Source organism: Hyla sarda, chromosome 1 (genome assembly GCF_029499605.1).
Source record: "Hyla sarda isolate aHylSar1 chromosome 1, aHylSar1.hap1, whole genome shotgun sequence".
Lineage (NCBI taxonomy): Eukaryota > Metazoa > Chordata > Amphibia > Anura > Hylidae > Hyla > Hyla sarda.
The window spans coordinates 386,453,346-386,597,524 of record NC_079189.1 but is presented as its reverse complement, the minus strand read 5'-3'; positions in this window follow the sequence as shown (position 1 = coordinate 386,597,524).

Genomic DNA, 144,179 nt, shown 5'->3' with positions numbered 1-144,179 from the left:
TGTCCTTGTGTACCGCGCCTGTCTCAGCTGTCAGTGAGGTTGAGTCGCAATCGGGTGGAACGACCTGGGGGTTACCTGCCGCAGTAAGTCCATCCCGCTTTGCGGCGGGCTCTGGTGAAAACCAGTAACCTCTTAGATTCCGTTTCCCTGGTAAGGCCCACGCCATCGCCTCACTGACACAGAGGATCCACTCCACTTCCTGCATACCAGTCCAGATCCTGACAGATACCCTACTTATGTAGGTTTGATTTTGTCGTACTTCTGGAAAAAATTAAAACTACATGCAAGAAAATGTATACGTTTAAAATTGTCATCTTCTGACCCCTATAACTTTTTTACTTTTCCGTGTATGGGGTGGTATGAGGGCTAATTTTTTGCGCCGTGATCTGAAGTTTTTAGCGGTACCATTTTTGTATTGATAGGGCTTATTGATCGCTATGCACTATTTTGGACTTTGGAATTTTTTTGTGCGTACACCATTGACCGTGCGGTTTAATTAACAATATATTTTTATAATTCAGACATTTCTCTACGCGGCGATACCACATATGTATATTTTTATTTACACAGTTTTTTTTTTTTTTACTGGAAAACTTTTTGGATTCAAACTTTTAATAGGGGAGGGGTTAAATGATCTTTATTCACTTTTTTTTCACTTTTTTTTGCAGTGTTATAGCTCCCATAGGGACCTATAACACTGCACACACTGATCTTTTACATTGATCACTGGTTTCTCATAAGAAACTAGGGATCGATGATTCTGCCGCTTGACTGCTCATGCCTGGATCTCAGGAACTGAGCAGTCATTCGGCGATCGGACAGCGAGGAGGCAGGTAGGGATCCTCCTGCTGTCCTGTAAGCTGTTCGGGTAGCCGCGGCTATCCTGAACAGCTCCCTGAGCTAACTGGCATGGTTTCACTTTCATTTTAGACGCGGCGTTCAACTTTGAACGCCGCGTCTAAAGGGTTAAAAGCGTGTGGCACCGCGATCAATGCTGCGCGCTATTAGCCACGGGTCCCAGCCGTTGTTAGAGGCTGGGCCCGACCCGCTATGATGTGGCCCTGCGTTATAGATCGGGAGCGGACTCAGGATGTACAGGTACGCCCTGGGTACTTAATCCCTTAAGGACCAAGGACGTACCGGTACGTCCTTGGTCCTGCTCTTCTGATATAACGCGGGGTTACACAGTAACCCCGCGTCATATCACGGCGGGCCCGGCGTCATAGTAAAGCCGGGACCCGCCTCTAATCTATCAACCCTTTAGCCGCGCGCTCAGAGCGGCTAAAAGTGAAAGTGAAAGTTCCCGGCTAGCTCAGTCGGGCTGTTCGGCCTCCTGCCTCCTCGCTGTCCGATCACCGAATGACTGTACAGTGCCTGAGATCCAGGCATGAGCAGTCATGCAGCAGAATCGTTGATCACTGGTTTCTTATGAGAAACCAGTGATCAACATAGAATATCAGTGTGTGCAATGTTATAGGTCCCTATGGGACCTATAACACTGCAAAAAAAAAGTGAAAAAAAAAAGTGAATAATGATCATTTAACTCCTCCCCTATTAAAAGTTTGAATCACCCCCCTTTTCCAATAAAAAAAAACACAGTGTAAATAAAAATAAAAATAAACATATATGGTATCACCACGTGCGTAAATGTCCGAATTATAAAAATATATCATTAATTAAACCGCTCGGTCAATGGCGTGCGCGCAAAAAAATTCCAAAGTCCAAAATAGTGCATTTTTGGTCACTTTTTATATCATTTAAAAATGAATAAAAAGCGATCAATAATTCCTATCAATGCAAAAATGGTACCGTTAAAAACTTCAGATAACAGCACAAAAAATGAGCCCTCATATCGCCCCATACACGGAAAAATAAAAAATTTATAGGGGTCAGAAGATGACAATTTTAAACGTATTAATTTTCCTGCATGTAGTTATGATTTTTTCCAGAAGTACGACAAAATCAAACCTATATAAGTAGGGTATCATTTTAATCGTATGTACCTACAGAATAAAGATAAGGTGTAATTTTTACCGAAAAATTTACTACGTAGAAACGGAAGGCCCCAAAAGTTACAAAACTGCGGGTTTTTTTCAATTTTGTCACACCACGATTTATTTTTCCATTTCACCGTAGATTTTTGGGCAAAATGACTGATGTCATTACAAAGTAGAATTGGTGGCGCAAAAAATAAGCAATCATATGGATTTTTAGGTGCAAAATTGAAAGAGTTATGATTTTTTAAAGGCAAGGAGCAAAAAACGAAAATGCAAAAAAGGAAAAAACCCTGGTCCTTTAGGGGTTAAAGAGGCGCAGGGCACTCTGTATCCCCATTTTAGAAATCTTCGGGAGCCCAATAATGTATCATATATTTATTACCTACCTTGAGGTTAGGTGATAAATATTTATGTGAAAACAAGACTACGTTTTTCTTTGGCTAGAAATCCAGTGGAATAAAGTGGTTAAAATTATAGAAATGCAAAGTTATCCACTGCTCTATAGATTGCAAACACTGGGGCCCCCTGCAATCTTGAGGATGGGAACCCCAGTCTATGTATGCAAACTACCGCTTCACTTGTTCTCTATGGGAGCACAGTGTTCTGAGGATAGGGGATAACTCTGTCTGATGGGAAAACCCCATTAATCACTCTGATCATTTTAATCGTATGGACCTACAGAATAAAGATAAGGTGTCATTTTTACCGAAAAATGTACTACGTAGAAACGGAAGCCCCCAAAAGTTACAAAACAGCTTTTTTTTTTCAATTTTGTCGCACAATGAATTTTTTTCCCGCTTCACCGTAGATTTTTGAGCAAAATCACTGACGTCATTACAAAGTAGAATTGGTGGCACAAAAAATAAGCCATCATATGGATTTTTAGGTGCAAATTTGAAAGAGTTATGATTTTTTAAAGGCAAGGAGCAAAAAACGAAAATGCAAAAACGGAAAACCCCCCGGTCCTTAAGGGGTTAACAGGTTAAAATCCCCATTTTTGTAACACATATAACTTTTTCATTTTTCCGTATAAGCAATGGTATGAGGGTTCATTTTTGTGCCATGAACTTTACTTTTTATTTATACCATATTTGCTTATATAAAACTTTTAATACATTTTTATCAATTTTTTGGGAATAAAATGTTATAAAAAAAAAAGCAGCAATTTTGGACTTTTTTTTTTTCCGTTCACCGTACCATATCATTAACATTATATTTTAATATTTCGAATATTAACGCAAACTGCGATACCAAATATGTATATAACTTTTTTTTTTTACACTTTTTGGGGGTGAAATAGGGAAAATGGGACAATTTACGTTTTTATTGGGGGAGGTTTTTTTCAAATTTTTTAAACTTTTTTAAACTTTTATTTTTACACTTTAATAGTCCACATAGGGGACTATTTATAGCAATCATTCAATTGCTAATACTGTTCAGTGCTATGCATAGTGCATAGCACTGATCAGTGTTATCGGTCATCTTCTGCTCTGGTCTGCCTGATCTCAGACCAGAGCAGAAGACCCATGGAAGGCAGCGGAGGCAGGTGAGGGGACCTCCGCCTGCCATTCTGGAAGATCAGATCACCGCGACAGCGCTGCAGGTGATCCGATCATCCATTTTAGTGACTGCAATGCTGCAGATGCCTTGATCTGTATTGATCACGGCATCTGAGGGGTTAATGGCGGACATCTGCCCAACCGTGGATGTCGGCCATTACCGGCGGGTAACCGGGACCTGCCGCGCATGACCTGAGCATCGCTCCGATGCTTGTGGTTATGTATAGGACGTAAATGTACGTCCTGGTGCGTTAAGTACCACCTCACCAGGACGTACATTCACGTCCTGCTTCGTTAAGGGGTCAATATAAGGTAGGGACAAGGACGATTCATAAGTATTCAGAATATTGGGCAGACTAGATGGGCCAAATGGCTCTTATTTGCCAACACATTCTATGTTTCTAAATTAAATTCCCTTCTTTTTCCATTTTCCCAAACAAAATGAAAAATAAAATCTAAATAAATCAGCTTATTGGGTGTTTATTATTTGCTTCCACAAGTAAGAAATAACTGCTGGCATACCAAAATCCCATCATAAAAAAATAAAAAATAAAAAAAAGAATGGATATAACAATGGGAAATACCTGCAGCAATTTCTACAAATTTGCTTGTTTACAAAAACAGTCATATTTTTTACAGCTACAAATACAACCGAACATACACTGTGGGAACATAGTCTAAGGGTGCGTTCACACGCTATTTGTTTTTGCGGGTTTTGCATATTTGAAAGGGGGCGGGCCCTTCTCGGCTGTCCACAGCAGATTTTCAACGGAGGAATTTAGGGTGCGGAAAATCTGCCACAAGCCCCATTGAAGTCAGTAGGGACTGCGGCGGATTTTCCGCAGCGTAAATTCTGCCTCGAAAAATCTGCTAGGAACAGCCGAGAAGAGCTCGCCCACTTTCAAATATGCAGCGGAAAACCCGCAAGAACAAATATTGTGTGAGGGTGCGTTCACACGGCCGTCTGTCCCCATTTTTCTTTCCTTGTTTAGGTTCCGTTGTTGGTGCTTGTAAACGGATTACAAACTGTTGTAAAATAATCCCATTGATGTCAATGGGATTTTTTTTACAATCCTTTTATATCAGTTTGCACCCGCCTGCACTCATTTCCATTTTTTTTTTCCCACGGGAGAAAAGACGGTGCATGAAATATTTTTTCTCTCATCAAAAAAACGAAAGAGAAAACATTGAAGTCTATGGAAAATGGATGAGCCTTTAATGTCATCCGTTTGCATCCGTTTTTTGATCCATTTTTACTTCTTAGCATGCCCAGAACCCAAAAAAATTATTTGGTTTATTAACATAGCAATAACGGATCCAAACGAATACAAAAGGATAACATCCATTTTGTCCTGTTTTTATTTTTGAAGGGAGAAAAACGGGACGGGTCTAGATGGCCATGTGAACGCAGCCTTAGGATGTGTTCACATGGCATATATACCCTGCAGATTTGATGCAGAGTATTTACATATTTGTAAACACTATGGGGGACGTTTATCAAGGGATTCAGAGCTTTTTTTTTTTTTTGCTCACAAAAGTCGCACAAAAAGTCGCATGAGCACCTAAGCAATTTTTTGTGTGACTTTTGGCTCTAAGCAAAAAGCTACAAATACCACTTTGCAGTGGTCAGGGATTTATCAAGTGCGAAAGTTGCACAAAAAGTTGCAACCCCTCAAAAACACTGTAAATGTAAGCCAGCCAGGACCTGGCTTACAAATCAGCTTTGGAGGGCAGATTTTATATTTCCTGCAGGCAGCCTTGATCACAGCTCCAGCAGGAAATATTATATAACAACTGTACAAAGAAGATTGGGCTGGCATCACTCTGCAGCTGCCCGGGCTCCGTCTGACTCTATCCCCGCTGCCCTAACTTAACGATGGGAAAGCTTGTGGCGCGGGCTTGGGTGGGAGACAAGGGGGGGGGATGTAAATCAGTGTCCCCATTATTAGAAGTGGAGGGTAGCGGGGAGAAAATTTGATGGAACCCGGGCGGCTGCAGAGTAATGCCAGCCCGGGCTCTTTTTAACATTTAACAGTGCCGCTGAGTTTCTATATCCCCTACTGTAATTTCACATTTCCCACTGGGTCCCGTGATTGGCTAGGACCGAGCAGCTAATGACGAGACCCCGTGGGAACTTTGATATTACAGTAGGGATATAGAAACTCTGCGGCGCCGTTATTTGTTAAAAGGAGCCCGGGCTAGCATCACTCTGCAGTCGCCCAGGTTTATGAGTCGTCCTTGCCATCCCTCACCTCTGCGGTACGCAGTGAGGGATGGTAAACCCAGCTACAGGAGTCCCGGGTGGCTGCAGTGTTATGTCAGCCTAGGCTCCCTTTGCTACGGCACCACAAAGTTTACTGTAATTTCAAATTTCCCGCTGGGTCCTGTGTCACGGGATCTGGCCGGAAATATGAAATTACAATGATTTTCTTATCACCCCGGCCAGGAAGCGGAGCGCATTACCGAGTTGTAGTTATGCGATGCATGCAAGTGACAAGCTTGTCACCTGCCCCCTGCTGCAGGACTACAACTCCCAGCATGGCCTTACTGTAAGGGCATGCTGGGAGTTGTAGTTGTGTGGTGCGGGCGAGTGACAAGCTTGTCACCTGCCACTCTCTGCAGGACAACAACTCCCAGCATGCCCTTACAGAATGGCGTTGTAGTTGTGCGGTGCGGACAAGTGACAAGCTTGTTACCCGCCATGTCGCACAACTCACAGCAACAATGGTCCTTGCTCACCCTGGTAACATCAGGCTGTTGCTGCTTGGTTGGTATTTGGCAGAGAATAAAAATAGGGTGGACCCTATGCATTTTTTTTCTAAATATTTAATTATTTATGCAACGTATAAAAAGTAAAAAGTATAGGGTTCCCCCTATTTTTATTCACAACCAAATACCAACCAAGCAGCAACAGCCTGACATTACCAGGGTGGGCGAGAACCATTGTTACTGGCCCTCTCCAGCCTAAATAACACCAGCCTGTTAGCGCCTAGGACCAGGAGCACCATTTTTGACGCTCCGGGCCTGTTGGTACCGGCTCTTCCCGGCACCCCTGTGGAGGTGGGTACCGGGGTAATAATTGGGGGTTAGCGGTAGCTGTTTTTGTGGCTAATGCTAAGCACGGCTTAGCAATGAATTCTGTCTATAAGATGGCCTCCACTACAAAGCCTGTCAAGTAAATAAAAATAAAAAAACACAACACGTTTAAAAAATATTTATTCCAAAAAAACACTCCCCCATAAGCCCTTGTTAACCATTTTAATAACATTAAACAAAAAAACGCTGGCCACTTACTACTCCAAATCTAAAGTAATCCACAGGATACACGGATCTGAAATAAGAAGTAAAAAATAAACAAAAAGGAGTTAGTACATTTAGGGGGAAAAAGTGGTAGAAAAAATGTAATAAACACATATACTGTGTGTGTATACATATATATATATATATATATATATATATATATATATATATATAGGGCACATTTTTTTTCAAAGCTGCAAAGTGATGTTCTTAAGTCATTTATTGGTTTTTGCTTGTGTGCTAAAAAAAAATGGTATTCTAAAGTGATTTATCGTTTTTTTGCTTACGCAAGACAAATATATCAACCCCCTGTGATAGTATGATAAATGTGTCATACATAAGCAAAACTAAAGCGAAAAAAATTAATAAAAAATGCCTACAGAACTCGCTTACCAAAGCAACAATAATAAATGTCCCCGTATATCTATCAAGGAAATAAATTGCTACTGTATTTCACTATATTGGAGTCATTGGGGGAGATTTATCAAAGGATTTAGACTGGTTTTTCTTGTCTAAATTTGTCGCACAGAAAGTCGCAGTCTAAATATGTGCGACTTATCTGCGACTTTTGCTCTAGAGGATTTTTAGAACATGATGCATGCAAGTCTATTTTAGACGGAAATGCATTGGAAAATGCGTTGGTTCGGAATTTATCAAAAGCGACTTTTCAGCGACAAGTCACATCGGCTGAAAGTACGCCGAAATGTCAGACCATGTTGGAGCAGGTTTAAATACAGTCTAAAGCATAGATCTTGAAGTCTGTGCACAGAATGTATCAAGAGCCGTGCGCCATTTGATAAATTAGGTGCACAATAGAGCAGACTAACCCTCTGTAGTTTGGTCTAAATTGATGCGGGACATAGATAACTTTGATAAATATCCCCCATTATATATATATATATATATATATATATATATATAAATATGTATATATATATATATATATATATATATATATATATATATATACATGTAAAATTACTCCAATATAGTGAAACACAGTAGCAATTTATTTCCTTGATTTCCATGCATTAGAATACTCTAAGGGGGAGATTTATGAAAACCTGTCCAGAGGAAAATTTGCTGAGTTGCCCATAGCAACCAATCAGATTGCTTCCTTCATTTTTGAAAAGGCCTCTGAAAAATGAATGAAGCAATCTGATTGTTTGCTATGGGTAACTCAGCAACTTTTCCTCTAGACATATTTTCATAAAATAAGTCATACATTCACCAAGTAACAATAGTGTAAGGAGGAAAGAAAATATTACCACCAGACTGTAACTGAACAAATCCTCTATACCTAGACTGATATTAGCTTACCGTACATTAACGTGGTCTGAAATGGCAAGAGGTACTCAACCCCAGGTGCAGTTGTGCACCTACGCTGGGGTGGAGCTCCTGCACTTGTGGTCCGTTGCTATGGGCGATCCCCAGCATAATATGCATGCAAATGCCTGCAGTCGGTACCACATTGGCATTCTACACCAGATAAACGTGTGGATGGGTGAAATTTAAACATTAACCCCTTAATGGCGCAGGGTATTTTCCATTTTTGCATTTTCATTTTTCCTCATCACCTTCTAAAAATCATAACACTTTCAATTTTGCACCTAAAAATCCATATTATGGATTATTTTTTTGTGCCACCAATTCAACTTTTTTGTGACATTAGTCATTTTACCCATAAATCCACGGCGAAACAGAAAAAAAAATCATTGTGCGACAAAGCTGAAGAAAAAATTTAATTTTGTAAATTTTGGAGGCTTCCGTTTCTAGGCAGAGCATTTTCTGGTAAAAATTCCACCTTCTCTTTATTCTGTAGGTCCTTACGGTTAAAATGATACCGTACTTATATAGGTTTGATTTTGTTGTACTTCTGGATGTATATGTATAAGTTCAAAAATGTCCTCTTCTGACCCCTATAATTTTTTTATTTTTCCACATATGGGGAAGTATAAGGGCTCATTTTTTACGCCGTGATCTGACGTTTTTATTGGTATCATTTTTGTTTTGATTGCACTTTTCGATCACTTTTTATGGTATAAAAAGTGACCAAAAAAGCGCAATTTTGGACTTTGGAATTTTTTTACGTGTACGCCATAGATCGTGCGGTTTAATTACTATTATATTTTTATAGTTTGGACATTTACGCACGCAGCGATACCACATATGTTTATTTTTATTTACACTGTTTTATTTTTTTATTGGGAAAAGGGGGGTGATTCTGACTTTTATTATGGAAGGGGTTAAATGATCTTTATTAACACTTTATTTTCCCTTTTTTTTCGTAGTGTTATAGCTCCCATAAGGGGCTATAAGGGTGCATGCACACTACGTTTCTTAAGATACGGGACCGTATACGGCTGGGGAGAGGGGGGCGGAGAGTCGGGGCGGGGCAACCGCACACTGCTGTATGCGGTCCCGTATCTAATGTATTTCAATGAGCGACCGGAGTGAAACGCTGCCTCCGGTTGGCTCCGTTTTGCCCCGTATACGGTTTCCCGACCAGACCTAAAAACGCTGTTGACTACGTTTGTAGGTCCGGTCGAGAAACCGGTCGAGAAACCGTATACGGGCCAAACCGGAGCCGACCGGAGGCAGTGTTTCACTCCGGTCGCTCATTGAAATACATTAGATACGGGACCATATATGGCAGCATGCGGTTGCCCCGCCCTCGACTCTCCGCCCCCCTCTCCCCAGCCGTATACGGTCCCGTATCTTAAGAAACGTAGTGTGCATGCACCCTAACACTGCACACACTGATCTTCTACACAGATCACTGCCTGGCAATAGCCGGGCATTGATTAGTGTTATCGTTGCTCGACTGCTCCTGCCTGGATCTCAGGCATAGAGAAGTCATTCGGCGATCGGACAGCGAGGAGGCAGATAGGGACCCTCCAGCTGTTCAGCAAGCTGTTCGGGACACCGCAATTTCATTGCGACAGTCCTTAACAGCTCCACTGAGTTAACGGCAAAGTTTACTTTCACTTTTTATGCGGCGAACAACTGAAGGGTTAATATCGGGCATCACCGCGATCGGTGATGTCCGGTATTAGCCACGGTCCCCGGCCATTGATAGCCGCCGGGAACGACGCGATATATCGCAGGAGCCCGCTCATGACTTATGCATACGTCATATAGCGGGAAGGGGCTAACCCCTTAAGGACACATGATGTACTGGAACATCATGTGTCCGCTCCCAATCTAAAACGCGTGGCCCCGCGTCATAGCGGGTCGGGCCCAGCCTCTAGAAATGGCCGGGACCCGTGCTAATAGCGCGCGGCATTGATCGCGGTGCTGCGCGCTATCAAAGTTGAACGCCGCGTCTAAAGTGAAAGTATGCCGGTTAGCTAAGTGGGCTGTTCGGGATAGCCGCGGCGAAATCGCGGCATCCCGAACAGCTTACAGGACAGCTGGAGGGTCTCTACCTGCCTCCTCACTGTCCGATTGCCGAATGACTGCTCAGTGCCTGAGATCCAGGCATGAGCAGTCAAGCGGCAGAATCATCGATCACTGGTTTCTTATGAGAAACCAGTGATCAATGTAAAAGATCAGTGTGTGCAGTGTTATTAGTCCCTATGGGAGCTATAACACTGCAAAAAAAAAGTGAAAAAAAAGTGAATAAAGATCATTTAACCCCTCCCCTATTAAAAGTTTGAATCACCCCACTTTTCCCATAAAAAAAACACAGTGTAAATAAAAATAAAAATAAACATATATGGTATCGCCGCGGGTGGAAATGTCCGAATAATAAAAATATATCATTAATTAAACCGCACGGTCAATGGCGTACGCGCAAAAAAAAATTCCAAAGTCCAAAATAGTGCATTTTTGGTCACTTTTTATATTATGAAAAAAAGTCCCATCAATGCAAAAATGGTTCAGATCATGGCACAAAAAAATTAGCCCTCATACCACCCCATCCACGGAAAAATAAAAAAGTTATAGGGGTCAGAAATGACAATTTTAAACGTATTCATTTTCCTGCATGAAGTTATGATTTTTTCCAGAAGTACGACAAAATCAAAACTATATATGTAGGGTATCATTTTAATGGTATGAACCTACAGAATAAAGATAAGGTGTCCTTTTTACCGAAAAATGTGCTACGTAGAAACGGAAGCCCCCAAAAGTTGCAAAACTGCATATTTTTTAAAATTTTGTCTCACAAAGATTTTTTTTCCATTTCACTGTAGATTTTTGGGCAAAATGACTGACGTCATTACAAAGTAGATTTGGTGGCGCAAAAAATAAGCCCTCATATGGATTTTTAGGTGCAAAATTGAAAGAGTTATGATTTTTTAAAGGCAAGGAGCAAAAAACGAAAATGCAAAAATGGAAAAACCCCCGATCCTTAACCCCTTAAGTATCGGGGGTTTTTCCGTTTTTGCATTTTCGTTTTTTGCTCCTTGCCTTTAAAAAATCATAACTCTTTCAATTTTGCACCAAAAAAAAATCTATAAGTAACCATCAATAATTACCATTTTTATTCATTTTTAAATTATATAAAAAGTGACCAAAATGCACTATTTTGGACTTTGGAATTTTTCTGCGCGTACGCCATTGACCGAGCGGTTTAATTAACGATATATTTTTATAATTCGGACATTTCCGCACGCGGTGATACCATATATGTTTATTTTTATTTACACTGTGTTTTTATTTTTTTATGGGAAAAGGGGGGTGATTCAAACTTTTAATAGGGGAGGGGTTAAATGATCTTTATTCACATTTTTTTTCACTTTTTTTTGCAGTGTTATAGCTCCCATAGGGACCTATAACACTGCACACACTGATGTTTATCATTGATCACTGGTTTCTCATAGGAAACCAGTGATCGATGATTCTGCCGCTTGACTGCTCATGCCTGGATCTCAGGCACTGAGCAGTCATTCGGCGATCGGACAGCGAGGAGGCAGGTAGGGACCCTCCCGCTGTCCTGTAAGCTGTTCGGGATGCCGCAATTTCACCGCGGCTATCCCGTACAGCCCACTGAGCTAACCGGCAGTTTTTACTTTCACTTTTAGCCACGTGGCTCAGCTCTGAGCGTGCGGCTAAATGGTTAATAGCGCGCGGCGCCGCGATCGGCGCTGCACGCTATTAGCGGCGGGTCCCGTCTTCACTATGACGCCGGGTCCGCCGTGATATGATGCAGGGTTACCGTGTAACCCCGCGTTATATCACGGGAGCAGGACCAAGGACCTACCGGTACGTCCTTGGTCCTCAAGGGGTTAAGGGGTTAAACAACTACATTGATGTGGTCTGAAATTTCAGCCCACGTTCATGTAAGCTGTTTAATGTCTAAAGTTTATACTAATGCACCCTTTTTTTTTATCATACCGGGTAGCATTAAGGTTTCACCTGTGAGGCCGGCAATATATTAGCCAACCAGGGAGGGGCTTGCAGCCTGTCTCTCCCCCTCCCATTGTATGTGTGCTTAGTCACACTGGAGTTAACCTGGGAGCAGTCTCCAATCAGACCTAATGCTGCTGTAATTTGGTTCCTGGTTTTGCTAATCACGCACAGGTAGGTTAGTTGTTAGGTCCTGTACCACTTGAGAAACTTTGGCGCTGGTGTGCGGGCTCAGGTATGTCCTTCATATAAGGATATACTGGTTCAGTTTTGAGGGTTAGTTAATGTTCTTGTACATCTACCACAGTAGTGAACCTATATTGTGCTCCACAAATACAGGACCTCCACCCCAGCGTAAGTGCACAACTGCACTTGGGGTTTAGAATCTCCTGCCATTTCAGACCACATCGATGTACTAGACTGATATTACCAATGACACTTGAATACAAGAAGGAAAATGATCACCATACATATTACCATCATACTGTTACTGACAAAATAATGTATACTGACCAATATTACCAGCATATTATTACCATACATTAACATCATAATCCTGTATACTGACCAATAATTCCATTATACAAGGAGGAAATATTACCTCCATACAGTGACCATGTGGTGATATAAGCTCTACAAAGGTTCTGCAGACCATAAAAGTGGCACTACCACAGAACAAGGGGCACAATTGTGGATATCCTAACATTAGCTGCAGGGCAACAGTTCTATAATATGTCACTGCAGGAGATTTGGGTCCTAAGCCTACGAGTCCGGAGGTGCTGGGAACCAAATAACTCAAAGTGACAACAAGGTATGCGCAACAAGAAAAGCAGTTACCTGCACTTACCGCTAGGCTTCAGTGGAATGACTCGGCTGTGTCGGCTCTCACAGATGTCTCCGGTGTCAGACCCACTACAGGGCGCTCAGAGACGACACCGGCTGGTTTCACGCTGATTGCGCTTCTTCCGGTGACAGTTGACACGGACCAATCCAAAGCGGCCCTGCCCCTGCCCATATAAGGGAGCAACGGCCATTAATCGCTCTCTTGTTCCTGGGCTGCCAAGCAAGCATCATCTCTTATTCCTGGGCTGCCAAGCAAGCAGCATCTCTTGTTCCTGTGCTACCAAGCAAGCAGCATCTCTTGTTCCTGCGCTGCTGATGAGCATGGATCTGCGCAGCTATCTTCCGCAGTGACGGCCATTCAAACAAAACTGTGAGTTATCTCGATCCCTGTTAACTTCCCAAGATCATCGGACCTAAACAGACCCCTAAATCCGGACGGATCTCTGCACAAATCCTAATTCTATTAATCCTTGGATAAGTCAATGGTCCTCAGCATCTGTCAATCATTGCTGAGCTGTATAGAGACTGTATTACTAAGACTGTTGATGTTAATTGGATGTACCGCAAGTACTTCAGTAAAGTTTATGCAAGTTCAAGTTCATCCCTATTGTGGACCTTCATTCATTTAAGCACGCACCTATCCTTTCTGGAAAGGGTGGCGATAGGCCAAAGATTTCCTCAGCGTATTAACCCTCACCCTGCCGTCACGAATGACTGGGGTTAAATTAACCCCTCAAATACCGAAGCAACACCCCCAATGTATTATATCCCCCCAAGGGCTACCACAAAGCCTTTTTGGCATCACGAACAGGATGCGGGTGTGTGCCTACTGCTGTTGCCACTAGTGAAAGTGTACTCCCCCCCAAGTAAAGAACTTTATTCATGTACTGTGACTTATACTCCGAGTAAGGGGTTGCGCGCACGGAGTTACAAGCTGTGAGAGGAAGAGCTGAAGTTAGCGCGGAATTTTCCTGCGCACGTGATCCAGAGACCCCGCCCACCGAAGCCCTCAGTGCCGCGGCGGCCATTTTGTTGGAGTCTAGTGCCGGAGACCAACAAAGAGAGAGAGTTCAGCGCGGGAAAAGGCGCAGAGTGCGACACCGGGTTGGAAGTTGTAAGGAGCCAGAACAGTACGGGACTCTGAGACCCCAGATTGCCGAATTGAAATCCTGTATAGAGTCACTTCAGCTGCCGATCAACGCACTCAAATTTTAACTAAAAGCTGTTGAGTTTCAAGTCACCGCTCTCAAATTTGAAATCTAGGCTCTCAAGTTCCAGATTAGAGAACAATTGTGTATCTCATCGGGACCTAGGAATTCAAGATTTGTTTAAAGGGCAGCATACCAAATACAAAGATGTCAGAACCTGCAGCGCCACAGTCCCCATCTGAACAGCAAGGGGGCGACGCTCCAGTGATCCCACCAATGGGGTCTCCACCCCCAGTCAGAAGGGTGTTGCCACCTTCACCAACACTTTCTACCTCACAAAGACGTACTCTCCCTGTGATTCCAGCAGAACCTTCATCACGGGCGGAGCAGGATCCAGCAAGTCCACCTCCAGTCTCTCCCTATGTATTGGGAGCCCCTGTTGCTGCACCTGTCTTCTTGGGGAATTCTGTGCTTCCCACCTACAATGGTGACCCTTTTACAAAGAAAAGTTCTACAGCCTCTTTGGATTTTATGCACTACCCCCTCATCAACAGATACAGTTGCTTCTGGGACAGCTCCAGGGACCCGCCTTGGAGGAACTTCGCACCTGGCCGGCAGCTGACAAAGCCACAGTGGGACAGATTTTTGATGGACTTTCTCAGGTGTATGAATCTCACTCTCCCTCGGCGGTACGCCTCAGACTATATGAATGGCATCAGAAGCCAGGTGGGACTCTCAGAGCATATGCATTAGCTTTACAGAGCGCATTAGAGGTGGAACAGAAGTTGGATGGCATCACGCCCGATCAGAGCAACCGAGTACTGATGGATCATTTTATAGAAGGGGCACTGAACAAATGGGACAAGGCCCAACTTAGGATGCTGGCCGTGCAAAATCCCGACATGGCTTTCCCAGCTTTCAAGAGACTAGCGGTTAAAGTGATAGAATCAGGACCTCAGAGAGAGGAGGCTGGTGTTCCCACTACAGAATCTCCGGGGCCCTCGCCCCAGCCACCTGTCCCTTCTCAGTCTTCCCTGCCAACACCTTCTTCTAGCCCTTGGACAGCTGACCTACAAGACATTAAACAGGACATTGAGCAGTTAGCCAAGGCCTTTAAAGAAATGGCTGTACGGCCAAATCCTTCTAGATCTGCAAAACCGCCACCTAAGAAACCTGAGCCCCGCCCTGCTGATCCACCTAATACCCCTCCTGTGAGACCACCTGGAAGTCAGAGACCTGTCTGTAGTTATTGTAACAAGAATGGACACTGGAAGAGCCAATGTTGGTCTTTAAACGGGCGTCCCCTGGGGTTGAGGACCGCACCCCAGGAGTAGCTGCTGAAGGTCCAGAACCAACCAGTGACAAGAAAGGACAGTCTATGTATGTAGCTTCTTGTCCTTATGTACAGGTGATAGTTGAAGGTATCCAGTTACAGGCTCTGATAGATACAGGGTCTCAGGTGTCAACTATTCCGCAGGGGGTTTTCTATAAGTATTTGGGTCCCGAAAGGTTGTGTGAACCTCAGGAAGCGGAGTTTAGAGTAATTGCAGGGAACAGGAAACCAGTACCCAGACATGCCTACTGGGAGCCCACGGTGAAGGGGGGGAAAGCATGTGTTAGAAAGGCAGGGTGTGATTGTCACCAATGTTAGGGATGAAGGAGCAGCTGATTTCATCTTAGGAATGAATATTATGAGGCACTGTTTTGATGATATTGTCTGTGCACTACATGCATCTCTCCCTCACTTGTCACTTCCAGGCCGGCGAGCTGCCCAACACAACCTCAAAATTCTCCAAGCAGAACAGAAGTTTGTGAATCATCAAGGAGAAATCTGTCGAGTGAGGATCCAGGATATACGTGCCGTTAGTCGACAGCCACAGACGGAGACAGTTATTTGGTGTCGTGCCCGACCCGTGGTGAAAAATCAAGATTATCAAGTGCTCTTGGAACCCATCATACTGGAAGATTTGGTGCGAGCAGCTAGAAGCCTGGTAACCGTACGTAATGGGAAAGTTCCGGTGAGACTCATTAATCTCTCTCAAGTTGCCGTCCGACTACCCAAGTATACCCCTGTGGCTACACTGCACCATTTAGACGTCAGAGATGTGGTCTCGAAGTCACAAGTGGCCCAACGAGGATCTGAGCAGAATCCTGCGGAACCTTGGTGGGGCCAACTGCAAATTGGAGACGAAGATACCCCAAACAACAGGTGGAAGGAGTCATTCAGGTAGCTAAGAAATATCAAGAAGCTTTCAGCAAGTTCCCCACAGACATTGGCAAGACCACAATGATCAAACATTGGATTCTCACTGGCGACAGCCCACCCATTAAGGAGAGGCATCGCCCTGTGGCTCCTGGAATGTATCAGACCGTAAAGAAGATGCTTGTGGAGATGAAAGAGGCTGATGTCATCCAAGAAAGCCAGAGTCCTTGGGCCGCACCTTTGGTCCTGGAGAAGAAAAAAGATGGGACTATCCGCTTTTGCGTAGATTACCGGAAGTTGAATGACATAACTCATAAGGATGCCTACCCTCTTTCCTGTATTGAAGAATCCTTGACTACACTGGGGTCTCCCACCTACTTTTCCACACTGGATTTGACGAGCGGTTACTGGCAGGTGCCGATGGCGGAGGAGGATAGAGAGAAGACAGCATTTGTGACCCCCATGGGACTCTTCGAGTTCAAAAGTATGCCCTTTGGACTGTGCAATGCACCGGCTGCTTTCCAACACTTAATGGAATGATGTTTGGGACATCTTAACTTCCAGAGTGTTCTGTTGTATCTAGATGACGTCATTGTCTATTCCTGGACATATCAGGAACACCTGGACCACCTGAAAGAAGTTTTCCAAGTTTTTATCCAACATGGGCTCAAGGTTAAACCCTCCAAATGTCACTTGCTAAAGCCACAAGTACACTATCTGGGACATGTCGTCAGTGCTCAAGGAGTTCAGCCTGACCCGGACAAAGTGAGTGCTGTGAAGGAGTGGCCTACCCCCAGGACAGTGCGAGACGTCCGAAGCTTCCTGGGATTTGCTGGTTATTACCAACACTTCATCCCCCCACTTTGCTCAAATTGCTGGGCCCTTAACCGAGTTACTGAGAGGGACTGCCCAGGAGAATTATAATGGGAGGCTAACCATACAGTGGGCCGAAGAACAAGAAGATGCCTTCCGAGCCCTGAAGTACCTCCTCACGGAACCCCCCATTTTGGTGTATCCTAACTACAGTCTGCCGTTCCGTTTATATACAGATGCTAGCTTCGAAGGTCTGGGAGCAGTCTTATCTCAGGTGCAAGATGGCAAAGAAAGGGTGATTGCCTACGCAAGCCGACATCTCCGAGGCGCCGAGAAGAATGACGCTAACTTCAGCTCCTTCAAACTGAAGCTCCTGGCCCTGGTCTGGGCCATTACTGAGAAGTTTAAAGACTATCTGGCTGCTACTCCCTTCACGGTCTACACTGATAACAACCCCTTGGCCCATTTGAACACTGCTAAGTTGGGAGCTCTTGAACAGCGCTGGGCCTCTCGGTTGGCCAACTATGATTTCAACATCAAGTACGTTAATGCGGATGTACTTTCTCGCATGGCCCCAGGAGAAGCACCTCCTGCTGAAGATGTGTGGGAAGTTGTGGAGATGCCTCCCTTCTACCGAAGGTTCGTGAGCCAGAGTGCTCTAACTGCCCAGGAGGGTGACGGACCTGAATCTCCCAAAGTCCCTGAAGATTTATCCACATGGAAGACACTTCAGGATGAAAGCCGGGATATCGGGGACCTCTTGGACTATTGCCTCCACAAGAAAGTGCCCACTCGGTTGCACAAGACACAAGGGGACTTTGAATTGAAGCGGCTGTGGCGGCAGAGGAATCGTCTGTTCCTGCACAAGGGGTTGGTCTACCGAAATTCTCTAGACCCAGTCTCCGGAGATCGCATATGTCAGATTGTGGTCCCCAGAAGAGATGCAGCCATGGTCCTGAATGCCTATCATGACCAGTCCAGACATTTCGGGGTCCAGAAGACTGAAGCCACCGTCAGAAGAAGATTTTACTGGATAGGGATGCGGGGAGACATCGAGAAGTGGTGTGCCGAATGCTCCGTGTGCAATGTTATCAAAAATCCCCGAAGGGACGCAAGGGCCCCTTTACATCCCATCTGTACGGAGAAGCCGAACCAGATTGTTGCCTTAGATCATGTAAAGTTGGCCCCCACTTGATTAGGCTACTGTTATGCTCTGACTATGGTGGATCACTACTCCAAATGGGTGGTCTTGGTCCCTGTCAAGGACCTTACTGCCAAGACGGCTGCTCAGCTCTTCTATCGGCATTGGATCCAATCTCTAGGGTGTCCCGAATCGGTCCTTACGGATCGGGGAACCACATTTGAAGCACAGCTGTTCCAAGAACTTTGCCAGTTGCATGACTGCAAGAAGCTCCGGACAACGGCCTACCATCCCCTAGGGAATGGGCTCTGCGAGAGGATCAATCAAGTGTTCATCCAAATGCTCAGAGCTGCATCTGTCTCAAAACACGGAGAGTGGCCCCAGTTGTTGCCTGAACTTCCATCCACTGTTCTACAGGGTATACACCCTTTTTCCTAATGATGGGCCGACACGGCCAATTGCCAAAAGATTGGACCTTCGGGCTGCAGGCACCTTTCAACAATTCCCCTCAGGTTTCCCAAGGTTGGGTGTCGAAGCACCAATGAAGAATAAAGGAGGCCAAAAACATTATTGAGAAGAAAATTGGTGAAGTTCATGAACGCCAGCAGAAAGATTGTAATTGGCATGCTTCGGCTCAACCCTTACAGCTTGGAGATAAGGTGTGGCTCCGAAAGTTCCCTAGAACCCATAAATTGGACTCACTGTGGGAAACGGAACCATATACCATCACTGTAGTCCCTTACCCTGAAACGGATGTATATGAGATACAGAAAGAAGGGTTCGAGCCACAGGTGGTTCACAGAAACAGAATAAAAGTGTGCCTGAAAGAAGACATGCTTGACCCACCTCCTTCTACTGCTTCTACTCCACCTCCAGCAAGGCCAGTGAGAGAATACGTACTGGGAGAAGGAATTCACCCCACTATGGACGTTCCTTTGTTCCCATCTCAGCAGCCTACGATGTATTGGGGTATACCATTTCCAGCTGCATCCAGTCAGCAGCCATTGGTTGCTCCACCCAGTCAGGTGTCAGTAGCTGTTCCACCCAACCAGTTACCAATAGCTGTTACCCCCCCATCAACCACCATTGGTTGCTACACCAAGCATCAGTCCTACTCCTGTGGAACCTCCCAGTCCAACCGATGTTGCTTCCGTTTCCAGCCCTCCAGCTGGTCCCTTGGGGACTGAAGTTCTTGCAGAATCATCAAGTGGAGGGATTCCTGATGACTCGGAGGTGGTGTTGCGGCGGTCTCAAAGGACTACACAGGGCAAATTACCCTTAAGGTACCAAGATTCACATTTAAGAAACACTTAGGAATTGTAGCCTATTGATGTCCAATTCCTGCCACTGTTAGGTACACTCAAATGTCTTTTCTCTGTATTACGTGTGTGAGATGCTCTACCTGGCCAGTAGGTGCTCTTGTGAGTATAGAATTGAACACGTATTTCCAAAGGTAACCTAGGTAGGTTATTTGGAAGTGCTCTAGGGGTAAGTAGCGTGTAGCCGATAGACCCTAGCAGCCATCTTACTGTGACCTAGCTTCCGGCTAGCCAGTATACCACTCGTATACTAACAGGTAACTTATTGTTGGCAAAAAGAAAAAATGTGTGAGATTTCAAAATGTATAGTCATCTTGAAGCTAAATGTAAAGAGAGCTGTTCTAATGTCTAGTTAGCCTCATTATAGAGATCTATGATAAATGTTTAAGGAGCTAGAAACTAAAGGTTAGATAGCTTCATCACTGTCTAGGTAGCATTAAAATGTCTAGATAGATTCATATTGTCTAGTCAAAATACTAGTAAGAGTATCCAGAGAATGTGTTTAATGTTTACTTAGGTTTTGTCAGGATGTATAGGAAAATTTTTTTTTATATATATATATATATATATATATATATATAATTCTGTTTTAATCCTAGTTCCTCTGCCTTAGGGGACATGCGTTAAGTAAGGGGGTTTGTGGTGTCCCGGTACTGTATTTTATACGTTACCTATGTAGAGGTCCCCATAGTCAGAGTCCCTAGGACGTCGGGGGCCCTCTTTTCTAGTCTTTCCCTTGTCACCTCTTACTTAGCCACTACATGTATAGTAGTTCTATCTAATATTTATACAGTTATAAGTATAAAAAGTGTATATATTGAATTGTCTACCTGTTTGTAGCGTAACAGGACCTGTGATCTGGTGGAAAACTCTATAGTTTTGCTTTAGGACCCTAGGAGGTCCCAGTGACGTGTTCACCCACCATGCCTTGTAATGGTGAGTGACAGTTGACATGGACCAATCCAAAACGGCCCTGCCCATATAAGGGAGCGGCGGCCATTAATCGCTCTCTTGTTCCTGGGCTGCCAAGCAAGCAGCATCTCTTGTTCCTGTACTGCCAAGCAAGCAGCATCTCTTGTTCCTGCGCTGCTGATGAGGACGGATCTGCGCAGCTATCTTCCGCATTGACTAGGCCCAAGCCTTGCGGCAAAGGCCATTCATACAAAACTGTGAGTTATCTCGATCCCTGTTAACTTCGCAAGATCACCGGACCTAAACAGACCCCTAAATCCGGACGGATCTCTGCACAAATCCTAATTCTATTAATCCTTGGATAAGTCAATGGTCCGCAGCATCTGTCAATCATTGCTGAGCTGTATAGAGACTGTATTACTAAGACTGTTGCTGTTAATTGGATGTACCACAAGTACTTCAGTAAAGTTTATCTCTATTGCGGACCTTCATTCATTTAAGCACGCATCTATCGTTTCTGGGAAGGGTGGCGATAGGCCGAAGATTTACCTCAGGATATTAACCCTCACCCTGGCGTCACGAGTGACAGGGGTTAAATTAACCCTTCAAATACCGAAGCAACATCCCCACTGTATTATATCCCCCCAAGGGCTACCACAGCAGTATTCTACTTGAACATAACAGACCTATGTATCCAAGCGAGGGACATTAATCAAATGACATGCCTTTAGAGGAGTGATGACATTTCTATTCTGTCATTGAGACCTATGGGTATTAGCACTTCCGTGCGCATGATCCAATATGTCTCTGCACATAACAATAAAGTATTCTTGTCACAGCCTGCTCCTGCTTGTCTAATTACTTCCAAACCTCCAAATTTGAGACCTCCTATGTCACTGCCGTGTACTTCTCTAACGTGCTCGATTAGCCGTGGTGTTCCAGAGCCTGTTTGAACGGAATGCAGATGTTCTCGTATTCTGATGCAGAGTTGACGCATGGTCTTTTCTATGTAGTACCTTTTGAAACTCGCATAAAATAAAGTATACCACGTACGTGGTTCGGCATGTGATTAGTTCTCTGACTGAAAAATGATAACCTCCCAATCTTCCTTTACTTAGGCAGTTGTTGTGTTTGCACAGTGGGCAACTTCCACATTTTTTTTTTTACCTACAGGGTAACCTTCTGTTGACCAATATCTCATAGTATTTGCTTGCCTATCTTCTTTTTTCTTCTTGCGGACCCCTTTTTTTTTATATTCAACAAATCTCCAATGGTCCAATTTTTCTTGTAGGTGACAATAGGACCCCTTGAGGTGACCTCTTTCAGATTGGGTTCCTGTTCCAACAAATGCCAATTCTGCCAGATTGCCGATTTGATCCTTACATTCATTATGCTATTCTTGAATGCGAACACAAATCTCTTGTCACTTTTCTTACTTTTCTTCTCAACCCAAATGTCCTCCCTCCCCTGTTCCTTACTTGTACAAGGCTTCATCCACCCCCTGTTGGGGGTAGCCTCTCTTTCTCAGCCTTGAAGCCATAGCTTCAGCTTGTACAGAAAAGTTAGATTTTTCACTGTTGTTTCTTTTCAGCTGCAGAAACTGGCTAAACGGTATGCCATTTTTTTTTTACCTGTGATGGATGTGAGCTCCCATAGCGCAAAAATAAATTTTTGGCTATGATTTTCCTATAGCCTTTAGTGTACAGCATTCCTTCATTGACATATAATACAATCCACGTATTTGGATAAGAATTCAGTGACACTCCCCCTCCCAGCCACAATAGGGTGACCCGGAGGTGGGGTGGGGGGGTTGGGTCACTGCCTTGTGAACTTTCGGGAGCAGACTATAAAAGTGATTACATACAGTTACATTAGGTGACGTCTCCTCCAACTGGAGTCATTCACTTTCCCTTTTCATCTCCATCCGGCCCAGATGTCATGAAGTTTTCTTCCAGCCACACCTTGTCTCCACAAAACCTGCCAGACAAACATTTTAGACTCTGCACTTTTCCACAACCCATAGCGCTCTATACAGTAATAATAACCCTCTTAATGTCCTACAGAGTAGAGTTGGTAAATATGTGGGTTGGGGTGAGTAGGTAGGTTGCCCCTTCACCCTTATTAAGTTGATAGTTCGCTTCAGTAGGTTGACAGGTCGCTTCACATGAAGGTCCCCATATAGATAGCTTCCCCCTGTAGTTAGTTATGCCCTGTAGGCAGTAGTAGTTCCCTATAAGTAGGGGTTACTTCCTGTAGTTAATTTCCATTGTAGATAGTAGCTTCACTGTATATACACTGCTCAAAAAAATAAATGGAACACTAAGATAACACATCCTATATCTGAATGAATGAACTAATATATAAAATACTTTCGTCTTTACATAGTTGAATGTGCTGACAACAAAATCACACAAAAATTATCAATGGAAATCAAATTTATCAACCCATGGAGGTCTGGATATGGAGTCACACTCAAAATCAAAGTGGAAAACCACACTACAGGCTGATCCAACTTTGATGTAATGTCCTTAAAACAAGTCAAAATGAGGCTCAGTAGTGTGTGTGGCCTCCACATGCCCGTATGACCTCCCTACAATGCCTGGACATGCTCCTGATGAGGTGGCGGATGGTCTCCTGAGACAGTCTGAGGTGCAACGTGGCGTTGGTGGATGGTGCGAGACATGATGTCCCAGATGTGCTCAATCGGATTCAGGTCAGGGGAACAGGCAGGCCAGTCCATAGCATCAATGCCTTCTTCTTGCAGGAACTGCTGACACACTCCAGCCACATGAGGTCTAGCATTGTCTTGCATTGGGAGGAACCCAGGGCCAACCGCACCAGCATATGGTCTCACAAGGGGTCTGAGGATCTCATCTCGGTACCTAATGGCAGTCAGGCTACCTCTGGCAAGCACATGGAGGGCTGTGCAGCCCCCCAAAAGAAATGCCACCCCACACCATTACTGACCCACCACCAAACCGGTCATGCTGGAGGATGTTGCAGGCTGCAGAACATTCTCCACAGCATCTCGAGACTCTGTCACATGTGCTCACTGTGAACCTGCTTTCATCTGTGAAGAGCACAGGGCACCAGTGGTGAATTAGCAAATCTTGGAGTTCTCTGGCAAATGCCAAACATCCTGATGGTGTTGGGCTGTAAGCACAACCCCCACCTGTGGACGTCGGACCCTCATACCACCCTCATGAAGTCTGTTTCTGACTGTTGGAGTGGACACATGCACATTTGTGGCCTGCTGGAGGTCATTTTTCAGGGCTCTGGAAGTGCTTCTCCTGTTCCTCCTTGCACAAAGGCAGAGGCAATCCTGGATGAGCTGCACTACCTGAGCCACTTGTGTGGGTTATAGACTCCGTCTCATGCTTTCACTAGAGTAAAAGCACCGCCAGAATTCAAAAGTGACCAAAACATCAGCCAGGAAGCATAGGAACTGAGAAGTGGTCTGTGGTCACCATCTGCAGAACCACTCCTGTATCTTGTTAATCTTGCCTATAATTTCCATCTGTTGTCTGTGCCATTTGCATAACTGGAGAGTCTCAGGGGGGGAATGACTGTTCACCTGGGAAATTAGGAGGAGTGTGGAGGATGGGGGGGTCTGTAGGAGTGTGGAGGATGGGGTGCTGTAGGAGTGTGGAGGCTGTGGGGGGCTGTAGCAGTGTGGAGGATGGGGGGGCTGTAGCAGTGTGGAGGATGGGGGGCTGTAGGAGTGTGGAGGATGGGGGGTCTATAGGAGTGTGTAGGATGGGGGGTCTGTAGGAGTGTGGAGGATGGGGGGCCCCATCCTCCACACTGCTACAGCCCCCCATCCTCCACAATCCTACAGACCCCCTATCCTCCACACTCCTATAGACCCCCACCCTCCACACTCCTACAGACCTACAGACCCCCCATCCTCCACACTCCTACAGACCCCCCATCTTCCACACTCCTACAGACCCCCCATCCTCCACACTCCTACAGCCCCCCCCCCTCCATCCTCCACACTCCTGTGACTCTCCAGTTGTTACAGAACTACAACTCCCATCATGACTGTCTGCCTGTGCATAATGGGAGTTGTAGAATGCAGAAGCTGAAGAGTCACAGTTGCACAGTTTGTGGGAGCACAGCGACATTGTGTAATCTGTGGGCACAGCAGCATTGTGTATTCTGGGGGCACAGCGGCATTGTGTATTCTGGGGGCACAGCGGCATTGTGTATTCTGGGGGCACAGCGGCATTGTGTATTCTGTGGGCACAGTGGCGTTGTGTATTCTGGGGGCACAACGGCGTTGTGTATTCTGGGGGCAGAGTGGCTTCATGTATTCTGGGGGCAGAGTGGCATCGTGTATTCTGGGGGCACAGTGGCATCGTGTATTCTGGGGCACAGTGCCATTGTGTATTCTGGGGGCACAGTGGCATTGTGTATTCTGGGAGCACAGTGGCATCGTGTATTCTGGGGGCACAGTGGCATCATTTATTTTGGGGGCAAAATGTGTGGAAGTAATATACCAGAGACATACTTTGTGGCAGAAATATACCAGGAGCACAGCATGTGGCAGTAATATATTCATGGGTATAGTGTGTGGCAGTAATATCCCACAGTGTGTAGCAGTAATATATTCATGGGTATAGTATGTGGCAGTAATATATTCAGGGGCACAGCATGTGGCAGTTATATTCAGGGGTACAGCATGTGGCAGTATTATATTCAGGGGTACACCATGTGGCAGTATTATATTCAGGGGTACACCATGCGACAGTATTTTATTCAGGGGGTTCACAATGCGGAAGTATTTTATTAAAGAATACAGTATGCGGCAGTATTTTATTAAGGAGTACAGAATGGCCCTCATTTACTAAGAAAATCGGGTTGTAAGTCTATGTTGCTTTATTACCCGACTGCTTTTTTCCCCTGGTATTTATTATTATGTCGCATCCTGTTTGTCGCACTGGGTTTTGTTGGTTTTGGTTTCCAACTCCTCTGAGCTGTCGGGAAAAAATCCACAACAATTCAACAAATTCGGGTTGGAAACCTTAATAAATACGTGGGAAAGCTCAGAAATGTCGGGTAACCCCCCTTTTTCGGGTTTGGGAGAATCCACATCGGGTCCGTCGGGAAAAAATGTTGCATGGTGTCGCAGACTGGCGCACGATGTCTGCGACATGGCGCAGACAAAAATGCGACAAAAAAAAAACGACAAAAGAGGTCGGGTTTAGAATAGTAAATGAGGGCCAATGTGGTAGTATTATATTTAGGGGTAAACCATGTGGCAGTATTATATTCAGGAATACATGATGCATCAGTATTTTATTCAGGAGTACAGTATGCGGCAATATTATTTTCAGGGGTACAGTCTCTGGCAGTATTCAGAAAATACAGGTAACTGTAGATTTACATCCTCCAGACTACCGTCATTTGGCTATTTCCTTTATGGCACTGCGGCCACTAGGTGTGAACCAGGCCTCAGCGCTTTGCTTGGACCTTTACCAGTGGCAGACCTGAATAAGTGGACCCTCACTAAAAATAGTTGAGTACCCCTGCTCTAGGTAGTAATAACAGCAGCCCCCTTTAGGTAGTAACAGCAGCAGTCCCCTTTAGGTAGTAATAACAGAAGCCTCCTTTACATAACAACACCAGTCCCCTTTAGGTAGTAGTAATAGCAGCAGCTACTTTTAGGGAGTAACAGCAGCAGTTTCCTTTAGGTGGTGGATATAGAAGAAGCCCCATTTAGGTAGTAACAGTAGAAGTCCCCTTTAGGTGGTAATAATAGCAGAAGCCTCCTTTATGTAGTAACAGCAGCAGTCCCCTTTAGGTAGTAGTAATAGCAGCAGCAGTAGCCCCCCTCTCCCCTTCTTCCCTTACATAGGTAGTCTGTCAGTCTTCCCCCTAGCTGCCCCTCCCTACACCCTCACCTCCCCTCTCTAGTTAAGTAGCTTTATTTAACTAGAGAGTTTGGGTCCAGTTTGGGTCCAGGACGCACAGAGCGTCTATGTCATAGTGTCGCAAGCGACAAGACAGACGTTCTGTGTGGTCTCTGGGTGTGCAGGAACAAGGGTGAGTGGCAGAGCTGGGAGCTTATAGCTCTTAACTCCGCCACTCTGCAGCCGCGGTACACAAGGTCCTGACACTAGTCAGGACCTTGTGTGCTAGTGTAAGTGAGCGGCCGCCAGGTAGTTGCACATGGGCTTGCCCCTGCCGGCCCACTGAGCGGTTGGCCTACTGGGAATTTTCCCTGTATCCCGGTAGGCTAGTCTGGTTCTGATTAGGTTATGTTCACACACAGGCCCTGGGGAGATGGCATCTGGGAAGACTTCAGCACCCTCCTAATAGATTAAGTCTAAAAGGTAAGTGTGAATTCAAGTAGAAGAAACAGACATGGTCGCACATCTACATATTGTATTTTAATCGAATTGCTTCTCAGCATAAATTCAAAAACTAATAGGTGGTTAGTATACATTTTGATCAAAAGGTACAAGCCCACTTGCCACGTCAAGGCCACCTAATTAGAGTAGGACCCTAACATCTCTAGCATAAACTGGTGTAGCACTGGGCGGCAACCACCACCCCCACGACACCAGTGCCCACAGGTGGAACAACCCACAGGCAGAGCGGCCCCAATGCCACTCAAACTAAAAGGTAAGTGTGTGTGAGTGTGCTTACACTCTGTATATGTTTGCATTTACTGTAAGTGTGCATATAGTGTGTGCGTATAGTGTGTATAAACTTTGTGTGAGTGTCAGTGCATATAGTGTCTCCCGTCACCAGTGGGTTGGTTTACTTTTTAAGATGCATGTGTGGGTGTGTGTGGAACAGGGAAGGCTGAAACTATTGGATCCACCCTAGGTTCCAAATACTCCAGGTATGCCCCCAATTTACCACAGCTAATAATCTGGTGGAAATTAAAAAAATCCCCAGCATTTCAGTGTCCTGGGATAGTACCCTAAGAAAAGCAGATTGTTCTGGAGCATGCTACTAGGAAATGTTCAAGCAGAAAGGCTGACATGAGCACTTAATCCATTATATTAGATCAATGTTACTGAAGTGACTAAACAAATGCAATATAACAATATAAAATCAATGAATGTTATATAAAATATAACAAAGTGACAAAGTCTAGACTAAGATCCATTGTGTGGTTCTTTTAAAGATAGTACAACACAAAGTGCCCTTGACTTTCAATGTGCAAAAACTGAAGTAAATTAGTTGAGACATTCAAAGTCTCTGACCAAAGAAGCTACAACTTTTTTGAATCATTTGCACAAAAGTTTTAAACAGCATGCTTTTGTAGTTCAACATAAAAGGACAAGGAGCAAGAAAAGATTTTTCATAAGAGAAGGAACCTAAAACACAAACCTAATGAGAGCGTAGGATTTTAGAAATATCAAAATTAATTATTTCATAAATGATCTTCTGGCCAAGAAAGTGTCTTTAAATATTTTATCTCATTTCCTTAATTTATGCTATTCTGAAAAGATCTTCTGAAAATATATAGAAAAGGCACACAGGCCAAATAACCTAAGACAATAGTTCATCACTTGTGCATCGCTTGTGAGATTCTAACTTCTTGAGAAAGGAATAAGCAATTGAGGTTAGAAAGCAGGACTACAGTTTTTCAGCCAAAGCTAGAAAAGGATCCAGAAGGGAGGAGAAGTTTAAGTCCTTTATTTATATTTTCCATTCCTTTTAAATACATTTGTGACTTTGACTTAAAGGACAAGTCTCACAGTAAACAATTGTCCAGCTTTTAGTGCAGAAGGTAAAGTTATACAGGTTTGTAAATCACTTCCATTACCAATGCTGCTTAGAAACCAGCTTTATCTGTATTCTTCTGTCTGACAGGAAATTCAGCTGTTCCAGGTTTTCATGACTTTCGACCCCCTATTCAGGCTGTTATCAGCAGCATCCAGGGGCCGTGACGTGACAATTACCCAGAAAACCCCTGTTCTGCAGAGAGCTCCCTGAGCTCGGCCTTAGCCCCTCCCATCTGATGAATATTCACACTGTCCTCCCTCTGTTCTGCAGTGATTGGCTGAGCAGCACTGCCTATATGCCGGCTGATTCAGATCATAGCAGAGTCAGCAAACAGGCTGATTCTCTCCCCTCTCCTTGCTAATGTTTATACACTGAGAACGGAGGAGAGGGGGGAGGGGAGGGAGCTGTCACACTGAGCACTGGGGAGAGAGGAGTGCAGGGCAGAGAAGGGGGGGAGGTGATTGTGCCACTGTAAAGCAGGAGGGGGAAGGAGTGATTTTACAGTGTAAAACTTCAGCTTTAACTCCAGGGTCCCTCTCTCTGAGCACTGAGATTACATTTTGTTTCCTCGTGGCCACCCTGCTGTATAGGGCTATGATTGGAGCTCAGTGTTATGTGGGAGTGACTAACATAAGTTAGGGGTGGTAACAAGTTCTCTGCTCAGGCAGCTGAGAGCAGGAAATGTGAGCAGTGCATGCAGGGAAATGTAGTCTTTGAGATCACAGGCATAGCCACCATAACCAGGAAGTAACTGGAATTTATGAGCTGAATAGCTGGTGAATGGGGGGCGGAAAAAAAATCACAAACATGTCAGAGAGGTGGTAGGTGAATATACTATGGAATGGCTAGGTATTTTTTTTTTCTTTGCTGCATGGGATATCTTCTTTAAAGGGGTTATCCACCATAAGGTGATTTTAGTACGTACCTGGCAGGCAGTAATGGGCATGCTTAGGAAGGATCTGCGCTTGTCTTGGGGCTAAATGACTATATTGTGAGATTACCATAATACTGTGGCTAGCTTTTTGTGAACTGGGATTTCCAGTTTGATTTTTCTTTTTATGACTACAAATCCCATAATTCAATTTTCCTCCCTCCCATACATCAGCCACCCCACCCATTGAAACATAAATGAGCTGAGTTCATTCAAAAGATCTGTGGTTTTTAATCAGGGTGCCTACAGCTGTTGCATTAGTTGCAGATTGATCTCTCTCCCACCATTCGATCGCTCCACCCATTGAAGCAGACAGGCTCCCTGTCATCAGCTGACTAGTGAGTCAGGTCTCGGCCGCATTGCACCTGGGAAAAATCTGAGACAACAGTCGTTTTGTATGCTGATAAAAATAAATATTGGGGTGAAAATCACATAAGAATTGTGAGAAAACTGTCACACACAGGTACAGACTATATTATGAACTACACTAACTTTACAGACCCTGTAGCATAGTCAAATAAAAAATAATCTTGGAATACCCTTTAAACACTACAGTGGCAGTCCAACCCCCCCCCCCAAAAAAAAAAAAAAACTGTGTTGAAATCTAGCCTTAGGGTACGTTCGCACAGGTGGATAACCTGCGGAATTTCCGTAGCTTATTTGCTGCGGAAAATCTGCAGCAGATTTTGCTACCAATTGACTTCAATGGGTCTGCAGAAAATCCTCAATAGAGGCTGGTTTGCATATTTTCCTTCGGACCCATTGAAGTCAATGGTAGCAAAATCTGTTGCAGATTTTCCACAGCAAATAAGCTGCGGAAATTCCGCAGGTTATCTGTCTGTTTGAATGTACCCTTAGGCTTCCACTTTTGCAGCAAGAATGCTGTGGCCAGATTTTTCTGCTTTTAGACATTTTTGTGATCACTGGATGTTTCCTAAAAATGCAGCATGCTGAGAATATGGTAATGTCGCAATAAATTATAAGTGCCAGCATCTATGGATGTACTGTAGTGATGCATAGCTTCAATATTTATCTCCGCTGGCCATACCATATACAGCGATGCATAGCACACCACTGTATACTATAGTGGAGCCCGGACTGTGTTATATATGAAGTATATTAGAAAAGTTAATGTTATGCCAAGATGTACAACAGATGAAAAGTTTTTGAATCTGACAGTGCCCATTTAAGGATCAGTTTCTGAACAAAATAATGTTCAAAAACTGATCAGAGAAAGAAAGGGGAATGAGACCAGTATGTCATGTGTAAATACAAAGTGTCCACACTAAATGACTCCTTTAAGAAATGTATATGGTATAAATCATTTTTGGGTATGTCATTAATTAAATAAACAGTATATGAGGAAAAATAAGGAAATCGTAAAGATTTATGAACAACGCTACATGTTAAAATTGTATTTTCTATCTGACTCACATATTCTCCAAATTGAAAAAAAAAAAAAGTTATATCATTTTGTCTCATAAAATTGTGGTGACAATCAGAAATGAAGATATCCAGAAGGTCGTTGTCTTTCAATTGATGATGTTTCTTCTTTAGATAGATGAGAAGAAATAAATGGTATAACATACCTATTGGAGAAGATCCATAGCACAGATCTGGAGGACACTGGTCAAAGGAGAAACTTTCACAAAAGCCTACTTATTTGCCACAAACTTTTACGTGATTTAGAGACTTAATTCAAGGTGAACCTTCTGTATCTATTAGAGCTACACTTATATATGCTGCAATAGAAGATTTGTCATGAGGCAGAGGAACTACATAGGAGGGCAATGATGAGATGGTCATAATGGCCTAAACTAGTGGAGGCTAACAACCTTCATTGTACAACTATCACAGTTGACTGTTGTTGGCTGTGCACTTTACCAGGCATTCAGCTGAATATATTTGGAAAGAGCATTTATAAGCAGAGCAATGCAATAGAATCCTGCAGAATGGTGGAAATCAGTAATAGCCTTTTTATACATCCATTAAACTAGACACTTGTGCTATAAAGTAGAAATTCCCTCTGCTGAGCTTCAGGTGCATATAAACTCTTATTCATGGCTGAACACTTCCATTATCAAACCCTGTTTGAAATCTTATTTCCTGGGGTGTTGCCAGAATAGGTGTGAACATATAGCATTGCTTACCTGTCTGCCCTACTTTTGAAACCACTGCAATGCTTTGCTTTCCCTCACAGCAGACTATTGCACAATAAGATTGAACCCCCCTGCCTGCTGCTCTTCCTGTTGCATTGTTCAGCACAAGGTAGCATAGTATAAACACACCTTATTCTTCTCCAAGTGTCCCATAAAAGATATATGTGCATATACAGTATGTATATGACAGGGAGATGGTGATGAAGGCTGTAGGGGCTGGTTAGAGGTGATAATATTACTCCTCAGACAATGATGATGCATTGTCTTGGGAAGGAGGGAGGAGCTGGGGAGCTGATGACAATACCAAATTGAAAAAGAAACAACTACACAATTTTCTGTCATGGGTGAATCATGCAAACACCCCCAAAAAACTGTAATTTGTCATAACACTACAGTAGTAAGGTATACTTTATCTTGTGGTGGTAGTTTATTTTATATTTTTTTTATGAATCTATAATACCCCTTCAAAGACATAGGAGAAGAATGCACAAAGCACACATGAATACTTACACAGCTTATAAATATCATATATATATATATATATATATATATATATATATATATATATATACACACACACACACACACACACACACACACAGTGGGGATCAAAAGTTTGGGCACCCCAGGTAAAAATTTGTATTAATGTGCATAAAGAAGCCAAGGAAAAATGGAAAAATCTCCAAAAGGCATAAAATTACAAATTAGACATTCTTATAATATGTCAACAAAAGTTAGATTTTATTTCCATCATTTACACTTTCAAAATAACAGAAAACAAAAAAATGGCATCTGCACAAGTTTGGGCACCCTGCAGAGTTAATATCTTGTACTGCCCCCTTTGGCGAGTATCACAGCTTGTAAACGCTTTTTGTAGCCAGCCAAGAGCCTTTCAATTCTTGTTTGAGGTATCTTTGCCCATTCTTCCTTACAAAAGTCTTCTAGTTCTTTGAGATTTCTGGACTGGCTGTCACGCACTGCTCTTTTAAGGTCTATCCATAGATTTTCAATTAAGTTGAGGTCAGGAGATTGTGAAGTCCATGGCAAAACTTTCAGTTTACGCCTCTTGATGTAATCCCCCGTGGATTTCGAGGTGTGTTTAGGATTATTATCCATTTGTAGAAGCCATCCTCTCTTTAACTTCAGCTTTTTCACAGATGACATAGTTACATAGTTACATAGTTAGTACGGTCGAAAAAAGACATATGTCCATCAAGTTCAGCCAGGGAATTAAGGGGTAGGGGTGTGGCGCGATATTGGGGAAGGGATGGGATTTTATATTTCTTCATAAGCATTAATGTTATTTTGTTCCAGGAATGTATCTAATCCTGTTTTAAAGCTGTTAATTTTTCCTGCTTTGACCGGTTCCTGAGGTAGACTGTTCCATAAGTTCACAGTTCTCATGGTAAAGAAGGCGTGTCGCCCCTTGAGACTAACTTTTTCTTCTCCAGACGGAGGGAGTGCCCCCTCGTCCTTAGGGGGGGTTTAACCCGGAACAGTTTTTTTCCACATTTTTTGTATGGGCCATTAATATACTTATATACGTTTATGATATCCCCCCTTAAACGTCTCTTCTCAAGACTAAACAATTGTAACTCCTTTAATCGCTCCTCATAGCTAAGATGTTCCATATTAGTTTAGTTGCGCGTCTCTGCACCGTTTCCAGCTCCACAGTGTCCCTTTTATGTACAGGCGACCAAAACTGAACAGCATATTGCAGGTGAGGCCGTACCAATGCTTTATAAAGGGGGAGTATTATGTCCCTGTCCCTTGAGTCCATGCCTCTTTTGATACATGACAATATCCTGCCGGCCTTGGAAGCAGCAGCCTCAAGACATCAAGTTAGCATCCAAAATTTGCTGAAATTTTATTGAATCCATTTCTCCTTCTACTCATGAGATATTCCCTGTGCCACTGGCTGCAGTACAACCCCAAAGCATGATTGATCCACCCCCATGCTTAACAGTTGGACAGAGGTTTTTTTTTTATTAAATTATGTTCCCCCTCTTCTCCAAACGCACCTTTGCTCATTCCGGCCAAAAAGTTAATTTTAACCTCATCGGTCCACAGAACTTGTTTCCAAAATGTATCAGGCTTGTCTATATGTTCGTTTGCAAGTTCAAACGCTGATTTTTGTGGTGAGGACGTAGAGGTTTTCCTCTGATGACCCTTCCATGAAGACCATATTTGTACAAGTATCTCTTTATAGTGGAATAGTGTACCAAACTCCAGTGTCTGCCAGATCTTTCAGGAGGGATTGTGCAGTCAAACGTGGATTTTGAATTGTTTTTCTCACAATCCTGCATGCTGTTCTGTCTGTTTTTCTTGGTCTTCCAGATCTTGCTTTAACTTCCACTTTTCCTGATGAATGCCTTTTCTTAATTACATTCCGAACAGAGGATATTGGCATCTGAAAACGTGTTGCTATCTTCTTATAGCCTTCTCTAGCTTTGTGAGCGTCAACTATTTTCAGTTTCAGATTTCTAGACAACTGCTTAGAAGAACACATGGTGCTGATTGTTGGGGCAAGGTCAGAAAAGTCTGGGCATTTGAAACCTTTGAGATTGACATCACCTGGTCTTCCCAGATGATGAGTGAGAACAATCCATGACACTGGCAGGTCTCAGCTTTGCAAAGGGGGCAGTGCATGCTATAAATTCTGCAGGGTGTCCAAACTTGCAAACAGCATTTTTTTTTTTTTTTGTTTTCTGTTATTTTGAAAGTGTAAATGATGGAAATAAAATCTAACTTTCTAACTAAAGATTTTTCCATCTTTCCTTGGCTTCTTTATGCACATTAATACAAATTTTTATCTGAGGTGCCCAAACTTTTGATCCCCACTGTACCTACCAAGCTATCCACTTACCTACTTATCTAGCTAACAACCAACCTAACTTTGAACATGTAGCTATCTACCTACTTACCTGCCTATCTACCTAGCTAACAACCTACCTACTTTCTGATGTTTTACTTACTGGGGAGGAGGTCTAAAATGGGGGATAGGCCTACTTCATGGTGGACCTACTATCCTAATTATGGGAGGGCAGTGCACTGGAAAAATGCAGAGTCTAACATGTTTTTCCTGCAGTTGCTAAAGAGATGGTTTTTGACTGGAATAAGTTAACATGTCAGTCTGATCCAGATGCAGAACAAAAGGAAAGAGGACATCGCTGATCAGAAATGACTGTAACTGTGAGTCCCTAGATGTAACTATAATCACTTATATGGTATACAGATCCTGTAAACAGCTGGTATCTACCTTTATATGGTCCTGCATACAATAACGTATATGGTATACAGGTCCTGCAACAAAGTCCAAGACTACAGCACCAATAATTAAAAACTCTGGATATGGGTAAAAGAGCAGTTGTTTAATGGTTCCCCAAAAGCTTTTTTTCAGGAACCAATAAATGATAGCTCTTTTGCACATATCCAGAGTTTTCCATTTTTGGTGCTGTGGTCTTAGACTTGGTTGTATGTTTGGTATCTGTATTGGCTATCTGGATGACTACAGGGACAATGGATTTATCCAGTGCTGTCTTTTACTGCTTTTCTGTATACAGATTCTGTGTACAGCTGGTATCTACTTCTTCATGGTCACTGTACAGGGAGAAACAGGTCTGTATACAGTGGTTTTATTCAGTAACAGTATGATGCCTTAGTCAGTAACTGTGTGATGTAAAGTGTGTTCCTGATGATGCAGTATTATTTGGCCCAGAATTATTTATTGTTTATATTCTGGTATTATAGGTGTTGTTAGTCTGTATATAAGGGTTTTTACTCAGTATGGCGGTATTATCCAGTCTTTGTGTGTTGTTATATTTTGTTCCTTGTATACTGATATTATTGGTAATATTGGTCTCAGTATTCAGGATTTGGTCAGTAATAGTATGGCGGTAAAATGTATGGTGATTTTATTCCTCCTTGTATACTGGTTTAAATGCTTAAAATTGTCTTCTTCTATAAGACTTTTACTTATTGAACTTATTTTTTGCTCCGTGGTCTTCAGTTTTTATCGGTATCATTTTTGTTTTGATGGGATTTTTAATAAATTTTGATCACTTTTAATAAACTTTTTTCTGGTATATGAAGTGACCAGAAATCAGCAATTATGGACTTAGGTATTCTTTTATGTTTACACCATTCACCATGCAATTTTATTAATGTTATATTTTAATAGTTCTGTCATTTCTACATGTGGTGATACCAAATATGTTTATTTTTGTTTACACTTTTATTAGGGGAGGGACGTGATCACTGATGTCTGGCATCAACAATAAATGAAGAGTGTTCAGCTAGTAAGCGTACTTCATACACCCAGACTGCTACCATGGCATACATGTACACCCTGTTTCATCAAGGTGTCAATAGTGCCTACACTAACCCTTTGTCCTGACCTCACACACACAGCCTACCTCCCACAGTCCTGATGGATCCCTATCTCTTGAATTCACTGTTTCCTGAAGGTACCTGTGATGAGGAGCCTGTATTGTGGTCCAGCCCCTTTTAGTCCCTCATCTTTTATGGTTCTGCCTTTTTTCAAAGCCACACCCAGTTATGATGCTATCCCCCCCGCCCCAGATTTGTGGGGCTTCCTATGCCCCTGTCTCCAGGAAAGGCTCTTCCTGTATGCTCTGTATAGCAGGATGTGTGTGTTTAATAGCAGCTGAAATAAATGGGGATCAAATAATAGAGACATGTAATAGAATATTTCAATAATATAATAATCTATAACATATTATAAGATATTTTAAACTCTAAAAAGGCAGGGAAGTGACTGGTAAGCTGCAGAAAGAAAAAAAAATGAAAAAAAAAGGGACATAAATCACTAAACTAAATCAAAGAAAAAAGGCCACTTAAAGAGGTTCTGTCCTTCCTATCTTCTGACGTCCGAGGCAAATCTTTTCTTCCTGTTGCTTCCGTGGCTCAGCGACGAATCTGCGGCCTCTTCCGGAGCATGCTCAGGTATTTATTGGTGCCTAGCCTGCCCTTGTATCAGTAACAAGTAAGTGGCCTTTTTTCTGTGATTTAACTTTTTACATTTTTTAGGCTGCAGAGAGAGCTTTATAAGTGTATAGTATTGTTATTCTTTGTTACACATGGCTCCAGCAATGTAACAGAGTTGCCATTAAACTTGCCAGACACTGATTATAATGAAATAACTCATTATGTCCCAGGCTATATAGCAAAGCTGACAAGTGAGTTACAAAAAACTGGAAGTGTCTGATGATTGTGTAAGCTCAAGTGGCCAGTATGAAAAATTGAATTTTTTTATATTATTAGTCACATAAAATCCCTTTTTATTAGTCACATAAAATCCCTATAATAATAATGTGTTTAAAAATATATATACGGTTTACTGCACTCAGGATACGGAGCCCTGGGATAGACATTGGGAAGCCACCCATTGTGTGCACACTTGTGGTCTGATTATATTGAGAAGTTTAAAAATATTATGTCATTTAATTTAAAGTATATTCTTTTTAATCATAATAAATAGAATAAACTGCATACTTAAATTTTTTCTGTGGTGTAAACGACGTTTGATATAATAAATATAAGCAAAGTACATTACCTTTAACCCCTTTCCGACCAATGACATACATGTACGTCATGACCGGGAAGATTGTCCCGTCCTATGACATACATGTACATCATGCAGTTACTGTCCGCTACTTGCGGCATTCAGCCGCGCCCAGTAAGATGGTGGCCATCACTAATAGCCAGCCATCTTGCCTCAGGACCTAGGGGGGGGGTCATCCCCCCCCCCCACTCACAACGATAGCTCCTACCAGCTTGTCAAATCTGACTAGCTGATGGCAGCGTTTCACACATAAAAATCCTGAGTAGCACGGTGTGTGTGTCCCGATCACGGAGATCGGACACACACTGCTCTGCTAGGAGTCCCCAGTGTCCCTTACCTGTCCTCTTTCCCTCGGTGTCCCTTACGTGTCCCGAGCTGTCAACGCTGTGCTCTCCTGCATGATTCACTTCCGGGTGAATCAAGTGCCGTAATTTTTTTTTCCCTTTTTTGTAAAGAAGCTTTTTAGTTGTAAAGGAGCTGTTTAGTTGTACAACTAGTGTCCTAAACCTGTTACTGCATCTTTTGTGCACTGGACACTAGGGGAAGCTGATGTACAGAAGTAAAAAAATAAATGTATGTACATATATATATATATATAAAACCAAAGAATAAGTTGGCCAGCACTATTAATTCCAAACTATTGTAAAAACCTGGCTTGCAGGTGCAGGCTGCTGGGCTAAATATACAGCAACAGGAGAATACGACAGCACACTTTTAGCACAAAGATATAGATGAAACATGAGTATATAGGTAAAACATGAGTATATAGATAGAACATGAAAAGCTATACAGCTGTAATGCAATAAATGAAGATATGAAACTATGAAATTATGAGGTACTTAGCTTGCAAATTTGGTGCCATATAGCGTGGACCATCCCACCACGGTAAGGGGACCTCATTCTGGGACAGACCCTACACTGTGAATATGCCTCTGTGTGAACAGTACAGCAGGCATTGCAAGGTCTGAAACATCCAAGGCACCTTATGTACACCTAATAGAGGTGAGTGGGGTGCAGGAGCCAACATGGAGGTAGCCACTCCCCCGTATGTGTAATACAACCAAAGAATAAGTTGGCCAGCACTATTAATTCCAAACTATTGTAAAAACCTGGCTTGCAGGTGCAGACTGCTGGGCTAAATATACAGCAACAGGTGAATACAGCAGCACACTGCTAGCACAAAGATATAGATGAAACATGAGTATATAGATAAAGCATGAGTATATAGATAGAACATGAAAAGCTTGGATGTTTCAGACCTTGCAATGCCTGCTGTACTGTTCACATAGAGACATATTCACAGTGTAGGGTCCGTCCCAGAATGAGGTCACCTTACCGTGGTCCACGCTATTTGGCGCCAAATTTGCAAGCTAAGTACCTCATAATTTCATAGTTTCATATCTTCATTTATTGCATTACAGCTGTATAGCTTTTCATGTTCTATCTATATACTCATGTTTTATCTATATACTCATGTTTCATCTATATCTTTGTGCTAGCAGTGGGCTGCTGTATTCTCCTGTTGCTATATGTATATATAAATATATGTATATTGTAGGAAACAGCTCACACGGTGGGGTCGGCAATGACAGTATTCACACAGGCAGCAGGCTTCACACATCCAGGAGGATGTTTATTTAAATTATATTAGGCACAAAGCACAGTGCAAACAAAACAAGAAACCCTAAGCCTGTCTGGCTCTAACTAAACATCTGGATACCTCACTATCCTACTGTGGGCCTAATGTCTGGCCCCAAGCAAACTCACAAAAGGTCCATAGAGAGGTAGGTTGGAGCTGCAGTTCTGGCAGTGGCTGCTTCTCATCCCAGTCTCTCTAGCACTTAAACCCAAAAAGCCCTTTACTATAGGGCTTCCTCCCTAGCAATCAGAACAGGAATCCTCACCTGAGAACACCTTGGATTAGGGAAACGCGTAGTGGACTAGGGGTGTGGACTGGAGCACTCCCACTTCCAACCTGTCCTCCAGGTCCAGGAAATCCAGCCCATGTAACTTAAACAAAAGAGCCCTAGCAGACTATGCTCTGCTAAAGCAGCATATAGACCTTGATTTCCTTTATCGGGCCTAGCTGAGGAAACCAGGGGAAATATACACCCCATCCACCACTTTCCCGTATATTGTACCACAATATATATATATATATATATATATATATATATATATATATATATACACACACACACACACACATATATATATATATATATTCAAAATGTAATTGTTCCCCCAAAAAATCAGATTTTGAACTTTTGTAGAAAATTTGAAAAAATGCACATAATAATATCAGCCTTCTAATGTTGTAAAAAAGTAAAAGAATGTTTAACAAATGATGCCAGCATAAAGTAGACATGTGGATGTGAATTAATAACTAAATTCATTTGTCATGACTATTTCTCTTACAAGTAGAGAGTTTCACAAAAAGTTTTTCACAAAAATTGCATGATGTATCAACATGTATTTACCCCTAGTATAAAGTACAATATGTCTCGAAAAAACTATCTCTGAATCACTTTGCCAGTTAATAGCAGTCCAAAGTTATTACCACTTAAAGAGACACATGTCAGATTTGAAAAAAAGGACTGGGTCATGAAGGTCAAAACTAGTAGAGATTGTAAGGTTTCCAAAAAGAGCACCACACCTGTCCTCAGGTTGTGTGTGGTATTGCAGCTCAGTTCCATTGAAGTGAATGATGCCAAGTCTTAAAACTACTACCTAAGAACAGGGGTGATGCTGTTTTTGGAAGAAGTTAGCTCTGTTTTTCTATTCCTGAATAACCCCTTTATGGTGTAGTCACATGTACAGTATTCTGTGCAGATATGATGCACACATTTAATGTGCAGGATTTTATGCTACAGATTCCAATTTAAATTAAATGACTGAATACAGCTTCAAATCCTGTGCGTCAAATCTGTGCAGAATACTGTATGTATGAATAGACCTTTTAAGGTTTAGTTTTCCTCTGCTTGGCTAAAGCTTCATGAGTCGCTATGACAATGCCCGGGCCTTTCAGCAGGCTTAGACATAGAGCCAATTACATCAGGTTTCAGTGCCCACACCCTTCTCAGGTGCACATAAATACCCAGTCAATTTGTATCTCTAGTTGCTTTTGTTCAGTTCATCTGCACAAGCTTCTGCATTACTCCTTACTTGATTCTTCCCGTGTACTTTTGACTGTTGGCTTTGTTACCCGACTACTGCTTCGACATCCCTTTATACACTATGAGCTCTCTTGGTTTTGATTTGGCTTGTCTTATTATCCTTTCTCTATTTGTCTGTTTGTTCCCTGGGTTTTGTACCTTGTGCTTTGTTGGTTTTTTATCCTGACTTTCTTTTATCCTGAGGTCTGTACTGTGCTCTGTTATTTGTTTGGACCTTGTGACATCCCTGCACTTCCCAGAACAGAGACATCCCAGAACAGAGACCACCATCCAGGTAAGGATCCTAGTGTGGATATTCAAGAAGGTAAGGAAAATAGTTGTGCATGAGCTCAGGGCTGCACTTATCCCTGCCCCACGTGACATTATTCAATAAGTTTTAGATATAAGTTTGAAGACATATAAGATAGAGAATTAGAGACAAAGAATTGGGAAATGATTCAGACTATACTTGGAAAATGATCTTTAAATGATGATTTGCAAAATAAATTTTCGACAAAGATAGGCAGCAGAAATATATGTAAATGTGATCATTCGTATAGGAGATGGCTCCCTCAGGTCCTATTCTTTCTGTCATAATACTAAAACCCGGTGGAAACGTTTTTCTTTGTTTGTATGAGAAATTCTCAAAGGAGCACTGTCCTTTCACAAGCAAGCATTACTTCACAATAAACAGTCATAATATATCATCCTTGTTTATAGATTTAACTGTGATAATTCTGCACTGCATGGAAACAATAAAGATCAATAGCAAAATCTTGCTATTTTGGAGGAAAAAAAGTGTATTTACATGCCAAAATCATTGATGTTGTCTGTTTCCTGAGTTTCTAGTGTATGCTGAGGAAGTGCTATATAAATAAGCTGTACTGTTCTCTTGGTCTTTCAGTTTGGTGAGGAAGAGAAGCCAAGTTTGAAAGGACACTGTTTTTTAGCTTAATGGGGTACTCCGCTGCTCAGCGTTTGGAACAAACTCTTCCGAACGCTGAAGCTGGCGCCGGGAGCTTGTGACATCATAACCCTGCCCCATCATGATATCACGCCCTGCCCCCTCAATACAAGTCTATGGGAGGGGGCCATAGACTTGCATTGAGGGGGTGGGGTGTGATGTCATGAGGGGGCGGGGCTATAACGTCACAAGCTGCCGGCACCAGCTTCAGTGTTCGGAAGAGTTTGTTCCAAACGCTGAGCAGCGGAGTACCCCATTAAGCTATTTTCCTTACCTTCTTGAATATCCACACTAGGATCCTTACCTGGATGGTGGTCTCTGTTCTGGGATGTCTCTGTTCTGGGAAGTGCAGGGATGTCACAAGGTCCAAACAAATAACAGAGCACAGTACAGACCTCAGGATAAAAGAAAGTCAGGATAAAAAACCAACAAAGCACAAGGTACAAAACCCAGGGAACAAACAGACAAATAGAGAGCAGCGGAGTACTCCTTTAAAGTGCATCTTTCAGCTCTCTGTCAGACCTCCTTTCATATTCCCCTGCCTCTTGCTTGTTATCCCCACCCCTGCACAGATCCCAACACTGTTTGCAAATTTGCACTATTGAAAAAAAGTTTTGGAAGTCATATTGGGTGAGTACCTTGTTCCTTTCAATTACCTTGACTTGTGCAAACTTATAAAATCACATTTTTATTTCTCAGCCAGTGTCAAGTAGGTGGGCTAAGCTACTCAAGTTTAACAGCATGACACGCCTTTTCGCTCGTCCTCACCTCCCAGCCCCTCCTTATATACACTATCTCACATGAATGTTTACACCCCTCACATTTCTGTAAATATTTTATTATATATTTTCATGTGACAACACTGAAGAAATGACTCTCTGCTGCAATGTAAAGTGGTGAGTGCACAGTCTGCATAACAGTGTTTAGTGCTGTGTCCGCTCAAAACAACTAAACACACAGCCATTAATGTGCAAACCTTGGCAAAAAAAAAGAGAGTACACCCCTAAGTGGAAATGTCCAAATTGGGCAGTGCAGGAAAACAATGGTGGCCACACAAAATATTGGCACATTGGGTCCAATTTGGACATTTCCACTTAGTGGTGTACTTTTGTTGCCATTGTATCAGAGTGCCATTTCTTTTGTGTTGTCACATGAAAAGATACTGTAGGTCTGTAGAAGGTTCCTACTTCCCATCCATGAGAGATAGGGTAACTTATATTATTCAGTCTGAGTTTTTATTCAATAGTAGCCAGAGTACCTGATGTCTGTTAGGGGGGTACAGCAAAGCAAAGGTGTATGTCCTGGGGTCAATCTTATCTTTTAGAAACAGAGCCCTGCCATCACCCGAGTCATGTTGAGCTATGAGTTGAAAGGGAACATCCTTATGCAGTGCAATTGAGATGCCCTTAGAAGAGGAGTTTGTGTTCCCGCTGTGGTACCAAAGAGAAAAATAGTTAGTAGGCAAATTGGGTAAACGTCCTAGTTTAAAATGTGTCTCCTGCAGGAAAGCCACTGATATCTTATCCTTTTGCAGTAAGGAGAGAATTAAAGCCTTTCACATTATACGTTAAAAGATTCAGGGAGGCCATAGATCAAGTAGAGAGAGAGGGCCCAATAGGATAGAACCTATATATCGGGTGCCGCCAAGACCCCTCTACCCTTATCAGATCACGAGAAGAAAGCAGGAGGAAGAAGGGCTAGTTTGGGGCTGGGGGAGCAAAGTAATAAGAAAAAGAAAAGAGGACCGGACCAAAGAGAAGAAAGGAAGAGGGGGAAGCAGAGACATCACGAAAAGGAAAACAGATGAGAGAAGACCAAAGCAAGAAGGGGCACAGAAATCGATCAGTATGGAAAAACCTGTGGCAAGGAAGCCAAGTCAGGAGAGGGAAGAGGAAGTAGAACACAAAGAACTAATGAGTGCAAATGAGACTAAAGGCACTTAATGGGGCACGACAAGAATCCCAAACCGACAGCCGGCCCCAACCTGCATTAACCCCTTAAGGACTCAGCGTTTTTCCGTTTTTGCACTTTTGTTTTTTCCTCTTACCTTTAAAAAATCATAACCCTTTCAATTTTGCACCTAAAAATCCATATGATGGCTTATTTATTTGCACCACCAATTCTACTTGGCAATGACATCATTTGACCCAAAAATCTACAGCAAAATGGAAAAAAAAGAATGAATGTGGGTCAAAATTGAAGAAAAAACACCATTTTGTAAATTTTGGGGGCTTCCATTTCTACGCAGTACATTTTTTCAGTAAAAATGACACCTTATCTTTATTCTGTATGTCCATACGAATAAAATGATACCCTACTTTTATAGGTTTGATTTTGTCGTACTTCTGGAAAAAATCCTAACTACATGCAGGAAAATTTATACGTTTAAAATTGTCATTTTCCGACCCCAATAACTCTTTTTTTCCGCCTACAGGGTGTTATGAGGGCTCATTTTTTGCACCGTGATCTGAAGTTTTAGCGGTCCAATTTTTGTATTGATTGGACTTCTTGATCGCTTTTTATTCATTTTTTCACGATATACAAAGTGACCAAAAATACGCTATTTTGGACTTTGGAATTTTTTTGCGCGCACGCCATTGACCGTGCAGTTAAATTAACAATATATTTTTATAATTCGGACATTTCCACACGCGGCGATACCACATATGTTTATTTTTATAAACATGCCTGGATCTCAGGTACTGAGCAGTCATTCAGCGATCAGACACTAGGAGGCAGGTAAGGGGACCCTCCTCCTGTCTTACAGCTGTTTGAACAGCCCCCTGAGCTAACCAGCAACGTTTTACTTTCACTTTAGACGTGAGGTTCAACTTTGAATGCCACATCTAAAGGGTTAATAGAGTGCGGCACCACTATCAGTACCGTGCACTATTAGCCATGGGTCCCGGCCGTTGCTAGGTGCCGTGCTATAGAACGGGAGCAGACTCAGGACGTACAGGTATGCCCTGAGTCCTTAAGGGGTTAATATAGGAGATGCTACAAGAGCATCAACATAAAAACTGACATAGGAAATAGTGAGCTCAAAACACTCTGATTATCAATTAGGCCGCATGGTCAGGATAAGGAATGGGGGGGAGTAGAGGGAGGAAAAAGGAGTGGGGAGGAGAGGTGGGGGGAAAGGGTGGTGGTGTGGCAATTGAAGAGAATGGAAATGTACAGGAAAACCACGACAAACATCTCCGCCCACCTCCCGGGGCTGCAAAAGCGGGTGTAAGATCCTGCGCTTGGCCAGGGTTGCGGGCGAGATATCCTGGAATAACTGTAGCGGGTGACCTTTGAAGTGTACTTCATCGGCCTCTCTGCTAGCGGACATCACCGCTGCAGTGTCCACTTAGCTTAGCAGCCCGCAGATCACATTGTAGTGTGGGTCCTTGGGAGAGGGCTTCGGTGTTAGCACCCTGTGGACTCTCAGTGAAGCGAAAATCTGGTGAGACACCGAAAGCAGAGCTTCAGCAGCGTAGGTTTCAGGTAAGCCTTTTATCCTTATACTGTGATTTTATTGGTCCTCCAGGAGCAGGAAAGCTCTGTTAAGTTGCTCCTCCTGTTGCTGCAGCTGGTGTGCCGCAGCATCTCAGAACGATACAGTCTAAGTAATGGCAACTTCTAGGAATTCAGTACGGTGGCCTATGTGGCGAACGTCTGCCTTAATTTCCGCAACTCCTTAAGCACCAGGGTCAACGCACTTTGAAACTCCTTCGCTAGCGCCTGATGGACTGTCTTCTTAATCACTGAGCGGGAGAGGAGGCTCCGGGTGCTATGAACGCTGTCTACATCAGAGTCGTCTTCACGTTCAGCGACACTCGCTGTTGCCGGCCCCATCTTGGAAGCGCATGCTGGACTCTCAGTAAGGTTTTTTTTCCAAAGTATTTCGCCATATCAGATTGTTTTTTGTTTTTCACTGAGCCAGGGGTTTCCCCCATCTGATTCCTGTCTTTATTGCCCAGTTTGTGGGGTGGAAAGGTTTTTTTTATGCAGGTTTAGGTCTTGGCTGTGGAGAGCTGCTCTCTCAAGTGGCCATCTAGCTCCTCGCTCAGGCTCCGCCCCCCCAGATCTGCTCCTTTCTTCTTAGGTCTGTCAAAAGTTTAGCAATTAAAATGTTTTTATAAATTTATGATAGTAATTTGCAAAAAACTTAAAATCTCTAGAGCTCCTTTAAGGAGGTTGGGTGGACCCACTCGGTAATGGCCTGTACTTCAGCAAGACCTATTTTAAAGGTATTTTGAGACAAGACATAACCCAACAATTGTATTTCCTTTACACCAAAAAGATATTTTTCTAATTTTACAAATAATTGATTTTAACATAAAACTTGTAAAGATTTTGCACATGGTTTACATGTGATGGCCAATCGGAAGACTAAATCAGGATATTGTCTAGATAAATCACTAGAAACTTTTCTAAAAATTCTCAAAAAATGTGACTAAATGTTGAAATACAGCATGTGCATTTCTCAGCCTAAAGGGCATAGCAAGATATTTAAAGTGCCCCTCCAAAGTATTGAAAGCTGTTTTCCAGTCGTCCCCTTCTCTTATGCATATAAGATTATAGGCCCCCCTGAGATACAGTTTTCTGCACCAGCCGGCCCCCTGAACCTGGTTGAAGGGATCAGGAATGAGTGGAAATGCATATGGTTTGTTAATAGTGATCTTATTGAGAGCCTGGTAGTCAATGCAGAGTCTCAAGCAACCATCCTTCTTAGCCACGAAGAAAAATCAGCCCCCATATGAGACACAAAATGCTAGATTTGACCCTTTAAAGACTGAAATGTATATATTATTTTATAGCCACTCTCTCTGACCCTGATAAATTAAAGATGGTTCCCTTAAGGAATCTAGCACCTGGAACCAGATCGATGGCATTCAGGAACTCACTCCCAATCCTACTCTGGGATGGTAAGAGACACATTGTTCCCTGACAAGGAAGGATTATCCACACCAGCAATAGAAATTATGTTCTCGAGAGACTTAAAAGGAAAACTCAGAAAAGGAATAAAATCAAACTCCATAAAATTGCTTGCAGTGCCAGAATTCACAAAAATGAAACCAGAAACTGCCCTGTCGGCAAAAAAAACACACTGGCTGGTAACAGAATTTATGAATAAATTTAGGAGATACATGTGCGCCCAAGTGATCTCCCCAATAATCACTCAGGCGCTAGCTTCTCTTGGATGCTGACTGGGGAATGCATTAAGCATATGATCGCCGTCTCCACGGTAGAAACATAAACCTTGGCATTTCCAAAAGTTTCTTCTTTCCTGAAGGGACATAGGAGGAGGTTTATTAAAATCTGTGCTGAGAAAAAGAGATGCAGTTGGCCATAGCAACCAGTCAGATTGCATTTTTCATTTACAGAGGTCTTTTAAAAAATTAAAGAAGCAATCAGGTTGACTGCTATGAGCAACTGCAGCGCTTTATCTCTGCATGGGTTTTGAAAAATCTCCCCCATAATCCTTACTTGCATAATCTCTTTATCTGGAACTGAAGAAGAGGAGGTCAAAGGCAGAGTAGAAGGAGAGTAAAAGACAGGGGTAACAGAACATTTACATCTTCTCTTGCTAAGTCGTTTGTCTAAATACACTGCCCAGGTCATAGCCTACTCTAAGGAGTCAGGAGAGGGGTAACTGATCAGCAAATATTTTACGTTTGTTTAGACAATCCAAGTCTGAATTGACACCTTAAGAATGAATCATTCCAGCCAGAAGCAGTACATCACTTGTGGAAATCCGTGCAATATTCCTCTATAGTCTTGTGCATAAGCTACTCTATCTGTCTCATCATGTAAAGGCCTAGAGAAATATACAATACAGAAATTTAGGTGCACTACTGTGGTAGATGTATACAGTGACATTGGCTAATCCCTCAACACTGATGTTAAAATTGAGACATTCGCCAGTGTATCCTTATATAAAGGACACACCAGAGCCCGCACACCAACGCCAAGGTTTCTCAGATGGCACGGGACCTAACGCTAACCTACCTGTGCGTAATAAGCAAAAACCAGGGGCCAGTGGGCAATTACAGCAGCACTAGGTCGACATGCAGCCGGCTCCCAGTTCCCTCCAGCGTGACTGAGCACACATACAATGGAAGGGGGGAGAGAGGCTACAAGCCCCACCCAAGTTGGCTGATATAGGTGCATGGCCTCACAGGTGCAACCCTAATGCTGCCTGGAAAGTGTTCAAGGCGCATTAACATATGGAGTTTACACACCTCCACGTATACATTTACAAACAACAACAAAAAACGTGGTCTCAAATGGCTGGAGGTGCTCAACCCCAAATGCAGTTGTGCATATATACTGGGGGAGCAGATCCTGCCCTTGTAGTCCGTTGCTAGGGGCGATCCCCAGCATAAAAATGCATATAATGGAGGATGCCTGCAGCGGACTACAAGTGCCACAATAGAATCCTACACCAGATAAATGGTGTGGATGTGTAACAATTAGAATAATACAATACAGAAATTTAGGTGCACTACTGTGGTAGATGTATACAGTGACATTGGCTAATCCCTCAACACTGATGTTAAAATTGAGACATTCGCCAGTGTATCCTTATATAAAGGACACACCAGAGCCCGCACACCAACGCCAAGGTTTCTCAGATGGCACGGGACCTAACGCTAACCTACCTGTGCGTAATAAGCAAAAACCAGGGGCCAGTGGGCAATTACAGCAGCACTAGGTCGACATGCAGCCGACTCCCAGTTCCCTCCAGCGTGACTGAGCACACATACAATGGAAGGGGGGAGAGAGGCTACAAGCCCAACCCAAGTTGGCTGATATAGGTGCATGGCCTCACAGGTGCAACCCTAATGCTGCCTGGAAAGTGTTCAAGGCGCATTAACATATGGAGTTTACACACCTCCACGTATAAATTTACAAACAACAACAAAAAACGTGGTCTCAAATGGCTGGAGGTGCTCAACCCCAAATGCAGTTGTGCATATATACTGGGGGAGCAGATCCTGCCCTTGTAGTCCGTTGCTAGGGGCGATCCCCAGCATAAAAATGCATACAATGGAGGATGCCTGCAGCGGACTACAAGTGCCACAATAGAATCCTACACCAGATAAACGGTGTGGATGTGTAAAAATTAGAATAATACAATACAGAAATTTAGGTGCACTACTGTGGTAGATGTATACAGTGACATTGCCTAATCCCTCAACACTGATGTTAAAATTGAGACATTCGCCAGTGTATCCTTATATAAAGGACACACCAGAGCCCGCACACCAACGCCAAGGTTTCTCAGATGGCACGGGACCTAACGCTAACCTACCTGTGCGTAATAAGCAAAAACCAGGGGCCAGTGGGCAATTACAGCAGCACTAGGTCGACATGCAGCCGGCTCCCAGTTCTCTCCAGCATGACTGAGCACACTTACAGTGGAAGGGGGGAGAGAGGCTACAAGCCCCACCCAAGTTGGCTGATATAGGTGCATGGCCTCACAGGTGCAACCCTAATGCTGCCTGGAAAGTGTTCAAGGTGCATTAACATATGGAGTTTACACACCTCCACGTATAAATTTACAAACAACAACAAAAAACGTGGTCTCAAATGGCTGGAGGTGCTCAACCCCAAATGCAGTTGTGCATATATACTGGGGGAGCAGATCCTGCCCTTGTAGTCCGTTGCTAGGGGCGATCCCCAGCATAAAAATGCATACAATGGAGGATGCCTGCAGCGGACTACAAGTGCCACAATAGAATCCTACACCAGATAAATGGTGTGGATGTGTAACAATTAGAATAATACAATACAGAAATTTAGGTGCACTACTGTGGTAGATGTATACAGTGACATTGGCTAATTCCTCAACACTGATGTTAAAATTGAGACATTCGCCAGTGTATCCTTATATAAAGGACACACCAGAGCCCGCACACCAACGCCAAGGTTTCTCAGATGGCACGGGACCTAACGCTAACCTACCTGTGCGTAATAAGCAAAAACCAGGGGCCAGTGGGCAATTACAGCAGCACTAGGTCGACATGCAGCCGGCTCCCAGTTCCCTCCAGCGTGACTGAGCACACATACAATGGAAGGGGGGAGAGAGGCTACAAGCCCCACCCAAGTTGGCTGATATAGGTGCATGGCCTCACAGGTGCAACCCTAATGCTGCCTGGAAAGTGTTCAAGGCGCATTAACATATGGAGTTTACACACCTCCACGTATAAATTTACAAACAACAACAAAAAACGTGGTCTCAAATGGCTGGAGGTGCTCAACCCCAAATGCAGTTGTGCATATATACTGGGGGAGCACCTCCAGCCATTTGAGACCACGTATTTTGTTGTTGCTTGTAAATTTATACGTGGAGGTGTGTAAACTCCATATGTTAATGCGCCTTGAACACTTTCCAGGCAGCATTAGGGTTGCACCTGTGAGGCCATGCACCTATATCAGCCAACTTGGGTGGGGCTTGTAGCCTCTCTCCCCCCTTCCATTGTATGTGTGCTCAGTCACGCTGGAGGGAACTGGGAGCCGGCTGCATGTCGACCTAGTGCTGCTGTAATTGCCCACTGGCCCCTGGTTTTTGCTTATTACGCACAGGTAGGTTAGCGTTAGGTCCCGTGCCATCTGAGAAACCTTGGCGTTGGTGTGCGGGCTCTGGTGTGTCCTTTATATAAGGATACACTGGCGAATGTCTCAATTTTAACATCAGTGTTGAGGGATTAGCCAATGTCACTGTATACATCTACCACAGTAGTGCACCTAAATTTCTGTATTGTATTATTCTAATTGTTACACATCCACACCGTTTATCTGATGTAGGATTCTATTGTGGCACTTGTAGTCCGCTGCAGGCATCCTCCATTGTATGCATTTTTATGCTGGGGATCGCCCCTAGCAACGGACTACAAGGGCAGGATCTGCTCCCCCAGTATATATGCACAACTGCATTTGGGGTTGAGCACCTCCAGCCATTTGAGACCACGTTTTTTGTTGTTGTTTGTAAATTTATACGTGGAGGTGTGTAAACTCCATATGTTAATGCACCTTGAACACTTTCCAGGCAGCATTAGGGTTGCACCTGTGAGGCCATGCACCTATATCAGCCAACTTGGGTGGGGCTTGTAGCCTCTCTTCCCCCTTCCATTGTATGTGTGCTCAGTCACGCTGGAGGGAACAGGGAGCCGGCTGCATGTCGACCTAGTGCTGCTGTAATTGCCCACTGGCCCCTGGTTTTTGCTTATTACGCACAGGTAGGTTAGCGTTAGGTCCCGTGCCATCTGAGAAACCTTGGCGTTGGTGTGCGGGCTCTGGTGTGTCCTTTATATAAGGATACACTGGCGAATGTCTCAATTTTAACATGAGTGTTGAGGGATTAGCCAATGTCACTGTATACATCTACCACAGTAGTGCACCTAAATTTCTGTATTGTATTATTCTAATTGTTACACATCCACACCGTTTATCTGGTGTAGGATTCTATTGTGGCACTTGTAGTCCGCTGCAGGCATCCTCCATTGTATGCATTTTTATGCTGGGGATCGCCCCTAGCAACGGACTACAAGGGCAGGATCTGCTCCCCCAGTATATATGCACAACTGCATTTGGGGTTGAGCACCTCCAGCCATTTGAGACCACGTTTTTTGTTGTTGTTTGTAAATTTATACGTGGAGGTGTGTAAACTCCATATGTTAATGCGCCTTGAACACTTTCCAGGCAGCATTAGGGTTGCACCTGTGAGGCCATGCACCTATATCAGCCAACTTGGGTTGGGCTTGTAGCCTCTCTCCCCCCTTCCATTGTATGTGTGCTCAGTCACGCTGGAGGGAACTGGGAGCCGGCTGCATGTCGACCTAGTGCTGCTGTAATTGCCCACTGGCCCCTGGTTTTTGCTTATTACGCACAGGTAGGTTAGCGTTAGGTCCCGTGCCATCTGAGAAACCTTGGCGTTGGTGTGCGGGCTCTGGTGTGTCCTTTATATAAGGATACACTGGCGAATGTCTCAATTTTAACATCAGTGTTGAGGGATTAGCCAATGTCACTGTATACATCTACCACAGTAGTGCACCTAAATTTCTGTATTGTATTATTCTAATTGTTACACATTCACACCGTTTATCTGGTGTAGGATTCTATTGTGGCACTTGTAGTCCGCTGCAGGCAGCCTCCATTGTATGCATTTTTATGCTGGGGATCGCCCCTAGCAACAGACTACAAGGGCAGGATCTGCTCCCCAGTATATATGCACAACTGCATTTGGGGTTGAGCACCTCCAGCCATTTGAGACAATGTTTTTTGTTGTTGTTTGTAAAGGCCTAGAGAAGCAAATGGAGATGAGTGAATTTAAAAAAAATTTGATTTGGTCCGAATTTATTCACAGTGAATCGCTATTAAAAACGGCTATTTCTGGCCTTTAGAGAGCCTCAATAGGGGTGTAGAACACTTTGCCTTAACATGCATAGGGAGTGTGCTGTGTTAGTGAAATAATACTGTTATTCAGTATGACATGCAGATTAGAGGTGTCGCTATTAGAATCACTGTCACAGAGTAGCTGAATGACAGAGCCTGGAGGTGGCATTAGTATGAGGAGACCATATAGTGGCTTAATGACACTGAGTGGAGGTGGCGGCAGCATGAGTAGACCATATAGTGCCCGAATGAAACAGCGTGGAGGTGGCAGCAGCAAGAGAAGACCATACAGTTGCTGAATGACACAGCCTGGAGTTGGCGGCAGCATGAGGAGACCATAGGGCCTCACAATTGAAAAAATTAAAGATATTTTTTAATATTTAAATTGAAGATTTCAAATAGATGAACCTAAAATTTTTTATTTAATGTGCCAGCAGCATGAGGAGACCACATGGCGGCACATTGACACGGCCTGGATTTGACAGCAGCATGAGGAGATCATAATCTGGCAGAATGACACAGCCTGGAGTTGGCAGGAGCATGAGGAGACCATATAGTGGCTGAATGACACAGCCTGGAAGTCGCGGAAGCATGAGGAGACCATATAGGGGCTGAATGACATAGCCTGGAAGTGACAGCAGTCTGAAAAGACCATAGGGCCTCACAATTGAAAAGATTAAAGATATATTTAAAAGTTAAAATTAAAGATTTTATATAAATTAACAAACATTTTTTATGTAATGTGCGCATGAGGAGACCACATGGCGGCACAATGACACAGCCTGAAGGTGGCACCAGCATGAGGAAACCAAAATGTGGCAGAATGACACAGCCTGGAGGTGGTGGCAGCCTGACGAGACCATAGGGCAGTGATTCAGGACCGTCCGGACAAGAGGGAGGAGATCAGGGAACGACAGTCATCAGAGAAGATGTCACTTATGAGTTGCTGTATAAAGCAGCACTTCAAACTACATACCCACTGATAAATAGCTATTGGATATTGTGCATTGCAGCCTTTTTCCTTTTTCTTTTTTTTTTGTTCGTCAACTTCGGCAGGGGTGCCCCGCGATTTATTTTATTTCTGCTGGGTGCCCCGAGCCGAAAAAGATCGGGAAACACCTCCATAGGGCTTCACAATTGAAAAGATTAAAGATATTTTTTTAAATTGCATGCATACTTGATGAAAGACTGCCACACCGCAGAGTAGCCGATTTTCCCCCTAATAGTTTGCACTGACTGACTGCTGCTCCTGCCTACTCCAGGGACCCCAGTCCCACTACCTCCCTGGCAGGAAGGCTGCCTCGAAGCAGGTGGTCTACCCTGGGCACGTTTGGCTCCAGACTGCCACCAAGCTCACTCCCAACCATGCTACCACCTTACTGGCTCAACTGCTGCCTCACAGGCAACCTGCCACCTCTTCTCCTTATGATGATGAAGTCCTTCTGCAACCCGGCTCCCAAGTGTAATCAGCTTCATCATCGTCATCAACGAGTTGTGTCTGCACATCACTGATATCCTCTTCAGGTTCCTCAAGGGACCCCTGTTCCACTACCTCCCAGGAAGGTAGGCTGCCGCGAAGCAGGTGGTCTACCCCAGGCACGTTTGGCTCCAGACTTCTCACTGCTTCCACCAAGCTGACTCCCAACCATGCTACCACCTTACTGGCTCAAATGCTGCTTTACAGGCAACCTTCCACCCTCTTCTCCTGATGATGATGAAGCCCCTTCTGCACCCGGCTCCCAAGTGCGATCGGATTCATCATCGAGTTGTTTATGCACGTCACTGATGTCCTCCTCAGGTTCCTCAACAGTGTGTGCTTCAGGAGCCTGAAAGCTCCCAATACCACCTACCATGCCACTCTCCTCATCACTACTTGCCTGCCTAGTGAAGGAAGCAGGGAATGTCTCCTCCACTTCTTGTCTGGGCAGTAGCTTCTGACTGTCCTCTAATAGATTGTCCTGACTAAAAAGTAGAGCTGAACCCACAGCATAGGATACTTCTATGGGGGAGGGGACAGCATAGGACAGAGGCAATTGGAGGACAGAGACTGCCTCCGGGCTATGTCAACTGAGGGTGTCTGAAGAACTCACCGACTGTTGACTGGGGGTGTCAGATATAACTTGTGATGAAAAGGATAACCAATCAATGACGGCAGATGGGTTGCTGGTCGTGACACGACCACTAGCTGATACCGGGAGCTCAGGCCTCTCGCTGAGACTCCTGCTCCCACTTGCCCCTAGTCTGCTGCAACCTCTGCCTGCACCTGATGAATTTAGGCCTCTGCCACTCCTTTGTACACATCCTGGCACTTCTCTGCCCGACATACTTAGTGCGTATATGAGGGTAGAACAATACGCTTCATTACGCTTAAAACAGTATTTGTCTAGAACAGAGCAGGTGTGTACTTTTGGCTGACCTTTCACAGTAACTAGGCCCTCAGGACTATAACAGGAACAAAATGGTACACCACATAGATGTACATGCGTGGTATGCACTTATGAGGGGAGTACAATACGCTACACTACAATTAAAACAATATTTGTCAACAAAAGCAGCAGGTGTGTATTTTTGGCTGGCCTTTCACAGTAACTAGGCCCTTAAAACTTTAACAGGAACCAAATAATGCACCACATAGATGTACGTACATGTTATGCACTTATGAGGGGAGTAAAATACGCTCTACTACACTTAAAACAGTATTTGTCTACAACACCAGCAGGTGTGTACTTTTGGCTGGCCTTTCACAGTAACTAGGCCCTTAAGACTTTAACAGGAACATAATCATACACCATGGTTACTCACAGGTTACACTTAATAGAGGACAATATGTTCCGTCACACAACCTGTATTAGGCACTAATAGAAGGTGATTATGGTTTTTAGTGCTCCGCTCACCCTAACTTGCTGGCTACTATTAGTTTTTCAGTTGTTGTACACACCAGTGCTGCAGCACACAATTGCTGTGTAGTACACCCAAAATTACAATTTTTCTCTCCCTTCCCTATCAGTGCTTTTAGGCTGGATTTGGGCTTGAGGTGAATTGCTGCTGTAAAAATGCTTTTCTGTGCAACACACACTGCTCTCTGTCCATCTCTATCTCTCTCTGCAATAAAACGCTAATGTGACTGGCCACAACATGGCTGCCGATTATATGCTGATAGGCTGCTTGCTGCATGTGATTCAGAGTCATCCTGCCTACCCGTCTTCCCGCCTTCCCAGAGTTCCTTGCCCCATGTTCTGACATGTGGAGCCACCATCTTAGATTCCCTAAGTGGAGTTTAATGAAGTGGCGATATTTGGATTGCAAAGCAAATTTTTTCTGAAATTCCTAACGGATTCAGATTCGTCAGATTTTATTCGCTCATCCCTAGAAGCAAACAAGACATCTACTTTAACTTAACTCAGGAGCAGTAGAAGGTGGAAGGGGAAAGGGGAAAAAAAAATATTGGAGATCATACTGAAGTAAGGACATTACTATCCCCATCTTTTGGGACTCAGTACCAGCAGATTGCAGTGCAGATCACCCAAAAAGCAATCAGGTAACTTAATCTTTGGTTCAGCTGTAACAGTAGCAGAAGTACTAGGAATCTGAACCTTAGCTTTTCCTGGGCCTGAGACTGCATGCCGTCATGGCATCCATAACAACAGGGGCACAGCAGGTGTAGTATTTGGTCTTGTGTTACTGTCATGTAGGGCAGGGATAAGTGCTAGCCCTAGGCTTAACCACAGCCACTTCCCCTGCTTACTTGAATTTCTATCCTAAGGGGGTCCCTTTTTTGAGTAGGTGCAGGGGTGTAACAAGATCCATAACAATAAACAAAACACTGTACATACATAAAGGAAGCAGGTCAGGATACAAAATATCAACAGACAAAGCACAATGTACAAAATACAGGGAATAAACACACATACAGAGAAAGCATAGTCAGATAGGCTGAATAAAAACCAAGAAAGCACAAGTACAAAAACAATTGACGGAGGGATAGTTGGGTCACAAAGCCAATAGTCTAAAGTACAAAGGAAGGATTAAGTACTGAGTAATGCAAATGCTAGTGCAGGAAGACCAAATACAGGCAATAGGCTTGTGCAATTCGTTTCGGCACGAATGTCTAATTTACCGAATTGTACCGTTTTTGGGCATTCGGACCGATCCGAATGCACGGAAACATATTTTGAACATTCCCGAACAGCCATGATAATACGAATAGCAAAATAATGAATGCATTCGTTATTTACAGAATGCATGCGGTAAATAATAAATGGATTCGTTATCCAAAGGCTGTCTGGGCATGCTGGGAGTTGCAGTTTTGCAACAGCTGGAGGCACACTTTGGCAAACATGTGCAAAGCTTTTTTTTTTATAAATTTTCAAATTCTGCTCGCTTTTTTCAGAAATGGGTTAGTAGGTCAATGACATGCATACTAATTGCCGTGGGAACATTTTTCATTCATAAAACCGCAGACTTAATTGGATCATTTCCGTGTAGAACGTTGGGACCCCAAACGTAAGTGACATGGCATGTTATACATAAATCACCCGACAATTAAACACATCGATCAAACACATCAATCATTCATACAGCATTCAGTCATTCATTTACTCATTCATTCAACATTACATTATGTATTTATTAATAAATCACATAAAATTATATTATCTTACCTGTCTTCCAATGTTCCGATCTCTGCGGCTGCCCTCTTTTCCAGCACACACACTCTACCGATAATGGTCCCCTGCTTAAAAAAGATTTACCCGAATGTACCCGAATACCAAATATATGCGAAAGAAAATAAAAATCTGAATACCGAATGTATCCGAAAAATCAAACCGAACACCCGAATACCGAATGTATCCGAAAAATCAAAACCGAAAATATTACCGAACCGAAAATGTTATCCATAATGAAAAAACTAAAAGAAAATTTTTCTTGTGCACAAGTCTAACAGGCAACTTGAGAAACAAACTGAGAATTTATGTGCACCTGAGAAGGTGGGATACTGAGACCAGATCTAACTGGCTCTGTGTCCAAGCCTCATCAAAGGCCCAGGCATTGTCATAGCAACACATGATGTTTCAGCCAAACACACGAAAATTAGCCCGATCCTATTCATAAAAATCTATTTTTCTAACAGAAGTTCTGTGTTTGCATATGTAGGCTACAGTAAATAACACAATAGTAAGAATGGATTTGTTTCTTGTTAACAAAAAGTAAAAACATAACTGTGTATTTGTGAAGAAGTACAGTATTAGACATGGGTAGAGAGGTGATGGAGAGGACTGAGGCTATGCTAACATCTCCACTTCTATTTCTATTTTTCTATTCAGTTACAGGAACAGAAAAACACTAATGGCGGCCAACAGACTTTATTGACTGTAATGGGGTCCATCGAGTTTCAGTCATGATAGAAAAAGAAACAATTCACAGCATGTTTTGTATGGAATCTGTGACTGAGGTTTCTAACAAAAGTGATTTTTTTTTTATTTACAGATTATTTTGGTAAGGAAAATAAATATCTTTTAAAACTAAAATATATTTTACAACTAAATATAATATAAAAATCATGTATAGTTGCATTGTATTATTTACCTGAATGTAGCCTTACAAAGAAAATGTAAATAGTTTTTGTTTTGTTATTTTTTCCACACAATTCTTTTTGATCTGCTTCATCTTATTACCAAAAACAAAACAACAGATGACAGTGGAATGCTGACGGTGTGTAACTCAATCTATTACCGTTATATGTAATTATAGAAGATTGATGTTTATTTTGTGAGTAGTCATTCAATAGTACCGTAATGTATGCTGCATTGTGTACACAGATCTTATTTTTACTAGGCAGTCTGTTATCTATACAAGCATATTTTTGTGTCTAAAGATTAAAAGGCACTGTAGATCAACATTTTGTCATCATTTGTTTATATGTAATAGTCTCAAAATAGACCATATTCAAGCATACACTTTTTAATATAATGATTTATTTTTTTCGACTAAATAGTTTTTATCTACTGCTTAAATAGATAGAAATAATATAAGAATAATCAGGTCATGGAAATTTAAGTAGATCTCTTGTGAGAAAAAGTCATGGGTCTAGGTTTTCTACCCTGTTGATCAGCTTGTAACTTTTCACATCGATTCATCAGTTTTGTGTTGGATAGACTGGGGTGTGGAGCCTAATGGTTTTGTGGACTTCCCTATAATCCCTGCAAGGGGGGCTCATGAATTAGCTACAGGGTAATCTCAGGTCACCTGGTAACATTCCCTAGGATATTCACTATTTGTCAGCCAGATGCAGTAACACTGGCAAAGATTGGATCAGGAAAGAAGCTAAGGTCAAAAACAGTAGTCAGGCTACATGTTCCAGGGAGTGGAACTAGTGAATGAGGCAGATGTGTGGTCAGAAATGGCCAGTTGTCAGTAGTAACATATAGGGACAGAAGCAAGAGATGCTGTGCACATAGAAACCGGAACCAATGTTCAGACAACCAAACAAAAGATAAGGTATGGCTCACCAGATTGCAGAGAGTGACTCATGTGGTGTGCTGGTGCGCAAAAGCTTGTTAGACATCACTATAGAGCTTCATATGCAACAATGATCAACTGATCACTGATGCATTTTGAGCCTGTATGATTAAGAGACATAAAGCCTTGAAGCATGTAAATGTTTAAGGAGTTACAATTACCATTACACATGAAGCATGATTTGATAATTCATTAACCCCTTAATGACCACGGACGTAAATGTACATCCTGGCTTGGCGGGACTTCCCGCACCAGGACATACATTTACGTCCTGTGTATGACCCCGAGCATCGGAACGGTGCTCACGTCATACACCGCACGCCCCGGCTGCTAGCAGCAGCTGGGGACCTGCCCGTAATGGCTGATCGCGCAGATGTGTCAATACAGATCACAGCGGCGATCCGATCATCCAGCATGCCGGCCGGAGGTCCCCTCACCTGGCCCCGGCCATCTCCCGGGGTCTTCTGCTCTGGTCTACTCGATCTCAGACCAGAGCAGAAGATGACCAATAATACTGATCAGTGCTAAGTCCTATACATAGCACTGAACAGTATTAGCAATCAACTGATTGCTATAGATAGTCCCCTATGGGGACATAAAAAGTGTAAAAAAAAGTTGAAAAATGTAAAAATAAAAAGTAAAAAAAAAGTGAAAAAACCCCTCCCCATATAAAAATAAAAATTGCCAGTTTTTCCCATTTTACCCCCAAAAAGGGTAGTTTATAATGTAATGTTAATGATCCCACTGAATGGCGTAAACGTAAACAATTTAAAAAGTCCAAAAATGCTGCTTTTTGTCACATTTTATTTAAAAAAAATTAAGAAATTATTTAAAAGTTTTCTATATGCAAATGTGGTATCAATAAAAAGTACAGATGACGGCGCAAAAAATGTGCCCTCCTACGACCCTATATACGGAAAAATGAAAAAGTTATAGGTCGTCAAAATAGGGCGATTTTAGATTACTGATTTTGTACAAAAAGTTTTAGCTTTTTTAAAGCCGTACAAAAATATAAAAGTATCTAGCCATGGGTATAATTGTAATCGTATTGATCCAGAGAATAAAGAACACATGTCATTTTTACCATAAAGTGTACAGTGTGAAAACAAAACCCTCCAAAATTGGGGTTTTCATTAAAGTACAATTGGTTACGCAAAAAACAAGCCCTTATATGGGTCTGTAGATGCAAAAATAAAATTGTCCTGGTCCTTAAGGTGAAAATTGGCTTGATCCTTAAGGGGTTAAATAAAGATTTGGATGTTTTAGTTGCTTGGTACTGGATCCCCACACTTACTGATTTCAATGCTCAGACACCAAGTGAAGGATTAGGTTTGGTTTAAATAGCATAGCTTGATAATTGCAATAATATCCACCCAGAATAAAAAGGAAAATGTTGCCTTGCAGCAAAGCTAGTACCAGAATGGGATTTCTGGGCATTTAACATTGATGGACTGTCAACAGGCTATCTGAACAATGGGGGGTGGCGGATGGCATCCCCCACTGCTCAGACATTCCTGACCTATACAATTGGTCTTCAGAGCTACAGCTACAGCACATACACAACCAATGACTGGAAGAGGTTGGCTCCTGTAATTGTGTAGCTATGGTGCCACTCCCAACAAAGTGAATGTAATAATGAAGTTGTACGGCAGTAACCTGATGCCACCACAACATAATGAATGGAGCAGAGGCTTTGGCCTTTCATTGTGTACATCATCCCAGAGCTTCAGCTCTAGGGAACAGCTGATCAGCAGGGGTCGTGAGTACAGACACCCTACCGATCAGACATTGTTGGTCCTTACTGCAGATGGGTCACCAATAATAAGTGTCTGAAAAACCCATTTAAACTTTAACTTTAGTATAAAAATCTACAGAAAAAGAAGAAAAAATTGATTTTGCGAGGTATTTTTTACAAATATGTTATTGCTAAAGGAATTTACAGCAAGTCACACATTTTCGATGTAGCATTCATGCTTGTTATACCAATCAATGTCCATCCATGACAGACTGGGTCTTTCAGAACACTTACAGGGTCTCTGCTCTGCAACATAGAGGTAATTCGTAAGTGGGAGAAAACACCCCCCTTGAAAATCACACTTCTTTGCATGGAACCAAATATCCTGAAGCGTAATCTTCCTCCCACTCCCTTCTTCCTTCCTAAAAATGGTCAGCAGCAGTAGCAGAAGTTCAGTGCTAACTTTTAAAAAAGCAGACACCTGGTTGTTGAGTGCCGTCTTCTGTCTTTTCTCTATACCTATATGGGAATTTCAATTCTTTTTGCTGCACTGTGCACATGGCTGAAATCCTGATTCTGGCATCTGCTGAAAGACAAGACATCTATGAGACAACGCATTTCTGAGTGGTCAAAGTGCCTGCCGGATGATTCAAATGTACGAAATGTCCATCAGTGCTTGCACATTTTTGTCCATGTAAACATGGCCTTGTTATGTAGATTCATTATGTATAAAGCCTGATGGGCTGTATTTGTGCGAGGGGCGGAAGTAATTATCGCTCCCTGCACTTCCAGGTGGGGCTTATTGGGAACAGGTGGGGGCGTGTGTATATAACTTCCCCCTCGCCTACAGGGGCGGAGCACGTGTCGTTTGTGGAATCTCTGCTTCCTGTGGCAGGCTGGTGTTTGAATCTCCCACAAAAATCTTCAGAGCTGCTGCTCATGGTGCGGAGGCCTCGCTGATCATGAGTCTGGGGGGGGGGGGGTGCAGGCGCGGCATTCCGGGCAGCTCCGCTGGCTGTCTTATCTGGGGATGCTGTATCTCACTCGGATTATAAGGTAATATAGGGCAGGTATGGTTCTGGCTGGCTCTGCCCGCAGGGGTAGTGGGCGCCAGGAGCGGCAAGCAGGTGAGTTAAATCGGTGCTGGGGGTGGTGCGGCCTCAGCATTTCGCGCAGCCCGCTAGCTGCCTCATGGCGACATGTGGACCGCCCGCCACCCGCACAGCTACAATTGTCTATGCCCTTGGGACAGGTTGCGGCAGCTGCCCAGTCCTCGTTAGGCGGTCCTGTCAGCTTGTCTGCTATCGTTAATCTAAAGTATAGTGTAATGCTCTGCAGAGGGTTGTTTCAATATAATGTTTGCTGTATACAGTGTGGTGCAATGCTCTGCAAAGAGTCGTTTCAATATAACTTTTGCTATGTGCTGCGGTGCTCTGCGGGGTATACGGTGCCCTTGCAGTATACGGTACAGTGTAATGCTCTGCAAAGGGTCTCGTTACAATATAACATGTACTGTATAACGGTATAGTGCAGTGCTCTGCAGATGGTCTCGTTACAATATAGTATACATGATATACAGCTATGGTGATATGCTCTACAGATGGTCTTGTTACAATATAGTATACATGATATACAGCTATGGCGATATGCTCTGCAGATGGTCTCGTTACAATGTAGTATACATTATATATAGTTAAGGTGCAATGCTCTGCAGATGGTCTCATTACAATATAGTATACATGATATACAGCTATGGGGCTATGCTCTGCAGATGGTCTCATTATAAACAAACTTTATACAGTTAGTGCAATGCTCTGCAGATGGGATGGTTTCAATACAACATATTATATAGGGCATAGTGCAATGCCCTGCAGAGGGTCGTTACAGTTAGCATGTCCAGTGTGGTGCAGTGCTCTGCGAAGGGTCTCGTTGCAACACAGGGTGGCATTTACTGTTTGGTGTGGTGCAATACTCTGCAGAGGATCACGTTGCAGGGTAGCATATGCTGTGTGTGCTGATGCAGTGCTCTGCAGACTGTCTTGTTTCAATATAGTATACAGTAGGGTGCAATGCTCTGTAGAGATATAACATAGGCTACATCCAATTAAATCATAGTATACACAGTGTAATACTCGTTATTTGCATGATCATGGTATCCATACGGTTCATACGTTTGATTTATTATGGGCATACACGCATTACTGGTACAAGGTGCACACGAGTTGAGCATCTTCACGGTTTGATAACTCCATGAGTTTCTTATTGTCTGTACTCTCATGGTTAATTCATACGCTTATGGCACACTGCTCGTACGCGCATAGTATGTATACAGTTTCATGTGCTAATATCATTATATACGGTTCATATACTCACTGACGATACATTCACAGCATTTATACGGTGCAAACTCGTTTATGCTGTTCACCTCATGGTTATTCTCTCACTCGCTGGTGTTTTACACGGTCCACAAACTTGGCATTTATGCTGTTCACATATTCTTGGCATGTTCACAGTCTTACATTCTTTCTACCATGTTACGTTCATGGCAATCAAACACCTCGTAATTATCACTGGTTCATACGCTCAAAGTATCATTCGGTTCATATGTTAATGGTATTTCATACTGGTTACGGCAGTATACTGCCTATAGCAATTATACGGTTCATACACTCATGGCAGTTATAGTGGTCACACGCTCACGGTTCTTAAGTTGTTCACATGTTCACCGCATTCATACACGCAGGTTTCATACGCTCATGGCAGTTATATTGGTCACACGGTTATGGTTTTGTTGTTCATCGCATTCATACACGCAGGGTTCATACGGTTCATACGCTCATGGCAGTTATATTGGTTACACGGTCATGGTTTTGTTGTTCACACATTCACCGCATTCATACACGCAGGTTTCATACGCTCATGGCAGTTACATTGGTCACACGGTTATGGTTTGGTTGTTCACACTTTCATCGCATTCATACACGCAGGGTTCATACGCTCATGGCAGTTATATTGGTTACACGGTCATTGTTTTGTTGTTCACACGTTCACCGCATTCATACACGCAGGTTTCATATGCTCATGGCAGTTATATTGGTCACACGGTTATGGTTTTGTTGTTCACATGTTCATCGCATTCATACACGCAGGGTTCATACGGTTCATACGCTCATGGCAGTTATATTGGTTACACGGTCATGGTTTTGTTGTTCACACGTTCACTGCATTCATACATGCAGGGTTCATATGCTCATGGCAGTTATATTGGTTACACGGTCATGGTTTTGTTGTTCACACGTTCACTGCATTCATACATGCAGGTTTCATACGGTTCTCACACATAGTGTCATGCTGTTTCATGCAGTTGTGGCCACGCGCTCATAGCATGTTTACAGCATTATACTGCTCATAGTACTCATACCTCATAGCGTCATACCACATATTAATTCATAGCACATATGCTCAACGCTTATACTGCACATGTATTTGTAGCATTTATACTGCACATACACATGGCCTACATCAGGCACATACGCTCTTAGCATTGATACCGCAAGTATAATCATAGCATTATACTGCTCATAGTATCATACCACTATACGCTCATAGCATTTATACCACATATACGCTTGTATTCATACCACAGACATGTTCACGTCATGTATATTGCACATAGAATTGTAGCAATACACTACATGGACATTCGTAGCATTCATTCTGTACACACGATGGTAGTAATTATTATGCTGACACGTTGTAGTACTTATTCTGCGTACATGTAGCATTCATTCTGTTATGTTCTCTGCACTAACATCCATAGCATTTACTGTACATGGGTAATGGTATTTATTCTGCATGTTCATCCATAGCATCTACACTACACACATGCTCCCGTAGCTTTTACTGTACGTATGTTCATTGCATTCATTCTGTGTATTCGTTCATAGTTTTTTTATACGGAAAATTCACTCAGGTTGGTCAGGATGTAGCCCTATTGCCTGACTCCTCTTTAGGTTAAGGGGTCAATGTCGGTTGCTACTGACTCGTTCAGAGAAATCGCATTGTTGTTTATTGTCATGACCTGACAAGTTCTCAGGTCAGATACAACCTCCTCTGTTGTATTTCACGACTACGTTATCAGTTAGTTATAGTACACATATTCAACTATCCGGCACAGGTACTAGTTCAAAGGGTGGTCATCATTTTAGTGGCACTAATCGGCTGTTCAATACCCGGTCACCTGACTCGTTCCTTCAGGGGTTGAATCGCAGTTGTTACTGACTCACATTCAGAGCAACCAATTTCAGGAATACTCACAATGTTAACCTGTTGCCTGACTCCTCTTCAGGTTAAGGGGTAATGTCGGTTGCTACTGACTCGTATTCAGAGCAATGTTGGTGTATTTGTTATGACCTGACACGTTTTCAGTTCAGATACAACCTCGTCTGTTGTATTTCTCGATTACGTTATTTCGTTATAGTACACAGATTCAACTATCTGGCATAGTTGCACGTTACGCTCATAGTCTGGTTACGTTCATAGCCTTATTTTGTTGTACTGCACATGGGTAATAGTTTTTCTGCATTTCCATCCTTAGAGTCTACACTATACATATGCTCCCGTAGCTTTACTGTACTCATGCTCATAGCTTTCATACTGCATATTCGTGCATAGTGTTTATACAGAAAGCTTATGCAGCTTTGTTAGGATGTTGCCCTATTTGCCTGACTCCTTCAGCTTAAGGAGTTAATGTCGGTTGCTACTGATGAATTTTCTGAGCAATTACTTTGTGGTTTATTGTCATGACCTGAGACGTTCTCAGGACAGATACAGCCTCCTCCGTGGTATTTCATGACCACATTATCAGTTACTTATAGTAGACATATTCAACTATCCGGCATAGTTGCACGTTGTCTTTTATCTTTTTAGATATATGTTTACACTTTATTTTCTAGGCATGTATGCGGTACTCATAATGGTGTTAGAGCATAAATTCATAACGTTCCTTATGTTTTCACGGTACTTACGCTCCCAGCTTGTGTATGATACATGCACCAGTACACAGCATTTGTTGCATACTACCATAGTTGTATGCGGGTAGGTTATTATGTGCATTCGTTCCTAGTGTTGAATAGCAGTTGCACCTCTGGCTGTACATATATTTACAATACACGATTACAGTATTCATATGGTGCTTACATTCATTCCAGATATATCGAGCACATATTCTTAAACCTCCTACGTCTGCAGGGGGGGATGCACCACATAGGTTATTGTTACAAACATGTCTCAGAGCAATAACATATTGAGTAGCGACTTGTAGTTGGGTATACTGTTAGCAGTTTATGCCGTACATACGGTTAACATGTTTCATGCGGTGCACACAGGGGAGGTAGATCATTTGCTTAGGGTATTGGACACAATTGGTCATTTTTGTTACTGACACGCCTTCAGAACAACACACCAGCTTCATATAGGTATCTTGTCATGAATACTCATGAGGTTACCCTGTTGCCTGACTCCTCTTTAGGTTAAAAGGGGTAATGCCAGTTGCTACTGACTCGTTTTCAGAGCAATTTTGTCGTGTGTTATATTTGTTATGACCTGACACGTTTTCAGGTCAGATACAACCTCGTCTGTTGTATTTCTCGATGACGTTATCATTTTGTTATAGTACACAGATTCAACTATCCGGCATAATTGCATGTTCTCTTTTAAGGAGGGCCAGCATTTAGTTGCAGATATATTGTGCATTTAATACACAGTTACATGACTCATTTCTTTAGGATCGGGGATTGAATCGTGGTTGCTGCTGTCTCATTTCAGAGCAATTGATTTGACATGGTTATGTAGGTAATCTGACACGTTTGAGATAGCATACAATCTCAATATGGCATTTCACACTTACGTATTTAAAAAAAAAAAAAGTGGTTTACAAAGACCTGTGACGTTTACAGGCACGATGATTTCACAAAGACCTGTCATGTCTACAGGCTCGATGGTTCCACGGGGAACTGTGTCGGGTTCAGGCACAACGGTGTCACAAAGACCTGTCAGGTCTACAGGCATGATGGTTCACCTAAACACTGGTCACGTCTACAGGTACGTTGCTCTCGCAGGGAGCTGTCATCTGCAACGGGTCATCACTTCCAAGTCCAGTTGGGTCAGTACAGTGGCTAGTTAGGTATGTCTGTTGTTACAGTCTCAATCAGGTAAGGTGCCTTCGTGAAACTTGTTAGGCGACATGACCCACACGGTCTATCAGGTAGATAGGTAAATGACAAGAAATACCTGTCAGTTTAGTTTTTTGCCTCTTAAATAGCAGGGGATTGGTGCTTGTCAGACCTGCCATGAAGTTAGCCTTTCCATGTACATTTGAAGTAATGTCACAAGTAGGGATGGTGATAGGTATAGTTCAGTTAGTATATTTGGCAGGGAAGGTTATTCTCAGGTTGATTATTTACAGATAGACGTTACTACCATGGTTTCAAAGTTATGGTTACCACCTCTAGTAGTCACTAGTTGGTCAGGGCTACTCTTTCAGCACACTAGGTATAGTCTACTTCGGGTATGTGAAGATTGATGCTGGATGTAGGATGTTTTATTTCAGGAATTGTATTTATCCTAGCATGGTTGCTTTTTGCCCTCTATAGGCGTGCCCTCATTGCGTGGTTATGGCACAACTCAGACCGCTATGCTAGGGTAAGATCTTGTATAGGTATGTAGGCAATCTTTCCTGTCACTAGTACACGTATGGAGCCCCGACCACAAGTATAAAGCCTGATGGGCTGTATTTGTGCGAGGGGCGGAAGTAATTATCGCTCCCTGCACTTCCAGGTGGGGCTTATTGGGAACAGGTGGGGGCGTGTGTATATAACTTCCCCCTCGCCTACAGGGGCGGAGCACGTGTCGTTTGTGGAACCCTCCCAACCCTCCCTTATCTTATTCCTTTACTATAGTGCATGCCCTCTATAGGCGTGCCCTCATTGCGTGGTTATGGCACAACTCAGACCGCTATGCTAGGGTAAGATCTTGTATAGGTATGTAGGCAATCTTTCCTGTCACTAGTACACGTATGGAACGTATGGAGCCCCGACCACATATATATATATATATATATATATATATATATATATATATATATATACACATAAACTATAATGGTTTTCAAAGCCACTAAGGTTCATCTGTTCACTCTTATACTCCAGCCTATCTAAGAGGAGAACAGAATAAGTAGAAACACTTTAAGAAGTAGTGTAATGGTGGATTGTCAATAAATCAGATAAGTCTGGTTCAATAGGGAGTAGGAAGCAATAGTTTTTTTGTAAAAATACACTTTAGGGCTTATGTTAATATTAACATTATGTATTATGCATATACCAATAGAAATTATAGAGGTACAGGTCATGCCTGGGCCCAGGTGTCTGAGTGAGCTCAAAAATTCCTCTGTCAGAAAGAAGGCACAGTATTCTCATCCAACTAAGTCACCCCCTCCCATCAAGCCACAACACCTTCTGACATCATACTGACAAGTTACATCCCCTTTCTGATGGTATGGGCAGTGAGGACTGCTGAGAAATATAGTTTTAATAGGGTGTACAGGAGGAAGGAGCAGAGAGAAAATGGAACAGTGGGATGGTGCATCGGGAACCAGTAAATAGTGCCAGAAGCAAGCTAAGTGCCACTGCATGACATACCTCCTTCTTTGTCCTCACCTCCCAGCCCATGCTTAAATGACATACAGAGATTTGTATGTATATATAAGGAGGGGCTGGGAGGTGAGGGCAAGCAAGGTGGCATGCTATGCTATGACACTTGTTAAGTTCGACCCCACCTCCTTGACACATGGCTTAGAAATAAAAAGGTAATGTTTTAACTTTGCCAACCACCATCAACTCCAAGAAAGTTGCAATTTGCCTTTATACCTGAACAGCTACTCAACGGTGCCTGCAGTTCTTAGCAGCAAATACAGCTGCCAGATTCTGTTTCATTTTATAAAAATCATTTGAGTAAATAGAGTAACACAAAGGATAGAAAGTAAGAAAATGACTGCTTCTTGTATATGAAGTTGATTATTTATACATAAAATGTGCAGAAATTTTAATAAAGCAAAAAGTCAAATCACTAACCCGTATTCCTGTAATGGAAACACTGTAAACACTAACAGTTTTACTATTATGGAATCAATACTTTTTCACTTAGCTTTGATAAAACCTGCAAAGCATAAATATTGTAAAATATATACACCATGAAAGTGTCAGAAATACATTAAGAATAGGTGGTTCGATAATCAGTTTGTAATGTTACGCTTCACCTTTTGTTCCCAAATTATGTCGGTCTCTGATTTTTCTGGTTTTAGGTTTGTAGAAAACCTCCATGAGGTACTGTCAGTATTGATCTCTTTCCTATTCTTTACTTGCATTGCTTCTGTCTGACTGATTCAGTTAATGTGTACAGGTCTCTATCACTTATCTTCTGGGTCAAGGAACATACAATGTTCTGCGGTTCCTTGGATGTGTATAATTGCTTTCTCTTTGTAAGGCAGAGGTGGAAGACAGAGTTTTAATGTTGCTATATATACATTTATAAAGTGACATATCTTTTACCTTTTGACTTAATATTACTTAGATATTTTTATGACCTTAAAGGGAATGCGTATGCTATATTTTATTTTTTGAAAACAGGCATCTACTGAAACGTGTTCTTTTTTCGAAAGTGTTTCAAATTTCGTAGGTACAGCAGGACCCATGAACCATAGACAATAATAGACAGGACCTGCCCCATTTAGATGAATTGTAGACATTACTGAGCATTCTCTGTGACCTTTTCAGAGGTCATTCTACAGGGAGAGGGTTGCTGATATCAGCTGTGAATGGTGGTGAATCCAGTGTTATCTCTCTATTGGTGTCACTTTTCACTGTGCTCTTTAGAAGAAAGGCAATCCTGTAAAATACAGGAAGTCTCAGCTTAGTTGTAACACTCACGTTTCAGAAGTCAGGAACTCCGGTGGATGTGGATCCCCTGGAGCTGTGTGGCAGATGACTCAGACTGTTCCAGGGAGTGGAGTCTAAGGTGCCACTGGTTTTCACCAGAGCCCGCCGCAAAGTGGGATGGACTTGCTGCGGCAGGCAGCACCCAGGTCGCCACCTCTGGCACGGGTTGACAACACAGGCGGCTGAGGAGATGCGAGGCACAGAAGGGATAAGGCAACTCATAGTCTGGATAGCAGAAGGTCAGGGCAGGCGGCACAGTAGTGTAGTCAGGACATAGCAGGAGGTCAATAGGCAGGTGGCAGAGGAGCCATGTCATGTCACAGAGCAAAGGATCAGATACATGGTAAGGCAACTCTCAGGAATGCTTTCTCTCAGGCACAAGGCAACAAAGATCTGGCAGGGAAGTGAGGAGGGTGGAGGAATTTATCAATGAGCCACAGGTGAATTTCACTAATGAGCACACTGACCCTTTAAATCTTAAAGCTCTGGCACGAGTGCACCCTAGGGGACAGGGACACATGCGCCGGAGCAGAGAGGCAGAGGCGGGGGCAGGAGAAGTTCCAGGTAAGTGACAGAATGGGGCTCACATACGGGCATGTCCCGCGATGCGATTCAAGCCCCGCCAGCAGCAGCAGGTAACGGGACCATGCGCTCAAGGCCAGCGTGTACGGCCAGAGCACATAATGTAACATTAGTTTTAGGTCTCGTAGCCATAATGGAAACGGCAAGATTTCAAAATTAATATACAATATAGATAACAAAATCGAAAATTCTTAAAACATAAAAACTTGAATTCAAAATAAGTTTATTTTCTGATGACACATTCCCTTGAAGGTCACAGATACTTTAAGTTTTTTACATTTTTTTCCTCCTCATTATAAATATTCATGTAAAGCCACAATATATAAAGCCATACTTCTTTCATTTTTTTCATCTACAAACCCATATGAGGGTTGTTTTTTGCTGGACCAATAGTACACCTAATAAAAGGCTAAGTCAATCAAGAAGGGGTTATCAGTTAAGGGCAACAGAGGAGGCTTGCGAGGGCAAGACACTTAAGCACATCAGCACCACCTTCTTGAAATGGGTCTGAGAAATATAAAGGCAATTTTATAGGTTTTGCAACCACCATAAGCTCCAGTAAAGGTACAGTTTGCTTGTACATCCTAACAGTTATCCATTGGTGTCTGCAGCTCTTAGCAGCAAATACAGCTGATAGATTCTCTTTAAAAATATAAGTCTTGCTACAGATTGAATTTAAAATCTATGAAACTCATATTACATTATAAAATGATGGAAGCCTTGTTATAACATTTTGCAGAGGCAAAGCTGCAATTTATACTGTATATGCAGCATTTTTTCACTTTACAATCTTCTAGTCAGAGCATAATTGGTTCTATAAGTCATACTAAATAAACCAATTCTAGACACATGCTTAACCAGAATATAAACAGAGATTGTGCATTTATATTAAAATCCAGTTACATTCCTCTGTTTCAGATTGGAAAATGATGTCCTTCTTTCCAGTACAGTATACACCCGCATACTATATATGTATATTGTAATGACAGCTAGCCATCTAGCATAAAAAGCTAAATCCTAAAAATATGTTAGCCTATTTAAAAATATATTAATACATTCGGCACTACTCTGGTCAATCACATGTGACAGGATATTCGATTTATAAAGAGAGGTGACTAAAATATTACCCCATAATGCAGAATGCTATTATCTCCACAGACTAAGATTCCACATAGAATTAGAAAATTAGATCTAGCTCTGCCATCAGTGTAAAAGATTTATTATGCATAAGCGCTGCTATTTCATTTCTTTTTGGCTTTAATCCTTCAATCCGATGAGTTTTTTTTCCCACTATTTCCCTGTTGTTCTTGCCTTCAATACAATTTATAGAAAACATAATCAGGCATGGAACAGCCAGTGCTGGGGAAATATTTTCCACATGTTTTTACTAGACTTTCTGTTGTGGATCATTACGGCATACAAAACACTCAGTGTTTAAGTAGCTATAAATGACAAAATTCATTATCCAAACAATTTAAATGAAAATATAGCTTTGTTATTCAGGGTCAATACCAAATCACAGCGATGCTTTAAATTTAATGTGTTAACTTGAGTAGATAGAACACTTTTACATTCCCCTAGATTGAAGGAATAAAGCTAAATTCCCTTGGAGCATTGTATCTTCATTCAAGTTATTTGGTGAAACAAATAAGGTATTCTAAACACCACTGATGAGAAAATAGAATGACCCTCTGGCCAAACTAACTTACTTGACAATTTGCATTCAAATAGGTGTGTTAATATTTGCATTCTTCTTTTCTGGTTTGCGGGTATTCTGCAACCAAGGCGTATAGTGGATTTTATAACATAACTTTCAAAATAATAGGTATATACAACACGGCAAACAGTATAAACAGATGTTCACTGGCATCATTTAAGAGCGCTCCTCAAGGTAACAATATAGCATATAACAAAAATTCAAGTTTATGCTAAGATTCATAGTATGTCAAGGCCATTGATGGATATTTCTAATGCATGAAATAGCAATCCCAAGTTAATGCATCAACACAGAACAAGAAGATTGTTTTTTGTATTCTTCGACAAGTAGTTGCTTTTATCATGCTACTCTATACTGCTAGCTTTTACCAGACTATAGAATGGCAATTGTCACAAATGTGTAAAAACACCTAGACATTCAGGATGTGTAAGATATAAAAAGGTGAATGAAAAATAACAAAAAACTGAAGACAATCAAGTGACACATGATAAAAAAAAATATTTTTGCTCTAATGGTTTGGTGGGTTGACTATTTTAAGTATTGGAAACTGAATTAATAAAATCCTGGTAGGTTCACTTGTAGACATTTAATATGGCACCTGAGATGGTCCTATCATTTAGCTGATTTTACCAAGAGAATTTGCCATTGGGTGCTTATCTATCTGCAGGGATAATGCAGTATTATATGCATCAATTACATACAATACATGAAGAAACTGGCTCCAACACATCAACAGCCACTGCTTGTTAGTAGCTATATTATCTTGTCAGAAAGGGCTATTTCTAATGTGGTTATATAGTTTATTAGGTTTTTAAAAAAAGTCAAGTTTAACCTATATTCCTACTGTGTCCCTAATGTATTGATCCAGAAGAAGGCAAAAACCCTTATGAGGGTGATGCCAATAGCTCCATACCAGGAAAAAAAATTGTACATGACTTCAAATGAATACAATAAATCCTTGGATCAACATTTCTTATTCCTTTTGCATACAAACTGCAGCAGCAGTTTTTTAAAAAAATAAATAAATAAAAATGTCAGAAAGAAAACCTGTGTGGAATTTTCTTCCTGCCAAGTTTAGGGCCTTCTTATGTACAGTTTGTGTGTGAGCTAAAACACTCTTGCTAAGACATTGAAAAACCGCCAATATTCCATCTCCTACTGACTTAATTCTTGCTATAAACCTCACCTTCTCTTTTGAAAAAGTCATAGCCTTGGGGAATGGTAATTACTGTATAAGAGTCCCCGCATTGTGTTAACACCTGACCCCTCCCTTATGCAAGCCCATTTCCACGACGTTCATTTGTTCAGCTCTGTGTTATCTTAAGGTAGTACATTGACACCAGTTGGGACCCGTTCTCATATGTGCATATTGTAAACTGATAGTTTCTTGGCTACTATTTGCTTTCACCTTGTTTATTGTTCTTTGTTTGTACGCTATGTTCAATGCAACATTATTTGTCTCCGGGTATCCCTGGTTATTTGCTCTGTGATTTGAATAAATTCAATAAAAACTTCTGAAACAAAAAGACCTGTGTGGAAGTCTAGACTTAGGGTGCATTCACATGCTAGTAACTAGCAGCAGGTTTTCAGCTGTGGAAAATCCGCTGCAAGTTATGCCACCATTCATTTGAACAGGTCTGTGCAAACTACAATTCTGACACTATTGCGGACTGTCGGACTGCTACCATTCAACTGAATGGTACCATAACTTGCAGCAAATTTTCCGCAATGCACAACCCTCCGCTAGCTACTAGCATGTGAACGCATCCTGAAGACAGTGCTATTCAGGTGTTATTTGCAAGCTCCTTTTGATTATACTGTGAGCCTCCAAGTGGTACCACTCTGAAAATTACATGTTCCTATTGGGGATCCAGGACACTTGTCCCAGATCCTCAGGTAAATAAGTGCTGCTTTTAGCTGTATGCGGTCACACACACACAGCTGTTAGCTTCCTCTCAATGTAAGTGCAGCATCTGCAGCCCACACTGAGAGGAGAGGGTAGGGGAGCTCTGTCCTAATACAGTGCAGGCACCCAAAGCATTGGCAAAGAAAGAAGGAAGATGCAGTGAGTCTGCGCTCTGAAGGAGGTGGTGTTGGGGGTATTTGGTTTAGGGGTAGGGCCGCCGGCTATCCACCTATATAGCTACCTACCTGCCTACATAGCTACCCACTTGACTACTTAGCTACCTACCCGGCTACATAGCTAGCCACCTGAATACCTGGCTACATAGCTACCTGACCACCTGGCTACATAGCTACCCACCTGACTCTGTTGTGCTGTTAGCTCCACCAGATGTGAATTTTTTTATTTTTTTTATAAATAAAAGGGTTAATTGTTACACATTGCGCTCCTGCCACATGCACTGGCCTTGAGCGCATTGTCCTGATCTCCTCTGCTGCCGGCGGGGCTGGGATTCGCATCACGGAACGCGCCCGCATGCTAATCCCAGCCTGTCACTTACCACAGTCCTCTGCTGCCTCTTCCTCTACCTCTCAGCTCTGGTGCACGTGTCCCCGTCTCCTAGGGACAGTACGCCCATAATTATGTGCAACACCTGACACTATTCTATAAGTCTCTTCACCTCCCACTCTTCCCTGCCGGATCTTTAGTGCCATTTGCCTGAGATTAAGCATACCCTTTGTCTGTTTGCCTAGCCCGTGTGCTGATCCTTCCGCTATGTTATTGACTATGCACCTTTGCCACCTGCCTTGACCTTCTGCTAAGTACGACTTCGTCTCTGCCTCATCCTACTGTACTTCGCCTCACCCAGCTACCTGTGTGGTCGAGTCATATGGGGGGTAGTGACCTGGGTGTCGCCTGCCGCAACAAGCTCATCCTGCCTTGTGGCGGGCTCTGGTGAAGACCAGCGGCACCTTAGACTCCGCTCCCTGATACCGCAAGTGTCATCAGCCACACAGGTCAGTGGATCCACATCCAGCAGCATTACAGCAAGATCCGGACATGGATCCCGCTGAGGTACCTCTGCCCGAGAATCCGGATCTCACCACTATAGTGGCTCTTCAGTCGCAGCAGTTGGCCCAGCAGGCGCAATAGTTAAACGAGTTGTCCGCCATGATGCAGCAGTTGCTGACTGCTGAGCAACAACCACAGCAGCCTCAGCCTCCTCCTGCTCCGGTAATGCCTCCCACTCCTGCAGTCACCACGGGATCCAGGCTCCGTTTGTCCCTTCCAGAGAAGTATGAAGGGGATCCCAAGTTCTGCGGTGGATTTGTGGCACAGTGCTCCATGCACATAGAGCTTGTGGTGGAACAGTTCCCTATGTAGCGAGTGAAGGTGGCCTTTGACATCAGTTTGTTAACTGGAAGGGCTCTGGTCTCGGCAACTCCATTGTGGGATTGCAGTGACGCTCTCACAGCCAGTCTTCAGGCTTTCCTGCTGGAATTCTGAAGTGTTTTTTAGAAGAACCTGCACGAGCTTCGCTGAGCCTTTCTCAGGGTAACTCCTCTGTGGGCGAGTACGCTGGCTTCAGAGTTATCCTGGAATAATGAAGCTGTTTGCGCTACTTTCAAAAGAGAACACTCTATAGATAAGATATCGTTGCTGCTCGGGAATTGCCATCTACCTTAAATTATCTTATATAGCTGGCCTCCCGGATTGATATCCGTTTCTCTGAGCAACGTGAGGAACAACATCAAAAAAGGGAGTCAGCATGACCTCAGCGCTTTCCTCGCCTGGCACCAGTCTTCCAGCAACCACCCCAACCTTCTACGTTGCCTCCCACAGTGGAGGCTATGCAGGTGGATCGGTCTCGCCTGACTCTGCAGCAAAGAACTCGCTAACGAACTGAGAATCTATGTCTCTACTGCGCCAGTGCAGATAATTTCCTCAAAGATTGTCCTATACGTCCAGTCACAGGGAAACACTCGCACCTACGGTTTGTGGGGGAGGCTTCCCTAGGTGTGAACACTAACTCTCCATGCTTGAATTTATCGGTCCAGCTTTTTCTACCCTCCAAAGAGATTATTTCCATTCTTGCCTTCCTGGATTCTGGTTTCGCAGGATATTTTATTGATTCCTCCTTAGTTCATAGGTATCATCTACCCGTGTCTCGCCTGTTGAAGCCCATGTACATCCTGTTACTGTATATTCTGACCACAAGAACTTGCTCTATCTTCAGACAGCACATAGATTCAACCCACATCAGGCCCGATGGTCTCTGTTCTTTTCCAGATTTGATTTCTACATGCACTTCCGTCCTGCAGAGAAGAATTTACAAGCTGACGCTCTTTCCAGGTCTTCTGATGTGCATGACCAAGAATCTCCTCCTCAGCATATTATTCCTCCTGAGCATCTCATCTCTGCAGCTCCAGAATTTCTTCAGCACCTGCCTCTAGGAAAGACTTACGTATCTCCCAGTTTAAGACTTCGAGTCTTGAAATAGGGCCATTCCTCTCTTCTGGACGGTCATTCTGGAACTTGTAAGTCCCTACAGCTCATCTCCAGACAATATTGGGGGCCTAGTTTAAAACAGGATGTCGTTGATTTTGTACGTTCCTGTTCGGTCTGTGCCCGGAGTAAGACTCCTTGTTCTAAACCTGCAGTTCTTCTACAGCCTTTGTCTGTTCCAGAGATTCCCTGGACCGATATTGCTATGAACTTCATTACTGACCTTCCATCTTCTGGAGGCAATACAGTCGTCTGGGTGGTAGTGGACCGATTTTCTAAAATGGCAAATTTTTTGCTGCTGCCTGGACTTCCATCTGCCCCACAGCTTGCTAAACTGTTCCTTTGCCACATCTTCCGTTTGCATGGTTTGCCTTCACATATTATATCCGACCGTAGAGTCCAGTTAGTCTCTAAATTCTGGTGGGCCCTCTGCTCACGTCTCCAAGTCAAGCTGGATTTTTCCGAAGCCTACCACCCTCAATCCAATGGACAGGTTAAGAGGGTGAATCAGGTCTTAGGAGACTATCTTTGTCATGTAATTTCTGCTCGTCAAGACGACTGGGTCAATTTAATTCCTTGGGCAAAGTTCTCATACAAGCATAAGGATTCTGAATCCACTGGAACATAACCTTTCTTCGTAGTTTATGGACTTCATCCTCATCTTCCTCTTCCCTTATCCTCTTCTTTCGGAGTTCCTGCAGTTGATGAGCACGTGCGGAACTTTTCCACCATATGGCAGAAGACAAGTTCCTCTCTTTTGCATGTTACGTCTCGTATGAAGTCTCAAGCGAACAAGAAAAGATGTTCTCCTCCCAAGTTCTCTCCTGGTAACAAAGTCTGTGTCACGATGCCGGCTGGCAGGTAGTGGATCCTCTGTGCCAGAGAGGGATTGGCGTGGACCGTGCTAGTGGACCGGTTCTAAGCCACTACTGGTTTTCACCAGAGCCCGCCGCAAAGCGGGATGGTCTTGCTGCGGCGGTAGTGACCAGGTCGTATCCACTAGCAACGGCTCACCTCTCTGGCTGCTGAAGATAGGCGCGGTACAAGGGAGTAGGCAGAAGCAAGGTCGGACGTAGCAGAAGGTCGGGGCAGGCAGCAAGGATCGTAGTCAGGGGCAACGGCAGAAGGTCTGGAAACACAGGCAAGGAACACACAAGGAACGCTTTCACTGGCACTAAGGCAACAAGATCCGGCAAGGGAGTGCAAGGGAAGTGAGGTAATATAGGGAAGTGCACAGGTGATTACCCTAATTGGAACCACTGCGCCAATCAGCGGCGCAGTGGCCCTTTAAATCGCAGAGACCCGGCGCGCGCGCGCCCTAGGGAGCGGGGCCGCGCGCGCCGGGACAGAACAGACGGGGAGCGAGTCAGGTAGGGGAGCCGGGGTGCGCATCGCGAGCGGGCGCTACCCGCATCGCGAATCGCATCCCGGCTGGCAGCGGGATCGCAGCGCCCCGGGTCAGAGGACGTGACCGGAGCGCTGCAGCGGAGAGAGTGAAGCGAGCGCTCCGGGGAGGAGCGGGGACCCGGAGCGCTCGGCGTAACAGTACCCCCCCCCTTGGGTCTCCCCCTCTTCTTGGAGCCTGAGAACCTGAGGAGCAGACTTTTGTCAAGGATGTTGTCCTCAGGTTCCCAGGATCTCTCTTCAGGACCACAACCCTCCCAGTCTACTAAAAAAAAATTTTTCCCTCTGACCTTTTTGGCAGCCAAAATTTCCTTGACCGAGAAGACGTCCGAGGAGCCGGAAACAGGAGTGGGAGGAACAGATTTGGGAGAAAAACGGTTGAGGATGAGTGGTTTGAGAAGAGAGACGTGAAAGGCATTAGGGATACGAAGAGAAGGAGGAAGAAGAAGTTTATAAGAGACAGGATTAATTTGACACAAAATTTTGAAAGGACCAAGATAGCGTGGTCCCAGCTTGTAGCTAGGGACACGGAAGCGGACATATTTAGCGGAGAGCCATACCTTGTCTCCAGGGGAAAAAACGGGGGGAGCTCTTCTTTTCTTATCCGCGAACCTCTTCATGCGTGAAGAAGCCTGTAAGAGAGAATTTTGGGTCTCTCTCCATATAATGGAAAGGTCACGAGAAATTTCATCCACAGCGGGCAGACCAGAGGGCAAGGGGGTAGGGAGGGGGGGAAGAGGGTGACGGCCGTACACCACGAAAAATGGGGATTTGGAGGAAGATTCAGAGACCCTGAAGTTATACGAGAATTCGGCCCATGGAAGGAGATCTGCCCAGTCATCCTGGCGGGAGGAAACAAAATGTCGCAAATAATCACCCAAGATCTGGTTAATTCTTTCTACTTGTCCATTGGACTGGGGATGATATGCAGAGGAAAAATTTAATTTAATCTTGAGTTGTTTACAGAGAGCCCTCCAGAATTTAGACACGAATTGGACACCTCTATCCGAGACAATCTGCGTAGGCAACCCGTGAAGACGAAAAATGTGTACAAAAAATTGTTTAGCCAACTGAGGCGCAGAAGGAAGACCAGGAAGAGGGATGAAATGTGCCATTTTGGAGAATCGATCAACGACCACCCAAATAACAGTGTTGCCACGGGAAGGGGGTAAATCAGTAATAAAATCCATACCGATCAGAGACCAAGGCTGTTCGGGGACAGGCAGAGGATGAAGAAAACCAGCGGGCTTCTGGCGAGGAGTCTTATCCCGGGCACAGATAGTGCAGGCTCGCACAAAGTCCCCAACATCCGTCTCCAGAGTCGGCCACCAATAGAAGCGGGAGATGAGTTGCACAGATTTCTTGATGCCCGCATGACCTGCGAGATGGGAGGAGTGACCCCATTTGAGGATTCCGAGGCGTTGGCGAGGAGAAACAAAGGTCTTCCCTGGAGGAGTCTGCCTGATGGAGGCAGGAGAAGTGGAGATCAGGCAGTCAGGTGGAATGATGTGTTGCGGAGGGAGATCAACTTCTGAGGCATCCGAGGAACGAGAGAGAGCATCGGCCCTAATGTTCTTATCGGCAGGACGAAAGTGAATCTCAAAATTAAATCGGGCAAAGAACAGAGACCACCGGGCCTGGCGAGGATTCAGCCGTTGGGCAGACTGGAGGTAGGAGAGGTTCTTGTGGTCGGTGTAGATAATAACAGGAGAACTTGATCCCTCCAGCAGATGCCTCCATTCCTCAAGTGCTAATTTGATGGCTAGAAGCTCTCGATCCCCGATGGAGTAGTTCCTCTCCGCTGGAGAGAAGGTCCTAGAGAAAAAACCACAAGTGACAGCATGCCCGGAAGAATTTTTTTGTAGAAGAACAGCTCCAGCTCCCACTGAGGAGGCATCAACCTCCAATAGGAAGGGTTTGGAAGGGTCAGGTCTGGAGAGGACGGGAGCCGAAGAAAAGGCAGACTTGAGTCGTTTAAAGGCGTCTTCTGCTTGAGGAGGCCAGGACTTGGGATCAGCACTTTTTTTGGTTAAAGCCACGATAGGAGCCACAATGGTAGAAAAATGTGGAATAAATTGCCTGTAATAATTGGCGAACCCCAAAAAGCGTTGGATAGCACGGAGTCCGGAGGGGCGTGGCCAATCTAAGACGGCAGAGAGTTTGTCTGGATCCATCTGTAGTCCCTGGCCAGAGACCAAATATCCTAGAAAAGGAAGAGATTGGCATTCAAACAGACATTTCTCAATTTTGGCATAGAGTTGGTTGTCACGAAGTCTCTGAAGAACCATACGGACATGCTGGCGGTGTTCTTCTAGATTGGCAGAAAAAATTAGGATATCGTCCAGATATACAACAACACAGGAGTATAACAGATCACGAAAAATTTCATTGACAAAGTCTTGGAAGACGGCAGGGGCGTTGCACAGTCCAAAGGGCATGACCAGATACTCAAAGTGTCCATCTCTGGTGTTAAATGCCGTTTTCCACTCGTCCCCCTCTCTGATGCGGATGAGGTTATAGGCGCCTCTTAAGTCCAATTTAGTGAAGATGTGGGCACCTTGGAGGCGATCAAAGAGTTCAGAGATGAGGGGTAAGGGGTAGCGGTTCTTAACCGTGATTTTATTAAGACCGCGGTAGTCAATGCAAGGACGTAGGGAGCCATCTTTTTTGGACACAAAGAAAAATCCGGCTCCGGCAGGAGAGGAGGATTTACGGATAAAGCCCTTCTTTAGATTCTCCTGGACGTATTCGGACATGGCAAGAGTCTCTGGGGCAGAGAGAGGATAAATTCTGCCCCGGGGTGGAGTAGTGCCCGGGAGGAGGTCGATAGGGCAATCATAAGGCCTGTGAGGAGGTAGTGTCTCAGCTTGTTTTTTGCAGAAAACATCCGCAAAGTCCATATAGGCCTTAGGGAGACCGGTTACTGGAGGAACCACAGAGTTACGGCAAGGGTTACTGGGAACCGGTTTTAGACAGTTCTTGGAACAAGAGGACCCCCAACTCTTGATCTCCCCAGTGGACCAATCCAGGGTAGGGGAATGAAGTTGAAGCCAGGGAAGTCCAAGGAGAATTTCCGAGGTGCAATTGGGGAGGACCAAAAGTTCAATCCTCTCATGATGAGATCCGATGCTCATAAGAAGGGGCTCCGTGCGGAAACGTATGGTACAGTCCAATCTTTCATTATTTACACAATTGATGTAGAGGGGTCTGGCGAGACTGGTCACCGGGATGTTGAACCTGTTGACGAGAGAGGCCAAAATAAAATTTCCTGCAGATCCAGAGTCCAAGAAGGCCACAGCAGGGAAGGAGAAGGCAGAGGCAGACATCCGCACAGGCACAGTAAGACGTGGAGAAGCAGAGTAGACATCAAGGACTGTCTCACCATTGTGCGGAGTCAGCGTACGTCTTTCCAGGCGGGGAGGACGGATAGGACAATCCCTCAGGAAGTGTTCGGTACTAGCACAGTACAGGCAGAGGTTCTCCATACGGCGTCGTGTCCTCTCTTGAGGTGTCAGGCGAGACCGGTCGACCTGCATAGCCTCCACGGCGGGAGGCACAGGAACAGATTGCAGGGGACCAGAGGAGAGAGGAGCCGAGGAGACGAAACGCCTCGTGCGAACAGAGTCCATATCTTGGCGGAGTTCCTGGCGCCTTTCAGAAAAACGCATGTCAATGCGAGTGGCTAGGTGAATGAGTTCATGTAGATTAGCAGGGATTTCTCGTGCGGCCAGAACATCTTTAATGTTGCTGGATAGGCCTTTTTTGAAGGTCGCGCAGAGGGCCTCATTATTCCAGGACAATTCTGAAGCAAGTGTACGGAATTGTACGGCATACTCGCCAACGGAAGAATTACCCTGGACCAGGTTCAACAGGGCAGTCTCAGCAGAAGAGGCTCGGGCAGGTTCCTCAAAGACACTTCGGATTTCCGAGAAGAAGGAGTGTACAGAGGCAGTGACGGGGTCATTGCGGTCCCAGAGCGGTGTGGCCCATGACAGGGCTTTTCCGGACAGAAGACTGACTACGAAAGCCACCTTAGACCTTTCAGTGGGAAACAGGTCCGACATCATCTCCAGATGCAGGGAACATTGGGAAAGAAAGCCACGGCAAAACTTAGAGTCCCCATCAAATTTATCCGGCAAGGATAAGCGTATCCCAGGAGCGGCCACTCGCTGCGGAGGAGGTGCAGGAGCTGGCGGAGGAGATGACTGCTGAAGCTGTGGTAGTAACTGTTGTAGCATAACGGTCAGTTGAGACAGCTGTTGGCCTTGTTGCGCTATCTGTTGTGACTGCTGGGCGACCACCGTGGTGAGGTCAGCGACAACTGGCAGAGGAACTTCAGCGGGATCCATGGCCGGATCTACTGTCACGATGCCGGCTGGCAGGTAGTGGATCCTCTGTGCCAGAGAGGGATTGGCGTGGACCGTGCTAGTGGACCGGTTCTAAGCCACTACTGGTTTTCACCAGAGCCCGCCGCAAAGCGGGATGGTCTTGCTGCGGCGGTAGTGACCAGGTCGTATCCACTAGCAACGGCTCACCTCTCTGGCTGCTGAAGATAGGCGCGGTACAAGGGAGTAGGCAGAAGCAAGGTCGGACGTAGCAGAAGGTCGGGGCAGGCAGCAAGGATCGTAGTCAGGGGCAACGGCAGAAGGTCTGGAAACACAGGCAAGGAACACACAAGGAACGCTTTCACTGGCACTAAGGCAACAAGATCCGGCAAGGGAGTGCAAGGGAAGTGAGGTAATATAGGGAAGTGCACAGGTGATTACCCTAATTGGAACCACTGCGCCAATCAGCGGCGCAGTGGCCCTTTAAATCGCAGAGACCCGGCGCGCGCGCGCCCTAGGGAGCGGGGCCGCGCGCGCAGGGACAGAACAGACGGGGAGCGAGTCAGGTAGGGGAGCCGGGGTGCGCATCGCGAGCGGGCGCTACCCGCATCGCGAATCGCATCCCGGCTGGCAGCGGGATCGCAGCGCCCCGGGTCAGAGGACGTGACCGGAGCGCTGCAGCGGAGAGAGTGAAGCGAGCGCTCCGGGGAGGAGCGGGGACCCGGAGCGCTCGGCGTAACAGTCTGGTTGTCAGCCAAATATATCCACTTCAAAGTACCCAGTTATAACTTGGGCCCTCGCTATCTTGGTCCCTATAAAATCAAGAAACATTTAAATCCTGTGACCTACTCTCTTCATCTACCATCCTCTCTCTGGATTCCGAATTCTTCCATGTCTCTCACTTGAAACCTGTCATCCACAACGGTTTCTGTAAAAAAGACATTTCACCTACTCCCATCTCTGGTACCTCTGTTGTTTATGTTGTTAAACAAATTTTGGACTCCAAGTTTATCAGACGAAAACGCTTTTTTCTTGTGGATTTGAAAGGATTCGGTCCAGAGGAGAGATCTTGGGAGCCAGAGGAAAATATCCTGGACCGTGACCTTCTCAGTAAATTTCTGAACCGCAAAAGGAGGGGGAGACCAAAGGGGGGGGGGTACTGTTACACATTGCGCTCCGGCCACATGCGCTGGCCGTGAGCGCATTGTCCCGCTCTCCCCTGTTGCCGATGGGGCTGGGATACGCATCGTAAGACGCACCCGCATGCAAATCCAAGCCCGTCACTTACGAGCGTGCCGGAGCTCTGAAATTTAAAGGGCCAGTACGCCCATAATTATGTGCAACACCTGACACTATTCTATAAGACCCTTCACCTCCCACTCTTCCCTGCCGGATCTTGAGTGCCATTTGCCTGAGATTAATAGTACCCTTTGTCTGTTTGTCTAGCCCGTGTTCTGATCCTTCTGTTATGTTGTTGACTACACACCTTTGCCGCCTGCCTTGACCTTCTGCTAAGTCCGACTTCGTCTCTGCCTCATCTTACTGTACTTCGCCTCACCCAGCTATCTGTGAGGTCGAGTCGAGACGGGGTTAGCGAGCTGGGTGTTGCCTGCATCAGCAAGCCCATCCTGCCTTGCGGCGGGCTCTGGTGATGACCAGCGGCACCTTAGACTCGCTCCCCGATAGGGCCCATGTCATCAGCCACACAGTTCAGTGGATCCACATCCAGCAGCGTTACATTAATGAGGGTAATGACTCGGGTGTTATTATTTTAATATATGTATTTTTTAATGTGGTGTTTGTCTTTTTTTTTTTTGTTCTTATTTTTTGGTTTAATAATCCAAGAGAACTGGGGTATATGCCATACAAGTTTAGAATAAAACCTTTAATAGATTGCTATAGAAAATATAAATTAAAAAATAAACATCAAAAAGCGCAGGAAATGTGGCCAGTGAATAAATAAATAAAAATAAATCACAGCAACACATGGCCCCTAAAGGTTAGGGTAATGGCCTACAGAAAGGTAGTGTAATGCTTAGTAGGGACAGGATAATGTACACACTATCCCTAAACTACCTACCAAGGCCCTCTAGGGGACTTACTGGATGACCCCCTATGATCTCACGCTAATTTAAGATATCTACCCTAGTTATTTGATATGTAACTGGGGCCCTAAAAAGGGTGACCCCCATATGTCCGGACCCTATACCCTACTCTGTAATACCGTAGTGTGCCCAGATAATATAATGCAAACACAAAGGACAGAGTAAAATGCAAAAACAGCTATTAAGGTGCTAATATATGCAAAAACTCAATTAACTGAACATGTATAAATGCAAAAGAACATGTCCCATTAATACATGACCTTATCCTCAAAGCGGCGTTTCACCACTGTAGTGGATCATCAGGAGATCTAACAGAGATGTTCACTCGTCAAAGCATTGTCCGGCAGTGGCAATAACCTGCCATCCTGCCAATCTTTTAAGCAACAACGACCGCCCTGATTAACATCCGCTTGCCTGCATGGCCAATCTGTTCAGATCCCCGCCCAGGGATGCGCCTCCCCGCGGGTCGCATTAAAACACAGCAGCACATGGCTATATGTAAACAAACGCGCCTCCCTGGGTGGGCATCATCCCGGACTCTGCTGAAGACAGCCATGAGCAGTAGGAGCGGGTGTATAGGTAAACCACAATATGAATCAAGGACTAGAAGTGCCTCTCGTGGCCTTTCTTAAAGGCATTAAGAGCAGAGAGTAACATGATTTCAGTCCTTATACATATAGCGTACCGGAACCATGATGTTATTGGTCCGGACTTAAATTGCAAATAGCTTATTATTATTATGGTATTATATTATTATTATGGTATTATTATTATTATGGTCTTTAAGGTACAGGTAACATACCGGATCAGTGATGTTATTTGTCCAGACTAAAATATGGGTCTATAAGAGTGTATACAAATAGTTGTTAGTAACAATAAGTTATCCCCTTAATGATGGTTTAGTAGTAAAAGCTGTTTGAAAGGAGTAAGTCACTAAGCCAGGGTTAGATTGATGCTCTAAGACTGGATGGTAGCAGGCTTGTATTATTAAGCTGGTAATGGCCAAAATAAATGGCCTTCACCATCCTGGTAACGTTAGGTTGCTACTGCTTGCTTTTGTGCCAGGCTAGTTATAGAAAACGTTAATTAATTAATTTATTTATGATACAAACCAAGCAGTAGCAGGGCGAAAAGGGCCATTTATTTTGGTCCCCCCTAACCGTAGCCTAATACTACAAGCCTGCTACTGCCATGATCCCGAGCTCTTTCCTGTACCCCTGGTGCTGGAGAATGCTGGGGTAATAATAGGGTGACAACATTAGTCATAGACACCATCCTAAGAAACATTAATATTCTAGGAATCATTACCTCTTGTATGGACAATAGGAAGTTCCACAATAGTGTGTTGGACAGACATCACTGGCCATGGTATGTGCAATAGTTGCAGATAAAGTTATTTTTAGTGGATAAAGAAACATAGTGTTAAAGACCATTACAGAAATAAATGCTTTGAAATAAAAATTATTTGTGGAATCATTTTTAGAGAACTATTTTATAGCCCTCCATCTTTCTCCCTGCATAGTATTCCTATGGACAAATCTAACAATGTGCTGAAGGTTACATATAAACAGAATGTTTCCCCACAGGAAGTTATAGTGCGTCTTCATTAGTATCACATTAAGGAAGCCCTCCTTTTGAAACATATCCTCTAAGAGGAAGCATTATTTTCCTTTATTACACTCTTCAAAACACTGTGTACTGGCTGTATATGCGCTGCCGGAAGCTACAACCAGACCTTTTACTGAACATCTTGCAGCTTCATTACTCGTTTTAGTTAGCTAACCATAATGCTCCGACCTTACAACATGCATAATACCTCAGGCTAAGATAATACCTCTGGATAAACCTACTTATCGTTATCCAAGTAAGTTAACTTGCCATGCATGTTAAGCCATTAATGTTATTTAACATTTACACAGTTCACTTTTTATTTGCACATAAATATAATATTCATGTATTGCAAAAGATTTACAAATGCCATACTTGATGCTTTTATGTGTAAAAGTATTCTAAAAAAAATCTCAAATCAGTATTTTGCTTATTGGTTTTAAAGGATGTTGTAAAAATCTATATATTTAATTCAATATAAATCATTTAATTTGACATCCAATCATGTGGGGCTTTTATTTTGTTTCCTCTACATATTAAGCTACATACACAAGGACCCAAGGGGTCCACAAAAACCCTTTCTTTAAATCCCTAACCCATAAAAAAAAAAACACATAGAATAAAGTTCTCAGCTCACCTGGGACATGCATGGCAACCTCCAAAAAGATGCAAAACTAGTAGAAAAAAGCCAGCACGTTAGTTAAAAAAAACTTGCAAAACTTTAATAAAAAAAATTCCATTTAGAAATCTTGAGGGTGGCAGAAACACACGACACATCAAAAATACAATAAGCGCAAGAACAAAGTCCTAAAAAAAAAGGGTTGACGCATTTCAGGTTTGCTGACCAGTAGCCAAATTCAAGTCCTTTATATATCCAAAGGTATCACCCTATTACAAACAGGAAGGGGAGGGGCTATTCATACTCATGTGCAAAAAAAAGTCACATTAAAAACATATATGCAGTATATGCAAAAAACAAAATTAATTGGGGCAGCCAGATACGGAAACAATATCAATAGCGCAGTATTAGGTCAGTTCTACTGTTTAAACCGTGAGGCTGTATACAATTCAACAAGTACAGTATATCCACATAATTTCTCTATTGCGGAGAGACCGAACTTGATCAACTCCTCAAATCCATTTTCTTACTTTTTCAATCCCAGAATAACGGAGTGACGACACATTAGAATTATGACATAACAAAAAGTGTTTAGATACATTCAAAATACTGGATGACCGCGGAACGGCAGATTGTCTCAAATGTTCCTGCATTCATTCCTTAAGTGACCTCTTAGTGCTGTAACTTGACATGCCGTGCATACAGTCTTATAAACCACAAAAGTGCTATTGCAATTAATAAAATCATGGATCATATGCCTCTTTCCATTCATGGTGTTTTCTATTGCATTACATTTAAGAGCATATGGGCGTACCACGCATCGTGCGTTGCTGCACTTGTGAAGCCTTTTGTGTTTAGCCAGTGGGACGTAATAGTAGGTCTGGCCAAAAAACGCACCCCAGACTTAATGATTTCACCCACTACTAAATCAGTTGACAGCAAAGGTAAGTGTTTGGTCACAATCTGTTTAATCTCATTAAACTCCGTACCATATGTTGTAACGAATGTAGGTTGTTAGTAGGAAGTGGTTTCTTATCTTTAAGAAAGACATCTCTGCTCATATGATCAACATGGACTTGAGCTTTCTTTAACCCCTTAAGGACTTTTTCCATTTTTGCATTTTCGTTTTTTCCTCCTTACCTTTAAAAAATCATAACTCTTTCAATTTTGCATCTAAAAATCCATATGAGGGCTCATTGTTTGCGCCACCAATTCTACTTTGTAATGACGTCAGTCATTTTACCGAAAAATCTACGGAGAAACGGAAAAAAAATCATTGTGAGACAAAATTGAAAAAAAAACAACGCAATTTTGTAACTTTTGGGGGCTTCCATCTCTACACAGTAAATTTTTCGGTAAAAATGACACCTTATCTTTATTTCGTATGTCCATACAATTAAAATGATACTCTACTTACATAGGTTTGATTTTGTCGTACTTCTGGAAAAAATCATAACTACAAGCAGGAAAATTTATATGTTTAAGATTGTCATCTTCTGACCCCTCTAACATTTTTATTTTTCCGCGTATGGGGTGGTATGAGGGCTAATTTTTTGCACCATGTTCTGAAGTTTTTAGCAGTATAATGTTTGCATTGATAGGACTTATTGACTTTTTTTGTGCATATGCCATTGACCGTGCGGTTTAATTAACGATATATTTTTATAATTCGGACATGTCCGCACGCGGCGATACCACATATGTTTATTTTTATTTACACTGTTTTTTTTTATGGGAAAAGGGTGGTGATTCAAACTTTCATTAGGGGAGTTGTTAAATGATCTTTATTCCCTTTTTTTTTTTTTTTTCACTTGTTTTTTGCAATGTTATAGCTCCCATACGAAGCTATAACACTGCACACACTGATCTTTTACATTAATTAGTGGTTTCTCATAAGAAACCACTGATCGATGATTCTGCCGCTTGACTGCTCATGCCTGGATCTCAGGCACTGAGCAGTCATTCAGCGATGGGACAGCGAGGAGGCAGGTAGGGATCCTCCGGCTGTCATGTAAGGTGTTCGGGATGCCGCGATTTTGCCGCGGCTATCTTGAACACCGTGGCCCCACGTTATAGATCGGGAGCGTACTCATGACGTACGCGTACGTCATGGGTCCTTAAGAGGTTAAAATCCACTCAGGATATCCCCGCTGACTCAGGCAAGTGCATACCTGATCGGCATTTCCGTATCCCCCGCATCCATTAGACATCCACTGATAATCAGCAGTAGAGAAACATATCTGTGACTTAAAACAACAAGACGCATATCCTCACTGACATGTTTAACTCCATAGAGATTCCTCAGAGGTCTAGGGCTAATGGTATATAGTTATTTTGCTCCACATATTAATACACATGGTCATATCATCAAGGACAAATTTTCAAATAATCGCAAGAGACCCATGCCTATAATTAACATGTAGTTTCTATGTCATCTCACACTATAAGACTACTCACATGTAAATCCAGTATGATTCATGATGACATGGAATGTTACTGTCACTTGGTACTTATTAGGGATGAGCAAATCGAATGTGACGAATCCGCATTCTTTACGAATTTAAAGGGGTTATCAAGGGAAAAACTTTTTTTTATATATCAAATGGCTCCAGAAAGTTAAACAGATTTGTAAATTACTTCTATTAAATATCTTAATCCTTTCAGTACTTATGAGCTGATGAAGTTGAGTTGTTCTTTTCTGTCTAAGTGCTCTCTGATGACACGTGTCTCGGGAACCACCCAGTTTAGAAGCAAATCCCCATAGCAAACCTCTTCTACTCTGTGCAGTTACCGAGACAAGCAGAGATGTCAGCAGAGAGCACTGTTGCCAGACAGAAAACAACAACTCAACTTCAGCAGCTGATAATTATTAAAAGGAGTAAGATTTTTTAATAGAAGTAATTTACAAATCTGTTTAACTTTCTGGAGCCAGTTGATATAATAAAAAAGTTTTTTTCCTGGAATACCCCTTTAAGGAAAAATTTGATTTGCAATAATTGCGAATATCGCTGTGATTCTGTCACGCGAATCGCTTCATTAAAGTCCATTTAGTGCGGTCCAGGCTCCAGGGCATCAAAAATGGCGGATCAACATATGATGACATGTGGCAAGAAATCCTGGGAAGGCAGGAACAAGGGTAAGCTGGATGACCCTAAATCACATGCAGGATGCAGCCTATCAGCAGCCAGTCACCCCAGTGATGTCACAGCTCTATATAATCAGCAGCAATATTGCGGCCAGTCACTTCAGCCTTTCACTGCTGAGAGCTAGATAGGGACAGACAGCACTGTGTGTTGCACAGAAAAGCTTTTTCCAGCAGGGATTCACCTCCTAGTCAAGTCAGCGTTTTGTTGCCCAGAGAGAGGGAAAGAGGGCAGTGTGTGTTGCACAGAAAAGCATTCTTAATGCAGCGATTTACCTACAGCATTCCATTACAGAGAGCAGTGTGTTGCCCAGAAGAACAGCAGCGATTCAGCTCAAGCACAAATCCTGCCTAGAAGCACTGATAGGGAAGAGAGTGAGATTGAGAGAGAAAGTGCATGGCACATACGTACATCTAAGAGGTCTACTATGTTTCTATTAAAGTCTCAAGGGCCTAGATAATGTGCAAGGCCAGGCAAAAGTACTCACCATCTGGTGTTGTATACAAATACTTTTTTAAGCGTACTGTAGCACATTTTTCTGGCCTCATAAGTGCATAACACATACGTACATCTAAGTGGTGTACTATTTTGTTTTTGTTAAAGTCTCAAGGGCTTAGATAATGTGAAAGGCAAGGCAAAAGTACTCACCGGCTGGAGTTGTACACAAATACTTTTTCAAGCGTACTGTAGCGCATTTTTCTCCCCTCATAAGTGCATACCACATACGTACATCTAAGTGGTGTACTATTTTGTTCCTGTTAAATTCTCAAGGGCCTAGATACTGTGAAAGTCCAGGCAAAAGTACTCAATGGTTGGTGCTATACACAAACACTTTTTTAAGCGTACCTAAGCACATTATTCTGCCCTCATAAGTGCATACCACATACGAACATCTAAGTGGTGTACTATTTTGTTCCTGTTAAAGTTTCAAGGGCCTAGATACTGTAAGAGGACATCCAAAAGTACACACCTGCTTCTGTTTTAGACAAATACTGTTAAGTGTAGTGGAGAGCATTCTACTGCCCTCATAAGTGCATACCGCACACGTACATCTAAGTGTTGTATCATTTTGTTCCTGATAAAGTCTTAAGTGCCTAGTTACCGTAAAAGGCCAGACAAAATTACACACCTGCTGCTGTTCTAGACAAATACTGTTTTAAGCGTAGTAAAGCGTATTGTACTCCCCTCATATACGCACTAAGTATGTCAGGCAGAAAAGTGCCAGGATGTGCGCAGAAGAGTGGCAGAGGCATACATTCATCAGGTGCAGGCAGAGGTTGCAGCAGACTAGGGGCGAGTGGCAGCAGGAGTCATAGCGAGATGGCCTAATCTCCCGGGTATCAGCTAGCGGTGGTGTCTCGACCAGCAACCCATCTGCCATCATCGATTGGTTAACACGGTCATCCACTTCATCACAAGTGACATCTGATACCCTCAGTCAACAGTCATTGGGTTCCTAAGACACAACCCTCAGTTGCCAATGCCTGGGAGCAGTCCCTGTCCTCCCATTGCCTCTGTCCTTTGCTGTTCCCTCCCCTACAGAAGTATCTTATGCTGTGGGTTCAGCTCCACTATTCAGTAAGGACGATCTAATAGAGAACAGTAAGCAGCTATTGCCCAGCCAAGAAGCGCGGAGGAGACATCCACCACTTCCTCTGCTAGGCGGGCAAGTAGTGATGAGGAGAGTGACGTGGGAAGTGGTGTTGCCAGTGTTCAGGCTCCTGAAGCAGACACTGTTGAGGAACCTGAGGAGGACATCAATGACGTGCAGACACTTGTTGATGATGATGAAGCTGATCGCAATTGGGAGCCAGGTGCAGAAGGGTCTTCATCATCAGGAAAAGAGAGTTGCAGGTTGCCCGTGAGGCAGCAGCTGAGCCAGAAATGTGGTAGCATAAACACATCACATATTATAATAGTAGTAATCCTACAGAATTTCCATATGATCAGAATGTGTTTCCTATGCATTCATAAACAGAAAACTACTTCACAAGTGTACAGATACATCTAATTCATATGACATTGTAATGATCATAATGTAATCTAAATTGTGCAGTAATGTGCTTAAAGAATAAATGAACATTAAACTGATAACCATCAGCTCTATAATGCCGTGATTCCTTCAACATCAACAGCATACTTCTGGAAACCTCTTCAAGACATATTTCCTGCTGGTGGTTAAGTCACAAGGCATAACAGAGACCAGAGGCTATTACAGGTGAGGGCAATTGCCCTGTCATCTAACCATTCCTCCCTGAACACACACAATGCTGGAGTGCAGGGTGTAGTTGTAAAGTTTGCAGAGGTAGCAGTCGCTACGGGACCTGGTGCCTAGGGGGCCCCAAAGCACATCTGCCTCATAAGAGACCAGTATTATAACTGACACATGGGGTTCTGTTGCATATTTTGCATGGGGGCCCAGAAGCTACAAGCTGCCTCTGCTAGAGCATGTGTATGTAAGCATACAAGTAAACAGAGAACAGTTGTTGCCCTCCTACGGCCTCCTCCACATCTCCTGATGAACTGGCCTGTCTCCTGGTAGTGCCTCCATGCTCTGGACACTACACTGACAGACACAGCAAACCTTCTTTCCACAGCTTGCATTGATGTGCCATCCTGAATGAGCTGCACTACCTGAGCCACTTCTGTGGGTTGTAGACTCCATCTCATGCTACCACTAGAGTGAAAGCACCGCTAGCATTCAAAAGTGACCAAAACATCAACCAAGATGCATAGAAACTGAGAAGTGCAGAACCACTCCTTTATTGATGGTGTCTTGCTAATTGCCTATAATTTCCACCTGTTGTCTGTCCCATTTGCACAACAGCATGTGAAATTGATTGTCAATCAGTGTTGCTTCCTTAGTGAACAGTGTGATTTCACAGAAGTGTGATTGACTTGGAGTTATATTGTGTTGTTTAACCCCTTAAGGACGCAGGACGTAAATGTACGTCCTGGTGCGGTGGTACTTAACGCACCAGGACGTACATTTACGTTCTGTGCATAACCGCGGGCATCGGAGCGATGCCCGTGTCATGCGCGGCTGATCCCGGCTGCTGATCGCAGCCAGGGACCCACCGGCAATGGCCCACGCCCGCGATCTCGCGGGCGTCCGCCATTAACCCCTCAGGTGCCGGGATCAATACAGATCCCGGCATCTGCAGCAGTGCGCGATTTGAATGAATGATCGGATCGCCCGCAGCGCTGCTGCGGGGATCCGATCATTCAGAACGCCGGACGGAGGTCCCCTCTCCTTCCTCCGTCCGGCTCCCGGCGTCTCCTGCTCTGGTCTGTGATCGAGCAGACCAGAGCAGAAGATGACCGAAAACACTGATCTGTTCTATGTCCTATACATAGAACAGATCAGTATTAGCAATCATGGTATTGCTATGAATAGTCCCCTATGGGGACTATTCAAGTGTAAAAAAAAATGTAAAAAAATGTAAAAGTAAAAGTAAAAAAAAAGTGAAAAATCCCCTCCCCCAATAAAAAAGTAAAACGTCCGTTTTTTCCTATTTTACCCCCAAAAAGCGTAAAAATTTTTTTTTATAGACATATTTGGTATCGTCGCGTGCGTAAATGTCCGAACTATTTAAATAAAATGTTAATGATCCCGTACGGTGAACGGCGTGAACGTAAAAAAAAAAGTCCAAAATTCCTACTTTTTTAATACATTTTATATAAAAAAAATAATAAAAAATGTATTAAAAGTTTTTTATATGCCAATGTGGTATCAAAAAAAAGTACAGATCATGGCGCAAAAAATGAGCCCCCATACCGCCGCTTATACGGAAAAATAAAAAAGTTAGAGGTCATCAAAATAAAGGGATTATAAACGTACTAATTTGGTTAAAAAGTTTGTGATTTTTTTTAAGCGCAACAATAATAGAAAAGTATGTAATTATGGGTATCATTTTAATCGTATTGACCCTCAGAATAAAGAACACATGTAATTTTTACCATAAATTGTACGGCGTGAAAACGAAACCTTCCAAAATTAGCAAAATTACTAAATTACAAAGGACAACTGGTCGCGCAAAACACAAGCCCTCATACTAGTCTGTGGATGAAAATATAAAAGAGTTATGATTTTTAGAAGGCGAGGAGGAAAAAATGAAAACGTAAAAATGTAATTGTCTGAGTCCTTAAGGCCAAAATGGGCTGAGTCCTTAAGGGGTTAAGTGATCCCTTAATTTTTTTGAGCAGTATATATGTATGTATATATATATATATATATATATATATATATATATATATATATATATATATACTGTTATAAGAAATGGACAGTTTTCAAGATTCATCATCTAATAAAATCATGCCTAGGCATAAAAGGATATTATTATATGCAACTTAAGAGACATCATCCCCATATGGGGATCATAAACAGATATAAAATTATGTAATATTATTTTACAACCGGTTATATGAAGGGAAAATATACCCACTAGAAAATGAAAGGTAAGCGGATCCATAAATACAAGCCACATATTGCATATGAAGCCAGATTAGGGCCAGTGTCTTCCGCTAGTTGGTCTACTACAGCAAACCATAGGACTGGGCCTGGTGACCAGTGCACCATTTCAATTGTCTGCCATTGTCCTGTGTTGTTGTAACTCTTTAGTTCTGTCTGCTTCCAAGACAGGATGTTCCTGCTCAATCAATCACTGGCCAGAATGATGTCTCCTCTCATGATTCTACATCTCAGAGGTTATCATTGGGGGACCAGAAGGAGCTGCAACAGTAGCTAAAACAGCACCTGTAAGGGACCAGGGTAGGTACTGAAAGTATTATTGTTTACTGTTCTCACCAGACACATCATTTTTTTTACAAAAAAACATTTTCCCTGAGAACACAAGGCCTTCTGGCAATACCCCCTGAGTACCTAAAATGCTGGAATTGTTGATTTCCCTTTCCTAATCACCATAAATGTTATCGCTCAGCCCTTTTGCCCCAATGTTCAACTGGTGAATAGTTTCATTAAATCAAATTTATATGGGCACTGTCAGATACAAAAAAATGTATATGTTGTACATCTTGGAAAAGTATTAACTTTTCTAATATAATTCAGAAGAAAATTCTATTTCCTTTTTATAGAAATCATGGCTTTGTCCAAAATGAAGCACAGGCATGGACAAAGTCCAGTAAGTGAGGGCGGGCTAGGACTCCTCTATGCTCTCTCCTGTCTGATAGGACTCCTATGTGCTCTCCTGTCTGATAGTACTCCTCTATGTTCTCTCCTGTCTGATAGTACTCTTCTGTGCTCCATCCTGTCTGATAGTACTCCTCTGTACTCTTTCCTGTCTGATAGTACTTCTCTGTGCTCTCTCCTGTCTGATAGTACTACTCTGAGCTCTCTCCTGTCTGATGGCACTCCTCTGTGCACTCTCCTGTCTGATAGTACTCCTCTGTGCTCTCTCCTGTCTGATAGTACTCCTCTGTACTCTTTCCTGTCTGATAGTACTCCTCTGTGCTCTCTCCTGTCTGATAGTACTCCTCTGTGCTCTCTCCTGTCTGATAGTACTCCTCTGTGCTCTCTCCTGTCTGATAGTACTCCTCTGTGCTCTCTCTCTTGTCTGATAGTACTCCTCTGTCTCCTGTCTGATAGTACTCCTCTGTGCTCTCTCCTGTCTGATAGCACTCATCTGTACTCTCTTCTGTTTGATAGGACTCCTCTGTGCTCTCTCCTGTCTGATAGTACTCCTCTGTGATCTCTCCTGTCTGATAGTACTCCTCTGTGCTCTCTCCTGTCTGATAGCACTCATCTGTGCTCTCTTCTGTCTGATAGGACTCCTATGTGCTCTCTCCTGTCTGATAGTACTCCTCTGTACTCTCCCCTGTCTGATAGTACTCCTCTGTGCTCTCTCTTGTCTGATATTACTCCTCCGTGCTCTCTCCTGTCTGACAGTACTCCTCTGTGCTCTCTCCTTTCTGATAGCACTCCTCTGTGTTCTCTCCTGTCTGACAGTACTCCACTGTACTCTCTCCTGTCTGATAGTACTCCTCTGTGCTTTCTCCTGTCTGACAGTACTCCTCTGTGCTCTCTTCTGTCTGATAGGACTCCTCTGTGCTCTCTCCTGTCTGATAGTACTCCTTACAACATGGTAAAATGAATTTGTTAACATGTGGAAATAAATATCATGTGACCCCCTAGCTGTGGATTATTTTTTTGTGATCTTTCAAATGGTTAAGAATGTTAAAATATCCATTACTGAAAACTTTTAAATAGTATTCTGTATGCTGCTCATTTTCTTTTAAAATCTCAAGATTTTTTAAATCTTTGTCAAAAAGTTTTAAACTTTTTGATAGACAAGGAAATAAAACGTGTATCCTCAAAGTAAGACAGTTCTGGACTGTGAGAATCAATAGGCTAACTGGGAATGAGGACGTGAAAATTGCAGAACTGCGACAAAAGGAGTAAAAGAAAAAAACACCAAGGCTGTAATTTGTATCTGATGTTGCAGAATCCAATTATGACACAGACTAGAGTGCAGATAAAATGCATTCTTGCTGTGATCCTAAAATTCCCATGTCAAGCAAAGATTTCAATATTAGTGGAAGGAAACTATGAATTTGTACTATTGCAGCTATTTGTTTATAGCTCATGTTATTTTTCTATTTATAGTAACAACACTTTGCATTTATCTGATACAAACTCATAATATTAGTAGTAAGCATGGAAAATCATTAGACTATATCGAGGTCTATCAATTAAAATTGAATTTAAAAAATGACACTTCTCTAGGGGAAATTATTTAACATTTCACTTTAATATAAACAATATAGGTAAAAGAAGGTCTATTGTTAATATTTTCAATTTCCCTTATATTAAATGTTTGCCTGAAGTAGACAGGAGCATTAGCTTTGCCCTATTAAGCTGCTTAAAAGGGGTACTCCATAGGTAAAATGTTTTCAAATTAACTGGTGGCAGAAAGTTTAACAGATTTGTAAACTATTGGTAAAAAGAAAAGACGGCACTCACCGGTCCGTTTCTTCAGTGCTTTATTTAGGTATAGTGGGGTACACAGTTTCAAGAATTGGAGCGAAATATGTTTTGCGCCGATCAGTGTATCGTCTGGCTCTCTACTAACATTCCAGCACATAGCTGTATATATACACAGACATAATTGCTTCTCACCTGCAATGGTGATTACCTTTCCGGGTCAGGCATAATCTTCCTCCATACCTGCTGCACCTTCGCTGGATCCAGGCGGTGAGTCCGGAAGTTGCCGCGCGTGACCGTCACCACGCCCCCCGCATGGAGAGAAACCTCCTTGCACAGTGGAGCAACAGCAGCATCACTGAAGTGCTGAACACATAACTGGGGCTCTTAGTAACCCTAGAAGCCGCTTTGTCCCGCCGCTGCGCACTGCAGGAAAAAAGTGGAGGAAGATACGCTTTTTGACATTAACTCTTTATTCACTGAGGAATAGATAAAATACATTCTATGTGAAGAATAAAACTAGTAGAAATATATATTTAGTTACAATGCTGATAACAGCGTTTTGTGCGCAGAATTCATTTTGCCTGCTGTTGAAGTAGTAATTTGTTTCTATTGTCACCATTATATGGACAATTAACCACTTCTAGGCCAGTGAATCTAAGGACATTTGGGTCACCCTCAAGCGCCTTCTTCACGTGTTCAATCAGGCGGGGGGATCCTATGCCTGTGTGGACTGACTTGAAATGTTCACGAATTCTATGATAGCAACAACGAATTGTTTTGCCTATATAAAAGAGTCTGCAGGGACATAGGATCATGTACACCACATATTTTCTCTTACACGTCATAAAATTTCTTATTTTGCATTTGATCTCCCCAAGGTTGAGGTATTTTGCTTCAAAACCGAATCCTTCCCAATCCACAAGAAAGAAGCGTTTTCCTCTGACCAGAGGTACCAGAGATGGAGGAAGGCAAGATTTTCTTTGAGAAAAGCGGTTGGGGATGACTGGCTTCAAGAGGGAGACATGGAAGGAATTTGGAATCCGGAGAGAGGAGGGCAGATGGAGGGAATAAGCCACAGAATTAAGTCGTTTTTTTACTTTATAGGGACCCAAAAAGCGTGGACCCATAAGAGGATACCTTAAAGCGGATGTATTTGGAGGATAACTACACTTTGTCCCCAGGAGAGAACTCTGAAGGAGGGCGTCTTTTCCTTTCCACTTGCGACTTCATACGGGTCATGGCATAAAGAAGGGAGTGACGAGTCTTCTGCCAGATGGAGGCTAAATTCCACACCAGTTCGTCAGCCACAGCTACTCCGGAGGAAGAAGAAGACAGGGAAAGAGGAGGACGAGAATGAAGCCCATAGACCACAATGAAGGGTGAAGTCCCAGTGGATTCAGAATATCTATGGTTGTAAGAGAATTCGGCCCAGGGTAGTAAATCATCCCAGTCGTCATGGCGAGCAGAGACAAAATGGTGAAGATAGTCCCCCAGGACCTGATTCATCTTTTTGACCTGACCATTGGATTAAGGGTGGTAAGCTGAGGAGAAGTCCAGTTTAACTTGTAGACGAGAACAGAGGGCCCTCCAGAACTTGCAGACGAACTGGACTCCCCTCCGATTGGAGACAATATTAGTGGGCAATCCATGGAGACGGAAGATATGACCAAGGAATAGCTTGGCAAGCTGTGGTGCAGAGGGTAAACCTGGCAAGGGCACAAAATAAGCCATTTTAGAAAATTGGTCCACAACAACCCAGATGACCGTATTGCCGCCAGAAGAAGGAAGGTCAGTAATAAAGTCCATTGCTATTTCGGTCCACAGTAGGTCAGGAACTGGCAAAGGATGTGGTAGACCAGCAGGCTTGGCATGAGGGGTTTTGTCCCAGGCACAGATTCAACAAGAACGGACAGAATCCACAACATCCTGCTTTAAAGTGAGCCACCAGTACTGTCGGGAGATGAGCTGTAAGGATTTACATATTCCGGCATGAAGAGAGGAATTACCCCATTTCAGGACTCAGAGTCTTAAACGAGGAGGTACGAAAGTCTTCCCAGGAGGCAAGTGCTGAAGATGTGCAGGCACTACTGAAATGAGACAATCAAGAGGAATAATATGTTGAGGATGGGACTTCTGGTCTAGTACATCAGAGGATCTGGACAGAGCATCAGCATGAAGTTTCTTCTAAGCAGGGCGAAAGTGGATAAAGAAATCAAATCTGGAGAAGAGACCAACGAACCTGTCAGGGCCGACTGGAGATAGAGCAAGTTCTTGTGGTCTGAAGAGATAGTTAGCGGATGTGCAGAGCCTTCCAAGAGGTGAAGGCCATTCTTCTAAGGCCAACTTTATGGCCAAAAGCTCCCGATCTCTGATAGCATAATTTCTCTCTGCAGGGGAGAAGGTCTTCGAGAAGAATCCGCAGGTTAAAGTCTTTCCTTTAGAAGATTTTTGCTTTAAGACTGTACCTGCTTCAACCGAAGAGGCATCTACTTTTAGGAAAAATGGATTGCTGGGATCGGGTCTAGATAAAACAGGAGCAGAAGTGAAGGCAGACTTTAGCCGTTTGAAAGCTTCTTCAGCCTCTGGAGTCCAGACCCTAGGATTAGCATTCTTCTTGGTAAGCGAGACGATGGGAGCAACCAAGGTGGAGTAGCGGGCATTAAACTGTCGATAGTAATTAGTAAAGCTTTCAAACCAGTGGGACGTGACCAATCCAGCACTGCGGACAACTTGTTGGGGTCCATTTGAAGACCTTGACTGGTGACAATATACCCCAGGAATGTTTTTTTAACCACTTAAGGACCAATGACATCCTGGGACGTCATGGCACCCTGGGCCTTAAGGACCAATGACGTCCCAGGACGTCATGGCGTTTTCCGGTCCCTGCCGCTCGCCGGGCAGAGATCGGAACCGGATGCCTGCTGAAATGCTTTAGCAGGCATCCAGGGCAAACGCCGAGGGGGGCCATGTAGGCCCCCCATGTCGGCGATTGCTACAAATCGCAAGGGAAATCGCCCTTGCGATCTGCGGCGATACCACTGTGCCCTTCCAGATGTTGCAAAACTACACATCCTCAGCATGCCCTTACTGTCCAGGCATGTGGGAGTTGTAGTTCTGTAACATCTGGCCCTTCAGATGTTGCAGAACTACAACTCCCAGCATGCCTGGACAGTTTTGGCATACTGGGAGTTGTAGTTTTGCAACATCTGGAAGGGCACAGATTGGGAACCCCTGTATTAGTGGTCTGCAAACTGTAGTCCTCCAGATGTTGCAAAACTACAACTCCAAGCATGCTGGGAATTGTAGTTCAGCAACATCTGGCTCTAAAGATGTTGCCGAACTACAATTTCCAGCATGCCTGAGAATGTTTGGGAGTTGTGGTTTTGCAACAACTGGAGGCACACTGGTTGGGAAACATTGTCTGTTTCCTAACTCAGTGTTTCCCAACCCGTGTGCCTCCAGCTGTTGCAAAACTATAACTACCAGCATGCACTGATAGACTGTGCATGCTGGGAGTTGTAGTTTTGACACAGGAGGTTTCACCCCCCCCCCTGTGAATGTACAGGGTACATTCACATGGGCAGGGGGCTTACAGTGAGTATCAGGCTGCAAGTTTGCAATGCAGCAAATTTGGCGCGGCAGCTCAAACTCGCAGCGGGAAACTCGCTGAAATCCCCCGCCCGTGTGACTGTACCCTAAAAACACTACACTACACTACACTAACACAAAATAAAAAGTAAAAAACACTACATATACCCCTCCCCAATAAAAATGAAAAACGTCTGGTACGCCACTGTTTTCAAAATGGAGCCTCCAGCTATTGTAAAACAACAACTTCCAGTATTGACGGACAGCCATTGACCGTCCAGGCATGCTGGGAGTTTTGCAACAGCTGGAGGCACCCTGTTGGGAATCACTGGCATAGAATACCCCTATGCAAATCCCTAATTCAGGCCTCAAATGCACATGGCGCTCTCACTTCGGAGCCCTGTCGTATTTCAAGGCAACAGTTTAGGGTCACATATGGGGTATTGCCGTACTCGGGAGAAATTGCCCAACAAATTTTAGGGGGCTTTTTCTCCTTTCACCCCTTATGAAAAGGTGATGTTGGGGTCTACACCAGCATGTTAATGTAAAAAAATAATTTTTTTACACTAACATGCTGGTGTTGCCCTATACTTTTCATTTAGACAAGAGGTAAAAGGGAAAAAAAGCCCCCCAAAATTTGTAATGCAATTTCTCCCGACTACGGAGATACCCCATATGTGGGCGCAAAGTGCTCTGGGGGTGCACAACAAGGCCCAGAAGGGAGAGTGCACCATGTACATTTGAGGTGATTTGCACAGGGGTGGCTGATTGTTACAGCGGTTTTGACAAACGCAAAAAAAAAAAACCACATGTGACCCCATTCCGGAAACTAAACCCCTCAAGTAATGTAATGAGGGGTGCAGTGAGAATTTACACCCCACTGGTGTCTGACAGATCTTTGGAACAGTGGGCTGTGCAAATTAAAAATTTTGTACAGCCCACTGTTCCAAAGATCTGACAGACACCAGTGGGGGGTAAATGCTCACTGTACCCCTTTTTACGTTCCTCAAGGGGTCTAGTTTCCAAAATGGTATGCCATGTGAGGGTTATTTTGCTGTCCTGGCACCATAGGGGCTTCCTAAATGTGACATGCCCATCCCCCCCCCCTCCCGAGCAAAATTTGCTCTCAAAAAGCCAAATATGACTCCTTCTCTTCTGAGCATTGTAGTTTGCCCTTTGCCCGTGGTGCACTTCAGGTCGACTTATGAGGTACCTCCATACCCAGAAGAGATGGGGTTACAAATTTTGGGGGATATTTTCTGCTATTAACCCTTGCAAAAATGAGAAATTTGGGGGGAAACACACATTTTAGTGAAATTTTTTTTTTTTTTTTACGTATCCAAAAGTTGTGAAACCCCTGTGGGGTGTTAAGGCTCACTTTATTCCTTGTTAAGTTCCCCAAGGGGTCTAGTTTCCAAAATGGTATGCCATGTGGGTATTTTTTGCTGTCCTGGCACCTTAGGGGCTTCCTAAATGTGACATGCCCCCGAGCAAAATTTGCTCTCAAAAAGCCAAATATGACTCCTTCTCTTCTGAGCATTGTAGTTCGCCCGTAGTGCACTTCAAGTCAACTTATGGGGTACCTCCATACTCAGAAGAGATGGGGTTACAAATTTTGGGGGGTATTTTCTGCTATTAACCCTTACATAAATGTGAAATTTGGGGGGAAACACACATTTTACATATGCAAAAGTCGTGAAACACCTGTGGGGTATTAAGGTTCCCTTTATTCCTTGTTAGGTTCCTCAAGGGGTCTAGTTTCCAAAATAGTATGCCATGTGTTTTTTTTTCCTGTTCTGGCACCATAGGGGCTTCCTAAATGCAACATGCCCCCAAAAACCATTTCAGAAAAACTTACTCTCCAAAATCCCCTTGTCGCTCCTTCGCTTCTGAGCCCTCTACTGCGCCCGCCGAACCATTTACATAGACATATGAGGTATGTGCTTACTCGAGAGAAATTGGGCTACAAATATAAGTATACATTTTCTCCTTTTACCCCTTGTAAAAATTCAAAAATTGGGTCTACAAGAACATGCGAGTGTAAAAAATGAAGATTGTGAATTTTCTCTTTCACTTTGCTGCTATTCCTGTGAAACACCTAAAGGGTTAAAATGCTGATTGAATGTAATTTTGAATACTTTGGGGGGTGCAGTTTTTATAATGGGGTCATTTGTGGGGTATTTCTAAGATGAAGACCCTTCAAATCCACTTCAAACCTTAACTGGTCCCTGAAAAATTGTGATTTTGGAAACTTTGTGAACTTTGAAGCCCTCTGGTGTCTTCCAAAAGTAAAAACACATCAATTTTATGATGCAAACATGAAGTGGACATATTGTACATGTGAATTAAAAAAAATGATTCGGAATATCCATTTTTCTTATAAGCAGAGAGCTTCAAAGTTAGAAAAATGCAAAATTTTCTATTTTTTCATCAACTTTTGGAATTTTTCACTAAGATACAATGCAAGTAACGACAAAATTTTACCAAACCGAATGGCATACTTGCCCACAGAGGAGTCGCCCTGAGTAAGAATCAGCAATGCTGTCTCATCAGAGGAAGCTCGAGCAGGTACTTCAAAAACACCCTGAAATTCCGTAAGGAACGCCTGGAGATTGGTAGTGAGAGCATCACTGCGATCCCAAAGCGGAGTTGCCCAGGCCAAAGCCCTTCCAGTTAAAAGACTTTGGATGAAGGCCACCTTTGCTCGTTCTGTAGGAAACTGATCCGCCATGAGTTCAATGTGCATAGAGCACTTAGTCACGAAACATTGATATTACTTGGGATCCCTCTCATATTTCTCGGGAAGAGACAGGCGGAGTCTTGATCCGATGACCACTGCAGGAGCGGGAGGTGCCAGCGGAGCAGGAGCAGGCTGCTCCGCTGGCAGGTGGCTGAAGCATCAGCAAACCATATATTGGATGAATGGCAAAGCCTGGAGGTGGCTGAAGCATCTGTAAACCATATATTGGATGAATGACACAGCATGGAGGTGGCTGAATCATGAAGAGACCATATAGTGTCTGAATGGCACAGCCTGGAGTTTGCAGAAGCATGAGGAGACCATTGAAATTTTGTGTTTTTAAATTTAAATTTAAGATTTTGAAATTGAGGATTTGGAATTTGGAATTTTAACTCCCAAGCTTTAGTGCCCCGGGCCCCAGTATGCGGCTACAAAAGATCAAATTTAACAAGGAATCACATGTCACATGGTGGCACAGACCCTGGAGATGAAATCAGTATGAGGAGACCATATAGTGGCTGAATGACTGCTTGGAGTTTGTGGCAGCATGGGGAGACCATATAGTGTTTGAATGGCACAGCCTGGATGTAGCTGAAGCATGAGGAGACCATATAGTGTCTGAATGGCACAGCCTGGAGGTGGCTGAAGCATGAGGAGACAATATAGGGGCTAAAGGGGCTAAATGACACAGCTTGGAGGTGTTGGCAGCATGAGGAAACCGTATAGTTACGGAATGATAGCCTGGAGCTGGCAGCAGCAAGAGTAGACACTAGGGCTTCGCAATCCCTAAGTTTAAGATTTTGAAATTTAAATTGAAGATTTATGGTAGCTAGTGCTACCCAAAAAAAATTTTAGGCCCAGACCCGGCAGCATCAGTAAACCATATATTGGCTAAATGACACAGCCAGGAGGTGGCTGAATCATGAAGAGACCATATAGTGGCTGAATGGCACAACCTGGAGTTCACTGAAGCATGAAGGAGACCATATAGGGTCTGAATGGCACAGCCTGGAGTTGGCTGAAGCATGAGGAGACCATATAGGGTCTTAATGGCACAGCCTGGAGTTGGCGGTAGCTTTGAAATGTAAGATTCTTTTTTATTTAAATTTAAGATTTTGAAATTGAAATTGAGAATTTTGAAATTGAAATTTTAACTCCCAAGTTTTAGTGTCCCGGGCCCCGACGTGTGGATACAAAGGACCAAATTTAAGGAGTCACATGTCACATGACAGCACAATGACAGAGCCTGAAGGTGGCATCAGTATGAGGAGACCATATAGGGCTAAATGACTGCCTGGAGTTTGTGGCTGAAGCATGAGGATACCATATAGTGGCTGAATGAGACAGCCTGGAGGTTACAGCAACATCAGCAGTCATGGAAGTGACCCAAATGCAGAGGAATTTCTGAAACTGTGAACCAGCACCTTAATTATGTTTTGCAGTATCCATGGCAGCACAATGATAGAGCCTGGAGGTGGTAGCATCAGCATGAGGACACCATAGAACAGCACAATTAGAGAGCCTGGGGTGGCAGCATCAGCATGAAGAGACCATAGAGCAGCACAGTTAGAGGGCTTGGAGGTGGCAGCATCAAAATGAAGAGACCATATGGCGGCACAATGACAGAGCCTGGAGGTGATAGCATCAGCATAAGGAGACCATTTGGCAGCACAATGACACAGCCGGAAGGTGGTAGCATCAGCATGAGGACACCATAGAGCAGCACTATTAGAGATCCTGGAGGTGGCAGCATCAGCATGAAGAAACCATAGAGCAGCACAATTAGAGAGCCTGGAGGTGGCAGCATCAAAATGAAGAGACCATATGGTGGCACAATGACTGAGCGTGGAGGAGGTAGCATTAGCATGAGGGGACCATAGAGCAACACAATGAGAGAGCCTGGAGGTGGCAGCATCAGCATGAGGAGACCATATGGCGGCACAATAAGAGAGCTTGGAGGTGGTAGCATTAGCATGAGGAGACCATAGAGCAGCACAATGACAAAGCCTTGAGGTGGCATCAGCAGCATGAGGGCTATGCCAACTGAGGGTTGAGTCTGAGGAACCCCTCGATTGTTGACTTGGGGTGTCGGATGTCACTTGAGATGAAGTGGATGACTGAGTGAACCGATCAATCACGGCTGCTGGGTTGCTGGTCGAGACACGACTGCTAGTTGACACAGGGAGCTCAGACCTCTTGCTGCGACTCCTGCTGCCACACGCCCCTACTCTGTTGCGACCTCTGCCTGCGCCTGATGAATTTAGGCCTCTGCCACTCCACTGTGCACGTCCTGGCACTACTCTGCTCAACATACCTATTGCGTATATCATGGGAGTACAATACGCTTCACTACGCTTAAAACAGTATTTGACTAGAACAGCAGCAGGTGTGTACAATTAGCTGTCCTTTCACAGTATATAGGCCCTTGAAAGATTAACAGGTACAATATAGTACACTACTTAGATGTAGGTATGTGGTATGCAATTATGAGGGTAGAAAAATGCGCTACAGTACACTTAAAAAGTACCTGAGTACAACACCAGATGGTGAGTACTTTTGCCTGGACTATCACAGTATGTAGGCGCTTGACAGATTAACAGGTACAAAATAGAACACTACTTAGATGTAGGTATGTGGTATCAGGTATGCATTTATGAGGGCAGAAAAATGTGGTACAGTACGCATAAATTTTTATTTTATTTTAGTAAAACACCAACCGGTGATTACTTTTGCCTGGACTTTCACATTATCTAGGTCTTTGACAGACTAACAGGTACAAAATAGTACACTACTTAGATGAACTTATGTGGTATGCACTTAAAAGGGCAGAAAGATGCGTTACAGTACACTTAATAAATGTATTAGAGTAAAACACCAGCCGGTGATTACTTTTGGCTGTCCTTTCACAGTATCTAGGACCTTGACAGATTAACAGGCACAAAATAGTACACCACTTAGTTGTAGGTATGTGGTGTGCACTTATGAGGGCAGAGAAATGCGGTACAGTATGCTTAAAAAAACATATTTTAGTAAAACAACAGCAGGTGATTACTCTTGCCTGGACTTTTTAAGTATCTAGGCCCTTGACTGATTAACAGGTACAAAATAGTACACTACTTAGATGTACGTATGTGGTATGCATTTATGAGGGCAGAAAAATGCGGTACAGTACGCATAAAAAACCATCTTCTTGCACAACACCAGCAGTACACAACAGTGCTGCAGCAGAAAAAAACGGTGTACTAAACACAAAATTGCACTCTGTCAAAGACTATTAGGAATGGACTGCTGGGTATTATACCATCTACAGACTAGTATAACCAGCAGATGATATGTTGTGGAACAAAGACACAGAATTTTCAAAAAAAAAATCCTACCTCATCTGCTAAGGTTTATTAAGTTGAGGCAGCTTGTTGAAATGTTTGAGACAACACACAGCTATGTGCCCCTCTCTGTAATACAATGCTGAAGAAAGTTACTGGGAGGTTAATGGCTGCAGTAAAAATCCTTTTCAGTGAAAAAAACACTGCCCTCTGTCCACCAGAACGCTGATGTGACTAGGATCTGAAACACTGCTGGAATGAGCTTTTCTGTGTAACACACACAGCGATGTCCGTCCTGTATGCAGTGTAATGAATGATATGATGAGCCACAAAATGGCTGCCGAATATATAAGGATGTGACATCACAGGGGTGACTGGCTGCTCATAGGCTACATCCTGCATGTGAGTCAGCGTCATCTCACCTACTTCCCTTCCCGCCTTGCCTTCCCAGCATTCCTTGCCCCATGTACTGACATGTGGATCTGCCATTTTAGATGCCCTGGAGCATGGACCGATGGAATTGCGGCGATATTCGCATTCATTGCGAATCGAATATTTCATGAAATTCGTAACGAATTCGGGTTTGTCAGCTTTGATTCGCAGTACATTGAATTATGTGGTTGTTACGCTAGAGAAAAACTGATTGTAAAGTGGATTCAGGCTTATAATTAGTTCTATACAGTTACATATCTGAGCTACAGTTCCAGTATAAATATTTAGAATCTTTGTAGTTAACAAAATCTGTTACTCTATATGTCATGCTGCTTATATACAATAGGCATTCAATTTGGAACGTGGGAACCAGTGGCGTAGCTATAGTGGTCGCAAAGGTCGCAATCGCGACTGGGCCGTAGACCGGGGGCGGCCCGCGCGGCCCCCCTGCCACTTCACTATACTATGCTATGCTATGCTACAGCAACAGGTCACAGGCCCGCCGCTGCCAGCAGGTCACCCGGGCCCGCCGCTGCATGCCAGCTCTGCCTCTGCCGGCTTTCATTCATTGTGCCAACCTGGCGTCCCCAGATGAAATACCTTTCACCGCTGCGCAGAGGCTCCTCCCCCAGCTTACAAGACGTGCGCGGCCGTACAGATATGGTGGCTGCGTAATGACATTCCCAAAATCACAGCAAGGGGGCGTCACTAAGCTCTACGTCATTACGCGGCTGCCGTTTCTGTATGGCCGTGGACCGCTCGTCCTCTGGTGGAGCTGCGCGGTGTCTTTTGCCTCCGACTCCTACAGCAGCAGCATCGTCGATGAAATGTGGTGCACTGCTGGATGCAGCCACCTGGTAAGTGAAGGGGACTGTCTACTGCAGTGTTTCCCAACCAGGGTGTGTCAAGCTGTTGCAAAACTACAACTCCCAGCATGCCCGGACAGCCAACGGCTGTCCGGGCATGCTGGGAGTTGTAGTTTTGCAACAGCAGGCACCCTGGTTGGGAAACAATGGTCTACTGGAGGGGAGGGGGGGGCGTCCAAATATAAAAATCTGAGGAGACTACCTGACTACTGGGGATCGGGGTGATATGAGATATGGGGTCCAGATGAGTGGGGGGGGAGGGATGATATGGGGTCCAGAGGAGGGGGGGAGAGATGATCTGAGATATGGGGTCCAGAGGAGGGGGGGGGGTGATATGAGATATGGGGTCCAGAGGAGGGGGGGTGATATGAGATATGGGGTCCAGAGGAGGGGGGGTGATATGAGATATGGGGTCCAGAGGAGGGGGGGAGGGGAGGGATGATATGAGATTTGGAGTACAGAGGAGGGGGGGATTTGGGGTCTGGAGGCGGCGTGTGTATGAATGATGTGTGTGTATATACTGTATTTATGATGTGTGTGTATAAATGATAGATGTGTGTAAGCAAGATGTATATGTATGATGTGTGGACATGTATTATGTAGGGGGGATCTGGAGGCGTATGTCTGTATTATGTATGTGTCCAGAGGCAGCGTGTGTCTAAATTATGTATGTGTATGTACTGTATGTATGATGTATGAATGATGTGTGTGGATAAACGGTAGATGTGTGTAAGCAAGATGCATATGTATGATGTGTGGAGATGTGTATAAGCTAGAAGGATGTATGTATGATGTGTGGAGATGAATTATGCAGATGGATCTGCAGGCGGCGGGTGTATGTATGATGTATGTGTATGTACGATGTGTGTGTATGTATGGATTATGCATGTGTTGGGGGGGTTCGGAGGTGGCATGTGTATGAATGATGCGCTTATGTACTGTATGTATGATGTGTGTATGAATGATGTGTGTGTATGAATGATGTGTGTGTATGAAAGATAGATGTGTGTAAGCAAGATATATGTATGTATGTAGGATGTGTGGGTGGGTACAGTGTATAGCATGGTTATTTTTGAGGGTTTATATTCAGGGGCACAGTGTGTGGCAGTATTATACTCAGGGCCACAGTGTGTGGCAGTATTATATTCAGGGGCACAGTGTGTGGTGGTGTTATATTCAGGGGCACAGTGTATGGCAGTATTATATTCAGGGGCACGATGTGGGGCAGTATTATATTCAGGGGTACAGTGTGTGGCAGGATTATATTCAGGGGTAGAGTGTGACAGGATTATATTCAGGGGTACAGTGTGTGGCAGTATTATATTCAGGGGCACAGTGTGTGGCAGGATTATATTCAGGGGCTCAGTGTGTGGCAGAATTATATTCAGGGGGGGACGGTAGGGGGCAGTATTATATTTGGGGTACAGTAGGTGGCAGTATTATATTCAGGGGGTGCAGTGGGTGGCAGTAGTATATTCAAGGGGTGCAGTGGATGGTAATTTTATATTCAGGGGATACAGTGGGTGGCAATATTATATTCAGGGGATACAGAAGGAGGCAGTGTTATATTCAGGGGGTACAGTAGATGGCAGTATTATATTCAGGGGTACAGTAGATGGCAGTATTATATTCAGGGGTACAGTAGATGGCAGCATTATATTCAGGGGGTACAGTGGATGGTAATTTTATATTCAGGGGATAAAGTGGGTGGCAGTATTATATTCAGGGTGTACAGTAGATGGCAGTATTATATTCAGGGGGTACAGTGGATGGTTATTTTATATTCAGGGAATACAGTGTGTGGCAGTATTATATTCAGGGTGTACAGTAGGTGCCAGTATTATATTCAGGGGACACAGTGTGTGGCAGTATTATATTCAGGGGAAACAGTATGTGGCAGGATTATATTTAGGGGGTACAGTATTTAGCAGAATAATAATGATTATTGTCCTCATACAGAGGATGAGGATCTACTGACAAAGTGAGAACCTATGATGTCCGGGTGTCAGACTCTGCAGAGAAGATGGAGCTGGAAGACGTCCTGATGTCTGGACCAGATGGAGAAGGAAAGAAAAGACAACAGAGAAGACGTCACTCAGGTCAGTGATATCATTGTGTTTTCTCCTGACTGTCCCATCAGAGCTGTAGTCACTTGTTAGTTCTGCAGTGATCATAGGTGACGATGTACCCTAATCTATGGCTCTCCAGCTGTTGAAAAACTACAACTCCTATAATGCCTGAGGCTCTCTAGACATGATGGGAGTTATAGCTTTACAACAGCTGATTGGTGATTGGTGGGGGTCCCAGCAGTTGGACCCCCACCAGAAAAATGGGCGTATTATTCTTCAATGCCTGTTTTGTCTGCATGGCCCTGCCTGTTAGTCACTTAGTCAGGAGAATACATAGCTATATAAGTGACTAACAGACAGGGCCAAAGGGACAAAAATATCAGTGACTACAGCACTGATGGGACACAGTCAGGAGAATACACAACTATATGTGTCCCTTCAGTGCTGTAGTCACTGATATCTTTGTGCAGCCGAGTAAGGGGTCGTACGGGATTGGGGAAGAGGGTCGTCAGGTGGTAGGGGGGCCCAGGGCAATTTTTCGCACCGGGGCCCCGTGATTTCTAGCTACGCCCCTGGTGGGAACAGTCTCGGATCTTGCTAGTAGGAGTTTAGCAAAATTCTAACACAACAATATTTCAATTACCGTATTTATCGGCATATAACACGCACGTTTAAAACTTACATTTAAGACAAAAAGTCTGCCTGCGTGTTATATGCCGATAAGTCTTCTGGTCACTGTTTTAAAGTGGCCGCAGCAGCATCTGCTTGTTAAGTATTAACACCACTTTAAATCAGTGACCAGCGGCGTCTCCTTCCCGCACTGTCACTTGTTTTCTCCCGCACTATCCACAGGTACTGGTGTGGTGGATAATGCGGGAGATGCTGATTAAAATGAGCCCTACCTTGTCTGGATCTGCACTGCCTTTTAATCAGCGTCTCCAGCACTATCCACCAGTACCTGTGGATCGTGCGGGAGACAAGTGAGTTTCACTTTTCATTTTCCCTCCCTCCCCCTCTCTCATCATTCCCCCTTTCCCTGCTTTTTATAGTTTTGTTTATTTTCCCTACCTGTCTGTGCTTCGGCAGGTCAGGTCAAGCGGGGGGTCTTGCTGGGTCAGTGAAGCAGATGAGTTACATCCTCTGCAGGCTTCTCTGCGTGGCATCACTTCATTTCCTGTAGTCGCCACCAAAAAGTGACATCCGTGATGCTGCACAGAGAAGCCGGGAGAGGACGTAACTCATCTGCTTCACTGACCCCGCAAGACAGCCGAAGCGCAGACAAATAAAAAAGGGGAAGAGTGGTCTTCAACCTGCGGACCTCCAGATGTGGCAAAACTACAACTCCCACCATGCCCAGACAGCAGTTGACTGACCGGGCATGCTGGGAGTTGTAGTTTTGCAACATCTGGAGGTCCGCAGGTTGAAGACCACTGATCATGCCATAAGAGGAACATGATGGGGGGATGATGAGACTGGGATATGATGAGGGGGGAATGATGAGGGGATGAGACAGGGGGAAATGATGAGGGGGGGATGAGACAGGGGGAAATGATGAGGGGGGATGATGGGGGGGATCAGACAGGGGGAAATAATGAGAGGGGGATGATGAGGGGATGAGACACGGGGAAATGATGAGGGGGGATGAGACAGGGGGAAATGATGAGTGGGGGAATGATGAGGGACATGATGAGACAGGGTGGGGACATGATGAGACAGGGTGGGGGGATGATGAGACAGGGTGGGGGGATGATGAGACAGGGTGGGGGAATAATGAGGGACATGATGAGACAGGGTGGGGGGATGATGAGGGGGATGATGAGGGGAAATTATGGGGGACATGATGAGACAGGGCGGGGGGATGATGAGGGGGGAATGATGAGGGACATGATGAGACAGGGTGGGGGATGATGAGGGACATGATGAGACAGGGTGGGGGAATGATGAGGGGGGAATGATGAGGGACATGATGAGACAGGGTGGGGGGATGATGAGGGGGGAATGATGAGGGACATGATGAGACAGGGTGGGGGGATGATGAGGAGGAAATGATGGGGGACATGATGAGACAGGGTGGGGGGATGATGAGGGGGGATGATGAGGAGAAATGATGGGGGACATGATGAGACAGGGTGGGGGGATGATGAGGGGGGAATGATGAGGGACATGATGAGACAGGGTGGGGGGATGATGAGGGGGGAATGATGAGGGACATGATGAGACAGGGTAGGGGGATGAGGAGGGGGGAATGATGGGGGATATGATGAGACAGGGTGGGGGGATAATGAGGAGGGAATGATGGGGGACATGATGAGACAGGGGGAAATGATGGTAGGGGAGGCACTAAATGCTTAATGTCTGTATGGCTAGTGGTGATCTATGACAGGGGGAAATGATGAGACATGGGGAGATGATGAGACATGGGGAGATGATGAGACTTGGGGGGATGATGAGACATGGCGGGTTGCGATGAGAGGGGTAAATGTGGCACAGGGACTGATAAAAGGGAAGGAATGATGTGGCACTGGAGGGGACGGGACCAAACTGAGGTGCAGAAGAAAATGAAGTTGGGGGGGATGAAGTGGCATTTAGTCCAAGTCATTTATTTTACATTTCATTTTTTTTACTTAAATTTCCCTGTTAAAATGGGGGTGCGTGTTATACGCCAGTGCTTGTTATACGCCGATAAATACGGTACTTTCAAAACATCCAGCACCACCCTATTGTGTAGGAATTCAATATGTATTGTACTAAAGCCAGATTCCAAATACCCCCCTACACATTAAAAATTGCAACACCAAGAAGGATATGTTGCAAAATGATGTAAATCACAGGTAAATTACATGCAAATGATAAAAAATTAAAAAGTAAAAGAATATTTCAATTTATCCAGTATTAACACAGGTGAAGAAGGCAAGTGAGATCGGCACTGCTCAGTCTGTAAAGTTTATATGGGACTAGTGGAAAAAGGGATAGCTAGGTGGGCTGCTTCTGTGAAACCTTGGTGGGGCTCTGACTTGACTGGTCATGTAACAGTAGAACAGAAAAGAAGTCGGCGACTCACCGGAGCTGATTTTCAAGCAGTTTCTTCTTTATTTATACTCACATACATGGGGAGAGAAAGACATACAGTGGATGCAGCTGTCTGGCAACGGGACCGTTTCACATGCTTCACATGCTTCGTCTGGCCTCAGACAGCTACATCCCCTGTATGTCTTTCTCTCCCCATGTTTGTGAGTATAAATAAAGAAGAAACTGCTTAAAAATCAGCTCCGGTGAGTCGCCGACTTCTTTTCTGTTCTACTGTTATTCAGTATTGAGTATTAGTACCGTGCAGAGAAATACAAACACTTACACACCTTGGCATGCTATTAGTGATGGTGTTACTTGGATAAGGAGGCAGGTCCTGCAACAAGCACTTGTTTTAGAAGCAGAAAGTAGAGAGAAGACCAGATGACCTGACAAAGCGGAACAGGAGCTGCACCCTTTTGTAAAACACAGTAAAGCCCCTTTAACATACTGAATTGATAATACATTAATATTAGAGATGAGCGAATTTTAGAAAAATAAATAGATTTTTACGTAATTTGAGCATCTAGCTGGCGGTCCGTCGAGTTACCACCTGTTCAAGCCCGTGCCTCTCAGCGCCCCCGGAACCGCTTGACAACCAGATTGAACATGTGTGCCATGCAGGGCACATGTCTCAAGCTTCCTTGTCACAGCACAGACAAGATGTCGATTCCCATGTTTCCCATTTCTAGCTCTCGTGGATTTGATTTCTTGATGAATTACTTTAAGCAGTTCCTCCCCTTTGTGACCCCATTCCCCAAGGCAAACCATGTGAAGTACAGCGTGACACCGCCGTGCCCTGCACACCTGGTATGCTGGAGGGGCACTGAGACTTGTCCATGTAGTGGAGACTGAAAACACGGTGGCAGATGAGGAGGCGGAGGCGCAAACTGTCACAGGACCAGGCTGTAAAGGACATGTATTGTCCCTTACCATAGTTACAGCTCCAGACGTCTGTGCTGCAGTGCACTTTGGTACACACCGACAGGTTCAAGGACTGGCCCACCTTCTGTTCCACAAAATTGTGCAAGGCTGGTACTGCCTTCTTCGCAAAGAAATTACTGCTTGGCACTCTCCACCTCGGCTCGGCACAAGCCATCAGTTCTCTGAAAGGGGCAGAGTCCACCACTTGAAAAGGGAGGGACTGCCGCACCATGAACTTAGACAGAAGCACATTCAGCTTCTTCGCCTTTGGATGAGTGGGCGCATACTGTTGTCTCTTGGACATGGCTTTGCCGATGGATTGTTGGTGGAATGACTGACTAAAAGTAGGAGGAGCAGGAGCATCTGGAGCGACAGAAAATTGGTATGACACACCGCTCCCTTCAGCTGAGGTGGTGAAGCCTTGGCTGGCTGAAAGAGGGAGCAGCGTGCCACTGGGTGATGCAGAAGGCTGGACCACTATATCGGAGCCACGGTTCTCCCAGTACGCTTTATGGTGATGCTGCATATGTTGATGCAGGGCCGTAGTGCCAACATTGGGACCCTGACCACGCTTCACCTTCTGCAGACATATCTTACATGTGGCTATGTTAACCTCCTCCAGATGCTTGATGAAAAACTGCCACACCACCGAGTAGCTGATTTTCCCACTGACAGTCTGCACTAATTGACTGCTACTGCCGTCCTCTCCAGGAACCCCTGTTCCACTACCTTCCGGGATGGTAGGCTGCCGCGAAGCAGGTGGTCTACCAGGGTACATTTGGCTCCAGACTTTTCACTTCTGCCACCATGCTCGATGGCAACCATGCTACCACCTTGCTGACTCAGCTGCTGCCTCACAAGCAACCTGCAACCCTCTTCTTCTGATGACAATGACGCCCCCTTCTGCACCCAGCTCCCAAGTGCGATTGGCTTCATCATCATCATCATCGAGTTTTGTCTGCACATCACTGATGTCCTCCTCAGGTTCCTCAACAGTGTCTGCTTCAGGAGCCTGAATGCTCACAACACCACCTCCCACGCCACTCTTTTCATCATTATTTGCCCACCTAGCATAGGAAGCAGTGGATGGTGTCCTCCAATTCTTGGATGGGCAGTAGCTGTTGACTATCCTTTAGCTCATCCTCACCCACAGCTGAACCCACAGCATAAGATACTTCTGGGGGGGGGGGGACACAGCATAGAACAGAAGCAATGGGAGGACAGGGACTGCTCCCGGGCCATACCAACTGTGGATTGTGCCTGATGAACCCACCAACTGTTGACTGGGAGTATCAGATGTCACTTGTGATGAAGTGGATGACCGTGTTAACCAATCGATGACAGCAGATGGGTTGCTGGTTGAGACACGACCGCTAACTGATACCGGGAGCGCAGACCTCTTGCTGCGACTCCTGCTGACACTCTCCCCTAGTCTGCTGTGACCTCTGCCTGATGAATTTAGGCCTCTGTGCACGTCCTGGCACTTCTCTGCCTGACATACTTAGTGCGTCTATTAGGGGAGTACAATACGTTCCACTACGCTTAAAAAAGTATTTGTGTATAACACCAGCCGGTAAGTACTTTTGCCTGGCCTTTCACAGTATCTAGGCCCTTGAGACTTTAACAGGAACAATATAGTACACCACTTAGATGTACATATGTGGTATGCACTTATGAGGGGATGACAATGCGCTACAGTATGCTTTAAAAAGTATTTGTGTACAACACCAGCCACTTAGTACTTTTGCCTGGCCTTTCACAGTATCTAGGCCCTTGAGACTTTATCAGGAATAAAATAGTACACATCTAAGATGTAAGTATGTGGTATGCACTTATGAGTGGAGGACAATGCGTTACAGTACGCTTGAAAAAGTATTTGCGTACACCAGCCGATGAGTACTTTTGTCTGGACTTTCACAGTATCTAAGCCCTTGAGACTTTAACAGGAACAAAATAGTACATGACTTAACTCCTTGGGGACGAAGGGCGTATACATACGCCCTCGCGACCCGTCACTTAAGGACGGCGGGCGTATCCATACGCCTTCGGCATTTCCGATCACTGCTGCTCGCCGGGCGGTGATCGGACCGGGATGCCTGCTGATATCTATGGCAGGAGGGGGGAGGGTTACAGTTCATTTCCCCCCCCCCCCCCCCCCCCGCTCTGTGCACTGATCGAAGTCGGTACAGAGCGGGGGGAACAAGGGCGGCGAGGGGGAGGGCATGGCTTACCCAGACCGGAGGAGGCGGCGGAGGCGGCTCAGGAACAAGCGGCGCGAGCAGGAGGAGCGGCGGCCGGAAAGTGCGGCTGAGAAGGCTGCAGTGAAGATCGCGATAAGTGATCTTCACTGTGGCCTTCTAAAAGCTGCAAAACTACAACTCCCAGCATGCCCACACAGCCAAAGGCTGTCTGGGCATGCTGGGAGTTGTAGTTTTGCAACATCTGGAGGGTCACAGTTTGGAGACCACTGTGTAGTGGTCTCTAAACTGTGGTCCTCCAGATGTTGCAAAACTACAACTCCCAGCATGCACTGACTGTCTGGGCATGCTGGGAGTTGTAGTTTTCAACATCTGAAGTGGCACAGTTTGGAGACCACTATATGGTGGTCTCCAAACTGTAGCCCTCCAGATGTTGCAAAACTACAGCTCCCAGCATGCCCAGACAGTCAGGGATGCTGGGCGTGTAGTTCTGCAATATCTGGCCCTTCAGATGTTGCAGAACTACAACTCCCAGCATGCCTGGACAGTCTGGGCATGCTTGGAGTTGTAGTTTTGAAACATCTGGAGGGCTACAGTTTGGAGGCCACTGTTCTTCCCCAGTTGTTGCATAACTACAACTCATAGCATGCCCAGACTGTCCAGGCATGCTGGGAATTGTAGTTTTGCAACAGCTGTAGGCACACTGGTTGGGAAACACTGAGCTAGAGTCTGTTTCCTAACTCAGTGATTCCAACCCGTGTGCCTCCAGCTGTTGCAAAACTACAACTCCCAGAGTTCACTGACAGACCGTACATACTGGGAGTTGTAGTCTTGCAACAGCTGGAGGCACATGGGTTGGAATCACTGAGCTAGAGTCTGTTTTCTAACTCAGTGGTTCCTCACCAGTGTGCCTACAGCTGTTGTAAAACTACAACTCCCAGCATATACGGTCTGTCAGTGCATTCTGGGAGTTGTCATTTTGCCACAGCCGAAGGTTTGGGGTGCCCCCCCCCCCTTGGGGCGCCCCCCCCCCAAGTGAATGTACAGGGTACATTCACACGGGCGGGTTTACAGTGGGTTTCCTTCAAGGAAACTTACTGCGAACCCCTGCCTATGTGAATGTACCCTAAACACACTACACTACACTAACAAATAATAAAAAGTAAAACACTACACATACACCCCCTTACACGTCGCCCCCCCCCAATAAAAAATGAAAAATGTCTCATACGGCAGTGTTTCCTAAACGGCGCCTCCAGCTGTGGCAAAACCACAACTCCCAGTGTTGCCGGACAGCCATAGACTGTCCTGGCAGGCTGGGAGTCTTGCAGCAGCTGGAGGCACCCTGTTTGGGAAACACTGCTGTAGGGTTTTGGTGGAGACAAGCCCCATCCCTGTAACCGGGTCCACCCCTATTGCAAATTCCTTATTCAGGCCTCAAATGCGCATGGCGCTCTCTCACTTCAGAGCCCTGTGGTATTTCATGGCTACAGTTTAGGGCCACAAATGGGGTATCTCTATACTCGGGAGAAATTGCGTTAAAAATTTTGGGGGGATTTTTCTCCCATTACCCTTCGTAGAAATGGTAAATTTTGGGAACAAACCTGCACTTTAGTGAAAACATTTTTTTTTCATTTACACATCCGAATTTAACGAAAAGTCGTCAAACACCTGTGGGGTGTTAAGGCTCACCGGACCCCTTGTTACGTGCCTTGAGTGGAGTAGTTTCCAAAATAGTATGCCATGTGTTTTTTTTTTTTGCTGTTCTGGCACCATAGGGGCTTCCTAAATGCGACATGCCCCCCAAAAACCATTTCAGCAAAATTCACTCTCCAAAAATCCCATTGTCGCTCCTTCCCTTCTGAGCCCTCTACTGCGCCCGCCGAACACTTGACATACACATATGAGGTATTTCCATACTCGAGAGAAATTGGGTTACAAATTTTGGGGGGCTTTTTCTCCTTTTACCCCTTGTAAAATTTCAAAAACTGGGTCTACAAGAACATGCGAGTGTAAAAAATTAAGATTTTGAATTTTCTCCTTCACTTTGCTGCTATTCCTGTGAAACACCTAAAGGGTTAACAAACTTACTGAATGTCATTTTGAATACTTTGAGGGGTGCAGTTTTTATAATGGGGTAATTTATGGGGTATTTCTAATATGAAGGCCCTTCAAATCCACTTCAAAACTGAACTGGCCCCTAAAAAATTCAGATTTAGAAAATTTTGTGAAAAATTGGAAAATTGCTTCTGAACTTTTAAGCCCTCTGATGTCTTCCAAAAGTAAAAACATGTCAACTTTATGATGCAAACATAAAGTAGACATATTGTATATGTGAATTAAAATATTATTTATTTAGAATGTTTATTTTCCTTACAAGCAGAGAGCTTCAAAGTTAGAAAAATGCTAAATTTTCAATTTTTTCATAAAATTTTTGAATTTTTCACCAAGAAATTATGCAAGTATCGACAAAAATTTACCACTAACATAAAGTAGAATATGTCACAAAAAAACAATCTCGGAATCAGAATGAAAAGTAAGAGCATTCTAGAGTTATTAATGCTTAAAGTGACAGTGGTCAGAATTGCAAAAAAATGCTTCCGTCCTTAGGGTTATAATGGGCTCCGTCCCCAAGGAGTTAAATGTACGTATGTGATGTGCACTTACAGTATGCTTAAAAAAGTATTTGTGTACAACACCAACAGTACACACCAGTGCTGCAGCACATTCGCTGTGTACTACACCCAAAATTGCACTTTCTCTCTCAATCTCACTCCCTTCCCTAGCAGTGCTTTTAGGCAGGATTTGAGCTTGAACTGAATCGCTGCTGTTATGTGAAACATACTGTGCAACACACTGCTCTCTGTGCCTCTCTGTAATAGAATGCTGTAGACAGTGACTGGGAGGTTAAAGGTGTATTCCAGGCAAAACCTTTATTTATATATATATATCAACTGGCTCCGGAAAGTTAAACAGATTTGTAAATTACTTCTATTAAAAAATCTTAATCCTTCCAATAGTTATTAGCTTCTGAAGTTTTCTGTCTAACTGCTCAATGATGATGTCACGTCCCGGGAGCTGTGCATGATGGGAGAATATCCCCATAAGAACTGCACAGCTCCCGGGACGTGAGTCATCAGAGAGCAGTTAGACAGAAAACAACAACTCAACTTCAGAAACTAATAACTATTGGAAGGATTAAGATTTTTTAATAGAAGTAATTTACAAATCTGTTTAACTTTCCGGAGCCAGTTGATATATAAAAAAAAGTTTTGCCATGGAATACCCCTTTAATCGCTGGAGTAAGAATGCTTTTCTGTGCAACACACACTGCTCTCTGTCCCTCTCTCTGTGCAACAGAAAGCTGACTTGACTAGGAGGTGAATCACTGCTGAGAAAAAAAAAGCTTTTCTGTGCAACACACAGCGATGTCTGTCCCTATCTATCTGCAGTGAAAGGCTGAAGTGATTGGCTGCAATATGGTTGTCGCTTATATAGTGCTGTTACATCACAGGGGTGGCTGACTGCTGATAGGCTGCATGCTGCATGTGATTCAGGGCCATCCTGCCTACCCTTGTTCCCACCTTCCCAGGATTCCTTGACCCCTATCCTCACATGTTGATCCGCCATTTTTGATCCCCTGTAGCCTGGACCTCACTAAATGCAGTTTAATGAAGCGATTCGTGCGATCGAATCGCGGCAACATTCGGAGCGAATCAAATTTTTCCTGAAATTTGTAACAAATTCGGATTCGTCAGATTCAATTTGCTTATCCCTTATTAATATATAAAAGGTTTATGGAACATAGCAGTGCTCAAACAGAGATAATCTTTTAATACTTGAATTCCTAAATTAAAACAAAACTATAGAATTGAAAGGAAAAGAAAGCTCTCTTCTCTGTCTCTCGTAGTTACATACTCTAAACCTAAAAACTTTAACACTGAGGGATTGCCCTTATGTTTAGTTCTAACATGTTCAATCAAACACTAAAAATAAAAAGACATTGGACCACTTAACCCCTAAAAGCCCTGGCTGCCTGGTACTTGGCACACCACGATATATATGAGTTTCTTCGGGACTATGAAACTTTATCCACTGTCAGGTATTGTAGAAAGTTTGGAAAACATTAAACGCCCTTTTATACTTTTGTAGCAAGTATCATAATGTAAAATAAGGGTGTATAAAGACAGAGCTTATTACATTGTGTATACATTGTGTCCTGAATATTTTCAAATATAAGTTTTATAATTAAAAAATATAAAAAAAATCACCTAAGATATAAAAATAAATCAGACTTTTGATTAGACAATAAAATTCTAAGCATAAAAAAAGAAATCTGTGTTTACTTTGCTGAGTACTGTATATAAGAAACTAATGAGGAAATGTTGCCTCTTCTGACAAACAATTCACATTTTACAGCTTATCAAAATTCATGGACCAGCAGATGCCAGTGTAAACTTTTACACTGTTTCATACTCACAATCAAAATTTACATATCACATTTTAGAAAGTTAAAGATCAAAAAAACTGAAAAGAAACAAACCGCATGAAGTGTTTAATGAATATAGCAAGATTTGTATGCAAGCCATAATGCCATCTGGCAGTTAGCGCTCTTCATGAACCTAAAGCTGTTTATACCACTTTCGCTTACTTAATTTATGTATAGGATTACTAAATGCAGACTGGTGTAAATCTGCAAAACAGATAGAACTCATTAAAATAATTTTGACATTCTTTTCCTTGTTTTAGGCAATTTCAATCATTTATTCGTTTGAAACGACTGGAGGATTTTCATCCCAGTATGTGTCATATTCAACTTACTTAAACATGAGTATGAGTGGAGTCTTAAGGGGAGTGTCTCAAATTAGAAAAAATGGGTTCACTCCCACTGTATTTTTTCAGTACCAATTTTGCGAGCACATTGTTAGTTTTCAGCCATATTTTTGCTTTATGTTAGTTTTCACCTATGACTTTTTATTTTATGTGCTTTAAGTCACTTTTGTTGAGCTTAAAAGGGTACTCCGGCCCTAAGACATCTTATCCCCTCTCCAAAGGATAGGGGATAAGGTGTCTGATCACAAGGATCCTGCTCCTGGGAACCCCCGCAATCTCTCATGCAGCACCCACCTGTGTGAGCTGCACACCAGCGCTGGAGGCTGCTGTTGATTCTGGTGGATACTGCATGAGTGATTGTGGTGGTTCAAAGCGAATCCCTGTGATCAGACATATTATCCCCTATCCTTTGGATAGGGGATAAGATGTCTTAGGGCCGGAGTACCCCTTTAAAAACTCCTTCTGCCTCTTTTAACACCCTTTTGGGAGGAAAAAAAACATGATTTTAAATTCAATGTATTCAAAAATAAATGCCTTAAAAAATGTGTGAACAATCCCAAAAATATAAGCAATTTAAAAAATTAATCCCCAAATATGTAGCATGTCACTTGTTTTTATAGAAACCAAAAAATATGTTTGTTCTTTATACACTGTGTGCACAAACAACCATTTTTCTATAGTTTTACAAAAGCGCACTATTGCAGGCACTGAAATTCCGCAATTTTGTGAACGTAATTTTAAAATACCCATACTTGGAAATATACTGTGTAAACATAGCCTAAAACTCTGTCATCAGTCTGCATAAACAATTTTTTACAGTGCCCTACTTTAAGGCTATGTTCACAGAGCAGAATTTCAGCATGGAATTCTGCATGAAAATTCTGCATGAATTTATAGCCAATTCCCTTCAATGAGATTCCTGTAGCAGAAATTCTGGTGTGTGAATGGAACAGCAGAATCCCATTGAAGCTTACATTGGGTATTAATTCATGCAGAATTTTCATGCAGAAATTTTGACGCATGAGCTTAGCCTTAAGCCACGTTCACACACAGAACAACCACCTATTTGTATGAATTCTGCTTCCGCATTGATTCTCTGCAGAATTCCGCAGTTTTTTAACATTTGCAGAATCGGTGCAGAATTTGTGTGTAAATTTTCACGAATTCCACATGATTCCATATAATTCCGTGGCTCAGTAAAAAGATAGACTTTAATTGAACAGTTAAAGTTTAGGCGGATTACGCGTGGAATCTGCATGCATTCCATGCAAGTTCAGCACAAATTCGGCAGAAATTAAGCCCCATTGACCTCAATGGGATTCTGCAGCAGAAGTCTGGAAAAAGACAAGACTCATGTTTTTCCAGAACACGGAAATCGGGATTTCTGCATAAATCATTCCGCAGCAGAAATGCTGCTGTGTGAATGACATTGCGGAATCCCATTAAAGTTAATGGGCAATACATTTGTTTGGAATTCCATGCGGAAAATTCCTGCAGAATTCTGCACAGAATTTCCATTGTGTAAACGCGGCCTAAGTGTTGTCCAAGTATCCAGTGTCAGCTGAAACTGTTGCTCAGCTATATAATGACGACCGATCTGTTCTAATAGCTGGGACTAAAGTAGTGTTTCTCAAGCGTTGTCCTCAAGGTTTTCAGGATTTCCTTAGTCTTTCACGGGTGATATAATTATGGTCAGTGAATCAGGCATCACCTGTGAAATACTAAGGAAATCCTGAAAACATGAAAACAAAATCTGTCTTGAGGACAGCACTTGAGAAACACTGGACTAAAATCTCTGTTTCTAGAAAGTGACAGATGGATCAACTCTACTAACCTGAATATTGATATTGAATATTGACAAGTTAAGCAGTGCAAAAAGGACCCAGGGGAAGGCATCAGTTGTGCAGATACAGTAGTCTTTAAACCCCAACCCCCCCCCCCCCCCCCCCATTTGTGCAGTTCCATCCATGTGCATATTGCAAGATTGATTGATTGAGCTATATCTCATGCATGGATGAATGGATCGTGGTAAGGAATACATAGATTTACTGAAGATTACCCACACTAACCACCTGTATATTCGGGTAAGGGGAATTGATCCATCTGTCAGTTTCCCTTCAATCCTTTTTGATGCTGTGGTCAGTTGTGTGAAAATCTGTTGTTACAGATTTGAGCGGCACTAAGACACAGTATTAGTATTGCTCCCATCTGTAACATCAGAACCACAAACTATAGAATCTGTAACAACAGAATTATAAACTATAGAATCGGTCTATAGAGGATGTGTATAGGTTACAAGATGACTTGGATAGACTAAGTGTCTGGGCATCCACTTGGCAAATGAGGTTCAATGTGGATAAATGTAAAGTTATGCATCTGGGTACTAATAACATGCATGCGTCGTATGTCTTAGGGGGGATTAAACTGGCAGAGTCACTGGTAGAGAAGGATCTGGGTGTACTTGTAGATCACAGACTACAGAATAGCATGCAATGTCAGGCTGCTGCTTCCAAAGCCAGCAGGATATTGTCATGTATAAAAAGAGGTATGGACTCAAGGGACAGGGACATAATACTCCCCCATTATAAAGCATTGGTACGGCCTCACCTGGAATATGTTGTTCAGTTGTGGTCGCCTGTCCATAAAAGGGACTGTTACGCCGAGCGCTCCGGGTCCCCGCTCCTCCCCGGAGCGTTCGCAGCGTTCTCTCATTCGCAGCGCCCCGTTCAGACCTGCTGACCGGGTGCGCTGCGATATTACTCCCAGCCGGGATGCGATTCGCGATGCGGGACGCGCCCGCTCGTGATGCGCATCTCGGCTCCCGTACCTGACCCGTTCCCCGTCTGTGTTGTCCCGGCGCGCGCGGCCCCGCTCCTTAGGGCGCGCGTGCGCCGGGTCTATGCCATTTAAAGGGCCGCTGCGCCACTGATTGGCGCAGCAGGCCTAATCAGTATTCTCACCTGTGCCCTCCCCACTTATACCTCACTTCCCCTGCACTCCCTCGCCGGATCTTGTTGCCATTGTGCCAGTGAAAGCGTTTCCTTGTGTGTTCCTAGCCTGTGTTCCAGACCTCCTGCCGTTGCCCCTGACTACGATCCTTGCTGCCTGCCCTGACCTTCTGCTACGTCCGACCTTGCTCTTGTCTACTCCCTTGTACCGCGCCTATCTTCAGCAGTCAGAGAGGTTGAGCCGTTGCTGGTGGATACGACCTGGTTGCTACCGCCGCTGCAAGACCATCCCGCTTTGCGGCGGGCTCTGGTGAATACCAGTAGCAACTTAGAACCGGTCCACCAACACGGTCCCCGCCAATCCCTCTCTGGCACAGAGGATCCACCTCCAGCCAGCCGAATCGTGACAGTAGATCCGGCCATGGATCCCGCTGAAGTCCCACTGCCAGTTGTCGCCGACCTCACCACGGTGGTCGCCCAGCAGTCGCAACAGATAGCGCAACAAGGTCACCAGCTGTCTCAACTGACCGTGATGCTACAGCAGCTATTACCACAGCTCCAGCAACAATCTCCTCCGCCAGCTCCTGCACCTCCTCCGCAGCGAGTGGCCGCTTCCGGCTTACGATTATCCTTGCCGGATAAATTTGATGGGGACTCTAAGTTTTGCTGTGCCTTCTTTCGCAATGTTCCCTGCACTTGGAGATGATGTCGGACCAGTTTCCAACTGAAAGGTCTAAGGTGGCTTTCGTAGTCAGCCTTCTGTCTGGGAAAGCTCTGTCATGGGCCACACCGCTCTGGGACCGCAATGACCCTGTCACTGCCTCTGTACACTCCTTCTTCACGGAGATCCGAAGTGTCTTTGAGGAACCTGCCCGAGCCTCTTCTGCTGAGACTGCCCTGCTGAACCTGGTCCAGGGTAATTCTTCTGTTGGCGAGTACGCCATCCAATTCCGTACTCTTGCCTCCGAATTATCCTGGAATAATGAGTGTTACGCCGAGCGCTCCGGGTCCCCGCTCCTCCCCTGAGCGCTCGCAGCGTTCTCTCATTCGCAGCGCCCCGGTCAGACCTGCTGACCGGGTGCGCTGCGATATTACTCCCAGCCGGGATGCGATTCGCGATGCGGGACGCGCCCGCTCGCGATGCGCATCTCGGCTCCCGTACCTGACCCGTTCCCCGTCTGTGTTGTCCCGGCGCGCACGGCCCCGCTCCTTAGGGCGCGCGCGCGCCGGGTCTCTGCCATTTCAAGGGCCGCTGCGCCACTGATTGGCGCAGCAGGCCTAATCAGTATTCTCACCTGTGCACTCCCCACTTATACCTCACTTCCCCTGCACTCCCTCGCCGGATCTTGTTGCCATTGTGCCAGTGAAAGCGTTTCCTTGTGTGTTCCTAGCCTGTGTTCCAGACCTCCTGCCGTTGCCCATGACTACGATCCTTGCTGCCTGCCCTGACCTTCTGCTACGTGCGACCTTGCTCTTGTCTACTCCCTTGTACCGCGCCTATCTTCAGCAGTCAGAGAGGTTGAGCCGTTGCTGGTGGATACGACCTGGTTGCTACCGCCGCTGCAAGACCATCCCGCTTTGCGGTGGGCTCTGGTGAATACCAGTAGCAACTTAGAACCGGTCCACCAACACGGTCCACGCCAATCCCTCTCTGGCACAGAGGATCCACCTCCAGCCAGCCGAATCGTGACAGGGACACTGCGGAGCTGGAAAGGGTGCAGAGACGTGCGACTAAACTAATATGGGGCATGGAACATCTTAGCTATGAGGAGCGATTAAAGGAGTTGCAATTGTTTAGTCTTGAGAAGAGACGTTTAAGGGGGGATATGATAAACGTATATAAGTATATAAATGGCCCATACAAAAAAATATGGAGAAAAACTGTTCCAGGTTAAACCCCCCCAATGGACGAGGGGGCACTCCCTCCGTCTGGAGAAGAAAAGGTTTAGTCTAAAGGGGCGACACGCCTTCTTTACCATAAGGACTGTGAATTTATGGAACAGTCTACCTCAGGAACTGGTCACAGCAGGAACAATTAACAGCTTTAAAACAGGGTTAGATACATTCCTGGAACAAAATAACATTAATGCTTATGCAGAATTATAAAACTACATCCCTTTCCCTTATACCCTTACACCCTTAACTTCAATTCCCTGGTTGGACTTGATGGACGTATGTCTTTTTTCAGCCATACTAACTATGTAACTATGTACCAACAGAACTATAAACTATAGAGTCTGTAACAACAGAACTATAAACAAATACTTTTGTCAAAATGACAGCTCCTATTCTCTAGGGGGGAGATTTATCAAAACCTGTGCTAAGTGATCAGACATCTTATCCCCTATCCTTTGCCCATAGCAATCAATCAGATCGCTTGTTTCGTTTTGCTGAGGTCTTGTTGAAAATGAAAGAAGCGAGCTGATTAGTTCCTATGGGCAACTTTTCCTCTACACAGGTTTTGATAAATCTCCTCCTATGTGGTTTCCATGACACACTATGATAGGGCATTTTGGAAACTACATATTGAGCAGGAGGAAAAACATGTATGCCTGGTCCAGGTAGTGTAAGAAGCTAAATGGCAATGCATATCTTTGCTCCTTACTTCTTTGTAAGGGCAGTAAGCCATGATGCATTGCACTTGCAACATGTAGCAGGGAAAGAACTCCTCCAAAAATGGAGTAATACGAATGTGCTCTCCGCTTCTGTCTGTGGCCAGACCCACATCAGGGTTGATCACAGACATCTACTGACATCTACTGATCAGACATTTATCACTTATTCTATGCATAGGTGATTAATTGTTATCTTGAATAACCCCTTTGGAATGCATAGAAGTCTATGGAAATTGATATTCTTAATTTTTAGGTGCATATTACGGTACTTTAAAGGGTATTTTTCTTTTCCATTTAATTCACATGGTTTTGAAATAAGTAATTTATTTATGTTAAGATATTCCCAAAAAAATAACTTTTGCTTGATCAGAATGTTATATTTATTTTGTTGTAGAGAATAAAATTTGCATTCATTCTTGATGATTCACTATCTGATGATGTAGTTTCAAAATTTTCTTAATCAAAATAACAAATTGCTGTTCATATTAATCTAACAATGTTTAAGCTGTTATTTCTAAAATGGAGACCAAAATATATGCCATGCTGAAACCTTCCTAAAATGATATTAGTAAAAGTAATAATTCTATACAAAAAAAAATAGTAATAATCTATAACAAAATAGACTTGCCTTCTATTAAGAGTTGGTAACCTGAGTAAAGAATTATAATTCGAAATTCAAATACGTCAATATGAAGATCAGATAGAGGTGCTTTGTATAATGTTCCTTAGAAATATCATATAGATAAATTCATTTGAATTTGCCCACACTACACTTCCCTCTATGATCCAGAGTTGAGAGCTGCTCTGAAAAGCTGGAAGTCTGTGTATATGTTACAAATTTCCTTAGGAAAATCAGATTTTAGTTGTAGGTGCCATGAGCTTCTATGAATTGTTAAAAACTGAAAGGGCCTATTTTCGATTCAGATTCTGAGATGATCCCTTCATATAGATTAAGTCCTTTAGGCATTTCCAAAATGTTGTTGAATTATGTCTTGTGCTATAGTTCATTGGTAAAACTAGCCTTGGCTCCAGACAGAGCCTGACAACAACACCGTAAATATTATTAAATTAAAAAATCCTCTTTGCCTGTGCATGGTAACAAGTAGAAATGAGGGAAGTTACAGTGATTCGATTTGTCACGAACTTCTCGGCTCGGCAGTTTCTGACTTTATCCTGTATAAATTAGTTCAGCTTTCCGGTGCTCAGGTGGACTGGAAAAGGTGGATACAGTCCTAGGAGAGAGTCTCCAGCCCACCGGAGCACCTGAAAGCTGAACTCATTTATGCAGGATAAAGTCAGCAACTGCCGAGCCGAGAACTTTTTGACGAATCGAATGTAACTTCCCTCATCTCTAGTAACAAGATTGTGAAATCAGTCGGTAAGCACCAAAATCTCAAAGAGGGAATTACTTTATATTGAGAGTGTACATGATTAAAAGAACATAGTAACTTTCATCCAGAAAAAAAAATTATCAGGGGTTGTGTCTTGTATTGTAGCTAGATGAAGCTACAACTCAAAATACAATCCATGAGCAGGTGTGGAGCTTTTTTGTTGTTGTAAATTTAGCAGGTAAATTTATATTATTAAAGGGGTACTCAGGTGGAAAGCTTTTTTTTAAAATCAACTGGTGCCAGAAAGTTAAACAGATTTATAAATCTTAATCCTTCCAGTACTTGTTAGCTGCTGAATATTACAGAGGTAATTATTTTCTTTTTGGAACACAGTGCTCTCTGCTGACATCATGAGCACAGTGCTCTCTGCTGACATCTCTGTCCATTTTAGGAACTGTCCAGAGCAGCATATGTTTGCTATGGGGATTTTCTCCTACTCTGGAAAGTTCTTAAAATGGACAGAGATGTCAGCAGAGAGCACTGTGCTCATGATTCAGCAGAGAGCTCTGTGTTCCAAAAAGAAAATAATTCCTCTGTAGTGTTCAGCAGGTAATAAGTACTGGAAGGATTAAGATTTTTTAACAGAAGTCATTTACAAATCTGTTTAACTTTCTGGCACCAGTTCTGCTACATCCGGCGTCTGTTTAGAGCATTGGGTGCCACACCCACTCGATGCAAGTCTATGGGAGGGGCGTAACACCCTCTTCCATAGTCTTGCATTGAGGGGGCATGGCCGTGACGTCATGAGCCTCCGGCCCCGCATCGCCAGTCATCCGGAGAGCGAAGATCGCTCTGTGCACCGGATGACTGGGGTGCCTTAGCCGAGATCGCGGGGGTTGGATAGGGGATAAGATGTCTAGGGGCAGAGTACCCCTTTAATTTCAATCATAAAACAACTAGAGATGATTTGATTTAGTTAAAAAGGACATTCGATACAAAATGTTAAAAAACGTATTTATAAAAAAGTTTTTTGAGATATTTAGTTTTATTGTATTTTATGTATGATGTGTTGATATAGTACCTGCTTGTTTGATAAAAAAAAATGTGAGCCTAACTCTTAAAATGAAACTTGTCATCAGTTTCATGCTTTGTCTGACTGTAGTGCTTCAGGGTATTCATTCTTATAACACCAGCCAAGAACAAGTCTCTGAGTCACTGGGTGGTCCCTGGAAGCTCCTCCCTCCCTGACAGTCTTTATTGACAGTTCTCTCTCCCAGTTTAGGTAAAGAGCGGTTCACAACTGCAGCATTATAGAGTAACATAGTAGCCTAGTTTGTAAGGTTGAAAACAAGAGTACATCGAGTTCAACCTAAACCCCTACTGTGCTGATCCAGGAAAGACAAAAAAACATGAGGCTGATGCCAATTGCTCTATGACAGAGAAAAAAATTCCTTCCTGTCTCCAATATAGCGATCAGAATAAATCCCTGGATCAACATTCTATCCAGATAAATCTAGTATTCATAACCTGTAGTATTAGAGTTTTCCAGAAAAGCATCCAGAACCCTCCCCCCAACCCCCCTGAACATGTTTATTTAGTCGGACATCTCAACATCATGTAGCAGACAGTTCCAAAGTTTGTGAATCCCCGTCTGTGATGATGGTAAGACCTTTGTGCAGTGTAATGAAATCGCCCCTAAGACGTCTTTACTCCAAACTATATAACCCAAGCTTGATAACCTGTCTTGGTACGGTAATCCTCCCATATCATTAATAATCTTTGTTGCCCTCCTCTGCACCCTCTTCAGTTCTGCCATGTCCTTCTTATATACAGGTGCCCAAAATTGGACACAATACTCCATGTGTGGTCTAACCAATTCTCTATACATAGGCAAAACTATGTCCTTGTCATGAGTCTCTATGCCTCATTTGATACATTCTATGACTCTGTTAGCCTTTGCAGCAGCTGTCTAGCACTGGTCACTAAAGTTAAGCCTACTGTTCACCAGTACCCCCATGTCCTATTCAGTAGAAGTTTTACTTAATGTCTTATTATTTAGTACAAAGTGATTAATAAATATATTGAAAAGAAGTGGACCCAGTACTGACCCCTGGGTCTGACACCCACTACTGACACCCACCCTCTGCTTCATGTGACTGATCCAGTGGCTAATCCATTAACATATCTCCTCTCCTAGTCCCAGAAACCCCGTTTTAGGTACTAACCTTTTGTGTGGATTAGTATCAAATGCCTCAGAAAAGTCCGGATATACAACATCCACACAGATTCGCCCCAGTTCAATCTACAACTGACCTCCTCATAGAAGCTGATCAGATTAGTCTGACAGGACCAATCCCACATAAACCCATGTTGGTCCTGTGTCAGAAGGTTATTTTCATTAAGATATTCCAGACTAGCATGTCTCAGAAATCCCTTAAAAATCTTACCCCCTAACAAATGTTAAACTTACAGGCCTATAGTTCTTAGGATCCCTTTTGAATATTGATACCACATATGCTAAGCCCCAGACCTGGGGAACAATCCCTGTCATTATAGAATCTTTAAATATAAGTAATAAGGGTCTGTCTAGCATGGTACTTGATTCCTACAAAACCCGTCAGGAGTGAATTATACATTGATGTAATAAGGGGGCCTATCCCTGTTTCTTGCTGCCTGTGGATTGAACAGCATGAAAACTGATGAAAGCGCTCCTTTTAAATCTTGCCATTAGTATATTCATATTATAACAAAAACCTGAACCATGTTCATATTTCTAGTTTATCTGTAATCATCCCCCACTGCTTTGTATTTATATTTGGAGAAATAACAATGTCAACAAAAAAACAATTGCAGAATTACAAATGGAAATACAGCTTCAGTGATGGCTCCAGACATCTAAGATTAATATATGTGGTTGGAAAGAAATAGCAAATGCAATAACTAAATCCTTTCTTTATACTGTCAACAGAGAGTGCACCTAAAATAAAATCATCAGAAGTAACAACATAAAATGAATATTGACATCATGAGAAATGTGCATGAGCCAAACTCCTCTTAACATAAATCTAGCATGATACTCCCTGAAAAAATAATATATCATTGGAAAGTATTAATCATAGCTTGATAGAATTGGCAACATTCTCATTTTTTCAGATAGTAAAAAAGATTATACATTTTCCTGGGCTAAAAGTTAAAGATGACACTATATCAAATGCATGTGACACTGTATATAATTACCTTTTGATATGTATTCTTTTTTGACATTTTTTTGCAAAATATGTGCAAATAATGAAAGTTCAAGAAAAACGCTATGAATTTTTGGATTTTATGTTAATCTAAAGTTAATTTTAGGATGGTACTACCGGTAAGTTCCCCTGGAGTTTTATCAGCTGATGGAAAGGGACATGATTATTAATTATTGTTATTATGAATTATTAGAAACTAGATGTGTTGCATTTATATTGCATTTATATTGTTACATTGAGTAAAACAAGACACAAGAGAGGCTCCAAAAGTGCAACATTACTGAAAATTATATAAAATCAATGTGAAGATCATCTAGGGGGAATGGTACCTCCTTACATTATTCTGTTGATATGTTTGTTAAAAATGTTAGTCTGCATATGTTATGTATAATCTTGTCAGATTCTTTCCTAGTGAACTGGGAAAGATCAAACATTCTGTAAGGATTAGGTTAGTTGTCTGTATTGAGGCTAGAGCAATGCCTTGCTTTATTTCTGGGTTTTGGTGGTCTAGCTCAAACTGTCCTTATGCTGTACTTTTGATAGCTACAGCACAGGGTATGATCAATGGCAGAACTTTGATGCAATTTGAGTTGGAGATGCTTGTTATCAATCCCAGGCAATGCACCTTCTAAAGCATACTTCCAGTTCCTCATATTTTTTCTGAAGTCAGTTGTGCTGTTATATATGCTATGTCCACATTGGTGAACCAGATGTAGGGGCTAGTCCAGTTGTTCCAGGACTTGATGATACAAGATATCACAAGAAGTCCCAGTCCCAGACACCAGCTACCCCTTTTCCTGGTTCCCTTAGAACCATAGGTTAAGCTTCCTGGCTAAATGGCTCTTGTGACATTCTGAGAAAGTTGCAAGTTATGCTTTTGTTTGAGACGCCACTCAAAGAGTTGGCATTTTTATGTCTCACATGCAATATGACCCTCAACTGACTTTTTGCCTCTCTTGGTCTCCCTTAAACCAGGAATTGGTGAACCAGGAAGTGGTATGTGGCCACAATGTGGAACAATCCAGCTTTATGGTGTCAGTTCAGACTAGGACTGTCAGACAATCTTCAATACTTGCTAGTCAGTTATCCTCCCACAGATACTCCTAACCAGGCCAGGACGTTAGCAGTGTGCTTTGACAGGTGACTGAGGGAACACCAATGGAGTGGTCATCCACTTCTGTTCTGAGCCTCCCACCAGACCAGCATCCTGCTCATCCTTCAATGGGTACAGAGGTATTTCCGACTTGGATGCACAGGCATTTCCCAAACCTCTCTTTAAGGTTCTGTTTCCAAATTACATTATGTTTATGGGGAACACTTTATCTGGGATATCAGCAGATCATTTTATTGACTCTAAATTTGTAACCACACTTGGCTTACCATTGCATAGTTTCAAGGACCTAAAATGTGTCACTGTGGTGGATACTAAATATTTTGCTAAGGGAGTTAATTGAATTTTTTACCCCAGAGATTAATGTGCTCATAGGCTCTGTACATCTTGAAATCTGTACATTGTTTGCCATAAAAACTGTTCATTATAAATATCTGCTGATATTATCCTCGGCATTTCATAGTTTAAATTACACAAACCATCGCCCAGTTGGGGTCCACCATTAAGGGTGAATTGTCCTAGCAGGTAGCAACAGAAAAAAAGGTTTAGCTTAGGGCTGCATTGTTCCTTACCTGATGTGACATCTACATTAAATAATATTTTCATATAGTTAGATTCGTGAATTATAGGCTGTACCAGGAAAATGTACTCCATGTCACAACGTCATATTTGGGTGCAAATAAATTCTCTGCTTTTCTTTGAAACTTAGCTATATATAACTTTGGTTATACAATTTTAAACCTTTGTCACAATGCAGATGCAAATTTGAAATTTTCTGTGAAAATATATCTTGGAATATTTTATACCTCTATTGTCTGCCCCTTTTGGATTGTACAGATTTATTATTATTGCATGTAATCAATACTAAAATATGTTGCTGGACAATTTGGTTTCCAAGGACAGCATTTCTATGTGTCTCTGGATGCCATATTTTTGTACAACTGCAATATAAATAGAGTAGCAAAATACCAAGCTCCACATCCAGAAATGTCATTAGACATTGAAGCTTGAAACCTCAGGGAATGACCAAATGTAACAGCAAATTCAATCTGTATCGCACAATGGAGTGCTTTTTTCCGTTCCTCATGTTTCTGAATAACACAGTTAATTGATTGTCAAGGACAGTTCTTTCAAAAGAGATAGGCATTCTAATAAGTGTCCCCCCACTAACAATAACAAAAAAATAACACACAATGACATAATGCTTTTCTCACTTGAATTCTATGAACTCCTCAAAATTGATTAGGCATTTCTAACATCTCCCAGCTCCTCGGATATTTAATTTTTAATTCTTCTTCAGAAAGATGTCTTGCTGTACTTTGGAATACATCAAAAGCTTTCCGAATCAATTCAATTTCTTACATGCTCTTGTATCACCTTACAAGTGATCTAAGTCTAAGGTAGATACAAAGAAGTTGTAAATTAAATGACGCTAACAAGTTAACAAGCAAAACTACCATTTAGTACGTCATTTGTATGTCATTTAGTTGCAGCAACCTCAAAATATTGAACGTTAATGAAAAATATGACATTTGAAACATTGCAATTTCTTGAAAAGATCTTTAGTTGGTCTATAAAATACTATATGGGGTTCATTTCAACAAATTTCTTGAAATATCTACTATACTAAGCCCTACTGTACCAGTTTACATTAAAGCTCTGGGACATGGTGCTATGCATACTGTATACTATAAGCAGCTATTCCATCACATTTACTGTATATACTGTATATACAGTGAGTACACCCCTGACATTTATGTAAATATTTTATTGTATCCTTTCATGTGACATTACAGAGATGATACTCTGCTACAATGTAAAGTTTGTAAATTGCTGCTGTTCCCTCAAAATAACTCAATATGCAGCTATATACATGTCTAAACCTTGGCAACAAAAGTAAGTACACCCCTAAGTGTTAATATTTTGTGTAGAAACCCTTATTTTCAAGCACTGCCTTCAGCATCTTGGGCATGGTGTTCACCAGAGCTTCACAGGTTGCCACTGGAGTCCTCTTCCATTCCTTGCACTACCCCACCTTCTGTGTGAGCATGCCCCAGAGATGCTTTATAGGGTTTGGATCTGGAGACATGCTTGGCTATTCTATAGTAAGGAAGTGGTCATCTTGAAGGTGTATTTGAAGTCGATGTGAATACTGCAGAGGGGATCATGCTCTGCTTCATTATCACAGTACATATTGGCATTCATCTACTGTGAAATGTAACTCTCCAATGCCAGCAGCACTCATACAGGCCAAGATCATGACACTCCCACCACCATGATTGACCATAGGTAAGACACACTTGTCTTTGTACTTCTCACCTGTTTGCCACCACACAAATTTGAGTCAATCTGGACCAAATAAGTTAACTTAGTCTCAATAAACCACATGACGTGGTTCCAATAATCATCCCCTTAGTCTGCTTGTCTCCTCAGGAGTGGTGGCAGCGACAGGAGCAGCAGGATCTGTCACGGCAGCAGGATACAGCGGCGGTGGTTCCGGCGGCAGGATACAGCAGGAGGTGAGACCTGTTCACCTCCTGCTGTTGCTTAGAAACAACTCTTGGCATGCAAAGCCAAAGGGCATGCTGGGAGTTGTAGTTTTGCAACAGCTGGAGTTCCAACTACAACTCCCAGCATGCTTTTTGGTAGTCTGTGCATGCTGGGGGTTGTAGTTATGCAACAGCTGGAGGCACATTTTTTCTATGAAAAAGTGCATCCAGATGTTGCATAACTACAACTCCCTAATGCACAGACTACCAAAGGGTATGCTGGGAGTTGTAGCAGTGTGCCTCCAGCTGTTGCAAAACTACAACTCTCAGCATGTTCTTCGTCTGTCAATGCATGCTGATTGTTGCAGTTCTGCAACAGCTGGAGACACATTGGTTGTGAAACAGAGTTTGTTACCTAACTCAGTGTTTTGCAACCAGTGTGCCTCCAGCTGCTGCAAAAATACAACTCCCAGCATGCACTGAGAGACTGTACATGCTGGGAGTTCTAGTTTTGCAACAGCTGGAAGCACACTGGTCGCGAAACACTGAGTTAACAAACTCTCAGTGTTTCACAACCAATTTGCCTCCAGCTGATGCATAACTACAACTCCCAACATATATGTTCTGTCAGTGCATTCTGGGAGTTGTAGTTTTGCAACAGCTGCAGGTTTGCCCACCCCCCCCCCTCCCCATGTGAATGTACATGGTAAATTCACACGGGCAGGTTTACAACGAGTTCTGCTGCAAAAAAAGTAATAATAAAAAAAAAAGTCTTGCAAGGCACTGTTTCCAAAACTGAGCCTCCAGCTGTTGAAAAACAACAACTCACAGTATTGCCAGACAGCCACTGACTGTCAAGGCATGCTGGGAGTTTTGCAACAGCTGGAGACACCCTGTTTGGGAAACACTGCTGTAGGGAATTTTTGTCGCGGATTCAAATCCCCAATTTAGGTCTCAAATTCACATGGTGCTCTCCCGCTTCGGAGCCCTGTCGTATTTCAAGGAAACAGTTTAGGGCCACATACAGGGTTTCGAGCGCAGAGAATTTAACATCCACATATGGGGTATGTTCTTACTCAGAAGAAATGGGGTTACAAATTTTGGGGGGCTTTTTTCCTATTCTCCCTTGTGAAAATGGAAAAGGTAGGTTAGCACCAGCATGTTGGTGAAATTAATTTTTATTTTTTTTCACATCCAACTTTACTGAAAATTTGTCAAACACCTGTGGGGTATTAAGGCTCACTATACCCCTTGTTACATTCTGTGAGGGGTGTAGTTTCCAAAATGGGGTCACATGTGAGTATTTATTGTTTTGCGTTTATGTCAGAACTGTTGTAAAATCTGCCACCCCTGTGCAAATCACCTATTTAGACCTCAAATGTACGTAGTGCGCTCTCACTCTGAGCCATGTTGAGCCTCCGCAGAACGCCCACATATGGGGTATTTCCGTATTCAGGAGAAATTGAATTAAAAATTTTGGGGGGCTTTTTCTCCTTTTACCCCTTATGAAAAGGTAAAGTTGGGGTCTACACCAGCCTGTTAGTGTAAAAAAAATAAAGTTTTTAAACTAACATGCTGGTGTTGCCCCATACTTTAAATTTTCACAACCGGTAAAAGGAAAAAAAAGACCCCCAAAATTTGTAATGCAATTTCTCCTGAATACGGAAATACCCCATATGTGGGCGTAAAATGTTCTGTGGAGGCTCAACATGGCCCAGAAGTGAGAGAGCGTACTATGTACATTTGAGGTCTAAATTGGTGATTTGCACAGGGGTGGCTGATTTTACAGCAGTTCTGACATAAACGCAAAACAATAAATACCCACATGTGACCCCATTTTGGAAACTACACCCCTCACAGAATGTAACAAGAGGTATAGTGAGCCTTAAAATCCCCACAGGTGTTTGACAAATTTTCAGTAAAGTTGGATGTGAAAAAAAAAATAAAAAATCACCAACATGCTGGTGTTACCCTACCTTTTCCATTTTCACAAGGGAGAATAGGAAAAAAAGGCCCCCAAAATTTGTAACCCCATTTCTTCTGAGTAAGAACATACCCCATATGTGGATGTTAAGTTCTCTGCGGGCAAACTACAATGCTCAGAAGAGAAGGAGCGCCATTGGGATTTTGGCAACAGAAGGTGTCTGAAATTGAAGGCCATGTGTGTTTACAAAGCCCCCATAGTGCCAGAACAGTGGACCCCCCACATGTGACCCCATTTTGGAAACTACACCCCTCACGGAATGTAATAAGGGGCACAGTGAGCATTTACGCCCCACAGGTGTCTGACAGATTTTTGGAACAGTGGTCTGTGAAAATGAAACATTTTATTTTTCATTTTCACAGCCCACTGTTCCAAAGATCTGTCAAATGCCAGTGGGGTGTAAATGTTCACTGCACCCCTTATTAAATTCTGTGAGGGATTTAGTTACCAAAATTGGGTCACATGTGGGGGGTCCACTGTTCTAGCACCACGGGGGGGCTTTGTAAACACACATAGCCTCTCACTTCTATTACAACCAAATTCTCTCACAAAAAGCCCAATGGCGCACTTTACATCCACATATGGAGCATTTGGGGTAACACCAGCATTTTAGTGAAAAAAAAATCTAATTTTTCATTTCCACATCCAACTTTAGCAGAAATTTGTTAAGCACTTGTGGGGTGTTAAGGCTTACTGTATGCCTTGTTACGTTCCTTGAGGGCTGTAGTTTCCAAAATTGTATGCCATGTGTTTTTTATTTTTTTTGCTGTTCTGGCACCATAGGGGATTTCTACATGCGACATTACCCCCAAAAACAATTTCAGCAAAATTTGCTTTCCAAAAGCCAAATGTGACTTCTTCTCTTCTGAGCATTGTAGTGTGCCAGCAGAGCACTTGACGTCCACACATGGGGTATTTCCATACTCAGAAGAGCTGGGGTTACAAATTTTGGGGGGCATTTCTCCTATAACCCCTTGTAAAAATGTAAAATTTGGGGGAAAGCCAGCATTTTAGTGGAAAAATTATTAATTTACACATCCGACTTTAACAAAAAGTCATCACCTGTGGGGTGTTAAGGTTCAGAGGACCCCTTGTTAGGTTCCTTGTGGGGTGTAGTTTCCAAAATAGTATGCCATGGGGGGGTTTCTGCTGTTCTGGCACCATGGGGGCTTCCTAAATGTGACATACCCCCCAAAAACCATTTCAGAAAAACTCACTCTCCAAAATCCCATTGTCGCTCCTTCCCTTCTGAGCTCTCTAGTGCACCCACAGAGCACTTGACATCCACATATGAGGTATTTCCTTACTCAAGAGAAATTGGGTTACAAATATTGGGGGGCTTTTTCTTCTTTTACCCCTTGTAAAATTTCAAAAACTGGGTCTACAAGAACATACGAGTGTAAAAAAATTAAGCTTTTGAATTTTCTCCTTTACCTTGTTGATATTCCTGTGAAACACCTAAAGGGTAATCACACTTTCTGAATGTCATTTTGAATACTTTGGGGGTGCAGTTTTCATAATGGGGTCATTTATGGGGTATATCTATTAAGAAGACCCCTCAAATCTATTTCAAACCTGAACTGGTCCCTGAAAAATTCTGATTTAGAAAATTTTGTGAAAATTGGAAATTTGCTGCTGAACTTTGAAGCCCTTTGATGTCTTCATAAAGTAAAAACATATCAACTTCATGACGCATATATAAAGTAGACATATTGTATATGTGAATCAATATATAATTTATTTGCAATATCCATTTTCCTTACAAGCAGAGAGTTTCAAAGTCAGAAAAATGCAAAATTTTCTAAATTTTCATGAAATTTGGGGATTTTTCACCAAGAAAGTATGCAAGTAACAATGAAAATTTACCACTGTGTTAAAGAAGAATATGTCATGAAAAACTATTCTCGGAATCAGAATAATCGGTAAAAGCATCCCAGAGTTATTAATGCATTAAGTGACAGTGGTCAGAATTGCAAAAAAGGGCTGAGTCTTCAAGGTGAAAATAGGCTGAGTCCCTAAGGGGTTAATGAATATATAAATGATGGTGGGCATGGTGCTCTATACAGGGCCAGAGGCAGGAAAATTAGACAAGTCGGTTCCCACATCCATTATGCAGCAAACATGATCTACGTTCCAGCAATGGGGGGGGGGGGGGGGGCTATATCTTCAAAACTATTGGACCAATTTCTGTGAGTTATAACTCTTTGTGCTTCAGTTCACTCACACTATAACCAAGTGAATCAATTCCCCTTTATAGGACAGCCCAGAGTGACTATGGGACCCTAACAGCTGCCTGAGGATTTTATATGAACAAACAATCATGCTTATAATACATGAGAATTTCACTGCATAAACATATTTCATGTGTTATAATAAAAAAATTAAATTGATAAATAAAAGCCTTCTTGTAGGAAAAATATGTTACATTAAAAACAAACATAAAAAACTAATGAACATCAAAATCATTATTTAACTACTTCCTTATCCTGCCATTTTTGACCTTTATGACCCAGCCCCTTTTTTCAAATTTGACATATTTGTCAAATATTTTGAATGCGTTTACTGTTGTACTTTATATTAGTGGTAAATATTTGTTGATACACGCAGCAGTTTTTGTGAAAAGCTCTAAAACATTGTGAAAATCTGGAAAAATTAGCATTTTCTATATATGAAATATTCTACTTGTAAGAGAAATTGTCATGCAAAATAAATATAGTTATTAATTTAATTCAATACAATACAATGTATACTTTATGTTGGCATCATTACCTAAACATTCTTTAACTTTTTTAGGGCATTAGAAGGCTTATAAATTTATATTTTTAAAATTTTTAAGGTAATTACAAAATCAATATTTTTAAGGGACCACTTCAGTTAGTTAGTTAGTTTTAAAGTAGAATTGGGGGGGGGCTTTATGCTAGAAACCCAAATAAATCACCCCATTTTAAAGACTACACTCCTCATTGTATTCAGAATGACATTTACAAAGCTTATTAACCTTTTAGGTTGTTCACAAGAATTAAAGGGATGTATCCTGTGCTAATTTATTTCATAGGGTTAATTATTAAAACTCTCCCCTAGGGACCTTTCTTTCTGTTGCTCCCTTTGTTTGTCATTCTGTGCTTTGGAGGGGGCGTGTGCTCAATCTGCATGACTCATCTTCCTCCAGTGCTGTGTTAGGTCACTTTATTCAATCACATGCTGTGCTGTAACCCCTCCTCTCTGTTTTTTAACAATATATCAAAGAGGTTAAGTTTTTCAATCTGAGAGTGCCCATTTAAGGCCAAAATGGGCGGTGTTCTTAATGGATTAACTCCTAAAAAAGGCGACGGGCAATTTAAATATTTAAATTTCATAATTTAACTTTGCATAGGTGCAGGTTTTGGAGCTCTGTTCCACTAATGTTCTCCCTTTCGTAAAATGTGTTACCTAGTATTTCTCTTTATTTATACTCCCTTTTTTTTAACGCATACCTAGGTAAATTCTATTTCTAACATGCTAATGTTTGCTTAGGAAAATTGGATTAGAGGGACCAACTGGGAAATATACTTATGGAAATTTAAAGCGTACCCGTCAGATCCAACAAAAAAACTTTTTTTTAAATATATCACTCAGTACCTAATCCTGAACATGAACATCTAATTTTTATGTGTCTAGCACCTTTATTTATTTTTTAATACACATTTAATTTTGCTCACTAGTCTGAATTCCTCTCAAATGGAGGGGGCGTGGCCTCACTGCAAAGGTCTCCGCCCCCTCCCTCAGTATGCTGTCTGCTCACATCTTCCCTAGCATTAGCAAAACTACAACTCCCAGCTTGTCCTCACTGACAGTAGCGGGACACAAGCTGACAGTGGGAGGATTTTTCCTCCAGCTGTGAGCCCTGCGCTCACAGCTGTCAATCAAGGAAATGTGTCCATTACATAGGTGATGATGCATGGACACAGCAGGACTAGTATGTGTCCAAGCAGGCAGGGGGCGGCAGTTGTGTGACTGGCTTTTTAAGTATGAAATACTGAAAATGTTCTAATGAAAGCAATTGCAAAACCTATTGTTTTTACATGCTTTACAACATATCAAAAGTTTTTGTATCTGACAGTGCCCATTTAAATTATGCTGGTCTTATTTACATAATATAAATGGCACAACAATGATCCGGTCTTCCTCCCTGCCTTTGTTTACCTCCCTGATTATGCACTCTCCCTGCTCCAATAATTAAATTCTGAACCCACTGTAACATTCTGAACCCACTGTAACCAGTTATTGGCTGCAATGGGGTAGGGATATCAATAGGAGAGTCCAGAGAGCACATCATAAGGTGAAGTAATCAGAGGCAGGGAGGCAGACCGGAACACCAGTGCTGTACTAAAGCAGGTGTGCATGCTTGATTTTGTTAGTTTACTGCCATAAGCAGGCTATAGTTCATTTTTAGTTAAATAGTAAAACCCCTTTAATGTTAGAAATCAATGCTTCTCTTAGGGGCCCATTCCCACTACGTATTTTCAGAGTGGAATTTTACTCTGTGATTCAGATACGTTATACCACTCAGAAATTAAATTGCCGTCCTAGCATCGGCTTGTTCTCCCTGTGCCTGCTGCTCACAAAATCCTTGTCCACAATTTTTCTGGGTAGAGATTCCATAGTGTGAATAAACTCTAAAGGTGCTGCTTCAAGCACTTAACAACTCCTTCAACAATAAGTATATGGCTAGAGAAAAAAAAAACTTTCAACTGAATTACTAATTATTGTAATATGATTTATGGTAAATTGTCCTTACCTTAAGTATGTGTATGTCACGCGGAGCGCTCTGGGTCCCGCTGCTTCCCCGTAGTGCTCGCGGCGTGCTTCTGTATGCAGCGCTCCGGTCAGCACCGCTGACCGCGAGCGCTGCGTCCATGTTCTCGGAGGGGACGCGATCCGAGGTGCGGGACGTGCCCACTCTCGGATCGCGTCCCGTGTTTCTCACCCACCACGTCCTCCTTCACTGCCCTCCCGATGCGCGTGGCCCCGCTCTCTGGGGCGGGTGCGCGCAGGTTCTATGAAATTTAAAGGGCCAGTGCACCACTAATTGGTGCCTGGCTCAATCAGTTCTAAACATATAAAAACCCACTTCCCCTTCCTGTCCTTGCCAGATCTTGTTGCCTTGTGCCCTGAGAAAGCGTTATAGTGTGTCCCAAGCCTGTGTACCTTGACCTTCTGCTGTTGCCCCTGACTACGAACCTCGCTGCCTGCCCTGACCTTCTGCTATGTCTGACCTCGCCTCTGTCTAGTCCTTGTGTACCGCACCAGTCTCAGCTGCCAGAGAGGTCGAGTCGCTACTGGGGAACACGACCTGGTAGTTACTGCCGCAGCAAGTCCATCCTGCTTTGCGGCGGGCTCTGGTGAACACCAGTAACTGCTTAGAACCGATTCCCCAGTACGGTCCACGTCATCGCCTCTCTGGTACAGGGGATCCACCTCCAGTGTCTTCACCAGCCGCTAGTCCGGACCCTGACAGTGTAATTCAATTGTACTTTAACCTCCCCCCCCATTAGTATAACCTTATACTTAAATCTTTTAAATCTTTACAAGTTTCTATTATCCTAAGTGTTTTATATATTATTTTTTTTTATATACTTACACTACTTCTCAATGACCATTAATGTAAATGCCCCATCGAATGGTACTTTGGGCACAGTTTGTATGTTTTGTCAACGTAATTATTTACCTTTTTCATATATATTTAACTCCCTAAGTACCAAGTGCGTACATGTACGCCCTGGTCACATTAACAGTGTTTAATGTCAAATTCGGTGGGTCCTGACTTCTATCAGCAGAGAAGACCCAAGGTTAATGCCGGGCATTACCAATCGTGACGATGCCCGTCATTAACCTTTTAATTGCCGTGATACCTGTCATTTGCAAAATATATATATATATATATATATATATAAATAATAATACTATTATATGCATATTTGTAATATACATTGGTCAAAAAATTTGTATATTTTTGGCTGAAAAATTCCATCCCTTTAGCTATTGTCTGTGTGTCTCTTTGAGGAGTCCAAATACAGGAAGTGAGGGAAGAACAAACAGGGCTCTGTGCAGGCTCCTGGCTTGTCATTCATCCTGCTGTGTGAGCCAGGTGCATGTCATAGAGCCTCACTGCACAGAGCGCTGCTTGTCCTCAGTGCACAGAGCCCTGCTTGTCCTCAGTGTACACCACCCTGCTTGTCCTTAGTGTACAGAGCCCTGCTTGTCCTCAGTGTACAGAGCCCTGCTTGTCTTCAGTGTACAGAATCCTGCTTGTCCTCAGTGTACAGAGCCCTCCTTATTCTCAGTGTACAGAGCCCTGCTTGTCCTCAGTACATGGAGCCCTGTTTGTCCTCAGTACACAGAGCCCTGCTTGTCGTCAGTGTACAGAACCCTGCTTGTCCTCAGTGCACAGAGCCCTGCTTGTCCTCAGTGTGCAGAGCCATGCTTATCCTCAGTGTACACAGCCCTGCTTGTCCTCACTGCACAGAGCCCTGCATGACCTCAGTACACATAGCCCTGCTTGTCCTCAGTGCACAGAGCCCTGCTTGTCCTCAGTCACAGAGACCTGCTTGTCCTCAGTATACAGAGCCCTGCTTGTCCTTAGTGCACAGAGCCCTGATTGTCCTTAACTGCACAGAGCCCTGCTTGTCCTCAGTGCACAGTGCCATGCTTGTCCACCCGCATTTCCTGTATTTAGTCTCTTTACAGAGACACACAGGGCTGAATGGACAAAAATATATACACTTTATAACCAATGTATATTACAAGAATACATATAATGTTATTTTCTACATAATATAACAAGTTTTTGCTAAAGACAGGTGCACTTTAAAGAATATTTCTAAACCAACAATTTACATTTTTGCCCGAATGTACTTGGAACAAATGATTAAAAAAATGTTAAAGTAAGTTAGTATGTGCCAAATCTATAGTATTAGGTTATCATCATGAGTTTTATAGTTGCATTATTATTGAGTGCAATATATCAAGGCAATGTCCCAAAGCATGTTAATTTTTATCACCATGGGCACCGTAATACTGCTATTGCTTCTGAATTAAGATGCCGTAACAAACTTCTACAAAAGTGTCATAAAATATTTTCACTTTATAAATTTAAACACTGCAGCAATTTTAAGCTTGTCAGAATGTAGCCATTTACTGAAGAAGACATTACTGAATGGTAAAATAGTTACATTTGCCAGAATATATTGTTTAAAACCAATTGTACGACACACTAATCTCCGCTTGAAAGTGTGATTTTATGGCTTCATAACATCTAAACAATGTAAATGTAATATTTAAACTACTAATGCATAGTATGAAGTATTGTTAGTACTTTAGATTTGTCAGTTTTCACATTTTACCTCCATAAGGGTATCTAGGGAAAGCTCAAAAGCATTATATAGTTCTAGAGAGTTGGTGAAATTAATGTATTGCTTGCCATAAGGAGGAACAGTAATAAATTGTGGATTTAACAATATATATATATATATATATATATATATATATATATATATATATATATCCCTTCAAACAGCCTTGCCACCAAGCTAACAGTCTCAAACAGTTCTGTAGTCTTGGGTTTATTGTAGCAATTCACATACATCAATAACTTCAACTTGAAGAATTTGTTGAATCTTCTAAGGTGCTGTGTTTGCTCATGCACCCTTTTGTAGTCAGTTTTAATTATAATTTCTGGATTTCAATTTTAAAGAACATTATTTAATGTTAGCATGATCGCTGATGTCCATCATTAAAGGGGTATTCCAGGCAAAAACTTTTTATATATATATCAACTGGCTCCAGAAAGTTAAACAGGTTTGTAAATTACTTCTATTAAAAAATCTTAATCCTTTCAGTACTTATGAGCTTGTGAAGTTAAGGTTGTTCTTTTCTGTCTAAGTCCTCTCTGATGACACCTGTCTCGGGAAACACCCAGTTTAGAAGAGGTTTGCTATGGGGATTTGCTTCTAAACTGGGTGTTTCCCGAGACATAGTTACATAGTTAGTATGGTTGAAAAAAGATATACGTCCATCAAGTCCAACCAGGGAGTTGAAGGGAAGGGTGTAAGGGGATAAGGGAAAGGGATGTAGTTTTATAATTCTGCATAAGCATTAATGTTGTTTTGTTCCAGGAATGTATCTAACCCTGTTTTAAAGCTGTTAATTGTTCCTGCTGTGACCAGTTCCTGAGGTAGACCGTTCCATAAATTCACAGTCCTCACGGTAAAGAAGGCGTGTCGCCCCTTTAGACTAAACCTTTTCTTCTCCAGACGGAGGGAGTGCCCCCTCGTCCTTTGGGGGGTTTAACCTGGAACAGTTTTTCTCCATATTTTTTTTTTTTTGTATGGGCCAATTATATACTTATATACGTTTATCATATCCCCCCTTAAACGTCTCTTCTCAAGACTAAACAATTGTAACTCCTTTAATCGCTCCTCATAGCTAAGATGTTCCATGCCCCATATTAGTTTAGTCGCGCGTCTCTGCACCCTTTCCAACTCCGCAGTGTCCCTTTTACGAACAGTCGACCAAAACTGAACAGCATATTTCAGGTGAGGCCGTACCAATGCTTTATAAAGGGGGAGTATTATGTCCCTGTCCCTTGAGTCCATGCCTCTTTTGATACATGACAATATCCTGCCGGCTTTGGAAGCAGCAGCCTGACATTGCATGCTATTCTGTAGTCTGTGATCTACAAGTACACCCAGATCCTTCTCTACCAGTGACTCTGCCAGTTTAATCCCCCCTAAGACATACGACACATGCAGGTTATTAGTACC